This window comes from Girardinichthys multiradiatus, chromosome Y, assembly GCF_021462225.1.
Source record: "Girardinichthys multiradiatus isolate DD_20200921_A chromosome Y, DD_fGirMul_XY1, whole genome shotgun sequence".
Lineage (NCBI taxonomy): Eukaryota > Metazoa > Chordata > Actinopteri > Cyprinodontiformes > Goodeidae > Girardinichthys > Girardinichthys multiradiatus.
The window spans coordinates 39,352,378-39,496,556 of NC_061818.1; the positions used below are offsets into that span (position 1 = coordinate 39,352,378).

General features: G+C 42.3%; 4 protein-coding genes and 1 long non-coding RNA gene across 8 annotated transcripts; 3 read left to right on the forward strand and 2 right to left on the reverse strand.

Moving 5' to 3' along the window:
- Positions 1–26,318: 26,318 nt before the first annotated feature.
- On the reverse strand, positions 26,319–38,798 carry LOC124864834 (phosphatidylcholine transfer protein-like). Of its 2 annotated transcripts, XM_047359769.1 has the most exons (6): positions 38,608–38,798; positions 35,278–35,395; positions 32,775–32,854; positions 32,490–32,661; positions 31,764–31,831; positions 26,319–26,913 (listed from the first exon to the last, which is right to left on the reverse strand). In XM_047359769.1, exons 1-6 carry the CDS (start codon positions 38,734–38,736, stop codon positions 26,839–26,841), a joined length of 642 nt encoding a protein of 213 aa, XP_047215725.1. In that variant the 5' UTR covers positions 38,737–38,798; the 3' UTR covers positions 26,319–26,838. The 2 variants fall into 2 exon arrangements, with proteins under 2 accessions (XP_047215725.1, XP_047215726.1); XM_047359770.1 differs by lacking the exon at positions 31,764–31,831.
- Positions 38,799–40,056: 1,258 nt separating this feature from the next.
- LOC124863950 (transmembrane protein 100-like) lies at positions 40,057–46,030 on the forward strand. 2 transcript variants are annotated; one of them, XM_047358528.1, is made up of 2 exons: positions 40,057–40,212; positions 44,903–46,030. In XM_047358528.1, the coding sequence occupies exon 2, from the start codon at positions 44,992–44,994 to the stop codon at positions 45,394–45,396; it is 405 nt and encodes a 134-aa protein (XP_047214484.1). In that variant the 5' UTR covers positions 40,057–40,212; positions 44,903–44,991; the 3' UTR covers positions 45,397–46,030. The 2 variants fall into 2 exon arrangements, with proteins under 2 accessions (XP_047214484.1, XP_047214485.1); XM_047358529.1 differs by having other exon boundaries at positions 40,063–40,212; positions 44,908–46,030.
- Positions 46,031–93,179: 47,149 nt separating this feature from the next.
- LOC124865031 (monocyte to macrophage differentiation factor-like) lies at positions 93,180–108,727 on the forward strand. Of its 2 annotated transcripts, none has more exons than XM_047360024.1 (7): positions 93,180–93,453; positions 103,993–104,074; positions 104,164–104,324; positions 105,947–106,021; positions 106,111–106,212; positions 106,957–107,026; positions 107,362–108,727. In XM_047360024.1, the coding sequence occupies exons 1-7, from the start codon at positions 93,416–93,418 to the stop codon at positions 107,563–107,565; spliced, it is 732 nt and encodes a 243-aa protein (XP_047215980.1). In that variant the 5' UTR covers positions 93,180–93,415; the 3' UTR covers positions 107,566–108,727. The 2 variants fall into 2 exon arrangements, with proteins under 2 accessions (XP_047215980.1, XP_047215979.1); XM_047360023.1 differs by lacking the exon at positions 93,180–93,453 and adding an exon at positions 102,103–102,524.
- Positions 108,728–113,295: 4,568 nt separating this feature from the next.
- LOC124864237 (hepatic leukemia factor-like) lies at positions 113,296–130,694 on the reverse strand. The gene is made up of 4 exons (XM_047358926.1): positions 130,328–130,694; positions 127,868–128,251; positions 122,079–122,293; positions 113,296–116,185 (listed from the first exon to the last, which is right to left on the reverse strand). The coding sequence occupies exons 1-4, from the start codon at positions 130,440–130,442 to the stop codon at positions 115,970–115,972; spliced, it is 930 nt and encodes a 309-aa protein (XP_047214882.1). The 5' UTR covers positions 130,443–130,694; the 3' UTR covers positions 113,296–115,969.
- LOC124864238 lies at positions 128,135–129,024 on the forward strand. The gene is made up of 2 exons (XR_007037276.1): positions 128,135–128,272; positions 128,372–129,024. It is a non-coding gene; the product is annotated as an uncharacterized LOC124864238 (long non-coding RNA).
- Positions 130,695–144,179: the final 13,485 nt, after the last annotated feature.

Sequence of the window (144,179 nt, forward strand, 5' to 3'; positions counted from 1 at the left end):
GCTGATCTACTGAGATTTCCACACACAAGTGTTGGGTCCAGCCACGGATTACAACATTTATAGGCCAGTTTGATGTTTTCTGAAATTTTCACATTAACCTACTTCCAGCACAGCCAGGAATAGGAACAGAAGGAGATCTGATTTCCCGTGATGTCAATGTTTGAATAAAAACCCTACATTCCAACAAACAGACCTCTCCCACACAGGTCCCCAGCGGAGCTGGAAGGAGGGACAGCGCGAATGTCTCTTCAACTCTTCAACTTGGATCCAGAGTCACTACGATCACATGCAACAAAGTTAAGTAATGATTTGCTGCTCGAGTATCCAGCATTCATTCATTTAAAGGGTGTAATGAGACAAGCTCTTAAAGCTTGGCTTTTCTTCTGAGGCCTCCAGAAGCAGCCCTAATCGAAGCGAATTTCCCCCAAAGCCAGGAAAATAAGGCATGGTCCGCATCGCACGCTTTCCTGCGTGCACGTCCAGGTAGCGAGAGCTACCCCGCCGTATCGCAGCCACTCAAGGAGCCGAACGTGCCTTTGTTGTACAGTTCAGTCGGGTCAGCAGAACGAGCCGCCCCACGGAGGTTAGCTGCAAGTTAACCCTTTGTTTATCCACACATGGATGTTTTATTATATTATATTATATTATATTTGACTTATTTTTGTTAATAAATTCTTGTATTTTAAGAAATTGTGTGAATTCCTTCTGTGTGTGTGCAGAGTTTTGCTGTTCAATAATGTCAGAGCTTGGCTCATCCCTTTCAATTTTATCCTAATACCATCGCCTTATTGGGCTGGTATTCAAAGGACAACCCTTAAAAGACTGAATTTTTATTTAATAAAATATTAAAGTACTCGTACTCGTACTCGTCATCTTCTGCTTATCCGGGACCGGGTCGCGGGGGCAGCAGACTCAACAGAGACGCCCAGACGTCCCTCTCTCCAGACACCTCCTCCAGTTCCTCCAGGGGGAGCCCAAGGCGTTCCCAGGCCAGCCGGGAGACATAGTCCCTCCAGCGTGTCCTGGGCCGTCTCCTGGGCCTCCTCCCGGTGGGACGTGCCTGGAACACCTCCCGAGGAAGGCGTCCAGGAGACATCCGGTATAGATGCCCGAGCCACCTCAACTGGCTCCTCTCGATGTGGAGGAGCAGCGGCTCTACTCCGAGCCCCTCCCGGATGGCCGAGCTCCTCATCCTATCTCTAAGGGAGTGCCCGGCCACCCTACGGAGGAAGCTCATTTCAGCCGCTTGTATCCGGGATCTCGTTCTTTCGGTCATGACCCAAAGTTCATGGCCATAGGTGAGGCCCTGAGTACCTCAAGTCTCTGGATGTTGTAGGGCTGTCATGGTTGACACGTCTCTTCAACATTGCGTGGCGGTCGGGGACAGTGCCTCTGGACTGGCAGACTGGGGTGGTGGACCGGAGGGTGTGTTCCAACTACAGGGGGATCACACTCCTCAGCCTCCCTGGTAAGGCCTACGCCAGGGTATTGGAGAGGAGAGTCCGACCGATAGTCGAACCTCGGCTTCAGGAGGAGCAGTGTGGTTTTCGTCCCAGCCGTGGAACACTGGACCAGCTCTGTACCCTCTACAAGGTACTCGAGGGTTCATGGGAGTTTGCCCAACCAGTTCACATGTGTTTTGTGGACCTGGAGAAGGCATTCGACTGTGTCCCTCGTGATGCCCTGTGGGGGGTGCTCCAGGAGTATGGAATCCGGGGCCCTTTACTAGGGGCCATCCGGTCCCTGTACGAGTGGAGCAGGAGTTTGGTCCGCATTGCCGGCACTAAGTCGGACCTGTTCCCAGTGCATGTTGGACTCCGGCAGGGCTGCCCTTTGTCGCCGGTCCTGTTCATAACTTTTATGGACAGGATTTCAAGACGCAGCCAAGGGCCGGAGGGGGTCTGGTTTGGGGACCAGTGGATTTCGTCTCTTCTTTTTGCAGATGACGTGGTCCTGCTGGCCCCCTCTAGCCAAGACCTACAGCATGCGCTGTGGCGGTTCGCAGCCGAGTGTGAAGCGGCTGGGATGAGGATCAGCTCCTCCAAGTCCGAGGCAATGGTACTCGACCGGAAAAGGGTGGCTTGTCCTCTTCAGGTTGGAGGGGAGTTCCTGCCTCAAGTGGAGGAGTTTAAGTATCTCGGGGTCTTGTTCACGAGTGAGGGAAGAATGGAGCGGGAAATCGACAGACGGATCGGTTCGGCTGCCACAGTAATGGGGGCGCTGTGCCGGTCCGTTGTGGTGAAGAGAGAGCTGAGCCGAAAAGCAAAGCTCTCAATTTACTGGTCGGTCTACGTTCCTACCCTCACCTATTATTATTATTATTATTATTAAAGTATTAATATTCAATATTACATAATATATTCATAATCACTACACAAGCATCCTCGAGTTTACAGAGAATGGTCCAAAAAAGGAATAAAAATGCCCTGATGTTAGATGTCAAGAGAAGAATAGACAGCCTCGTTCAAGATGACAGAAAGACAACAGCGCTTTGAGTGTCTCGTTGCTGAAAAGCGCTATATAAATAAACTTACCTTACCTTACCTAACAGTAGCAACTGTTACAATCAAGGCATGAAGGATATCTTCTCAGAGAGCACAGCCCGAACTCAAACCTTAAAGCAGATGAGCTACAGAAGCATCAGATCACTCCAGGGACCGAAGCTGCCAGCTAAGACCAGGAAACTGAGGATAAAATTAACACAGACTCACCACAATGAGTCTCAATTTCAGGTCCAATATTCAGGTGGTCGGGTCAGAACTTTGGGTCAGTGGCATGAAAGCATGGATCCATCCTGTGTTGTATCAGTGATCCATATAGGTGGTGGTATAATGGTATAGGGAACATGTTCTTGGTTCACTTTGGACTCCTTAGTACCAAGTATTGATAATGTTGTTGCTGATCATGTCAATTCCTCGGATTATCTCTGGTTTTTTGGAACATGACGATGAGTTCACTGGACTCCATTAGCCTAGTCCGACAGAACCTTTAGCATGTGATGGATCAGGAGATTCTAACCATAGACGTGCAACGGACAAATCTGCAGCAACTATCTGATGCCATCATGTTAATATGGACCAAAAACTGTGAGGAATGTCTCTGATTCCTTGTTGGACCTGTGCCACGAAGGAAGGCCATGTAAGGAAGGCCATGGCCATGATATTTATTGCAATAAGTATCATATTTACAGTTTAATATCCAATATAGTTTTAGAATAACTGAGTTCAGCCAATGATCCGCCCATCTTTCATAACCTAGACCCTCCAGTTGCCCTTTGAGAACATTATTTGTCCTCGCTGCTTTAGACGACAGAAACAAAAAATGGAAAAAACATGACTTAAGCAGCTTTTTTGAGAACTGAACCGTATTAAAGGCACCCTGTTAATAGACCAGAAAAGAGCAGCTTCAACTTCCACCCTCTTTATTACAGATGAAGCTCTGCTCCATCTGTCCATCTTGTGCTCCATCCTGCCACATTTCTCTGACAGAACACCAAGATCCTTTCCCTCCAACAAACTCCCATCTCTCTGCCATGTGCTTGTTCATTTCTGTGCATGAAGGATTATTGTGGTACACTTGTTTTTTTTCATCCTTTGTTTCTTGTTTCTAGCTTTGGTTTTCGTTCTTGTTTAATTCTGAAGCTGCTTCTTGGCCAAATGCTGCACCTAGCTTTCCTAGAACCAAAAAGTTACATTTTATGTCACTCTGGGCTACTGGACCTTCATCATGGCACAAACTGTGACACTGGATTGTACTGTTAAAGGTGCTTCAGTGTTTATGTCAGACAAATGTATTAGTTAGACTCCAAATTCTCTATTTTATCCATACAAAACTCTGTGTAATTTCATATTTGACCACATGGAACCAATTTTTGGTCCTTTTATAAACATCCTATAATCATAGGAAATCATTCGGATGTATCCAACCAGCTAAAGTAACCAAGCTGAGGATTAACCCACAGACAATGACTCACAAATGGACGAGTGCTGCCGAGAATGTTTCTTTAGTTTGTCACAGCAATTTGCAGCATTTCAGGGGAAATCAGGATTGATAGATGGTCCACTGTGTTGTGACATGGCAATTTGGCACGGAGTGGAGCTCCGTCACCACAGTCCAGTGATCAAAGGAGCCACAGGGGTCAGGGGAACAGTTCACCATCTTCACACCCATTCCAGCTCTCCTTCACATCTGCATACTCTTCAGTCTGATCTCCTGCTGTTTGGACAACGGATGTCTGAAATATGGCTGTTCTGCTTGATTTCTAATATACACACTTTAGTCAACATGTTGTGTTTCACAGCAGAAATTAGTCATTTTGTATGAGCTATACGTTAAAAAGATGCAGTTTTAATTGTGAATACGTCTGCATAGTTGATAGCTGATTATTACAACTAATGATGGTTACCTAAACATATGGTCATCAAGTACCAATGCCAACATATGAGCCTGTTGAGGAACGAAAGACTAAAAGGCACATCAAAATTCCATTTCTCAACTCCACATTTCTGTTTTGAATCGAACAAAAGACTAAAGTGGACTTCTACGCATGAAGCTCAGAACATTTACCTGCTGGATGAGGACCTTAAAGATATCCGTCATATGCTTCAACTGGATTTAGACAAATTTGACATGTGGTTGTTTTGTAAAAACAAAAACGCCCATCAATGTGAAGTGGAAGGAAAATAACACATAATTTAACAGTTTTTATAAAAACTTAAATGTGTGGCATGCTTTCATATCCAGCCCCCTGACCTTTTACCAAGAACTGTGCAGTATTTATCTTTATCCATCTCCCAAGCATCTCTGACCAGCTTTCCTGTCCATGTTGAAGAACACCACCACAGCATTATACTGCCACCACCATGTTTTGCTGTGGGGATGTTGTGTTAAGGGGTTAGTTTCTTCTCCAAACATGGCATGTTGCACATAGACCAAAAATTTACTTTTGGCACTGTGCATGACCCTTTAATGGCACACATTTGAAATTATTTTGAGCTGGAATTGTCATCATAGTTGCACCATATGAGTATAATATACACATATGAGAAAACATACTTTAGGACTGTAAACACTGTAAATATTTTTTTATCATCATAATAAGCTCTCCACTCTGTGATGGAGTCTGGGATCAGTGGCTGGATCTGCTTAGGGGATCTATGGTGGACAGTGGGACGGGGGCTTAAATCAAACAGCCTGCTGCCAGTGTGATCTATGTTTAAACCCACCGGGTGCAGAGCTGAGACAGCCAGCTTAAGATCTTTTAACTGGTCTCAGTAACTGGATGGTTCGATGCCTGCAGACTCTGGGACTCAAGCCGGTTGATATATTAAAGAAAAACAGCAGCTCTGTGTTAAGATGCGCCGATGGAAGCAAAATAAGAGCGTCTCATCTGCTTTTAAATCAACTTACTAATATCAAGATTCTTCTTTAATAAATAGAAGTTTAAATAAAGGAATTTGTGACTTGCAACATCACCCTTTAGTATTTTGAGAAACTCTGACCTGCTGTAACTTACATGTCAACACATTCCACACAAATTCAGTCGCGGAGGGATTTTACAGCAAAATACGTGAAGTTAATACCAAAAAGATACTATTTTTAGAGACAAAGACCAGAATGTGTTCTGAAGTTCACATTTTAACCATGTTCTTGAAAAGCCTGGAATGCTGCGTTAAGCAGTACAACAGACTGCAATAATACCTCTTATGAATAAATTATGTCAGCTTGATTCCTTACTTCAGCTTCACAGAGGCTAAAATGTGAAAAATTACTGCAAGGATTTTAAATTTGACTAGTTTAATATTTAATAAAATTCATCGGTTCCTCGTTTCTGCCTTTTTATTTTTTCATTCTGTTTTTGCTAATCCTTTTGTTAAAGGAAAATATAACGTCCTTCAACTCTGGGGTTCACCTTCAACCCTTCCAAACAAGCCACACCTGGTCAGTATTTTACTAATAATCCTATCATGAATTTCTCTGAGCTTCACACTCTGACATTGGGCTGAATCTGCTGGGACGTCTACTGCTGGGAAGATTGGCAGCCGCCTGAAAGGTTTCCCACTTGTGGATAATCTTGCTATCTGTGAAACAATGAACTACCAAAAAAATCAGAAACAGCCTTCTAACCCTCCCCCGATTGATGGGCAGCAGCATTGATGATGTCTTTCCTTCTTGGCATTGGCGTTATTTACACAGTCCTTGTATTCTCCAGAGCAGCAAACTACCAAACATCCTGCTATTATACAAGCACTCACACTGATGATGATCCAGCAATGAAGCAAATTTGATGAGCAGCACATGCTGCTACTTTCCTCTCAAATTATATGGAAATAGGAGGGGTGTACCTGATTTTTCACAGTTTTTCCATATTAGCTTCAGCCCTGACCAATAAATAATGACAGTGTATAATCCTGTTATATGTTTTTACATACATATGTTTTAACTTGAAATGACTTGATAAAGACCACATCATCGTCATTATGCCCTCGTAGGTAAAACCCTAGAATTAAAAATTAGGGGATACTTTATTTGTCGTGTCTTCTGACCTTCGGCCGCACTTGGGTGAAGAAAGGGGCTGAGCTGTCCACTGATCACCACCTGGTGGTGTGTTGGATCCGCTGGAAGAGGAGAAAGCGGGACAGACTGTGCAGGCCCGAGCGTATAGTGAGGGTTTGCTGGGAATGTCTGGCGGACCCCTCGGCCAGGGATGCATTCAACTCCCACCTCTGGCAGAGCTTTGACCAGATTCCGGGGGAGGCTGGAGACATGGAGTGCGAGTGGACCATGTTCTCGGTGTCTATTGTTGATGCTTCTGCCCGTAGCTGTGGCCGTAAGGTCTGCGGTGCCTGTCGCGGCAGCAGTCCCTGAACCCAGGTGGTGGACACCAGCAGTAAGGGATGCTGTCAAGCTGAAAAGGGAGTCCTATCAGCTGTAGTTGGCTTGTGGGAATCCTGAGGCGGCTGACGAGTACCATGAGGCCAAGCGTGCAGCCCGGACTGTAGCCGAGGCAAAAACTTAGGCCTGGGAGGAGTTTGGTGAGGCCATGGAGAAGGACTACCAGTTGGCCTCGAAGCTCTTCTGGCAAATTGTCCGGTGCCTCAGGAGCAGTGCTTCACCAACACTGCTTACAGTGGGGGTGGGGAGCTGCTGATCTCCACTGTGGACATTATTGGGTGGTCGAAGGAGTACATGGAGGATCTCCTCAATGGATGCAGAGGCTGGGGACGCGGGGTTGGACTCTTTCATCACCCAGGCTGAAGTCACCGAGGTGGTGAAAAAGCTCCGCGGTGGCAGGGCTTTGGGGGTGGATGAGATCCGCCCTGAGTACCTCAAGTCTGTGGATGTTGTGGGGCTGTCATGGTTGACACGCCTCTTCAACATTGTGTGGCAGTTGGGGACAGTGCCTCTGGACTGGCAGACTTGGGTGGTGGTCCCCCTTCATAAGAAGGGGGACCGGAGGGTGTGTTCCAACTACAGGGGGATCACACTCCTCAGCCTCCCTGGTAAGGCCTACGCCAGGGAATTGGAGAGGAGAGTCTGGCCAATAGTCGAACCTCGGCTTCAGGAAGAGCAGTGTGGTTTTTTGTCCCTTCGGTGGGACACTGGAGCAGCTCCACATCCTCTGCATGGTACTCGAGGGTTCATGGGAGTTTGCCCAGCCGGTCTACATGTGTTTTGTGAACATGGAAAAGGCATTTGACTGTGTCCCTCGTGGTACCCTGTGGAGGGTGCTCCAGGAGTATGGAATCGGGGGCCCTTTATTAGGGGCCATCCGGTCTCTGTACAAGCGGAGCAGGAGTTTGGTCCGCATTGCCGGCACTAAGTCGGACCTGTTCCCGGTGCATGTTGGACTCCAGCAGGGCTGCCCTTTGTCACAGGTCCTGTTCATAACTTTTATGGACAGGATTTCTAGGCGCAGCCAAGGGCCGGAGGGGGTCTGGTTTGGGGACCAGTGGATTTCGTCTCTTCTTTTTACAGATCACGTGGTCCTGCTGGCCCCCTCTAGCCAAGACCTACAGCATGCGCTGTGGCGGTTCGCAGCCGAGTGTGAAGCGGCTGGGATGAAGATCAGCTCCTCCAAGTCCGAGTCCATGGTTCTCGTTCAGAAAAGGGTGGCTTGTCCTCTTCAGGTTGGGGGGGAGTTCCTGCCTCAAGTGGAGGAGTTCATGTATCTTGGGGTCTTGTTCACGAGTGAGGGAAGAATGGAGCAGGAGATCGACAGACGGATTGTTGCCGCTGCCGCAGTAATGGGGCGCTGTGCCGGTCCATTGTGGTGAAGAGAGAGCGGAGTCGAAAAGCGAAGCTCTCGATTTACCGGTCGGTCTACATTCCTACCCTCACCTATGGCCATGAACTTTGGGTCATGACCGAAAGAACGAGATCTTGGATCTTTCCACTGTTTTCTAACTCATTTTCAATCCCCCCAAAGACTAGATTGTCATGCTGATCTGCTCACCAAAGTCTGCTCCATGGCTCTAGTCAACACCTGACAACTTAATTGAAAACAGGTGAGTGTCATGATTGGGTAGAAAAGAAGCATCCCTGAAAGGCTCAGTTGTTCACCAGCAAGGATGTAGCAAGGTTCTTCACTTTGAGAACAACTGAGTGAGCAAATAGTCCAACAGTTTAAGAACTACATTTGTCAATGTGCAGTTCCAAGAAATATAAGGATTTCATCATCTACAGTCCATCATATCATCAAAAGATTCAGAGAATCTGGAGAAATCTCTGAAAACATGGAACGCCCATGACCTTTGACCCTTCAGAAGGCACAGCATTAATAACCAACATCATTCTGTGACAAATATCACCACGTGGACTAAGGAACACTTTAGAGCCATTGTGGGTTAACAGCTCATCGCTACATTTACAACTTAAAACTCTACCATGCAAAACCAAAGCTACATAACAACAACAACCAGAAACAGCGCAGGCTATTTCTTATTTGATGAAAAGGAATCACTTTGGTCCCTTTCCTCTGGGCTAAAGAAGAAAAGGACAATCTGGATTGTTATCAGAGCAAAGTTCTAAAGCCAGCATCAGTGATGGTATGGTGGGGTGTTATTGCCCATGGCAGAGGTAACCGGTACATCTGTGAAGGCACCATTAATGCTGAAAGATTCATCAAGGCTTTGGAGCAACATCTGCTGCCATTCAAGCAACAACTTCAGGGACTAGCCTATCTCAGCAAGCCACCTTCTGCTAATGTTACAACAGCGTGACTTCATGGTAAAGAGTTCTGGTTCTAGACCTGTCTCCCTTTGAAAATGTGTGGTGCATTATGAAGAGCTAAGAGACCCAGGAGTGTTGAGCAACTGTTCATCAAGCAGGAATGGGAAAGAATTCCTCCTACACAGCTTCAACAATTAGTCCTCAGTTCCCAAACGTTATTGAGTGTTAAAAGGAAAAGTGATGTAACACAGCGGTGAACATGACCCTGTCCCAGCTTTGTTGGAATGTGTTGCAAAAATCAAATTCTAAATGATATTTGCAGAAAAACGATAAAGTTTATCGGTTTGAACATTAAATATCTTGTCTTTGTAGTGGGTTCAGTTGCATAGATGTTGTGCAGGATTAGCAGATCACTGGATTCTGTTTTTATTTAGGTTTTACACAATGTCCCAACTTGGTTGGAACTGAGCTTATAAGACAAGAGGTTTAACAATTTAAAATTTGCTAAAGTTTGTCTTAGTTTATAGTTTGTTGGATCAAAAAGCTGAATTTTCTACTCTCTATCATCGCTGTACTAATGTCACTGAAAGCTAAATATTAAAACCCAGGTATGTAAAAAAAATAAAAAATGTACTTAGATCATCTATTTGAATGCTATAATGGAAAATCATTTAAGATTTGCTCTGCACAATCGATTGCATAAACTCTACATTAAGCTGCCATTTAGCTGAGATCAACATCTTATAAAAAGAGCTGTGGACGTTTTATCCGTATTTCTGGTTGGTGGAACCTGGATGTTCTCTGGTCAGTTAGCAGGATGTAATGGAAAAACTGGAAAGCTTTTTAAATCGACAGGAGAACTGATGCAGCTTTATAATAAATCGGACATCCTTCTCCCTCCATCAGCTGCATCTGGATTTATACTCAAGCCCACCAAGCTGATCTCGAGTCCAGCTGCTCTGACCGTTCCTCAACTGCACCATGAAAACCAATCATACCCTCTATGAACATTTATTGCTCAAAACCAGTTTCCCAGACACTGAAGTATGAAAACAGTGGCTCAGACAGAAGCCCAGCATCTGACCCTGAGAATGAGAATCTTTCATTTCCTCTGCCTTCTTTAAATTTTAGTCCAACGCCAACCGATGTCTGCAGGATGGGGGACATGCTGTAACAATTAATTAGACACTCCATCTACCACAGATAGTCAGCTAAGGTGCTCTGACAATAGAAAATTAAAGCAGACCACGAACACTAATATGTTTAAATAAAAAAGTAGGAGAATCAATGCAAAGCTAAAATCCCTCCAACAGAAAAGAGACCCTGGGGATTGGGACAATTAGTCTAAAAACGTTTTTATTTTTGCAGTTTTTGTGTCCTGAAGGAACAAAACAACTAAAAGTAAAGTTCAGCATTTAAAGCCTGATATCTGAGCTCAACATCCAGCATTCTCTCTGTGGAGTTTTTCACAATAATGACACAGCAAGCAGGAGCAGCAAGTATCTGGGAGTTAAGACAGTCGCAACTTGACTGACAGCAGTTCGACATCCTGTGCTGCTGCACAGCTGATTTATTTTACATTTAAACCCAGGACAGAGAATTCCCAGCAAAAACAACAAGCCGGAGCTGGCGAGGAAAGACAGGAGAGTGTTGACCATGAAAGCTGAGGAGTCTGTGGTCAGCTCGGTTTCATTGTCTCTCCCATCCAGCTTGGCAGGGAGCCTTCTCCTACTCAGATTGATATAGCTTCCACTGTGTTCGTTTCAGTGGGGACGTCTAAAGTTCATTATGAACTGTGACACAGATCACAGACCTTAAAAGACTAGCTCAAGGAGCTACTGCTCTAACTACAAAAAACTACTCAATGATGGCATCTAAAGAAGGCCTAGATACCATTTATGCCCAGCTATTCTCTCTTACTGATAAATCTTGAACTCTGAGGCAGTGAGGCCTGCAGAGCTTCAGATGTTGTTCTGGCTTATTCTGTGACCTCCAGGATGAGGTGTCCATGAGCTCTTCGAGTAATTTCGACATGTTAGCTAATCCTGATTGTTCTGAATGTGGTTCTCTGGAGGCCCAAAACTTTAGAAATAGCTTTGTAGCCCCTTTTAGACTGATTGATGCCAATCATTTTGTTTCTCATCGGTTCTTGAAATCCTTCAGGGCTTTCAGGGCATGATGTGTTGCCTTTTAATATATTTTAGCCTACTTCATGTTGTCAAAAAGGTTCTGTTTAAATCTGGCATTGATTTTGATAGGGAAATATGATGAACAAAATACGGTTAGCCACATTTATTTGATAATTTAACAAGGGGCCAATCACACAGGACCATGGTGGTTTAGATATTTTGTCTCTTTAACAAAATAATGATTTGAAAACATTATTTATTATTATTTTTTATTTACATTATTTACTTCGATTTTCTTTGTCGGATATTAAAATTTGTTTGGTGATCTGAAAAAGGCAAAACACAAGAAATCTGTAATGGGGCCGAACACTTTGATAGTGTGACAAATATCAAAGCAGAAATCTCTGAACTAGAAAGCTTTAATCTGAAATAAAAAAATAAATACCCAGAGGATGAGACAGTAGCCTCTCTAAATGTCAGAGGTGGCGGTGACTGATGGGCAGCCGGTCATTCAGACACAGATTGCCGTCTCCTGAGGTCAGACTAAACAAAACCCTGGTCCACTCTGGAGTCTCAGGGGCTTCAGAGGGCAAAGCTGCTCCTCTTGATCCCCTTTGAATTCTGACAAGAGCTCAAAGCCGGCAGGTAAACTACTTATATTTCAAAAGATGCTCTGTAAAAATAAACATTGTCTGTGCATTAAGATCCCCACAAGTAAAATATTATGAAGGAAACAGCTGTGAATTCTGCACAAATCTAAATGCATCTTCAATTCTGTTGAGGCAAGAAATGACACACGACGTTAGTAGGAAGCATGTGCATTTTCCATAAACTGCTTCGTTCTCTAATGTGTTCAAAGGCCAAATTCATCTGCATCAATTCAGCTGGTGTTTGAAATATGGATCAAAACAACCCAAACACAAATACATTAGGAACAATGCACATTTTATTCCAAATGAAAACATGAGGAACAATTAATCATATCTACAGAACGCGAGGGGAAATAAATGGAATATACTAATAGCAGTGTCTCTTCTTCAATCTATTTGAATGGTAGTTTTCTGATTTCTTCCACATCTTTCTGGTTTTCATTTCCATTTTAAAACATTTCAATCCTTATACCAGAGAGTTATATATTTTCCCCTCTCCAACCAAGTTTTAATCAAAGTAAGCCGATCTTCTGAAGTGAGATAACCCATTCTACTCAGGTTTTCAGGTTATTTTGAACAGTTACACAGAATCAGCAGCAGGCTTATCATGACAGTTGAGCCTGTTGGTTTTCCATTACTCTACTATACTCGTGAATTATTTGCCAAGCAGAAACGCTAACAGTAACTGATTGGGTTGGAGAACTGCTATTATTCTGAATCGTACATCTTTTCAGGAATTGGAAGGAATAAAGTTCCTATTTCTAAAAAATCATTGGCCAAGCAATTGTATGAAAAATATTCAGAAAAACTCGACCACGTCCAACTTACAGGTGCTCAACTTAAAATGATTTAACCCTCACTCCAAATTAGGTTCACTGGCAAAATTCGACACTGGTGAAATAAACCAATTACACACAAACAGATGAAAAGGATTTTAACCGAATTCAACAATAAATCCTGCGATCAATGACTGCTGTCGTCTCAAAATGATTTAACCGCTGAACAGAATTCTTCACAACTTTGCAAATCAAGTGTGATTAATCAACAGTTTCATTAGTTGCATCAGGTGTGTTTCAGACAGTGCATCTTGTATACCTGGGCTGATGACGGTCATAAATTATTGCATGTTAGAAAGAAGACAATAGTCCTGAAAGTTCAGAGATCATTGCCTTGAAAGAAAACAAGAGAAACGATAACAAAGGACTTAATGTTCATGGAGATACAGTAGAAAAGATTTTTTCACAAGTTTACAGATAAAGGAAAAGTGGCTACGCCACCTTGTGGTCTTCAATGAAAGCCACCAGATTCCTGAGTAGCGTAGTTAAAAGCACTCGACTGACTGCAAAAAAATCGAAGGCAAATACGAAACACTAAAAGACTCCATGCTTCAACCCAAAAATGCTCACCACTACTGGCCACAAACCACAAGATAGGACAGCGCCAATAAGTCAAAGAGGTGTGGGGATTCCGGTCGGTGGAGCGATGAATCGAAACTTTAAAACTTTGAGTTTATGAGTTAACAGTATGTCTGGAGGGGGAGGAACGGTGCATTCACTGTAACGAACACACTGCCTAGAGTGAAGCATGGCAGTGGCTCTGTAATGCTGTGGGTCTTCTTTTCTTTATTTGGAACTGGAAAGCTGCATTGTCTTGAGGACAAGACAAGTTTAGCTGAGTATCAGGAAATCCTGGGAGAAAACGTCCTGTTGTCTAAGAGAAAGCTAAAGCTTTGGAAGCCTTGGACCTTCAAACAGGACATTGATCCCAAGCAAAGTCCACCAAGTCTTGGTTTCTACGAAAGTACTAAAGAGGCCATCAAAGCTGCATGATGAACACTTTTAAAGATCTGTGGTGGTATTAAAAAACGGCCGCAGCTAAACAGAACCAAGAATGTTATTGAAATGAAGGTCTTGGTCCATGAAAAGTGAAGTAAAGGTCTTCAGAAACACTGCCAGAAGCTGCTAGTTTGTGTGTGTGTGTGTGTGTGTGTGTCTGTGCGTGCGAAAGAGACTGACAGTTAAGAGCTAAACAAACTACAACATGGGGGAATCATCCCACTTAAGTACCAAGGCACCAGACTTACCAGACTTCAGGCCGCAGCTTGAATTCCTTCCAGCACTTGTGAGAAGTTTTAATAACTGCAGAATTAAACTAATTACCAATTACATCGCAGGCAGAACCGATACGTGCCAAGCGCACAAAACCCCCAAGAGTCTGGATCCCAGCCTATCTTCTGCTTCCAAAAACACGCTCATAAAATAACCAAATTAAAGTGAGGTAGATTGAATAATTTATGTACACAAGTTTGCTCACACTGTTTTGTTTGTGGATGGAGGAGGTTCTGCTGCTTTGCTAAGCCAACATGAAAATCAGAGAAAAAACAAATCGACTCCAACAAATAGAAAAGATTTCGCTCTGTTCTGATAAAAAAAAAAAAAAGACTAAAACTCTCACAGGAGAAAGGAGACTGACTCTCTGTTGCTATGGCTACAGCCACGAAGCTCTTTCGATTCGTGCTGGCGTGCGTGTGGATTCAAGGCCAAAGCTGTAATGAACAGTGGCATTAATGATGTACTCCCACCAGGGCCCAGATTTCTGCAGCTAACCAGGTTTGTAATGGGGTCGTTTTTCAGGCACGTGTCTAAAAAGAACCGACAGAGAGCAGAATTCAATCACATCTAAGTCCATCAGTGGGAAGACGGAGAGGATGCTCAGTCGTTACTGTTTCTACAATAAGAGAAATCAAGTCAAATGAGGTAGAAGAAAACTGTTTTCTGTCTTCCTGGGTTCTCGCTGTTCTTTTGCGATTATGCAGTTAATGAGACGAGTTAAAGAGCATCTTTGCTACAGGAATTACATAAATTACCAGTGAATTGATAGTGTGAGCAACAGCAAAATGATATTCACAGTAATAGTCCAGTTACTGTGAATCCTCCCACGGCTCCCACTGTGACTGTAAAATGGGACTTTATGAGTGACTGGAGTCTTAGCAGGAATGAGACATTTATTGATCTACTGCAATTTGCAAACAGGTTGAAGATGCTCTGGTCACTCTATGAAACTTCCTGTATGGTCACCTGGATGCTCCCAAAGCCCAGCTCTACATGCTCAGCTCTTATTTATTGACTTTTCTTCTGTTTTTACCACTATCCAGCCAGACCTTTTATCTATAAGCCTCGTAATCAGTTTAAACTTGATTTTAATCTTGTGGATTGGATTTTAATTGACAGATCTTAGTGTGTGAGAGTCATCAGCTGCTTCTCCATTCAGCTGCACTCATCTACTGGTTCACCACTGGGTTGTCTCTCTGACCTTCTGTACATTTTATAAACCAGTGACTGTAGTACGCAGGCTATCTACACAGATGATTCAGTACTTCTAAGTCCATGGGCCTGTTGTGGATAAGTTTATATGTTGGTGTGATCAGCCATTTTTAACGATCAGCACCAAGAAGCCTAAGGTTGTAGTATTTGTTTAAGGAAGTCACCCCCTCCCGCACTGACAGTAGTAAATGGTGCTGTCATTGAACTGGTGGATAGTTGGAAGTATTTTCTTTTTTTTTTTTATTTATAATACGTTGAGTCACATTATGCTCCTACAACTAAAAACCTCCAACAGCTGCAGTTTTTAAGGAAATTGAGAGATTTTAATCTTAAATCTGAAATGATGACCCTTTCATAGGAAGGTTTCATTGAATCTGTTTCAATCATTGCTTGGTGCAGTAATCTGTCTCTGATCAAGTAACCTGGGAACCTGGTTAAATGGAGGACTCAGGTCCAGTTTTTGGACTTTCATAACAGGTTGGTTCTGAGGAAGCAAACCTCTGTCATGTTATGATCAGAACATCTTCTCTTTAGAGATTTTCGGCTATAGTAAGACCAAGAGACATAGAGTCTGTTTTATACTTGCTCCTATTAAACCTGCCAAACCACTCTCACAATAGGGTGGTGTGGTTACTACAGGGATAAGATCACCGTGAAACAGCTCCAGGAGGAAAATCCAGACATCCCTCATCCCAGTGACACTCTCCTTCTCATCCAGTGGGTTCCCAAAGTGTTCTGAGGCCAGAATGGTTTTATAGACTCTCTGGAAAGTTCGGGGTGAGGCCCAGGGCTCTCCTCCAAGAATGAAGTCAGTGTGGAAAACCTCCAAAGGGAGGAGATCAGGGGTCAACCTGTTTAGATACCCGGACCACCTCAAGTGACTTTGATCAATGCAGAGGAGAATTAGTTTCATTAAATATTTTAGTTTTTAGCCTTTGGTGCACCTTCTTTACTCATGGATGGTGTGTATGTTTTGTTTTTTACAGATGCCCACTCTGTGGTACTGCAGCTATAACTTACCCACAGATACCGATAAAGAAACCTGAACCTGGGTCAAGCTTCAGCTGTTCTACATTCAGCCTGGCATTTGAGTCTAGAATACTCTGAGTCAACCATAAAGTCCTCTGTATACCAATGACAAAACAAGCCCAAATCATCAACTCTCCACCACCATGCTTGACTGTTGGGATAAGGTGTAGTGACCATGGACCCGTCAGGATTTGACTTTTCATACATTTTACAGAAAGCTTTTAAAAAGGCCTCCATCCAACTCCAACATCAGCTAAAATCATCTTTCTGATCTTCAAAACATCTGGGAAATATTTTGTGGATACATGAGACAAAAAGCAGAGCTTTTAAAAAGGCCTGATATAAAACTAACAGCATTTCATCGTACTGACAATCAAGCATGGTGGTGGTAGTATGATGGTCTGGGGCTGCTGTAAAACCTGGATGACATGCTATAATTGGAACAATGACTTCTGCTATCAGGCAGCATCAGCAGGACAATGAAACAAAGCACACTAGCAAGCCCACCTATGAACTGAGCCCCCCCCAAAAATCCAAAACAAAAAGCAAACAAGATTTTGAAGTGGCCTAGTCAAAACCTGAAGGAAAACCCTCCAAAGGGTCTGAATAAAAACAATTCAACAGAGCAAAAAGCACCAAAATTCATCCACATTGATGTTAAAGACTCATTACAAGTCCTCACAAATGACTGGTGGCAGTTGCTGCTGCCAAGGGCAGGAGAACCAGTTATTAGGTTTAGGGGGTAATTACTTTTCACACAGGGCCAGGTCAGTTTGGATAGTTTTTTTACCTTAATAAATCATATCAATTTATAAAAACTGTATTTTGTATTTATTCAAATTATGTTTGTCTGATGATAAAATTTGTTTAATGATTTAAAAATGTAAATGAGGAAGCAAAAACGGAAGAAATCTGGGGGAGGAAAACTTTTTCGGCCCTGAAAACAACCCTGCAACAAGAAGAGCACAAAACATCAGCCACCATCCAGGCCACACCCTCCTCAGGCACAACCAATCAGCATGCAGTCAGACATCCAGCAGAGTGGACAGATTGATCTCTCTCTCTCTCACACACACACACACACACACACACACACACACACACACACAGAGTTCAGCATTTGTTAGTGGCATTTATTGTTGTTGTTTACTTGTAGCTTTGCACAAGAACTTCTGTTTGGTGAATCCAAGCGTTTGTGATCAAATCTAAAATAAAGATCTAGAGAAAAACTGGACCTGCCAACTAATCTGGTCGGTCATCCAGAGGGAAGAGTGATAAAACTGTTGAGAAACGCGACCCAAGTTAAAACTAAAGGAAAAGAACTTGGTGTTCTAACTGCAGCTGTTGGATTACTGAGGAGCACTCACATGAACAGCTCCGATCCAAAGAACCAAATCGCAGCCCCAAGAGAAGCCAACTTAAATCACACTACTTATCATTCCACAGTGAACATGTCTCCGCATTACATCCATTTCTGACTAACAGCCTTATTTTCTGGATGCTGTCACACCTTCCGATAATTAATGACACCTTTCTCACATCAGCATGAAGATGGTTAGAGGTAATGACTTAATTTGAGCAGAGATTGTGGAAGTCTGAGCGATAAATGTGTCTGCACCGCAAACAGAGAATTCAAAACTGAAAAAGTCACACTGTCCATTTTTGTTGTTTTATTTCTAGTCATTTTTTGCAGCTTTTTTCAGGCTGCTTGGCTGACTGTGGGTCTGGTCTGCTGATTGCACTGATAGACATGCAGGAATCTGGTGCTGGCTGCCAGAAACCACAGAAGAAAAAGGAGAGAACCCTCTACTGCTGGTCTACGCCGGCAGGGAGAGGTAAACACCAGCAGTTACAGTCTCTGGTATGTAGAGTGTATTCTGGCCCGGAGAAGAGCTGCAGCTAGAAGGAGGTACCAGTCTGTGGTCTCAAAAAAACAATTATTCTTAATGAACACTCAGGATACCAGTCAGCTGGTGCTGGAGCCAGCCGAGTGTCTGTGTTATGCAATCAGATCCATTCGTGCAGACAAGCTGCAAAGGTTTGCACTTTAAATTTGAAAAGAGATCAGTGTGAATAAATGAAATGGAGCCCTTTTTACCTTCAGAAAAGAAACAAATGTTATTTCTGAAACTTTCGTTTTAACAAGTTTTCAAACTCTGTCAATAAAGCATCAAAAGCTGCACTCAGAGGTTTACATACACTCAGACTGGAAATGTAAGTTATTACTCCTGGGATGGATTGGGATTTTATAAAATAAAGCAACAATAATTTGAATGAATAAAAAATCCTAAAATTACCCTGCATTTGAACTCAACTGCAGCTGTTCTGTTTCTGACCTCGGACATTCCTGAACATCTCCCAAACCTCTGTTCAACCCATCATCTGAACATGGAGAGACCTGCAGACCTACCAAGACATGGACATCCACCTAGACTGAGAGGCTGGGCAAGGAGAGCATTAATCAGAGAAGCAGCCAAGAGGACCATGGTAACTCTGGAGGAGCTGCAGAGATCCACAGGTTAGTTTGTAGAATCTGCCTAAATGACAACTGTTAGTTGTAGACGTCACAAACATGGCCTTTTATGGAAGAGTAGAAAAAGAAAGCCAGAAACATAGAAGAAGGAATCCTGGAAGAAAACCTGTTAGATGCTGCAGAAGATGAGACTAAAGTAGACAATGACCCTAAACATGCGAGCAGAGCTACAGTTGGATGGTTTCAATAGAACCTTTGTCTATTGGAGAGTCTAAGAATAATTGTTGGTCATTGGTCAACATTATGGTAACATGATATTAAAAATCTTCACTTGAACCAGGTTATGAGGCAGGTAATGTTCCAACGATGTTCCAAGTCTGTAGCTCTTCACACAATAAAATCTTTGGCAAACATCCTGAGTTTTGGTGAAATCTGAACCCTTTGGCCAAATATAAATCTCAGCATCTGCATTATAAATGCAGTGACAGGTCCATTATTCTCAGTTAGTTCCTGCTCATTTATCTGACACCAGAATATCACTGCTGTTCCAAACCCTCAGAAAACAGCCAGGAAGCAAATGTTAACCATTATTTAGAATAACTAGACTGATTTAAATGTTCAGCATCACCTACAGGTTTGTTAATTAAACAGACAGAAAACATCAAAGCTGTTCCGAGGGATTTTGGCTTCGAGGTTTACAGAAAATGTTGCAGTAGTGCCCTTTAAAATGTAAACCGCTGCAATGTGAATTATTTTTAAACAAACACAGATTAAGTCCAATCTGATGCTGGATTTGATTTCCAGTTATTTCATGTAGTTTCCCAACTGAACACATAGATCGTATCTCAACTACATCGCCTGAAGGCCTGCTTCACCAGTCATGTTTGTAAGCACATAACCGAAGTACATTTAGATAAAATATCATTTGCTGAGGTACAGTTGACCCCAAAATGTAATTTACGCAACTGAAAATTAGCCGAAGAAATGCGGGAGTAGAGGTAAGAAGAGAGTATTATGAGACTTGCAGCCTGGAGGTGAACATTATCAGCTCATATATCTGATTGGTGGGTTCTTTGCTTGTAAAAATAACTCTTTATTCAAATCAGCACTTATGCACGGGCAGTCTGTAAATATTATTTTAAACTTTAACAGCCAGTGATGGAGCTGGATAGGGCCGACACTTTCCGATGCCCAAAACTGAGCCAGAACTGTGATGAATAAAACTGTGCCTCCACCACCTCACTTTAATACTTTATAAGTGAACTCTACAGAGCAGCAAAGCAGAAAGTTGTACATTTTACAAGCTTTAGGCAGAAACACAAACCTGACGACTATAATAACATATTTCAACATGCAGCTTTACTGTTGCCGCTCCCCAGCCGCGTGCAAACACTGTATTTCATCTGAGAGCTTCTGTAATTGTTCCAAAACCAACAGTCTGGATTTGCATCAGCTCCTGACACCCTGATGTTACAGCTGTTTAACCGTTGTCAACACATTAAATGACCATAACTGTCTTTAATCTATTGGGTTAAAATTAGGTTCGAGTTGAATAGATGCACCTTTATGTCGCTCTGTATGCTTAAAACATATAAAAAGGGCACACAGACTTACTGAAGATCAAGAATCCCCTCAGTGACCAATATCTCCAACAAGAATCTGCTAAAGCACAACACAACTCTGAAAAATGAACTTCCAGATGGAGCCATTATTTTGTTAGCTCTGGCAGACAACGAGGCAACTGGGAAATCTGAGCTGACGTTAAGGCGCTGCGGCAATCCAAGATGCAATCCTCAAATTTTTTTATCTTCCACCTCAGCCCTAGACCCTTCTGCTTCTACATGTTTGCCTTCAACCATATCAGAAGATGCTGATGCTCCCTTCGCCTCCACCTTCCACCTGTGTGTCTCAAGAAGTCAGGTGAAGATGCAACTGGAGAGACAGAATAGGAATAAGGCTGCAGGTCCAGATCATGTCAGCCCTAGAGTCCTGAAGGTCTGTGCAGAGCAGCTCTGTGGGATTCTGCAGCACCTCTTCAACCTTAGCCTGGCCCAGAAGAAGGTTCCGGTGTTGTGGCAGACCTCCTGTCTTGTTCCGGTACCAAAGTAAACTCACCCATCAGTCCTCAATGACAATAGACCTGTTGCCCTGACATCTCACATCATGAAGGTCCTAGAGAGACTCCTGTTGGCCCACCTGAGTAAGCAAACAGTAAACCATCAGGACCTCCTTCAGTTTGCTTATCGCTGTGGAGTTGGAGTTGAAGATGCCATCATACACCTGCTTCAACAAACCCACTGTCATCTGGACAAAGCCACCAGCACTGTGAGGATCATGTTCTTTGATTTCTCCAGAACATTTAACACAATCCAACCTGATTTGCTTTGTCAGAAACTCCAGAAGACTCAGGTGGAGGCCTCAACAATCTCCTGGATCAAAGACTACCTGACAAACAGACCACAGTTTGTGAGACTGAAGGGTTGTGAGTCTAACCAGGTAGTCAGCAGCACAGGAGCACCACAGGGGACGGTACTCTCACCATTCCTTTTCACTCTGTACACCTCAGACTTCCAGTACAAGACAGACTCCTGTCATCTGCAGAAATACTCAGATGATTCTGCAGTCGTGGGGTGGATCAGAGATGGACAAGAAGCTGAGTACAGGAAGGTGGTGGACCACTTTGTGGCATGGTGTGGAAACAATCATCTCATTTTGAACGTGACTAAAACAAAGGAGATGATTGTAGATTTTAAGAGAAACAGGAATAAGTCAAAAACTATTTCTATTATGGGAGAAGTGGAGGTGGTGGAGGAGTATAAATACCTCGGTGTTCACCTGGACAACAGACTAGAGTGGAGATGCAACTGTGAAGCCATCTACAAGAAGGGACAGAGCAGACTGTACTTCTTGAGGAAGCTTAGATCCTTTGGTGTTTGCAGCAAGATGCTGCATATCTTCTATAAGTCTGTTGTGGAGAGTGTGATCTCTTCTACCATCATCTGCTGGGGAAGCAGCATCAGAGCCAGAGACTTAAAAAAGCTCAACAAGCTGATAAAGAAGGCTGGTTCTGTTCTGGGGACTCCTCTGGAACCTCTGGAGATCATTGTGGAAAGAAGGATTCTTCATAAAATGAAGAACATTATTGAGAACCCTGAGCATCCTCTTCATGAGACTGTCCTACAACAACAGAGTGTCTTCAGTCAGAAGCTTCTTCAGATCTGCTGTAAGACGGAGCGCTACAGGAGATCCTTCCTGCCCACAACCATCAGCATCTACAACGGCTCTTTGAAGAAACCTTCATAATATGAGCTACAACAACATTTCATTTCCCTTTGGGATTAATAAAGTATTTTTGAATTGGATTGAATGACTTTCTACAGGTAATTAGCTCTGTATATTACCAATCAAACCAGCCCTACTCTGACACACAGTGAGCAGCCAACAAACCTATTTTCTTCCATGTGTGGGACTGGCAGCAGAAGGTCCCAATACTGAATGTTTTTCACAGAAATATGTTCCAGGAGGTACAAAGTGACATTAAAGTGAGATCTGAGCATCTGATGTGTGTCTGTGCAACATATGTTCTTTACAGACAAACCCAATGCCAAGAAGGGAAGACATCAGCAAGTGTTTATGCCCACCTTATGGCCTTTTTAAAACTATCTGGAGTCAGTTTTACAGATAAAAAATATTAATTTGACACAGATGTCAATCTTTTCAGGAGTGTAAAGAAATATCCAAGTAATTCTCAGAGAAATACCCAACAGCTCCATCCGAGACTTCACAGGCCCCAGTTAGCATGATGAAGGTTAAAGTTTGGTTGGAGGGCAGATGATGTAGGCTTGTTTTGCAGCCACAGACCCTTAAACTCCTCTGTGTCCAAGGCCATCTATAAAACAACTGGACCTTGGTCCAAACAGTCATGTTATCAACCAATATTGTATAAAAAAAATGAATTGAGATGTAAAAAGTAACTTAACGTTGCCATGACAACAAGAGGAAGGTGGGTATGCCGATATTAAAACCTGGTGACCACACAGTAAAATGAGCTTCTTGATCATTGAGCACCTTTTCATTCAGTTAGTCTTTAGCCTTCGACCCAAAGCTGATAAAACATCCATCTGATAAAAAATAAAAAATGTTTTTTTCCACTTGCACACATCATATATGTTCAGCTACTTCAGACCTAAACATAAAGATTTTTATTATGTAGTTACACTATTTATGTTTTTATGCCATTTTTTTATCCTCAACAATTCAATAGAGGCAAAACATAAAAATGCCATATTTTCCAAACTAAGCCTTGACTCGGCTAATTATTGATAACAACACTGATTTTGACGCATTATTAGTTTTGTCCATAAAAAACAAACAAAATGAATATATGTTTAGATTGTTGTGGAAACATAGATGAAGCAACAACAAATTTCATCCGTTAATCCAGATCTAATCTGACAACATTAAAGACATTAAAATAAAGACTCGTTTCATTCCACCGTGTAAAATGGACCAACACCGTTTTCTGCTCCTACGACCTGTTCCCGGTCAGTGTCTCCCTTCTAACTGCAGGGGGCGCAGTAACATCACAGATAGGAATGAGCCGTCAGCCCCTTCAGGGCCTTTTTAAACCTTATACACGTTCAAATGTTTTTCTTGATGTCAAATTCTTATCTTTGTTCTACTTTTTAAACATTATTCTATTATTCTTTATTTCAAAACCAATAAAACCTTAATTTTTCTGTCTCACCTGTTTAGTTTATTTATGTATTTCAAATCTAGTTGGAATTATTATTATTATTAATTATTATTATTATCACCACTATGTGTTGGATTCTTCCTATTCTCATTTGATATCTTTGTTTGCTCATTTTCCATGTTTTTAGGCCATTTCTTAAATGACCTAAAATGAGGCTGAGGGAGAAAACGGGGCCCTCTAACTGGCCTGGAAGTGCAGGTATGACTATAAATAAAAATCATCTGTAACAGATTTTCAGGAGTTTAACCAATTTTCCTATTTTTCTGTCCTCACTTTAGGTTAGAGCTTTAACACCTGCACATGGATAAATTCAGCTAACTGCTTTGTTTTTCACTGTGAAACTATAATCAACGTTTAGAGTTTTATGTCTGATCTGTCACTTATTAGCTTAACAGAACAGGAAAACTAATTTAACTAACCCCGTTGCTAGGGGTGGTTGACCCCTTTGCTAGGTGTGGTTGACCCCCATTGCTAGGGGTGGTTGACTGTGACACTGTCTCTAAGAGCTGTGATTCGGTGTTGAAAAAAACAAAAAAATAAAACAAACTCCTAACAATCAATGGAGAAAAATTAACCAATGATAGAATTTGACTGGATTCAGAAATGTCTGACTCATGATGATAAAACTTAGCAAGATTAAATTAATTGTCCCACAGCATTAAATAATATTAAAATTCTGCATTTTACTGTGATTGCCTTCTTGTATAATGAGGTTTAGTTAGGTAAAATGACCAAAACAAAACTGATAAAGGTGAAACGCTGGGGATCACATGCACAGCCTGGAATTTAACTTATTGTGACCTTTTTTTTTTATCTCTGGACCTAGAAAACGCTGTTATGAGTCACAATGGTCGAAGTGGACGTCCACTCTAGCTGGTGGGCCATCCAGTTTATGGCGCCGTTAGAAATGGTCCATCCGGTGCGCCGGGTGACAAATGATGCGCACCCTGTGTTTTCATCTCTCTGATTCAGGTAATTAGCAGAGCACCTGTTGGACATCCAGGCGGTCTTTTTCTCGCTGCAGTCAAACGTCTCATGTTAGCAAAACTAGTTTAGAATTTAAGGAAATCCTGTACATTTAATCTGGGGGAATCTTTCTCCAGTTATTCCAGGTTCAGGGAGGGAGCAGCAGCCTGGTGGAATTAGTGGTTCAGCTCACTTTGACTTCCTGGAATAACGAACTAGTTTATCCTCAAAACTCACTCCTTCCGTCTGTATTCAAGGAGTTAGTCTGAACAAAAGAACTGGTAGTGAACATAGAGCAGAGTGTAGTTCTTACCTACAGCAGCACCACCGTCAGGTCGAGACAAGGCACCATGAATCCAATGCGCATGCGTGATTGGAAACGCCTGAAACCCCATTGTTTGTTAGATAGATAGATAGATAGATAGATAGATAGATAGATAGATAGATAGATAGATAGATAGATAGATAGATAGATAGATAGATAGATAGATAGATAGATAGGCCATGTTTTTGGGGCAGAAAAAAATTAAACATTTTTCACCATTAATGTGTATTTTTCTATATCCTGTAAAAGTCGACTGAAAAAATTATTAGATAAAAAAAACAACAATCTGCATAACTGAAGGTTCCTCTTTCACTGTCACCTGTCTGCCAGATGCAAGTTAATTATTCCAGATATCCTTTCTGAGCAAAGCTTCCATGGCACATGTAAGCAACCAGCTTCTTCATATGATATGCCGGTTATGCCAAGGAAGTACATGGAAAAACCAAAATAAAAAATATATACAGTAATAATTAATAAATCAGAATATTGTTGAAAATGCATTTATTTCAGTAACTCCATCAGTGAAACACATTGTATAGATTAATTCCACACAGACTGATGTTTTCAAGAGTTTATTTCAGTGAATTATGATGATTTTCTGCTTCCAGTCAATGAAAACATTTAATATTAGAAGATTAGAATATGTATGGTCTATATATACAATTCACAGCAAATGTGAATAAAAGTGTGCACAAGTGTTACATATAGGGTGTGTGAAGCTGTTGGCTACGATGACATTTGACTATTCATGAAAAAAGGGATCCTAATTACATAAACAAAATTGTTATTTCTATTACTTTTCAAAAACATTAGGTATATATATATATATATGCAGTTAAAGGTGTTGGTCGAACATTTTCTGAATAAAACTTTCAGTGAATCAGTCCACTATGCCTTTCTGGGAAGCAAAAAGTTGATCACCTCGCTTCCTCTGCTGCTGCACAGCCATGGATGTTCTGTGCATCATGGAGAATAACCTCATGATCCAGGTTCTGTCTCCAGGTCAGATATCAGTCTTTAGAGCTTATTTTGGTGGTTTCACATAAATCTAAGTAGAAATAGATTCGTGTATATATACAACATTTGCACCAACACGGCTCATTAATGATTTAATGAAGCATTTTTAGCTTAGATGAATTGGATCATTTGCACAGAAACCACAGTAAAAAGTCATTTGGTTTCATTAGAGAAAAGGCACAAGCAGTTGATGGTTTTGTTGGAATCAGAAGAAAAAATTTATTTTAATTTCCAGAACCAGAAAGGTCACAGAACTTAAGTTTCCCCTTTAAAGGCACATCTTTCCTGATGATGTCTTTAATTGTTCCTGCAAATGATGAGAAGAAAAACCAATGCACATAGAAGTAGGTTTCCTCCTTAACATGTAAAGCCATAGATGCTCTGTAAATAGCTAATTTACCAGTAAGCTCCAGACCTTTATGATAGAGGTCATATATTTTTCAGAAAATCCGGTGGAAAGAATAAACAAGAAGCACCAGTGAATTTACATTACATGCATTTTTATTAACACAACTACACTTCATTCATTATCACAATACCAGTGAATCGTAATAGTAAAAGATCCCAATGGGCTCAAGCTTAAAATATATTGCATCAGTCTGATTCAACACGAACTGTAAACAATTACAAACCAAGACAAAGTCATGAAATCATGTCCAAAGAGAGGCAGATTGTTTAAGCAAATACAGCCAAACAGAATGATTAACATTTTCAAATCTTCAAAACAGTCGATTAAAAGAAAATATCCCCAAATGTTCCCAAATGCCAAAGAGAGCGGAGTGCATGATTATTGACATGGGTAACTCAGCACATCAGAACATAATTGATTGACATCAGCCCTTCAATGAGGGCGGCCAGTCCAGCACATCATGCCCGAGTAAACAGGAAGAGCTGCAAAAAACAACATGCCACATTCCCCCCGAACACAACCCTAGAACCCCCCCGTCCCAAAGAGAAAACAGAGCTGCAAGAAAACTCATCAAAGCTCTTCAGCTGCACTCATTTCCTCTCGCAGTATGTTTTGTAATTGCTACAAGCCATCTGCAAATCCTTAATGAAGCCTGGGACCCCGCTCTGGAAGGGAAAACAAACAAAAAACACATACATTAGTCAGGGAGATAAGCCAATAAGACCCACCTAGGAGGGGCAGCAAAAAGGGAACCATTGACGTCAGTCTGCAACACATCAGTAAACAAAAACGAAGGAGAATCATAAAGCAAAGGGAGGGACAGAGAGCGCCCAGAGGCCCAATAACTCAGGGTCATGTATACTAGAGAAAACTAGATTAGGGATGTGAGATTGAAAAGGTTTTCTTATTAGAGAAGATTTCCCCCAAAAAACATCTAAACAACCAAAGAAGCTTGAATTTATTCTGCGTGACAGAGAGAGAAACCAGGCTAAACTAGAAAAATGCTGGAAATGTACAATTTTAATTCAAATTAACTAAGGAGAAAAACAACAACACATCTGGTTTTCTTATAAACAAGTTTAATTTCACAAAACAACAAATCTTCATTTGATACTTTTTAAAGAGTAACTAAACCCGAAGTAAAAGCATAACTCCACCCGCTGACCATAGTGGGCGGTGCCAAGAGACACTGAGGCGGGGCCAAATGTGGGGTTGAGCAGAGGAAGTTAAGTGGGGGTGTGGTCAGGAGGACAAGGGAAAGTGGCAGCTAGCTTAATTTGACATATAGAAACATGGAGAGTGACTGAGCGACACTGGTAGTTTCACTACAGATAGATCTTTGAGGTAGAGGATTTTTAACCCCCCTCATCATCTGAGGTTGAGGGAAGCTTTATAGAGCCCAGCGGGCCCGAGCCTTACCAGTTGGAGCAGCTGGCTCAGGGCACTGACTCAGCGATGCCTGAAGCCGGCGCTGGTGAGGCAGTGGAGAACAGAATGGGTCCAGTTTCTGAATGATGTCAGCAGCATCAGTGCTAACATGGGCTAACGTTCAAAGCAGTAACAAACTTTCAGAAAGCTTACATATACATGTAGATTTATATTATCTAAAGTAGTGGATATGATCGAAGGTATAAAGCATAAAACACTATGATCAATGCTCGCAGGTCCAAGTTCTGACTCGGTTCGGGGGCGTGGGTCTGAGTGAGATGGTTTAATACCTGAATGCCTGGGCTTTGATGTAGACATGGACCAAGCTGTAGTGTCTGGACCAATAGGAAAATTCAACTGCAGTAGCCACCGTTCAACCCAAAGAGGGCAGCACTAAGACGATTTTAGGACAAATACTGCAGAATTAAAGTTTGGATAAGTTTGCATAAAAATATATTCAAAACATTGCACAATAACAAAACAATAGCACCATTAAGGCCCAATTTATATATATAGTTTATCTGCAAAGAAAGTTGATATGGGGTTAGTTCCACTTTAACATAAACCTTTCTTGGCCCATTTTAACCGATTAAATAGATATTAAACTGGTGGTTTCTCGTACTCGTACTCGTCGTCTTCCGCTTATCCGGGACCGGGTCGCGGGGGCAGCAGACTCAGTAGAGACGCCCAGATGTCTCTCTCTCCAGACACCTCCTCCAGTTCCTCCGGGGGGAGCCCAAGGCGTTCCCAGGCCAGCCGAGAGACATAGTCCCTCCAGCGTGTCCTGGGCCGTCCCCTGGGCCTCCTCCCGGTGGGACGTGCCTGGAACACCTCCCGAGGAAGGCGTCCAGGAGGCATCCGATATAGATGCCCAAGCCACCTCAGCTGACCCCTCTCGATGTGGAGGAGCAGCGGCTCTACTCCGAGCTCCTCCCGGATGGCCACCCTACGGAGGAAGCTCATTTCAGCCGCTTGTATCCGGGATCTCGTTCTTTCGGTCATGACCCAAAGTTCATGGCCATAGGTGAGGGTAGGAACGTAGACCGACCGGTAAATTGAGGGCTTTGCTTTTCGGCTCAGCTCTCTCTTCACCACAACGGACCGGCACAGCGCCCCATTACTGTGGCAGCCGCACCGATCCGTCTGTGGATCTCCCGCTCCATTCTTCCCTCACTCGTGAACAAGACCCCGAGATACTTAAACTCCTCCACTTAAGGCAGGAACTCCCCTCCAACCTGAAGAGGACAAGCCACCCTTTTCCGGTCGAGTACCATGGCCTCGGACTTGGAGAAGCTGATCCTCATCCCAGCCGCTTCACACTCGGCTGCGAACCGCCACAGCGCATGCTGTAGGTCTTGGCTAGAGGGGGCCAGCAGCACCAGGTCATCTGCAAAAAGAAGAGATGAAATCCACTGGTCCCCAGACCAGACCCCCTCCGGCCCTTGTCTGCGTCTAGAAATCCTGTCCATAAAAGTTATGAACAGGACCGGCGACAAAGGGCAGCCCTGCCGGAGTCCAACATGCACCGGGAGCAGGTCCGACTTAGTGCCGGCAATGCGGACCAAACTCCTGCTCCGCTCGTACAGGGACCGGATGGACCCTAATAAAGGGCCACCGATTCCATACTCCTGGAGCACCCCCCACAGGGCATCACGAGGGACACAGTCGAATGGTGGTTTCTATGCCTTGTAAATGATTGGTCTTTATGTTCTTTTAGTTTTCCAACATTCAGTCACCTTCATATACAGGGGTTGGACAATGAAATCGAAACACCTGTCATTTTAGTGTGGGAGGTTTCATGGCTAAATTGGACCAGCCTGGTAGCCAGTCTTCATTGATTGCACATTGCACCAGTAAGAGCAGAGTGTGAAGGTTCAATTAGCAGGGTAAGAGCACCGTTTTACTCAAAATATTGAAATGCACACAACATTGTGGATGACATACCAGAGTTCAAAAGAGGACAAACTGTTGGTGCACGTCTTGCTGGCGCATCTGTGACCAAGACAACAAGTCTTTGTGATGTATCAAGAGCCACGGTATCCATGGTAATGTCAACATACCACCAAGAAGGACAAACCACATCCAACAGGATTAACTGTGGACGCAAGAGGAAGCTGTCTGAAAGGGATGTTCGGGTGCTAACCCGGATTGTATCCAAAAAACATAAAACCACAGCTGTCCAAATCACGGCAGAATTAAATGTGCACCTCAACTCTCCTGTTTCCACCAGAACTGTCCGTCGGGAGCTCCACAGGGTCAATATACACGGCTGGACTGCTATAGCCAAACCTTTGGTCACTCTTGCTAATGCCAAATGTCGGTTTCAATGGGGCAAGGAGCGCAAATCTTGGGCTGTGGACAATGTGAAACATGTATTGTTCTCTGATGAGTCCACCTTTACTATTTTCCCCACATCCGGGAGAGTTACGGTGTGGAGAAGCCCCAAAGAAGCCAATACACACAGCAAGACTGGTGAAAGATTGGTTTGATGAACATGAAAGTGAAGTTGAACATCTCCCATGGCCTGCACAGTCACCAGATCTAAATATTATTGAGCCACTTTGGGCTGTTTTGGAGGAGCGAGTCAGGAAACGTTTTCCTCCACCAGTATCACGTAGTGACCTGGCCACTATCCTGCAAGAAGAATGGCTTAAAATCCCTCTGACCACTGTGCAGGACTTGTATATGTCATTCCCAAGACGAATCGACGCTGTATTGGCTGCAAAAGGGGGCCCTACACCATACTAATAAATTATTGTGGTCTAAAACCAGCTGTTTCAGTTTCATTGTCCAACCCCTGTAGGTTTAAGCAGTAAAACATTTTAATGGTGAATGTGTTTAAACTGAGCCATCATGGGACAAACAGTACAGTCTGGTGCATACAACCAGACGAAGAACATGTTAGTCAAATGTAAATTCTGCTATCCTCCAGAAGAAGAAATGCATGTATATTTTGCCCTCTCTGTTAAGTGCCTTGGCACTATCTTAAGCACTTCACACCAAAGCAATGCAAGCCTGGCTGGCATACAGTAGCTTGAAGTCTTGTTTTAAAACAACAGTCTTAAAATGTTTAGGCACCTTTGCAGCTGCAGCAAAAAGTCAGGTGGAAATATGGCAAGCCAAAGGGGTCAAAGTTCTTGTGCTTTGCAATGCCTGGTGATGTCCAACAGCACAGTGAGAAAGGGCACTAGACGTTTAATACAACCAGACACTAAGTAGACATCCCCAGAGACTAACAAGTGCCACCTGGCAAGTAAATGGTGACTCCATGCAAGAGACACATCTTCAACATTTCAACATTTTTGACTGACAAACAACCACAAGGGCACAAAGTAAAAGCTCAGAGACCAAGTGTGCCTTGTTGAACATAACCTGTTATATTACACCCTCCTTGGTAACAAAGATGGTTGGTTTAAGGGTTATTTCCAGCTCTAAATAAGTAAAAGGAAACCAAACATTTGGCTTTATTTTCTGGCTGACTGCAGTGTCATGGTTCAGATTAATGCATTTAATTATTTAACCATCTGTGTCTGAAATAAGACAGCCTTCTTGGTATCTTCTATTTTAAAGAAACTGCACAGAGACAAGTCACACTTACTCACACAGAAGAAGACAGAAGCGAGTTTCAGACAAAAATGAGAGACCTGAGAAGAATGTCTTCTATGACTTAAATGTCTTACAGAAGAATAATAAGTTACACAAAAATAAGGTAACGGTTGTTTAAACTGACTTGAAAAAAACCTTGTTTTTTCAAGTGTGTTCAATAGTATAGTCTATAGGTGGAAATGCTTTGTGCATAAAGTGTGACTCACAAAAATAAGTGCCTTTATCAGATTATTCTTTTCCTATTTCATGTCTTCTCTGTTTTGCTCAGCATGTTGAGCTCTTCCCATTTCTCCTGCAATCCCTCATGAGGAAACATTCCCATATAAGACCATGGCCAACAAGACACCTGTACAGGCATGAGAGCATGTTTCCCTCAGGATTTCATCGTTTCTTTCTGCATGGTTATTTTACAACTCCACAGCTGGTGAACATTCCTGTCAGACGACTTTGATCACACCATATAAAACATGACCGCACCCACCTTCGCTGCCCAGTTCACCAGCCAGGTAGGAATCATTCCCCCAGGGTTGTCAAAGTAGTTCAAGAACACTGAAACAAAGCACAAGATTGGTTCTCTCACAAGGGCTTCAATTACTAACTGGCTCAACAAAAAAATCCAGAATGGGAAATTATTAAATGGATAACCTAAATATTCAACACGAGCTTAGAGAATAAAAATTAATTCAAAGTTGAAGCAAAACATAACAAATTCACCGTGGCATCACCAAGGAATACAGTAAAAGAAAGAAATCTGAAGAATTACACAAAACATCCAAAACAGATTTAGTATTAGATTTAATGTAAAATGAGTGCTGATCTCTAATTTCCTGGGGGCCAAAAACAATGACTTGTCTTCTAGCCATCCACTAATTGGTTCATACATCTGACATAAATATAAAGTAGATACAAGGCGATGTTCTCTGTGAGACTCCATCATCTAAGATGAGACACTGAATAGAATTGACCCCAAAACAGAACCTTCAGGAATCCCAGAAATAATTTTAGTTTGCTTAGATTTGATCTATTAAAACATCAAATAATGGTGTTAAGGATTTTGACAGGTGAGTGATAATTATCAGAGTATTTAGGGAAAAGTGGTGAAAAAAGACAAAAGAAATCTAAAGTTGTCATCACAAAATGTCAGTTTTTGCTCAACAGTATCAGACTGTCCATTACTTTGTTCTGTATTATTCAGCCAGTTAGTCACCTTTAGTGCCACTGGCTCCATCGCTCTCCATGGCGACGCTCTGCTTGTAGTCCTTCACCCTCAGCACACCTTTCTTCTCTGCACATGCCGTCTCCGCTGAGCTTCTGGCCAGGATCACCCAGATCTTTCGGCCATCTACGTCCAGGTCTCTCCGCTCCCTTATGTACACATACTGAGGTTTAAGTAGTTGGGGAATATGGTCCACTGAATTAGATTCCATAAAATGAACCTAATTATAAAACAACAAAGGAGGTCATGTGTTTGGTTTTGAGAACTAAAGGATACATCTCTGTTTGACAGAGGAAACGGGTACTTCACTTCCCAGTAGATCGCTGTTTGTCCACCAAAGTCCTTCTCATAGAGCTCTGAATGAACAAAAATGACAAAAGTTTAATAAAACAGCATCTAAACAGTAGAAATCTACTAAACTGCTCCAAGATTATTTAAAAGGTGTGTGAAGCTCTGATAATCTGAGGGGAGCACATCTATCCTGGCAGCCAAAGAAAGAAGAGATTTTGTTTGATCAACTTCTCAGCATTTTATCTGCATAAAATGGTGAAGCTGTTGTGATTTCATGAAGAAGACACAGTAGATTGCAACGCTAAAGCTGCAGCCATTATGTGCAGCTTGCTTCATTACTTAACTAGTCTTGGTTTTCTTGCTCCAGTTATTGCTGTTTTCACTCCTGAATGCTCACCTTCCCGTGTTGATAATTAAGTTTGTGTATCTTGAAACTCTTTGCCCCTACAGCCAGATTGAGACGCGGGGGAATTGGAGCGCCGGGTCCCTTCCCTCGCCTGCAACCCGACTCCCACAGCAGCAGCCAAGTTAAGGTGGTTCTGGCATCTAGTCAGGATGCCTCCTACGTGCCTCCTTTTGGAGGTCTTCCAGATATGTCACACTGAGAGGACACCCAGAGTCAGAACCAGAACTCGCTGGAGGGCTTTGTGATTCCCCAGAATGAGCTGGACAACATGACTGGGAAGAGGAATGTCCGGGTTTCCCTCCTGGCCCTGTTACCCTTATGACCTGGATAGGTGAAAGTTGATAGATGGAAGGACAGACTGAGTTTTTTCATTATTTTATTACTATTTATACGGTTTTCTCTGCTTCTGCGGTGATTTTAGTCTTTGTCTTCTCAGGTGCCTTCAGTTCTTTGTCCGGCCACCTCCTTTCATTTCTACATTGTTCCATTTTGGGTTTTTTCTACTTCATTTTCTAAACTATTTTGTTTTTATGTACCTAACCATGTTATGGTTAGGTACATAAAAACAGGTGACTGTGGCTCAGTAGGAAGAGTCTTGCAATCAGAAGGTTGTGGGTTCGATTCCAGCTTCCTCCTGCCATGTGTTGTTGTGCCCCTGGGCAAGGCACTTAACCTCAAGTTGCCTACCGATCTGCGTATCGGTGTATGAATGTGTGAGTGCAATTGGTTGAATGTGGCTCTAGTGCAAAGCGCTTTGAGCGGTCTGTATGACTGGAAAAGCGCTATATAAGTTCAGTCCATTTAACATGTCACTTTTTTTGGCGAGAAGGTTCATTTTGTTTCTGTTGTCACTGTTCACTGTTTTGGACGATTCTTAATAACGACCCAGTGTTCTGAATTGTCTGAGTATTTTAAAGAGCTCATGACGTGTTTTATTTTTGTTTTGTGCCAAACCCATTTAATGTACTTAATCTTATTATAATCTGACCTGAACACACTATTCCAGACAAGCTCCTGTAGGACTTCGGAAACTCTACAAGTTTACGTTTGTGATGGTAGGACAGAAAATGCTTTTTCCTGGCATGCTGATGAGGAACCCAATATGTTAACACCTATTTTGTCCTCCTCACCATCCTCCTCATTGTCTTCTTCACTGTCCTCCTCAGTCTTGTTTGTCTCACTTCCAGTAGTTTTAATCTTTTTACCCATTTCTCTGTAGATATGCGAACTTTTAGAACAGCAGCATACTTTGGCACAAGAGTCCAAAATTGTTAAACATGAAGTTATTAAAGTGAATTATTTCAATTCTGATCTGTGGAAACCAAACGTTTAACTATTCCAGTCATGGTCCTGCTTCGCTAAGCAAACCGACTCCAAAGTGAATCCGAAAGGTCTGCAGCTGAGCTGTTAGTCATGGAGGCTCAGTTAAAAACACAGTTTCTAAATATAATAGAGAATACATTTTATGAGAAATCTTTTTAAAAATACCTTTAACCTTTTGATGTCATTTAAGGCAACAAGACAGATGGCACCTCAAACAGAACTAAATGAATCATTTCCACAAATTTACTAGACTTTAAAAGTCAAATAGACGATACAATAAAACCTCTGTTGCCACTGCAGCACAGTCGGAAACTACACATTTGATGACACGTGTGTGTATGTATGTGTGTGTGTGTGTGGTGGGCCCTGACATGTCCTTTGGATCCAGCATTGGTAATGCATCTATGAGGTTCTGGTGTCTTCAGACTGTCGGACGCTCCAGTTACTGACAGATAACGCTGCTGCGGCTTCTGTTACGCCCTCTGCTGCCCACCTTAACAAATCAAACCATTTACAGCCTCATCGCTGGTCTGCAGGTCAAAACTGGACCATTCCTTCCTCTCCTGATAGAACCTGTCGCTACAGCTACAGCATGTTACCTGCTTGTTTCTGCAGATGTGCCAAGACAAGAATGTTAGAAAGAACAGACACACATGAAAATGGCTGTAACCAGTAGTAAGATGATGATTTCTGAGACAATGAAGATGCTTCTGAGAGAGAACAGGAGTGAACTTCACCTCACCGGGTTTTTTTGTTTACCTTTTACATATCCATCCCAATGTTTCCGATACATCAAGTCCATGTAGACATCTGCACAAAGCTCTGGGGTGCAGCCTCCAAGAGCACCAAAGACTTTGTACTCATAAAGTCCAGTTTCCTGCAAACAGTACATGAAAGTTCTGTCTTCCAACTGCAGGCCAAATGCCACACCCACACTGTGAACAACTAAACCCAAACCACTCAGCTGTGATCAGAACTGGGCTGCATCGCTCCTTTTTCTCTCTCCGGCAGGGGAGAAGTTCTTGGATTTACTTCATCAGGTTCAGATAAACAGATTTTATTTTTTATTATATTTTACAGCACTGAAAAAACATTAATTAGAATAATTTTATTTTATTTTATTTATAGCTTGCCTGGAAAATACAGGATCTGTACAACAGTTTTATTTTATTTTTTTATTTCCTTTTTTGCCAAAGATTTAATGTCTGAAACTGAAACTCTTTAGGTTACCTGGAGCTGACATTATTGTCCTCTTATTAATAGCATAGTGCATTTTAAAAACTAATTGATGGTAAACCTATCTGAATAGTTGGAGCTGGAGTAAAGCTGCCTAACTACCCCTCAAAGGTTCTGTAAGGTTAAGTAAAAGCAAGGGAAATAAAATCCTGCTTACAGGTAATAAAAACCCACAAATCAGCTTGTTGAAAACACTTAATATTACAACAAAAAAAATAAGAAATGTTGGGTTGTTTCCTCTTCAATCATAGCGAAGGCTGCTGACATGACAGTTGTCCAGCAGACAGTCACTGACGCTGGGATGGGAAGCCATCAAAGCTCATTGCCGAAGAAGCTGGCTGTTCACAGAGTGCTGCATCCAGCTTTAATAATGGAAAGTTGAGTGAAAGGAAAATCTGTTAGAAATCAGTGCACATGCTCTTCATGCATATTGATCTGATGTGATATTCTAATTTTCTGACAAACTGAATTTTGGGTTTTCATTAACTGTAAACAAAACGCTCGACATGGATCACTTTGTCCAATGACTATTTAGGAGTTTCACTTTCTCAACTGAATTACTAAAGCAAATGTTTACTGAAATAATTCTGCAGAAAATAAAGCGATGTGGTCTTAATTATAGGGATTTATCGCCCACCCAATTACAATGATCTGTTCATTTCGGAGTTTTCAGACTTTTTGACAAGTTTTATTGCTCATTATGAAAGGATTCTCATAGTGTGGGACTTTAATATTCACTTCTGTTGTGAGGCTAAACCCCTGGTTAAAGACTTCTTGAATATAACTGATTCCTTAAATCTCACAACTTGTGTCTGGGCCAACAAGTTTGGGCCACACCCTGGACCTTGTTTCGGGCCTCGATGAGCTGGTGACTGAAAACTGTGCTTTACCTATTTTAGATCATTCAGTAATTGTATTTGATACTTTATTTCCTCTGGTTTCTGGAAGGGAAAAATGCAACACAGGTCAGCCTAAAAAAGAACCCCACACCCTGGCTTAATGTGGAACTCCTGAACCTGAGGTGAATCTGTAGAGAAGCCAAGCGTTGCTGGAGATGTTCTAGATGAGAAGTATTTCTAACGCCTGGTGATGTCTTCAGCTAAAGCAACCTAAATTTAAACTTTTCCATAAGGGTAAACCAACCACGCAGTTTAAATTTGACAGCCAATGACTTTCTTACATTTTTCAGACATGGGGCCGTAACACCGAGAAACCAGATTTCTGTCGGTAGTTCGTCAGATTACTCAGCTGCTTCACCCGCTGCTGCTGGTCAAGGGTTCTTTGACTTCCAGGTTTTCTCCCTGTCTGGATTACCTGCAGTTTTTATGCAGCTCGATGTACAACCTGTCTCTAGGACCCTCTGCCAGCCTGGGCCATAAAGGAACTGTGGTCAGTATTAGGACCATATGTTTTTATTAAATACCTCATTGATTAGTTGAGTCTTCCCTGCTTGCTTTAAATCAGCTGTGGTAAAACCAATCCTGAAGAAGCCTGGACTAGATGTCTACTCAGTTGCAAACTATGGACCCATTTCACAACCATCGTTTCTGTCTAAGGTCTTTGAAGAAGTTGTTTCCAAGCAGTTTCCTGACTATTTGTAACCAAATAATCAGTTTGATCTTTTTCAAGTCTGCTTTTAGATCTAACCACTCCACTGAAACAGCATTAGTCAAAGTGGTTAATGATCTGTTGGTAAACGCAGACAATGATCTTATTTCTGCTTTACTACTACTAGATCTCAACCCTGCTTTTAGAGGTCTGCCACTGGGTTAGAGAGTGGCTGCTTGCAATTTAACCCAAACTGGCAAATATGAGCACCTTACTCCAGTATTGTTATCTCGTCATTGGTTACATTGTCAGGTCCCAGCAGATTTTAAAGTCTTCCTGCTTACCTACAAGGATCTAAATGGTTTGGTGCCTGTTGCATTTGTACGAGCAGCCCCGTGCTCTCTGATCTCAGGCTTCTGGCCTTTCAACTGGTCCTGCTGCTAGAAGAAAACCTGTTGGGGAGCACTTTCTCTCCTTCCGTGACCCATTTTTGTGGAACAGTCTCCTTCAAGTTAAAAGGCAGCCATGTTCTGTGGAGGTTTTTAAAGCTAAGCTGAAGACCCACTTGTTCACCTTAACTTGAGCATCTTATTCTTATGCCTACTGTTTTACTGCTTCCTTTGGTGTTTCCTTGTTTTAATTGTTGTAAACAGCACTGTTCTTATTATTATTATTCTGTTTGTGAATATTTATAGCAGTTTCACTGCTCTGTTTGCATCTAAACTAGATTCAGTTTAAAAACCTGATCTAAGAGGTCAAAAACCAAAAAAACGACCCTTACTTGACTTTGGAGCAAGTGTGTTTCGATCATTTGGGCTCTCAGTAATTTAAAGAAACAAAACGATCAATGAGTTTAATAAACTCAAGTTGTGATGCTGTAAATGAAGGATTAAAGGTGTTATTTAAAAATAAATCACATTTTAGATCAATTATTTATCTTTAAGATGAATAAATAAGTATTAAACTCAAACACTTTTCCATACCCAGTGTTTTTTCCATTTCCTATTTAACCAGTCGTGGAAAATGTAAAAAAAAAAAAAAGAAATCCTGACTTTTCTAGGCTGGGCAGGAACTCTGCTGAACTGGTTTCTGAAGGAGTGAAATCAGGACGCTGTTTCCGGAGTTTTCCACCTCTGGCCGCTAGGACCTCACATCTGACGCGTTATTTGGTAATAAAAGCATTCATGAAAACATGATGATGTTTTAGAAGGGCAGGGATGGGAGAACATCTGCTGCAGGTTCTGCTGCAGATGTTCTGCAGAGGACCCAGTCCCTCCACAAGCAGACTGCCGCAGGTTTTCCTACCTTATCGTAAAGCCGGTGGATCTGGACTTCCATCGTCTCGGTGAAGAGCTCCCAGCCTCCATCCAGCTGCGGCTCGTCCAGCTCCTTCCAGGCGCGCTGGAACTCCTCATCACTGAACTGCAGTGACATGACGGCTCAGCTCCTCGGACAGCGGCCGCCAGCTGAGCTGTCAGCCCGGAAACAACAACGCAGCTTCCGCCTAAAAACACCAAAATAAAAGCTCGACACATATATGCCTCAGTGCCAAGTTCAGGCTGTTTTCTGTTCAGGTGCCAAGCTTGCATTCACCATAATGTGCCCCATAAAGCCCCAAGGTTAAGATTTTCAGGAAATTTGAATGTCAGACCTTACCACTGTTAAAGTCATCTTACAGCCTACACATCATGGAAAAGTCTGCTGACTTGACTGTTGACCAGCAGACGGCCACTAACCTGCTCTACAAGAAGGTTAAACTCTTTGCTAAAGGATCACTGTGTGCTGTTTGCGAGCATTTAATGAAAAGTTGAGTGGAAGGAAGAAATGCTGTAAAAAGATTCACAAAAACTAAAATATTACCACATAGATCCTCCCTTACTTCCATATAGCATGAATATAACATCTATGCTGCGTATTGCTTTATTTGACACAATATATGTTGTGAATTAATGCTATATAAATCAACTGATTTGAATTGAATCACTTGATTTTGAAATTCTTTCTTTATATTTTACTTCTGAGTATTGATATTCAAGATTTTTGAGCTGGAGCTCAGAAAGATGTGTTCAAAAATTAAACCTTTGCAATCTGGCTTTCTATGTTGCTATTGGAGTAGCGGCTTCTTCCTCTCTGAGTGGCCTTTCAGTCTTTCATGGCATTCTCTGACCAGCAGCATCTTCACAAGGTCTGCAGCTTTTGTTCTTTTGTCCTTTCCTGAACAGTATGATGGTTGGACATCTCCATGCTGTTTATGCTTACGTATAACTGCTGGAACACATAAATGTGGAACCGTCAGTCATGTGAAAATGGAAACCTAAGAATGAATCAGACTTGTGGAGGTCCATAACTCTCCTCCTGATATTTTGGCTGATTGCTTTTGATTTTTCCATGATGTCACACAAGGTAGCAGAAGGTTTGAAGTCTTCTTAAATCAACAAGTTTGTCTTGATCTTACTAAAATATTCTCAACTAACCTATTAGAAGCTTACAAAGCCATGACATCATCACTTGGGTTTTCCCTATTGCCTTAAAGGCAAAATAGTTATAATGTTGGCAATGCTCTTTATTTGAGGAAACTAATAAAAATAACTGACCCAAAACAGGAAACGTTTTGCCAGATTTAATGTCGGATTTGACTTTTACTTTTAGAACAGAATTATTTGATAATTGCATTTTTTGTATTTTATTTTGAAAAACTGAGCAGGAAGCGTCCCTTTCCGTGATTGCTGGCAGACACAGACGCTTGACGTCCTCCTCAGTGAGGATGGCAGTTCGGCCAACAAGCATTATTACTCAGGACTTACAGAGAGTCGGACTGCAGACCGAACCGAACCGGGCAGAATTCTTTAGGAACCGCCTTGTTTCAGTTACAGACAGCTTTGGACCCTTGGTGTGGGTATAACTTGTGAGGTAACAAATCTTTCTAAGTTCTAATTTCAACAGAATTTATTATCCTTCAAATAAAAGCAGCAACGTAACTAATGATGAGTTAATTTCGCCTTCAGCAGCTTTTATTCCATTTTCTAGGATTTAATCGTAATATATGCAGCTGAACGTGGCTGTGTGCTTTGATTTATTTTCATATTTCTGGATATGATATCTGGTAAAGTGTCTTACATTATTTGGGACTGTATAAATAAAGCGAATTGAACTAGAAGGTGAATTAGTGCGCATGTGTGGGAGGAAGATTTAAAACCTGATTTTTCTCTAGTTCCCAGATCCATTAAATTAATTCACTCTGCAGAGACTTTTCTCTTTGATTTCACTCATCTTGCTTAAATTGTCCTTCACAAATTACACTACAATTTATTCTTAATTAACTCTTACTTTATTTAGGCTCTCCTCGTACAGTCTCTACAATTTCCTTCAAGGAAAACACAAATAGTTCAGTTTATTCTTGCTTCTTTGACTAACTGTTTGTTTCTTGCTCTTAAATGAATGTAAACCAAAGAAGTCTGTTGGTTCCTCTAACAAGAAAAACAACATCCCAGTTTGCAGTTTCAGAGGCTTTTTATTTGTTGTTGCTTTAAGTTATTGCAGTTTTAATGCTTTACATGAACAGATTGTGGAGAATAACTTGCATTCTTCACAGTAATGCTCCTGTAAGATCCAAACTGAAACAGTGTCCACTGTGCAAATCATTCCCAACAGTCCCCAAAACGTTTTTCATCTTTGGATTTTATTTATTCAATCGCTGCGTCTTGTTGCATTTTAATATTTCTAGAAATTTTTGGCGAACACAAAAGATATGTATTTGTTTTACAACATATCTGCAAATTGGACCCAACCAAAAATAAACCCCTAAGACTTTATTGCAACGCCAGGAAACAAATACAAGTCTCAAAACTGTTGTTTTTTAAATTTTTGGTCCAGAACTTAATTTTTTCATTTACAAGAAGAAGGTTGATTTAGTTTCTCCTGAACTGTTTCTGTGTTGATTTGGCCCATGTGTGTTTGGACCCGCCACCTGCTGAAAGACCCAGTTTTAAGCCATTTTCAGTTTTCTGTCAAAAGCCTCCAGATTTTTATTTAAAATCTCCTGAAGATTCAAAAAATTCATGATGCCGTGCAGTATAAAAAGAGACCTGGAAGCTCTGGTGGGGAAATAGGCCCACAGCATTTAGTCTTTGTTTAACAATAAACCGTATGTTGATGTGAAACAAGAATATTTTTAATAATGATGCCACAGAAAGCTGTTAAAATGTTCATAACAAGAGCTTGAGGAGAGCCATGTCAGGTTAGCAGGTGGTTCTTCATTGCGTGGAATGGATTTTGTTCAGACTGCTAAACTTCAAATGTTTCAGACATCCAAAGAAGCTCAGTCTGTTTAGGTGTTCAGACCTTTATTTAGCACCATCCCGATGTTCGTACCAAGTCTCAACCAGAGATGGTAACGTAATAAGCTAAGGTGACCAGATTTCTGAAGTCAAATCTGGGGGCATTTCCAGCTCGGAGATTAATAGAATTAAATGTTATCAAGATATAATGAAAACATTGGTACAGTTAAGGTGTCATTTATTTAAAAATATTTATTCATAATTAAACAAAAAAATCAAACCTAATAGCAGGAAAGTGTCTATCCACACTTGTTAGAATTTCATAAGAGTAATAAAATGAATAAAGTAATATTACTATTAATATCCGTCTTCTCTCCTTTCCTTCTTTTTTCTAACACTTTCTTTACCTCCTCTTAGCTTTACTGTTTTTTCTATCAGCCTATTTCCCTCCTCTCTATCTAACTCCTCCCATTTTCCTCTGCTCTGCAGTCGTTCACTGTTCTTAAACAGACATAATATAATCACAATCCCCATACTGAAAAAATACAATTTAACGAATAAAATAAAATTAGTTTTTTATTTCAGATATCCTTTAGAAATTGGTTATTTTGAGATGAGAAAATAGGATAATCCTAATATAATCTTATAAATATTAACGTTTCTTTAATAATTTGACCAGTTTCCTCAGCTGATGAAATGCCAAAATTGTTATAATTGTTAATTGTTATATTTAGCAATGAAACCCAACTATTTTTATCTGGAGCTAATAGCTAATACAACAGAAGAAATGCATATTTAACCATGTGGTTGTCTCTCCCTCCTCATCATTTTCAGTTCATGCAGTTCTTGCCTCATTCAGTTTCCCTGTTACTAACTGCTTTATTTTCTTTGAGGAACTTTCAAATGTCCAAACACTCCTCAGCCTGAAAGTCTGTGTTCACATATAACAAAACAACTAATAACTAGCTCTGAAAATATAAAGGTCACTAATCAACTCTAAAACATCTTACTTTGGACGAACCCTTGTTGACACTGTAACTCCATTTTCCTAATTCAGGCAGCGCTTAAAAAGTGATTTCTCCTTCTGTCCCTTACTCAGCTGCTACTCCCTGTCTCCCGTCTTGCCTTTTCTTGTTCTGTTCGTTCATCAAAGCTTGGTTTATTTGCATTTGGGTCCTCACCTTTAGTAGAACAAAACCCATCCAAGCCTTATTTTGTTTTACTTGGGCACAGGGAATGTTGACAACACTATTAACGTTTTCTACCGCGAACCAAACCTTCGTCACGGGCAGGATCAGTCCAGTCCAATAATCAGCCTAGTCCAAGGATCAGCCAAGTCCAAGGCAGTGAACTTCTTCTACTCTCTCTGTGACGTTAATAGTGGGGCGACCAGCTACCATAACAGCAGTTGTTGCAACATGTTCACCTGCACTTTCTACCCCCAGCTACCGTAATAACAGTCTACGAAACATTTTTTATTCTCATTCACAAAACGCTAAAATCGGGGACATTTTTTGGGGCACAGCTTTACCCAGGGACATGTTGTCTAAAACGGGGACGTCTGGTCACCCTAGTTTAAGACTCCATCTCCAGTGACGTTTAATTAGCAAAATAAAAGACTTCAGACTGGCCATGGACTTGTGCCCTAAAGACTTGAGGTGTGTCTTGGACTCGTGGTGGTCTAACCACGAGAGACCCGAGTCATAGTATAGAGTGAAAGGAAGTTGATATCTGAGCTCCAGACTGCAGCTGCATGTTTTACTGAGCTTATTTTACTGAGCTTGATTATCAGCCAGTGATGTTGGTGGACTATTATGGGATGTTAATGGTTCATAACAATCTGATCATGTTAGCTGTAGCTTCACAATAATGACCACATGAATGTCTCTCTGACTGAACGTTGAATTGAATTACTTTAAATCATTTTGGAAACAAAATACACATTCTCTCACTGCTAAGCTAGCTACTACATTACAGGACACTTCAGGCTGAAAATGTCAAAATAAAAGCACTTCCTGATCCGTTCATTTACAGTAAGGAAGGGCATTTTCAATCCTCAACGGGTCAGTGTCAAGCAAGGTTTAGATGTGTCTCTGCTTCTACACACCTGAATCAAATGTACGGCTCATGTGTTACCCAGTGATGGACTGTCGACCTGTCCAGGCCCAGTGAGGAGAACAAAACCAGATTTAGAGTAACATCTAATGAAGGCATGGACAATATGAAGACAGCTGTTAACTTAGTCATTCCAAAGATAGAAAAGCAGAATTTCAACATGAACAGGTTTTAATCTCTTTCTCGTATTTCCTTGGAGCATAAAGGCATGTTTAGATTTATAATAGGGTAAGTATTACATTTTATCTTCTTTCAAATTAATTTAATGCAGCATTTAGCAGATTTTAGGACGGTAAATTAAATATCAAAAGAGTAAAAGATAATTGTTACTAAATATTAAAAGACAGAAAGATAATCATTAAATGATCATGTGATAATTTAGACCTGAGGACAAACAGTCCAGGTTTGGACTCCTGCAGAGTTATTTACTCATTACTGATTTTCTGCTCACTCCAGTTTCCTGGTCAACAACTTACTGCTAAATACTTACAATACAGTATCTGCAATACTGTGAACATTTTTCACTTTCTGTGCCGATAAAATCCTAGTCCTGCATGCTGTTTTTTCTGTCTTTCCTGTCTTTAGATTAGCCCACATGCTGGAATGTTAAACTCCCACATCCAGAGGTTGTGAAATCCAATGAGAGCTTTAGATTTAACCCAAAGATTGATACTGATCCTGAGGTCCAGTACCAAGAGTCCACACAAAATCAAACCTGTTTACAAGCAATGATTCTGTTCTGGGAATAGCAAGATGAACTCCTGCAGCATCTGGCTGGGATGAAGCAAGTTTTGCCTCCTTTTCTTTGTCCCTCAGCATCTGAATCACAGCTTTGCATCAGGAAAACATGCAGGCAGAAGAAGGAGGGGACGGTTGTGAAACTGCTTGTGATTTCAAAGCTTCTTGCACTTCAATGAGCGGCCCGTATCTTGCGCTCTCCAGGGAATGTCTCGGCTCATGCTGGGCTGAGCAGAACTGCGTCATTCTCCCCTGACTGGGTTAAGAGGAAGCCTGGATTGTGCAAAGAGGTTACATTGGTTTATTGAAGCAGCATGTGGTGGTCAGAGTGGGCTGGTGAATTGTGAAATAGGATGTGGAAATCAAACCAGAAACATCTGCTTGGTCTCGTTTCTTTTGCATTGTGCAACTAAAATTGGCCTTTTAACATTTTCACTGGTTTGTTTACTGCTTGGTTTGTTTCTCCTCAGATTAGGAGATCCTGAACCTGGAAAAGAGGGCAACAACGAGGAGCCATCTGTAGTTGGTAAACACAGAGCAGCTGGATCCTGATCCTGCAATGCCAGAAGAACTTAACAAAGACGCAATGAAAACGCCAGCGACCTCAGAAAAGCCCAAAGCCGACGAGCAACCAGCAGTCTCCATGACGACTGTAAACATCCCCCTGGTTAATGAGGTCCAGCTGACCGCAGCCACCGGGGGCACAGAGCTCTCATGCTACCGCTGCACTGTCCCATTTGGTGTGGTGGTCCTCATCGCTGGTATTGTGGTCACCGCGGTGGCGTACAGCTTCAACTCGCACGGATCCACCATCTCCTACTTCGGGCTGGTGCTGCTCTCCGCCGGACTGGTGCTGTTAGCCTCCAGTGCCGTCTGCTGGAAGGTGAGACTGGAGAGGAAGAAGGAGAGGCGACGTGAGAGTCAGACCACCCTGGTCATCAACCAGAGGAGCATTTTTACATGAACCCGCTTTCCTAAATCCGTGAAGAGGACTCTCTGGAATGTAATCCGACATCATTGCGTTTCTGACCTGTAAAAGCTCCAACAGCAGGCCTAGAACTGAAGGCTTTGAAGACACCGTCAGGGGTCTATTTGTCAAAAAGACGACAAGCATCTGGAGTGCTGGAAACGCAGCCAGGAGGAATGTTTCACAATTAAAATGAATTACCACTGTGCACAGTGGTGGAGAGGAAGTCTTCGATTAATCCGCTGCCGCATGTGGCAGATTTGATTCCAACAGGAAGGGCTGTGGAAAAGAAAGGCTCAGGATGGAGGACAGAACCAGGAAAATCCACAATCATATTTATCTTACAGGCCTGCTGTGGGAATAAGGTACATGATGAGCTGGAAGGGAGGGCAGGTCGGGACTGGTCAACCTTTCATAAACGTTCTCCTGAAGCACTTTCATCTTCCACATCATTGTTGATTACAAACCTTATCTGTTAGCAAATTTAATATCATGCAAAATTTGGACTTGCTTACTTTGGAGACATTTAAATATAAACCTCATGTTTATGGTCCACAATGTAAGAGATATGAATCTAGAAGTTATTGCATGTATAACAAGATGAGTTGCAATAAAGCCATCGATATTCCAACATGTGGCAGATTTTAGAATAAACTGGTAGTTTGATGAAGGCTGATGGAAAATAAGAAGTCCATGTGATCACTGGCCTTTTGAAAGGATATGTGACTCATTGCTCTGAATTTTTTTCACATTTTATCACTTATTTATCTCCATAAAACAAATTATTCTTTCTAGATTATTACCTATGTAGCTGATAAAATGAAAAAAACAATAAGATTCAGGGGGATTTCTTGACGGAAGCACATTGCATGAGTAATAACAGGTTAATAGCGTTGTTCCAAATGACACTTACTGTGCAGAACTGTTGAACACAAAGGAAAAGCCAGAATTCAGATGTAATTTGGCTCTCATGCAGAGCAATGATGGGTGTAAATTAGGCCCCAGAAGCAGCACATGGTAGCACCATGACAAGTGGAGCCAGGCTATTATTATTATCTGGCAGTTGCAGGAGCATCCAGCAGTCAGTTGGAACAGCATAACGCTATCATGTGGCCTCATACAAAGACACAATGTAACCAGTTAGATATAGGAGTCTGTTAACCGTCACTAACTGTTTTAACTGATGCAACTGCCTGTAAACAATTCATTACGCCGCAAGGTATTCCAGTACTGTACAGCACCACTCCGAGGTCCTACTGCCCTTAACCTCTTCTGGTTCCAAACAGCACATGTCCAAAGGACAAACCCATCCAGGTTCTCTTCCAGTTCACAACTGCGCATATGAGAATAAACAATATATAATTTAAGGTTATGGGTCATAATTAGAGTTAGCACATGAGAGCAAAAAATGTATGATCTAAAAAAAACAGAGCGGTGGAGCCTGAGAATGATGCCTACAGCTGCCTACTTCTCTCTTACTCCATCTGGTGCTCTTTCCACATCCAGTCATTTGCTTACCCATCAATCACCTGCATGTGGACCAAGTACACCCAAACCAGATCCTTCTGGGTGCTGAACAGGTTCTGCACTTGCTGTGTTAACAGTTATGCGTTGTTGATGTCTGAGGTCAGAGGAGGATTTGCAGACTGGTGCCAGGTAAAAGAAAGGCAACAGAAGCTCAATTTACCACTCATTACAAGTAAGGTAGGCAGAATTATCTCTGAACACACGTCTAACCCTGAAGTAGATGGGCTGTAGCAGAAGACCACACCAGGTACCACTCCTGTCAGCTAGGAACAGGAAACTAAGGCTACAGTTCTCACAGGGTCACCAAAACTGGACAAAAACAGGTTGGCCCGATGAGTCTCAATTTCAGCAGCAGGATTGAGTTGGTCGAGTCAAAACTTGGAGTGAATATCATGAAAGCATGGATCCACCAGTTCATACTGGTGGTGGTGGTGTCATGGTGTGGGGGATCTCTTGACACACACTGGATCCCTTATTATTAATGAGCTTCATCCTCATCAAGGACGTTCAGTCAGCAGATCTGCAGAACCTGTGTTGCTGTCATGTCAGCATGGACCAGAATCTCAGACGAATTGTTCGGGCTCCTTGTTGATTTGATGCCACCAAGAGTTAAAGCATTTCTGAAGCCAGATTGTACCTCGGTATACACAGAAACATGATGTTTCCCTTTTCAGAACAATTCAAACAGGATAAATTCACAACAGAAACACCTCAAGGTACATTTACTTAAGGAAAACCATAAAATTAATAATAAATAAATAGAAACCATAAATTTAATATTAAATGGAAATGTGTTGACACAACAACAACATCCACTTTTCTATGTAAACCTATCTGCTGACTCATAATGAAGTTTCTGCTTTTACATTTTGTATTATTTTATTTTGTCTGCAATACTGAAAGGAAGCTGAACTCTTCTGTTTGACCCCATTGGTTTTAAATAGCCTGGACAGGGAAGCATATTTATAGGCAGCATTTGCATTGCTATGCATCCGAGTGACACCAGACACTACAACTAAAAGGTTTCCTTGCGTCAGAGGAGACCCTACAACACACGGTGTCACTTTTGGGAGCTCACCACCCTTCAAGCGTTCAGATCGCTAACACATTTATGAGACACACGATGCTTAGAGGGCGTCTGCTCCCCCGCTTCTCAGGTTCAGAGGAAGCCAGACTGAAGCTGGAAAAATCGAGAGACTTGATATGAAGTTGGACAGCTGCTCCCCGTCAAGCATCTTTAGCTTCATTAGGCGAGCTCCTGCGGGGTCTGTGTGCGTCACTTTTTGTGCCTCACATGGTTGTCATTCCACCCAGGGCCATGCTGCCCGGTTAGTTTATCAATAAACAGGAGGTAGTCTGGAGAGGTAAAGTCCTCACAACAGCACAAATAAAATAAATCTTTCATTATCGATGAAAAGTTCATTTATTTGACTAATTTAATTCAAAGTGTTAAACAGAGAGATTCCTTCCACACATAGTTATATATTTCATGCATTTTTCATGTTAATTATGATTATTCTGTTTTACAATTTCTGAAAATCTAAAAACCAGTTTCACAGAAACCAGTGAAAAAAAAGTCCATAGATTCTCCATATGGTTTGGGTCAAGCCAGTTTCCATGGTGTTACCATGGCAATTAAAGCAGGTATTGGTACTGCTGTCACTGTGTGCTGGTCCTGCTGGAAAATGAAATCAGCATCTCCATAAAGCTTCTCAGCATGAAGTGCTCTGAAATGACTGTGTTGCCTGCGTTGACTGTGTTGCCTGCGTTGACTGTGTTGACTGCGTTGACTGTGTTGCTTGCGTTGCTGCGTTAACTGCGTTGACTGTGTTGCTTGCGTTGCTGCGTTAACTGCGTTGACTGTGTTGCTTGCGTTGCTGCGTTAACTGCGTTGACTGTGTTGCTTGCGTTGCTGCGTTAACTGCGTTGACTGTGTTGCTTGCGTTGCTGCGTTAACTGCGTTGACTGTGGTCTTGATAAAACCTAGATGGCCAACAGCAGGAGATGACTTGACTTCTTATAATCACCAATAATCGCCGACTGTGGAAACTTCACAATGGACCCCAAACACCTTGGTTCTGTCCTTCTCCACTCGTCCTCCAGACTCTGGGACCTTGAGCTTCTTTAAGATTCTTCTGTGCGTTTGTAGTTCAGGAGCTTCTTTAAACAAGGACTGTGACAGCTGTGGTCCATGTTCTCCATGTTCTGGATATGTCCTGGTCGTCTTTGAATTCTGACTCCAGCTGCAGTCCACACCTTCTGAATCGTCCCCAAACTCTTGCCTGGGCTTTGCTAGGTGATTCTCTCCAGGCTTCCGTTATCCCTGTGCCCCTTTTCTACCATACTTTTTTTCCCACTAAACCTTCCATTAATATGCTTGGATTCAGCATTCTGAACACCCAGCTTCTTCAACAATGACCTTCTGGTGGAGGGTGTCAGTGATTGTCTGCTGCATAATGTCATGTCAGTATTCTTCCCCATGATTGTGAAGGCCCTAACAGAACATTTATGCGCTAAAAATTGTTTGATGGGTGGAATAAAAGAAGTTGGAAGGTTTCATGACATTTTAGGGTTGCACTGAATATCATTTTACACGGAACCTTTCTTCACCACAGCAACAGTAAACATCCGTCTGAATCTCTACCCTTCAACACAACCGAATGCACACTGCTGAAATTCCCCCCAAATTAGACATAATGAGCTGAGCTCTTGCAGTCTTCTCGATCCATCCACTTCTCTCCAGCTTAGCAGCTGTGCAGCCTGAAGATAAAGAGGCTTAAACAGACCTGATCCGACTGGTCTCTGACCAGCTGGCAGGGCTGGAGTGATGTTGCAGCTTTGTGTAGAACAAGGAACCCAGACAAGCCAGTGGTTTTCAGAGGTGGTCTGATTGTTAAAGGTATTTGGTACAGATTTCTGAGCTGATCTGATCTACAACGAATGCCCAAAATCTGGTTTTGTACCAATAGTTTTAGGTAAAGGAAAGCTTAGTGGATCACAGCCCAGAGCTGGCTGGCTGTCTAGAGAAACCATCTAAAAACAAAAACCTGAAATATAATTGTTTGATAAAAACAGCAAAAAAAATCAAAGCAACTTAAGAATCAGTGCATAAAAGTCTGTAGGACCTTAAAATACACAGTGCCTGTTTTGGAGAAGTTCTGCATCATGTTGTGTTTAGCGGCTCTTTTCAACCTGAGCTGGACTTCAGAGAGACTGTCAGGAATGAATGTCCAAAAGCTGAACAGCTGACATGTCTGAAGGTAGATGGTAAATAACAGAGAGCGAGGTGTGATCTGACTGAAAGAGAGTGTTTTACCTGCATTGAGCGTCTATTAGCAACACTGCTCTGATGGTGCAGAGACGTTCACCATCATGTAAGATTTTACTTCACAGGCAATCATCAAATTAGACCTTTGGAGGTCATGCAGAAGCGAATATTCTCTGTAAAGGTGGCACTCTGATTACTGAAGTTAGAACGCAGAAATGAAATATATTTCCCATCGACTGGTTAGTTTTTATTTAACTGGAGGGCCACAGACGTTGACTCAGAGCCCAACTGAGACTATAGATACCATTCTTACCAACTACAAGTTCAAATGAGATAATTATGAAAAATGACCGTCATGAAGAATTTGTTCTCTGGGCATGTTGAGGTGTCTCCAAATAGCCACCTTCTTCCACATGTTTGCTGTGTGTCCCACATGGTTTGTTGTAAAAACTCTTAACAAAACCTCTAATGGATTTCATCCAACGTTGCATTTTCTTGTCACTCTTTTATAAAGGCCAGACTAATGGAGAGCACAACTAACTAATTTTCCTACCTAAACTGTGGATCGCTGCAGCTCCTCCAGAGTTACCAGGGACCTCTTGGCTGCTTCTCTGATAATTTCTCTCTTGCCCAGCCTGTCAGTCTAAGTGGACATCCATGTGTTGATCTGCAGTTGGTCCATCCTCTCCATGGTCAGATGATGAATTGAACTCAGCGATGTTCACAGTTTCAGATATTGTTAATAACTTAACCCTGCTTTAAATCTTTCCACAACCTTCTCCCTGACGTATCTGCTGTGTTCCTTGGACTCCATGATGCAGTTTGTGCTCTAATATTCTCTAACAAACCTCTGAGGTCTTCACAGAAAGACTAGATGTATCCTCAGATTAAATTACACACTGCTGGACTCCTGTTACAAACCAGAGGACCTTTGGAAGCCATAAATTACACTGGAGTGTTTTTAGGGGTACCGGTTTCCTGGGGGCTGAATACATGCCACACTGGTCATATTTTTATTTGTAAGAATCATTAAGAACTACGCATCATTTTTCTTCTAATTCATTTTTATGCTCGATTTGACCTTGTTCTATCACATTGAAAATCAAGGCAGATGGATTAATCAGAGGAGGGAAAGTTATATAGAAAAAGAATATTCAGTATATATACAGATGCTTCTAAAATGTTAAATGATAAAGGAGGTATAGCATTTGTAATTCCAGATTTAAATATTATGAGAAATAAAAGAATAACACATAAATTGACAGTGTATACAGGTGAATTAATGGCTATTTTAATGGCTTTAGAATGGATTGAGGAAACAAAACAGAGGGAGGTTTTAATTTGTTCAGATTCAAGTAGTGCATTAATAAGTATTCCAGAGTTAAATTCAAATTCAAGGCAAGATATTATATTGGATATAATTAACTCAATTTTTAGGATTAAAAATTATGGTTCTCATGTTAAACTAGTTTGAATTCCTGCCCACATTGGTGTGGTAGGAAATGAGTTGGCTGATAGTTTTGCTAAGAGTGCAGCAAAAAAGAATATGGTTGATTTAAATATTAAAATGAGTAAAAATGTACATCAAGAAGAAATGGCAAGAACAGTGGGATAGAGGAGGCAATGCTTTTATTATAGCATCCAAAAAAAAGTTGGGGAATTTAGGAAATGTAATAGACGTAAAAAAGAAGAAGATATTATATCTAGAATAAGGTTTGGACATACAGGATTAAATAGTACTCTTAAAATAATTAATAAACACAATACAGGTTCTTGTAATTATTGTGAAAAATTAGAAACAGTGCAACATATTTTTTTAGAATGTAATAAATATGTTCAGGAAAGAGATGTATTACTTAGAGATTTAAGTAGGAATAAAAATAAATTAGACATTAGGGACTTGTTTCAGAGATCATCTGGGGATGTAGTTTTTAACAGTATTTTTAGTTTTCTATGAAGAACAGGTATTGTGGGAAGATTATAATAGTTTAACGTCTGGTCCATTCTCCAATCTGGTTTGCAAACAGCAAACCGCCATAAAAAAAAAAAAAGAAGAATCAGAGGAGATGTGGAGCAGCTGTGGCAGAAGGTAAACAGGGAGGCTTCGGCTATGTTCATACTGCAGGCCTTAATGCTCAAATCCGGTTTCAGAAATATGATTTTTTTGTGTGGTTGTTCACATTACTTTGAAAATGTTAGATGTTATGGATTAGGTGCACAACAGAAGCCATTTATTGTCAGCGGGTGTCGTGTGGGAAACATGTGAATAAAAGGAGAGTAAAACTCTCCGTTTAGGGAGATCTGAATGCCAATTTAGCACAACAAACTGTCTGGATGCAGAGACACAGCCAGCAATGGTGGGGCAGGGATGTTAACTTTACAGAGACCGAGTTTATTCAGAACTTTATCATGACGGAAAAACTTTTAATCATATATGTCAGCACCTCTCCTCTCACCTCCACAGGAAGAAGACTTGATGTGATCCAGGGTATCAGACTGCAGCAGGGGCAGATGCTCTTTAAATGGTAAATGGACTGAACTTATATAGCGCTTTTCCAGTCATACAGACCGCTCAAAGCACTTTACACTAGAGCCACATTCATACTCACTAACACATTCATACACCGATACACAGATTGGTAGGCAACTTGAGGTTAAGTGTCTTGCCCAGGGGCACATCGACATATAGCAGGAGGAAGCTGAAATCGAACCCACAACCTTCTGATTGCAAGACAACTACTCATCCTACTGAGCCACAGTCGTCTCGATAGCATTTTAAAGTCCTCTGTTTGAAGGGTTGTATATGAATTTTACAATACAAACTACGTCCCACATCCAGACGGTTCCTATGGGCCTTTCAGTTAGGCTTGAATAAAATTGTATCTCTGTTTTTTAACGTCTCGCTGTCTCTCCATTTTGCGGTTCTATTCTAGCCCCCAGTCTGTTTTTCTAACTGCTAGAATGGACAAATACGGCAACACCTTAGAGAACATAAACAACAGGGAAATGATGAAAACAGAGACACAGAAGAACCCTAAAAACCCAAACAAGGATCATAACAATAGAGGATGTTTTACTTGTTTTATTACAAATGATTCGTGATCAACTCCTTTTAATAAAAACTATTATAGTTTTTGATATGATCTAATTATTTATTAAATTTGATTGTAAATTTCCATCAAGGCGGTCTTATCACAGTACCTGAACCAGGACTTTAAACGTTATTTTTTAAAATCCTTTTTCGACCTTATTCCATTAAATACGTTTTCTAAATAAATGAATTATGTCATTATTAATGTTAAAGTGACTTTGTTAAATTGGGATGCATCAAAAGCCGACATCAGACTCTCAAGCATAAGTTGTCTTAAAGCAGCTCTGCTTCCCTCAGCTAGGCCTTGATTTGACACGACCCCACCCAGTGAGAGGAAGTCCAGAATCAGAGGAGGCCATAGAAATGAGCCAAACCACGTCTTTGAAACTCTTCTCAGTCTCACGCAGTGGGTCAGCTCCTTCCTGCAGGGAGAGGTGTGTTTGCCCTGTGATCCTTTGGTTTGTTTGGATTGAAGCAGAGATTTTATGAACTGAAGAGTCTATTGGTCCAAGACAGGGAGAGAAAACCTCTGCTGCAAACCCTGTAATGAGACGCACATTTAGAGGTGAACCAGCGGTTTTTTGGTTCATTTAGAAGGAGCAGCTTCAGTCACTGGGGGCAAGAGAGACAAAAGTCAAAAACTTGAGTGAATCTTTGTTCTGGGATGTTTAAAACTTTCCAGAAACTCAACGTGCACCTAAATGCTAAAAACACCAAACATCTGCAGATCACATAACACTGGTGTGAGAGGTTCTGCAGAACTTGCACTTTTTACGATCCTTTCATGTGTTGCCAGAGGTTTCTGGAGTGGCTGCTGTGTTGGTTGTTCAAAGTCCCAGAGGTTCTGAGGGCTGGTCCAACCCTCATTTTACTACATAATAAAGACAAAGCTCTTCCCGACTGTTTCCTCCCTTTTTCACACTGAATCCCATATCAACAGGAGTACTGTGTCACAAATCCATTTTGTTTTTTATTCTAAGAAGGCTTCAACCAAACTGGACAAGGGATCTCAAGGATCTTTAACAAATACATCATATAAAAAGCAAACTGATAAAAACAAGCCATAAAGGATCATTAATTTCGAGTGAATACGTGCAAACTCTTAATATTTGTTTAGTATGAGGCAGAAAGCTGTTTAGGTGTCTGGTGGTTCTGTAGCTCTGTTAACCTGATGGTAGCAGTTCATAAAGTTCATGCAGATGGTGTGAGGAGTCTGACTATGTTCAGAGCTCTGATCCTGCGGCTCCTTAGGGCCATTTTGTCTGACATAATGTTGATTTCAAGTGCAGGAACCTTTTCAGAACCCAGCCTAGTGGAGTTTTTCACTTCGTCCTGAATGGACCCTGAACTAAACGTGAAGCTTTGTAATGAGAAGGTGCTAAACATTTCTCATTGGTTGAATCTCTTCAGCATTTTATTTCAGTCATTTTCCACTTTTCGCTTCTGTGCAGTTCAGATTCTCTGTCATCTTAAAATTACTCCACAGTGGTTCGCAACATTTAAAGCTGGCCTGCCATGCTGTGTTTTACATAGTCTGCATTCAAGTATATTTATAACATCGTACAGATTAAGTGGAAATATTTAAATAATGGAAGTCTGGACTTCAGCTGCAGCATCTCCTCAAATATATAAAGAGAGAGGTAAGATTTGTTCTGGTAAAGTTAAAATATTTGTACACAGTTTATGTTATTACATGTCAGTTAATGCAGCGTGAGCTCTGATTGTCGCTCCTTCCCTGGTTTTAAGTTTGAAAGGAGCGCAAGCGTTGCTGCTGTTTTTGTGTGGTCGAGATTCCTATGGGACACATTTTTAAAGATTATTCCTGCTCCTGAATTAGAAGTGATTTTAGTTCATTTTCACAGCTTAATAGTGCTTAAACTGCCACAAATGATGTCTTTAGAACGCAGTTTGTAATCCTTATCAGACCTCTGCCTTTTTCTTCTGTCTCTTGGAGTTGAGATCACTGAGGTTAAGCTAAAATCCACTCTAACTTAACATTTCCAAACACCTTAGAGTGGCAGCCCGTGGCTTTTCAACCATAATCCCTATGAACACTCGGAGATAATGCTGTATTAGACCGATTTCACTGTTTTAGTTGCTTGCTGGTCTTTTTGTTGTAGTGGGCAGAGGTCTGTGGTCCCAGATGGCTCCTGCAGGAGGAGGACCGGCTCAGAGTCAGGCGACATACTGTAATATACATAGACAGCCTGGTTCACAAGCCCGGTAGATAGAAGCCTAGGAATAAAACGTTCTGGAGCCCATAGTGGAAACAACCAGTCATTGCAGGTGTGGTACCATGCTGATATGCAGCACATCTGATCCACAGCTCTGTAGAATGTTGTGAGGATGATGGTAGGGCGTGATGTTTGTTTGCCCGGTAAGTTCAGGCTTTTCTCGAACCCAGTGGTGTTTCTTGACCAGGTGAGGTCATCGGATGTCTGCACTTTGAGAAATTTAATGTTATTCACTGTTTCGGCTGCATGATTATTGAAGCTGAGGGGTGTGTGCTCAAGTTGTGACCTCAGGAAGTCCATGATCATCTCTCTTCAATTTGGATTTCCCATTTTGAGTTCAGAGGTTTCATTAGACCCCTTTTACTCAGGCACATGCATATAGATCACATTTCAGAACCCTATGGACATATTCCAATACATAACTGCATATAATCATCCAGTTTCTGCTGTTTGTTATTTCTTCAATGTTCAAGTCTTATTGCATCAGGTGGTGAATGTCTCAATAAGTGAACTCTGTCCCATTTGGCGCACTAAGGACAGTCATTCTTGGTCAGGAAATGTGCTGCTGACTCATTGTGGAGCCACCATGCATGGAGATCTCTGTGTTTGCTCTATTTATTGTGACATCAGTACAGGTTAGTTAAGGCAGCAAGTCATAATGGAGAAATCTGACACACTTGATGAAAGCTGTGAAGTTAAAATGTTAGAACGCAACTAAAACACAGCTTCTCAAAGAGTTTTCCTGGTGACCATAACTGCATTTTGTAAATCCAGAAGGAAGCAATACAATCGAACCCATGAAAGAAGCATTCACAAAAAAGTGCTTCACAAAGAGCTTAAACATTACAACACAATATATTTTTTTTATTTATTTTTAAAATATTTCTCAAATGAAAAAAAACTGTTTTGCACAAGCTGTTGAGTGACAAGCTCTAAGTAACCTAAAGATACTGATTGGTCCAAAATAACCCCTAAATTCCTTAAATTTGGCTTAACGACACAGTGAAAATGTCCAATCTGTTGCCTGATCAGAGGAACCATGGTGAACCAAGCGATATTCAGGCACTCCATCCTCTCAAAGTACACTTAAAGGAGTTAATTTTCTTTAACAATATTTTAATGAATGAGAGGCACTGGGGTTAATTAAGCGGTTTACAAACTCAAAGTTTTACAAGGTGTTGTGCAGCTAAATGTCATCTGTATAAAGGGAGATATTATGAAATTAGCTAATCATCTGTCTAAGGGGGTGAATATATAGCAAAAAGAGAAGTGGGCCCAAAACAGAACCTTGAGGTACTCCATATATTAGATCACTAGACTCTGACATGATGTGGCTTAAACCAACACTGAAGCTTCTCTTTGAAAGGTAAGATCTAAACCTCTCCTGATCAGTTCCAGAGATCCAGACCATGCAGTCTGTTAGCTTATAGTGTGGATCAACAGAGTAAAAGGCTGCTGAAGGTCTATAAAAAGGTAGGTAGGAAGGTAGAGAACACCAGGAAGTCTCTGATTCTTGGTCCAGATGTGGACCAGTTAAAGGAAAATTCCCACATTATAGACGCACAATGGGTCAGAACAGTTCTAAGGTATTTGCCTCCTCCCCAGGAAGAAACGTTTGATTTTATGTTAAGACCTAAAAGCATTGAGTGCATTCATTAATTTCAGCCTGTGGTCCAACTTTACTTTACTTTCGTTAATCCTGCCACTGCAATGTATTCTTTTGTATCATGTAAAGAACTTTGAATTGTGTTGTTGCTGAAATGTGCTCTACAAATAAACTTGCCTTGCCTTCTTCTGAAGCTACAAATTTTAATATTTATCCATTGAGGACTGGTCCTTTCCTGATAATCAGGATCTACAGATTAAACGATCAAATGAAGGAGTCAGAATCATTCCCCTAAACTAAGTTTCTGTCAGTAAAGCAGAAAAACCATCAGCTGCTTAATGATCCGTGTTTATGACTTTAGTTAATGGGATCAACATTAGATCTGACCTTGAAGAATATGAATCTGTGGTCGCTCACGTGAAATGGTTGTAAATGGTTGATTTTTAAAATGAGTGGATTGTGAGTTATAAGATGCTCTGATGGACCCAAACTCTGCAGCTGCATTGTAGGCAGTTTTTAACAAGCAAAATAAAATCACCAACAGATTCTCTCTTTTGGAAAGTCTTTAAATTCAGAAAGAACAGAGCAGGCTGAGCAGGCGGTGATACATTGGAATACAGTAAAACACATTTTGCAAACCTACTTTGAAGACCTCACCTTCAACAGCAATAAATGAGCTGCTGTCCATCAGATTACAGATGAAACTGTCTCTAAAGGTCACAGCCTCTATGACAGGACAGGAGTAGTGTTATAAAAACAGATATTTGTTCATCTAGAGATGAATTCTGAGAGATATCAGTTACATGTGTAACCCCCCAAAAACTGCTTCAATGTATGTATGTTTATCATTTTTAGCAGGAGAGATTCTTATGCTCTTCTATCTGAAGCCAAGCTTTCCCTTCTGGATCGTTCTCCCTTAAAGCAGGACTGTGCTGAGCAGTATTTCTCATTTCTGACTTGCAGATGGGTGCTCTGTTTCCTGGCAGAATACTAAACCACATCTGAATCATATTTGTGGATTTTAAGCTTGTGGTGAGCTGCAGAGCTTGATCATCTCCCCGAGGGGAAACAAAAGCCTCAGAACAAAAGGAAAGTTGACACCCTGCTTTCAGCATCTTAATGCAACAAATTTATTACATCCATATGTTTCAGAGGAAAATATTAAAACACATTCTTTGACTTTTCTTTTTTCCTCTTCATCTTTTACTGTTTTAAATGTTTTGGTTTTTTTTGGTCTCGGACTAATGATCCAGTCTCTAACTTGACATTTTTAACTCTACAAACAGTTTCTGTTTATCATGCTAATTGGAGGGATGGTGATGGTGAGAAAGATGAACCACTGTGATGAGATGCTGATGTTGAAAACAATCTAACTGCAGTCATTAAAAGGACTATTGAGGTTCATTAATGAGTTGAATGGTCCATACACAAACGCTGGTTTGGTTTGGTTGGTAGTTTTTGGTGTGAGGCATTTACTGACACCCTTCAGAAGCTAAGTAAGACCTTGAAGATGTAATTTCTAAGCACACTCATTGTTGGATTTAATTAATGAACCATAAATCAGCTGAAGGCAACTGATTTACTAAGTTTGTTCAGTAAATCTTATAGTTTTTAACCACTAAAGCTGAGGTTTTTCTAGCTGGAACCAGAAAAATCCAACTATGTATGTTGGACTATCTATCGTGTTTTATGTGGATCTAAACAAGAAGAAATGAGGTAAACTTTATTGAGCATCAAGTCCTGTTGTGTTTTTGATCCACCACAGTTTTATGTGTTGTGTAATAGATTAACAGGTCAAACAAGTCCTGCATCAAGTTCACTTATGCAATGACGTCAAAGCCAAAAATATTGCGTTAGACATTTTAATCACGCATTCCGTGGTGGAAACAGAGGCTGGGGACTCGGGGTTGGACTCTTTCATCACCCAGGCTGAAGTCACCGAGGTGGTTAAAAAGCTGGTGGCAAGGCTTCGGGGGTGGATGAGATCCGCCCTGAGTACCTCAAATCTCTGGATGTTGTGGGGATGTCATTGTTGACACGCCTCTTCAACATTGCGTGGGGACAGTGCTTCTGGACTGGCAGACTGGGGTGGTGGTCCCCCTTCATAAGAAGGGTGACCGGAGGGTGAGTTCCAGCTACAGGGGGATCACACTCCTCAGCCTCCCAGCTAAGGCCTACGCCAGGGTATTGGAGAGGAGAGTCCAGCTGATAGTCGAACCTCTGCCTCAGGAGGAACAGTGTGGTTTTCGTCCCGGCCGTGGAACACTGGACCAGCTCTATACCCTCTACAGGGTGCTCGAGGGTTCATGGAAGTTTGCCCAACCGGTTCACATGTGTTTTGTGAGGTCTGGTTTGGGGACCAGTGGATTTTGTCTCTTCTTTTTGCGGATGACGTGGTCCTGCTGGCCCCCTCTAGCCAAGACCTACAGCATGCGCTGGGGCGGTTCGCAGCCGAGTGTGAAGCGGCTGGGATGAAGATCAGCTCCTCCAAGTCCGAGGCCATGGTACTCGACCGGAAAAGGGTGGCTTGTCCTATTCAGGTTGGGGGAGAGTTCCTGCCTCAAGTGGAGGAGTTTAAGTATCTCGGGGTCTTGTTCACAAGTGAGGGAAAAATGGAGCGGGAGATCGACAGACGGATCAGTGCGGCTGCCGCAGTAATGGGGGCGCTGTGCCGGTCCGTTGTGGTGAAGAGAGAGCTGAGCCGAAAAGCGAAGCTCTCGATTTACCGGTCGGTCTACGTTCCTACCCTCACCTATGGCCATGAACTTTGGGTCATGACCGAAAGAACGAGATCCCGGATACAAGCGGCTGAAATGAGCTTCCTCCGTAGGGTGGCCGGGCACTCCCTTAGAGATAGGATGAGGAGATCGGCCATCCGGGAGGAGCTCGGAGTAGAGCCGCTGCTCCTCCACATCGAGAGCAGCCAGTTGAGGTGGCTCGGGCATCTTTACCGGATGCCTCCTGGACGCCTTCCTCGGGAGGTGTTCCAGGCACGTCCCACCGGGAGGAGGCCCAGGGTACGGCCCAGGACACGCTGGAGGGACTATGTCTCTTGGCTGGCCTGGGAACGCCTTGGGCTCCCCCCGGAGGAGCTGGAGGAGGTGTCTGGGGAGAGGGACGTCTGGGCATCTCTGATGAGTCTGCTGAGTCTGCTGCCCCCGCGACCCGGTCCCGGATAAGCGGAAGACGACGAGTACGAGTACATTTTAATAATGTGACAACGCTTAACTCCACCTACTGGTCTGGTGTGCTCATTTCAGGGTCTTTCTGTCAGGACAGAGAGGCCTTTTTTCTTTTACTTCAATGAATATAAGATCTTTCTGTTGAAGAAATTACTTCGAAACAGCAGCTGCAGAAAAATAAGACAAGAGCAAGACCCTGAGAAGCTGTCCATGGAGGGTTGGAAGACATTTCTAGAAACTTTAATCATTTGGAAGAAACATTTAAAAGACAAGACAAATTGTGCAGAAAGAAATATCGTTTAGTTTAATTCCGCACCTGTAGTACTAAAGTTCATAAGAACTACATAATGAAAATAATTGTGTAACAACTGGCTTTGAAACTTTGCAAGTGTCTTAGTGAATCCTTGCTAAAGATTAAATATAGGTTTCTGTTGTTTCAGTGATTTATAAGAAACTTTGCCTGATTAGTAAATAAAGAGCATTATTTGAATAAGCCATGAAGGAAATAAAAACGTGTGTCAGTCGGAGGTCATTTGACAGAGTGATGTCATGGGAAGGAACTTCTTCCTATCCTTTTCATCTGAGCAGCTCACATGAAGTTTTCCCCTCCACCCTTCAGCCATTATCCACCATCTCACATGAAACCTAAACATGCAAAAAACATTTCCAAAGAGCTGCAGCACATCTGAACTAATGAATCCCTAGAATCAGCTCAGGTCCAAGTGTAGATTATCAACTAGGTGGTTTTCTTGGAAAACATGGTTATACTTTTAATATTTTTGAATGTTTCCCATAGCTGAGCTGTAGCAATGGTTTGATGGTTGGCTGAAAAACATGAATCAGACAGAAAAACCCTTAGTGACTGATCTCCTATTCTTTTGCAGTTTTCAACACGGTTTAGTTATTTTTCCATAAGTTCAAAGCAGAGAAACATGGACCATTCTGGAGGAAATGTAATGCTGTCGGACTTTCTGCCGGTTCATGGTTGGCTGATCATTTTTAGCCTCCTATAAGGATTGAAAGTCTGGTCCTCAAACCAAAGAAAGACCACAGCAACTTCACATCCCCCCACAACCTGCTTTGGAGGACACTGTCCCCAGTCTTCTCCACATCCACAGAACAAAACATGTGAATTAGACGATCTGACACTCCGACCTCAGAAACTCTGCGAGGGTAAAGATCTGCTTCATTGTTTCACAACCAAGAAAGCCACACTTAAATATGAATTCCCTGGTTCTTCCATCACTAAGTGAATGAAACTACAATCCACACCACCCAAGGTCACTGTGGGCTGTGAAGTGTAATAAAACTGTGAGAAACTGGAAAACTGTGAAAAGCCCAGTGACAGGATCATAAACTTTCAATTGATGCAGCATCTTTGGTGAGAAACCAGTTAGTTTTCTTCTGCCACATGCAAGCCGGACCACCCTGAATCCTGATCAACAATAAATCAGGCCTGACTAACACCACCACCACCTTCCTCCTCCTCATCCTCCTCAGTGAGTGTAAACAGTCAGTGGGAACACCAGCAGAGGAGAAGTGTTTTTTTTTTATAAGGTCTGGGGGTTTTTTTATCAGCTGTGGACATTTCTCTGAGCGCTGCCAGGCAAAGAGCACACAGGCTGTGGGAATGATTTCAACAACACAATGGTGAGGCATCAGTTTAACAGCCCCTTACTGATTTAAGCTGGGTGTGAACTGTGGCTTCCTCCGTGACATGAATACGAGCGAGTTTGGTGATCAATCCATGAGATTCACTGGGATAATAGATTCGGGAAAGGAGGGAGAGTGGTTCTCTGTCACTATCTTATTCAACTTCTAGCTTACAGATACTGTAGCTGTATTGTAAGACAGAATATGTATGTTTTAACAGTTTTCATGGTGCTGATCTCAGACATAGTTTTGCACCAAACCAGAACCCACCCAAAGATAAAACTTCAAAATGGTCCACTTTCCCAAGTTTAGATTTTTTGTTACAGTCAGGTTCAGATTGGTGCAGATTAATAAAAAATCACATCTCATATTTTAGTGTTTTTCAAGTTTCAGCAGTTGCATGTTAACATTTCACGTAGTATAAAAAACATTATAGAACTAAAACAGTTTTTTGGTCACGTTTCCTTGCTCTTGTTTTAGCAGAACGGTCATCGTTTGGCGAACGTACTTGACCCACATGCAGAAAGTACACTATGGAGAATAGCTGAGTTTCTTTGAAAGGTTTATTTACAGGGGGAAAAAATAGTGAAGAGGGGAATGTGGTGATGATAACTGCAGGAGAGAAAAGGAACAAGTGAGTGACGAAATAAGGCTGCGGTAGAGGGATGCGGGGCCTGGGAAGTGCTGCGGAGATGTTTTGGAAGGTAAGTCCTTGACTGTGGCTGGAGATAATCCAAAGTTGTGGCTGGTCACTAGGTGGGGCATGGCTGAGGGTGGACAGGGTTCGTCCGCGAGGAGCCGCATAGAAAGCGGAGCCAGGTAGCTGCCAGCTAGAAGTGGGTCCGAGAGGGTAACTGTGGCGTAGACTCTAGGTACGTTGACTGGGTCTCGTTTGGTAGCCAGAGGTCATGAGCTCTGTGGTCTGGAAAGATCCAGAGGAATCCGTTGACCTGGGACGGAGAATACCAGAAATTAATCAAAAGGCTTAATCTTTAGAAAACTGTTACATTAACATAGTACGTGAGCTTGAGGTGTACCACATGGCTAACACCCGAGCAAAGAAGTACTGGCAGCTCCCTGCTTAAATATCCCCAGATGTTCATTAACAGATGAGATACACCTGATGCCTCTCGCCTGTGGACACCAGCGCCATCTAGGAGCCAAGCACAGTAAGAAGCAGGAAAAAAAGAACAGCACAACATAGAAACTCCCACACCCCGACAAGGACGCTGCTATTCGGGTATTTATTCCTCTTCAAAGATGTTGAATCTAAAATAGATTTTATTAACAATTACTTTATTGGTGTTCACGTTTATTTGTGATAAATCATCAAAGTAATCCAGAAAGGTCAGTGGAAGAGAAAAGGTCATTTTCCACTCCTGAGTGTGAGTCTCTATGACTGACAACTTGTCCAAGTTGTACCCTGCCTCTCGCCATCCAACAGAAATATCCGCACCAGGCCTCTGTGACACTGCGAAGATAAATAAGTGGGGTATAAAAATGGATAGATGATGGTTTGATGAGAAAGTCCAGTTATCAAAAAGAGGAACAGTGCTAGCTCTGCACTGGTGGCAACAATCCTAAGTAGAGGTTTCTACAGCTTCCTGTACCTTTCTTTTTTGCAGCTCACCTCTCAGATTGCAGTTCTTGATCTAAAAAACTGTTCTTTCAGCAGCAGTTTCCTGCATGTGAGGTAATATTAATGCAAATTAATGGTGGCTGCAGTGTTTATTAGCAGGTAACCATTTCTAACACAATAAGACAATAATTTCCACACATTTGCCCTGTTGTTGTATAGCAGTCAGTTTGCTGATTAGATTGACAGAATTATTAAAACCTGTTAGTAAAAATAAAATGTAAATAAAAGTAAATAAAGTTATTCTTAAGACTTATAAAGGTCTTTGCAATGAACCAATTTGCATCAGATCTCTGCACAGAATTTTAAAAAGCAATGTGAACTGTCATCACACAATCTGAATGCGTATAGCTTGCAAAACTCATCTATGTCTCTGCAGACTAAACTCAGTTGAAATCAAATAATCCCAGACCTGAGTGACACCACACAGCCTGGTTGGTGGTGGGTCTTTTAGCGAGAGGAAACCAGGAACGCTGGGAGGAGCAGGTTCCCACACCCAGTAGTAGAGAGGCACATTGCTCTAACACAAACAGTCCACCACTCAGGAAGGAAAGGGCTCTTTTTGGGCCTTTATCAGATCTGCAAGATCCTCAGCCTGTCCCTCAACCACTGCTATCTGAGACGCCACCCTCCTTTGGACCTGCTGTGTGACACCAGCTCAGTTGGTCACACAGGCAATGTGTGTGAGCTGTTTCTTATAGAACGGCTACACAAAAAAAAAAAAAAACAGGATTAATTTTGTCCTAATAACAACGTAATTAAAGGAAAACAGTCTTTACATGTTTCACATTTTGTACAGCCTACTTCGCTGTATGTGTACATGAAGAAAGGTACTTTGAAACAAAAATAATCCATGTGGAGAATAGAATTCATGTGGCTCCCTTCAACCTGGACTAGGACCACCCTCTGGTCTTAACAACCTCCAAAACCACTGGAATGTGGCAAGATCAGCAAATTTAAGAACCCTCATTTCAGTGGGAAGGCAAGCATAGTGCTCCTGTACCTTTAGTACAAATTAAACTTTGGAGTCCTACCAGAATGCACAGTAATGTTTTCTCACAATCAACAGAACTTCCCAATTTATATGGAGGGTTTCAGCACCTCTTCCATCAGTTGCCATCTTGCTGTTGATGAGGAAACATGTCAGTATTTTCATCCTTTTATCAGCAGCATGACAGGATGCAGATGAAGGAGTTTTCAGGACAGAGTGCTGCACACCACCTACCCTGCCATCCATTCGTCCTCTGTGTGAATACCTCTCAGACTGCAGTCAGAAGGAAACACGTCTAATACCTGTGCGTTTTCCCACATGTTTTCTATGTCTGAGACCGTGATCATTTTATGAATCCTTTAACACGCTGCTTACATTTCTTCCCCCTCCTACTTGCTTTTTTCCTGCGGCCTAAGATTTTGCGTGTAAAGTGAAGCATTAAAAGGTCACTGCAGAGCCAATGCACAACTTTGAGTTGGGTGCACTTTTTCCCAGCTAAGAGTTCTTATCGAACGAGGATCCCAGAGCATACTGATCTCAATCTGCGAGGGGCCTAGTTGTTGCACAGTATTTATTAACAGGACAAGCATTTATTATTCATTGCATTTGCTTGATGAGATTCTTCTGGTTGCAGCTAGAGCAGCTGCTGTACAGAGACAGTTTTCAGTAACTGTCAAAAACTGGAATGCTACCGGACCCTTGTGGGAGTTATGAGGTCGAAGCCTTAGCAAGAGGCCAGTATGATGACCAGTGCACTGGTGTGTGGGTGCCATGCTCCAATACCAGGTTGCTCTACCGTGCATGCACCCAGGACTGGGATATGCTGCCACCACGATGATAAACAACTACAATCTCCCTACAGAGGTTTTGTGTGTGCTTAAAACATCTAGAGCTTTTCTGACGGTTAAAAGTCCCTCTATAAGTTTTATTGCTGTAGTGTGAAGGGAACCTTAAAATTTTCCCAAAGATGATTCATGTCTAATGAAGGAAGGAATGGAAAAGGGATTCTTTGATTCCATATAGATTTTCAGTTTTTCTTTCTGTAGTGAATGTCGAAGTGCTGAAAAGAGCTGAATAACTGACAGGACGTGTTACACAATGCCAGTTTTTATGTGAGAATGGTGTTTTTGACGTTCAACGCAGCGGGAGTTTCCCTCAGCTGTCTCCTGGCTGTGTAACAGCTCCTCCTTGCTGACCTCATGGAACATCTTGGCAGTAACTCTGGCTGAGGAAACAAGGAGGAGAAGGAGGATCACATTCACCTCCCTCATCTGTGCCCTCTGCCCCACAAACCAGAGCAGGCTTAAGAAAATACTTTGCTCTCACCTGGAGAATGAGACTGATTTTATTTTCAGGAGAATTAAAAGTGCGTGCAATCAGAGATGTTTTGTTGCAAACTCAGTTCTAAAAACACTGTTACAGCTAGTGTGGGATATCCCTCTAAGACATGTTTAGGACCACTGTCATTCTTCCTAACAAGCAATTAAAACACTTGCCATCTGCCAGGCTTGCAAACTGCTTACCTGATATTTGGACAATAGTAATGGAGAGTTATTGTATAATATACCTTCAACCACCTAAATCTGTTAAGACCAACATAGCCTTTCTTTATAAGGTTAACATTTTTAAGTGTGACTGAAATTTGCATCGGCCCACATGGACAAGCCAAATGTCTTCTAGAGAAAACGTTGATGGTCTGATGAACCAAGAAACTGACTTTTTCTGCCACAATGTTAAGAAGTTTTTTTATATGAAAACTGATTCAATATCAAACAACAGTGAACTATTTTGTGATGTATGTGGTGGTAACCCAAATGAGAACAGAACAAAGTCAAATTCATGGTATGAACAAATTATAAAAAAGAAACTGACTTACAAAATTATAATAAATAAGCAGGTAGGCAATAGAAAAATTATAAGAAAGGATCTGACAAAGACTTAGGGGAGGCTGGGGATTATTTGCATACGGAGGGTGATTAATCGAAACAAGAGATGGGTAAGTGATGAAGAAACTGAAGATCTAAGGCAGCTGAGGAAGGCAGGCATGGAAATTACTGAACACTAGTAGATACAAGAGAAACACATGGATAAGGTAACTTAAAGAAAAAAACAAAAGAATGCAAAGAAACATAAAAAAAAAGAAAGAAAACAAGGTCTTATTACTTGTGACAGCTTTAGAGTTTAACTCTGGGGTGGCCTGAATAATCTTGCAGTGTGAATCTACTGCCCAATTGTAGAAGAACAAATTCTCTTTGTCAGGCATGGTGGTGGCAGAATCATACTGTGGGAATGTTTTGCTGCCACTCATACTGATGAATTATACTCTAGCTAACATATGAAACGGAAACCTCTCATCTGCGGGGGGGTTTCTGGCCTAAAGGACTGTGGTAAGGTTTCTGACGTTTTAGTGCTTTGACATTTAAAGTCTGAACAAACCAGAGGAGCAGGAAAAAGGTTCTGCTGCCAATTAACATATTTTATTTTATCAAATGAAAACAGACCACATATCCAAAAGTAGAGCAGATAAGCCAGAAAGCTGCTTTTGGTTTGACTCTGAGCCATTTATGGGCCTTTTACTCAATGTTTATGAGACACAAACTTCCACACTCTTCTGTTGTTTTGTCTGTGGAAGCTCATGCTGTTCAATGGTGGGAGAGCAAGACTGAGGTCAGGGCATGTCGGATCAAAGGGAGAATCACCACTGTGAGAAACGGCCAGACAACCTGATGGAGATACGTGCCTGAGACACACAGAGAGAAAATATAAGCACTGAAAAACTCTTGAAATCCTCTACAGACACAAACAGCTCAAGTGTCAACACAGTCCTTTCACATCTCTCCTTGCTGTGTATCTCCGTGGAGGTCCCATGAGGGTGGCTGGACTCCCTGGCACCAGACCCTGGCGCTGGGGGAGATCCTGCTCACAGATAGGGTCAGGAGAAACTCCACCCAGGAGGCCTGGTGTACACACAGACAAACCTGTTACATCCTCTAAAGTAACCCTTTCCAGTGATTAAAAACAACACAAACATCCCAGGACAAAAACAACGGTCTTCCTCTGATTCGCTGCTGTTTTTAGAGCTAAAAATCTTTATTCTTTGTCTTTAAGATCGTTGGTGTATCGATAAACTATTTATACCTCTTAAATGTTTCCCACATTTTGTTACTTTACAACAATAAACTTAAATGTATTTATTTGGGGTTTTATGTGACAGACCAGCACAAAGTAGAACAATACTAGGAAGTGGAAGGAAAGTGATCCATGGTTTAATTTTAATTTTAATTTTTAATGGCTGTTCCGTTCTGTTCTCAGAGGTCACTAAGAGAATATTTGAGTACAAACAGCATCATGCAGAGCAAGGACCACAGCAGACAGGTCATGGAGAACGTTCTGGAGAGGTTTAAAGCATGGTTAGGTTCTAAAACAACATCCCAAGCTCTGAACATTTCACAGAGCTCTGTTCAATCCATCAAGAGAACATGGAGAGAAGATGGACCAACTGCAGACTTAACAAGCCATGGACATCTACCTAAACTGACAGGCTGGACATAGAGAGCATTAATCAAGGAAGCAACCAAGAGGACCATGGTGACTCTAGATGCGCTGCAGAGGTCCTCAGCTCAGCTTACAGATTCTGTTAAAATGGCAGCTATTAGCTCACAACTCCAGAAATCTGGCCTTCATGGTAGAATAAAAAAAAGAAGAAAGCCATGCGTCATTGTGCGAATAAAGCCACAGGAAATCCTGTTGGCAGTTTGCCACAAACCATGTTGGAGATACAGCAAACATGTGAAAGAAGGAGGTCTGCTCAGATGAGACCAAAACTGAACGTTTTACATGAAAACGCCAAATGTGGAGAAAAACTACACACTGCACATCACCCTGAACACACCATCTCCAGTATGGAACATGGTGGTGGCAGCATCATGCTGTGGGGATGCTTTACTTCAGCAGGGACATAAATGCAAGTCAATCCTAGAAGAAAACTTGTTGTTGTAGAAGACTAGAGACTAGTGTTGAGGTTTACCTTTCAGCAGGACAATAACCCTAAACACACAGCCTTAGCTACAATGAAATGGTTTACATTAAAGCATATTAATGTGATAGAATGGCCTAATCAAAGGCCACACCTAAATCCAACTAAGAATCTGTGGCCAGACTTGAAGACTGATGTTCAAAGATGCTTTTATTCTATTATAACGGATTTGTGCGGTTTCGCAAAGAAGAATTGGTAAAAACCTCCATCTCTACATGTGCAAAGCTGGGGGAGACAAATCCCAAAAGATGGTTTTACAAAATATTGACTCAGGGGGGCTGAATACAAATGCACTGCACACTTTTCAGATCTTTATTCATAAAACATTTTGAGAAACATGTGTCATTTCTTTTCACAGTTATGTACTACTTTGTGTTGTTCTGACATAAAATTCCAATAGAGTCCAGTATGAATACTTTATATGAGAAAATAGCTCTAATATCCTCCATATTTTGCAGTTCTACAACCTTATATGGGAGACAACAAACCACTTCTTTTTTTATGGTTTTTCTACAGGGGTTGGACAATGAAACTGAAACACCTGGTTTTAGACCACAATAATTTATTAGTATGGTGTAGGGCCTCCTTTTGCGGCCAATACAGCATCAATTCGTCTTGGGAATGACATATACAAGTCCTGCACAGTGGTCAGAGGGATTTTAAGCCATTCTTCTAGCAGGATAGTGGCCAGGTCACTACGTGATACTGGTGGAGGAAAACGTTTCCTGACTCGCTCCTCCAAAACACCCCAAAGTGGCTCAATAATATTTAGATCTGGTGACTGTGCAGGCCATGGGAGATGTTCAACTTCACTTTCATGTTCATCAAACCAATCTTTCACCAGTCTTGCTGTGTGTATTGGTGCATTGTCATCCTGATACACGGCACCGCCTTCAGGATACAATATTTGAACCATTGGATGCACATGGTCCTCAAGAATGGTTCGGTAGTCCTTGGCAGTGACGCGCCCATCTAGCACAAGTATTGGGCCAAGGGAACGCCATGATATGGCAGCCCAAACCATCACTGATCCACCCCCATGCTTCACTCTGGGCATGCAACAGTCTGGGTGGTACGCTTCTTTGGGGCTTCTCCACACCGTAACTCTCCTGGATGTGGGGGAAACAGTAAAGGTGGACTCATCAGAGAACAATACATGTTTCACATTGTCCACAGCCCAAGATTAGCGCTTCTTGCACCATTGAAACCGACGTTTGGCATTGGCATGACTGACCAAAGGTTTGGCTATAGCAGCCCGGCCGTGTATATTGACCCTGTGGAGCTCCCGACGGACAGTTCTGGTGGAAACAGGAGAGTTGAGGTGCACATTTAATTCTGCCGTGATTTAGGCAGCCGTGGTTTTATGTTTTTTGGATACAATCCGGGTTAGCACCCGAACATCCCTTTCAGACAGCTTCCTCTTGCGTCCACAGTTAATCCTGTTGGATGTGGTTCGTCCTTCTTGGTGGTATGCTGACATTACCCTGGATACCGTGGCTCTTGATACATCACAAAGACTTGCCACCCATAATGTTGTGTGCATTTCAATATTTTGAGCAAAACTGTGCTCTTACCCTGCTAATTGAACCTTCACACTCTGCTCTTACTGGTGCAATGTGCAATCAATGAAGACTGGCTACCAGGCTGGTCCAATTTAGCCATGAAACCTCCCACACTAAAATGACAGGTGTTTCAGTTTCATTGTCCAACCCCTGTAGGTGTTTTAGGACCCATTGAACCGGCGCCTTAACCCTGTGGAGGGGTTTGAGTGCTCAGATGATCCCAGTGGCAAAATATTATGGGGCTGAGTCCCCCTGGTAGGGTCTCCAACCAGAGTCACTGGTTGCCAGGTTCTTTCTTGTTGGGCCATGCCAGATCAAGAGACACAAGGCCATCCCCCAGTGAGCCCACCACCTGCGGAGGAAACCATGAGGGATCAGGGTGCAAAGAGGATCAGGCAGCAGTTGAATATGGAGACCTTGGCAACCCGGTCCTTGGATGCTAAAACTGGCTCTACGCTGGAGTGGCCCATGGGGAGAGGCAGTGTGCAGGGTGAGTTTGCGTGTTGTGCCTCAGCTCGGTCGTCTTATGGTTGGGTTTACCCCAGTGGATGAGAGGGTCACATCTCTGCACCTTCAGGTCAGGGAGAGGTCTCCCTGTGTCCCTATGGGCCTAGTGGCGGTGCAAAGTACCTGGCCTTCTTGGCATCCCCGGTATGGGGTACTGGACAGCGCCCCTCTCGGGCACTCCATTATTCTGCTGTGGGACTTCGAAGCCCACGTGAGAAATGACAATGACACTTGGAGGAGTGTGATTGGAAGGAATGGTCTCCCCAATCTGAACCCAAGTGGTGTGTCTTCTGACCTTTAGTCACATGTCTTGGACACTCGGGTGAAGAACGGGTCTGAACTGGCTACCGATCACCAACCTGGTGGTGAGTTGAATCCACTGGACAGACTCAGTAGGCCCAAGCATGTAGTAAAGGTCTGCTGGTAACATTCCACATCTGGTGGGGTGTATTTAACACCCACCTCCCCAACAGCTTTTCCCAGATTCCAGGAGAGGCTTGAGACTCTGAATCCAAGTGGATAATGTTCTCTACCTCTACTGTTGATGTGGCCGCTCATGGCTGCGGCTGTACCAATAATGGACATCAGCACTAAGGGCTGCCATCAAGCAGAAGAAAGAGTCCTTTTGAGCCTGGCTGGCATGTGGGATTGAGGCAGTTGATGGGTACCGTGAGGCCAAATGTGCTGGGGCCTGGGCGGTTGCAGAAGCACAAACCTGGGCCTGAGAGGAGTTCAGTGAGGCCATGGAGAAGGACTATTGGTTAGAATCATACTGATTTTGACAAACCGTCCTACACCTCAGGAGGGGAAGCAGCACTGTTTACTGTGGGGTATCAAGGGGCTGCTGACCTTGACGGGGAACCATATCAGGCGGTGAAAGGAGTATTTCGAGGACCTCCTCACTAGGGTGGTTCGCAGCCGAGTGCGAAGCAGAAGGGATTACAACCATTTCGAGGCCAATGTTTATGACTAGAAAAGGGTGGCTTGCCCTCTCCAGGTCGCAGGGGAGTCCCTGCCTCAAGTGGAGAAGTTTAAGTATCTCAGGGTCTTGTTCACAAGTGAGTTGAGAATGGAGCAAGAAATTCACGTACAGATTGGTGTAGCTGCAACAGTAATTAGGACTCTGTGCTGGTCCATTGGGGTGCAGAGAGATCTGAGCCAGTCCTCACCTACTTTATGGTCCTGAACTAAATTGTTAAATTTAGACCGGAGGTAATAAAGTAAAAACTTTGGTGTTACTTTTGACCAGGACATGTCATTTAAATCCCATATTAAACAGGTTTCTAGGATTTCCTTCTTTCATCTCCGGAACATTGTCAAAATTAGAAATATCCTGTCCAGGAGTGACACTGAAAAACTAGTCCATGCATTTGTTACTTCAAGGCTGGACTATTGTAATTCTTTACTATCAGGATGTCCACAAAATGCAGTTAAAAGCCTTCAGCTGATTCAAAATGCTGCAGCAAGAGTTCTGATTAAAATTAAAAAGAGAGATCATATTTCTCCTATTTTAGCTTCCCTTCATTGGCTCCCTGTTAAATCCAGAATAGAATTTAAAATTCTCCTCCTCACATATAAAGTCCTTAATGATCTAGCTCCATCATACATCAGAGATCTGATTGGTCCATATGTTCCTAACAGAGCACTTTGTTCTCAGACTGCAGGTTTACTGGTGGTTCCTAGAGTCTCTAGAAGTAGAATGGGAGGCAGGGCCAGTATTCACAAAGATTCTCCGAGTCCTCGCTGAGACCTAACTTAGCCTAAAAAGTCCTGCCATAGACTCCTAGTTTCAAAGTGATTCAGTTCGCTGCTGAGAGCGACTCTGAACGAGGAGACAGAAACGCCAATATTAGATGGCCCTTGTTTAATGAGGTTTAGTTTGGTTAAATGACCAAAACAAAACAGAGAAAAAAAAAGATGGAGAAAAGCGAAGTGAACAGAGGAGCAGAGCCTGCTGGTGGAGGAGAAGAGAGGAGTGTTGAAAGATAGATTTGGTTCTGGGATCACAGTGGGAACCAACAGACATTCCCAGTAGATCAATGCGTCATTCCCTCTGCTTTCAGCACCAGCCTGGAATGTGAGCAGCTCTGCTACCTGCTGCATTCAGAAGCTAGAGAGGGGATAGCAGCACACCAGAGAACTTCTCCTTAGGATTCTTCATAAATACGGGACTAGATCCTTTAGTTATCAGGCTCCTCTCCATTGCAACCAAGTGGGAAGTCTGGTTGTCTCTGCTGAGACTGCTGCCCTGGAAACAGAAGACTGCAGCGGAAGACGATGAGTACGAGTAGATGTTTTAGGGTCTAATCTATACAGTTGCACTTTGTTTGCAGCACTTGAAGCCTTGAACTTGTTACAGTTCTGTAAAATACTGTATGCTTAAAAGCTGTATCTCCATCATCACAAAACTTTCTATTTGTATTTAAGCTGACATAGAGGAAAACACTCTCAAGCTATTTCATGAAACTGTCACAAAAGCTTTAACAAGCACAAGGATAATTATTTGCAGATTTATAAATGACTGTCAAACTGTCTGACTTTATCTTTTTGAGTTTTAAAATTAATTTGGTTTCAGAAAGGGTTATTACAAACTCACTCCATTAGCTCCATCAGAAAGCAGAGCGGAGAGACGATGCACATATCCTCCTGAGTCAAGTAGTCGCCTTCACGGTTCTTAACATTTTAAACACCTGGGGCTGTCTCTTTAAAGCAATAAAAACATTACCAACTGATCTTTCACATAATCAAAATGTGAAAAATGCATGCATCTTTCACATTATATTTTAATGCAAGTTTTCCAAGTGGAAATTATGTTTATTTCATAACTATCCTTATTGTGCTCTCTCGGTGTGAAACTTTAAAAGGAGGACCCTGAGAGCCTTTTCTTTATGACATACAATATACAGACCAAAAGTTTGGACACACCTTCTGATTCAAAGAGTTGTCTTTATTTTCATGACTATGAATATTGTAGCTTCACACTGAAGGCATCAAAACTGTGAATTAAATCATGTGGAATTATATACTGAACAAAAAAGTGTGAATCAACTGAAAATATGTCTTATATTCTAGGTTCTTCAAAGTAGCCACCTTTTGCTTTGATTATTGCTCCACACACTCTTGGTATTCTGTTGATGAGCTTCAAGAGGTAGTCACCTGAAATGGTTTTCCAACAGTCTTGAAGGAGTTCCCAGAGATGCTTAGCACTTGTTGGCCCTTTTGCCTTCACTCTGCGGTCCAGCTCACCCCAAACCATCTCTATTGGGTTCAGGTCCGGTGACTGTGGAGGCCAGGTCATCTGGCGCAGCACCCCATCACTCTCCTTCTTGGTCAAATAGCCCTTACACAGCCTGGTGGTGTGTTTGGGGTCATTATCCTGTTGAAATATAAATGATGGTCCAACTAAACGCAAACTGGATGGAATAGCATGCCGCTGCAAGATGCTGTGGTAGCCATGCTGGTTCAGTATGCCTTCAATTTTGAATAAATCCCCAACAGTGTCACCAGCAAAGCACCCCCACACCATCACACCTCCTCCTCCATACTTCACGGTGGGAACCAGGCATGTAGAGTCCATCCGTTCACCTCTTCTGCGCCGCACAAAGACACGGTGGTTGGAACCAAAGATCTCAAACTTGGACTCATCAGACCAAAGCACAGATTTCCACTGGTCTAATGTCCATTCCTTGTGTTCTTTAGCCCAAACAAGTCTCTTTTGCTTGTTGCCTGTCCTCAGCAGTGGTTTCCTAGCAGCTATTTTACCATGAAGGCCTGATTCACACAGTCTCCTCTTAACAGTTGTTCTAGAGATGTGTCTGCTGCTAGAACTCTGTGTGGCATTGACCTGTTCTCTAATCTGAGTTGCTGTTAACCTGCGATTTCTGAGGCTGGTGACTCGGATGAACTTATCGTCCGCAGCAGAGGTGACTCTTGGTCTTCCTTTTCTGGGGCGGTCCTCATGTGAGCCAGTTTCTTTGTAGCGCTTGATGGTTTTTGCGACTGCACTTGGGGACACTTTCAAAGTTTTCCCAATTGTTCGGACCGACCGACCTTCATTTCTTAAAGTAATGATGGCCACTCATTTTTCTTTACTTAGCTGCTTTTTTCTTGCCTTAATACAAATTCTGACAGTCTATTCAGTAGGACTATCAGCTGTGTACTGTATCCACCACCTGCACAACACAACTGATGGTTCCAACCCCATTTATAAGGCTTGAAATCCCACTTATTAAACCTGACAGGGCACACCTGTGAAGTGAAAACCATTTCAGGTGACTACCTCTTGAAGCTCATCAACAGAATGCCAAGAGTGTGAGGAGCAGTAATCAAAGCAAAAGGTGGCTACTTTGAAGAACCTAGAATATAAGACATATGTTCAGTTGTTTCACACTTTTTTGTTCAGTATATAATTCCACATGTGTTAATTCATAGTTTTGATGGCTTCATTGTGAAGCTACAATATTCATAGTCATGAAAATAAAGAAAACATTTTGAATGAGAAGGTGTGTCCAAACTTTTGGTCTGTACTGTACATATTTTGAAGTAGTCTAACATGGTTTGAATTTAATTTTAAATGACAAACATTCTGTGAGAATATGATAGAAGTCCTGTTTTTTTCTGAGAACAACATGCTTAAATTTATAAATTTTCCTTGATGTGGAAATGATGCAACTATAACAAACCTCCTAGTTCGCGGTGCACAGAGGAGGCACACTAACTCTTTCCAGATGCCAACTTCTGGAGCAGGATTTGTGACGCACAGAGGTCATTGTTGTTCACAGACAGATGATTCCTCAGTTCCCATCCTGGAAGTCACGCAAGATCGAGGTCAAGCCTTTTGACCCTGACATCAGTTTCCTGAACATATAGGCCCGGACCCTGAGAGAAGAGTGAGGTCATCCTGTGCTGCACAGATGTAGGTTTGCAGCCACACTGTTCATCCTGGGAGTCAGGATACATCACAGCTGACTCGGTTTGTTCTGCATTTGGAGCTGGAGCAGATTAGCAACCTATTGTACGCTTCTTATGTTTATGCTTTTCTGTTGAAGAAAACTGGTTTTCTGCCATGTTTCCACAGCTGTTAAAGCTTTCACTGTATGTGTCTCATGAGTAAAGCTGTAAACAATTGCTGAAATAAAAGTATATTTATCAGCAAAGAGCACAATTCAAGTTGTAAAATTTTAAGACAGTTTACTGTGAATATATAGCTTTTTATGCACATAATTCTTTTGATTTTTATAAATTTCTTTTTGTGGATCTTAACGTAATGTTTGGTGTATATCTACAGTTACTGTTTTGTTGCTGACACCAGGAGAGAGTGCTGGGAATTTGCTATTCAGGTAGTTAAGGATAATCCTTTTGGAACTGTTTTTGAAGCTGGCAGATCTGGGAGCACCTGTACCTATGGAGCTGTTGACCACACTGAGGTTCCTACAGATGGAAATGTGCCAGTCTACCTGATCCTTAAAGAGTTTGAGTGTCATGACGGTAGGGGTCCGTAGAATAATGTTTTAACAGCTACATTACTATACATACGTAAAAACACAAACTGATTATGTGGAGAAAAGTAAGACATACACAATCACTGCCTGGCTCTTGTTGGGACCCCAGCCATGAGTTACAACATTAAAGGCCAGTAAGAACTTTTCTGGAACTTTCTAAATAAATCGCATTAACCTACTTCCAGCACAACCAGGAAAAGGAACAAGAGGAGTAACAGCGGACTTCCCGTGACGTCACTGAATAAAACCCCCACATTCCAACAAACAGACGTCTTCCACAGAGGTCCCAAGCATAGCTGCAAGGAGAGACAGCGTGCTAATGCCTCCTTGCTGGCAAACAGACATAACTCTTCAAATTCAATCCAAGAGTGTCATACGATCACGCAATCATATGCACTAAGTTAAGTAGGAATGAATTGCTGTTTGTGTATCCAGTATTTATTCATGAACGGGGTAATTAAGGTGTAAGCGTTGCTTGACTTTTCTCTCTGAGATCTACAGAAGCAAACTGTGTTCCAGAGAGTTCCCAGCAGAGACCCTGTCTCTACAACGCCGAGTGGAGCAGTTTCTCCCAGTCTGAAGGAAGGACAAAAGTACCGCAACACAACACGCTGCTCTGCATGTAGTTCGGCCCGGGCCAGCAGAACCAGTCGCCCCTTTCCCTCAGCTACGGAGGTTAGCTCCAAGTTAACCCTTTGTTTACCCACACGTGGATGTTTCCTCAACTTCGTCACCCCGGAACAACTTCTCCTCAGCACGGTTCACGTAAGAGGTAGTATTTGGGCAGAGAAGATTAGTTTGAGCTAAATAATGTTCGTTTAATGACGTTTGTTTTTGTTTGTGTTGAGAAACTCAGCTACAGTAAGTGCTAGCAGACTAGCACTCAACTAAGGATGTGTCCTGTGTTGTGTTTTAAAGTTAAGACAAACTTTATTTAAAGGGTGGTTTTAAACACAGAAGATCAGCCATAACACGCCGTCCACGTTTATGCATTTCAACCCTTTTATTAGTGGTATTTTAAAGGTATGTGTCTGATTCTGGTAACAAGGTATACAAGGCTTCTTTTGTTAGCTCCAAGAACACGTGCTCGTCTACTTTATGAGTCCGCTTAAGACACATTTATCCGTAAATATTATTTTAATAAATAACGGCAGCTAATTAAACATCGTTGAGAATTGATCATCCACAAGGTTGATTTTATTCATATTCATAATCACAACACTCTCTAATATAAAGAAGGCTACTCTGAAGACACAGTTTGTTACAGAAATGGGAAGGTTGACACCTGTATACATCAAAGTAACACTGCTGGTCAGAACTGGAGCAGAAATTTTAACGTCTAAGCTTAATATCTGTTGCGCTTACATGCAACCCACAGAAAAGTGGCTGTGACTGGTTAATCAGCTGCAGTGTGCATGCAACATGAGCACAGCTCAGACAAAAGCAGCTGAAGTTACAAAACTCTTGCATCTTATTATGATTTTAAAAATAAAGGTTTAAGGTTACAAATAATATTTTTAATGTTTTCAACAAGATCATTTACCAACCCTCCTGTGTGGTTTTAGACCTGCAAGGCAATGTATTACGCTGAAGCAATTAATGAGCATTTACAGTACATTACTTTAACATGATGAAAAAATAACAAAAAAATCTAAAGGCACCAACAGGTTCTGGAACATTCGGGTTTTCATTCAACGGTTCCTGGACTGAGGAGAACTGGAGTCATCGGTCTACATAAAGAAGTGTTTAGAGGACTTTTGTGATATGATCCATTTTTCTGATGTTGGTCAGGACTCAGGACAGCAGCACTTTGGATGCGTTGTAGCTGCCTGAGACCAGTACAGACAGCATTAAAACTGAACCATGTGAAAATAAAGGTTTGCAGCAGTTTGGTTGGTTCTGGTTTTGACAGGACACACTTTATGGTTTGGTGGTTTTGGCATATTTAGCAAAAGACTTGATGTTGCTGGTATATTTCAGCTGTGAGTCCAGAACTACACCCAGGTTTCTGATATGCTCTGTGGCTTTTTGCCCATTGGACCTCATTTATCAGAATCTGGAGCAGGTTGCGGCTCTGTATTGACAGTAGATCAAGGTCCACATCTGAAGATGTGTTTATGCTGGCCAACCATAGCGTTCAATCAGCCGAATGTTGATAAATGTGTGATTTTAAGACCAAATAGTAAAAGAAGACACATCTTTCACAGCGTCACAACTGAAATAAAGACACCACCCATGATATTACACTATTAAAATTGCTGCAAATTGTAATGTCTTAACAGTGACACATCACACATGCTGGAAGAGGTTCTGCCTCTGTCTGACAGCCTTCAGACCCAGATAAATATTTCATGCTGCAGAGCATCAGTCCAGTGAAATATTGAGCAGAACTGCACGGGCCAAGATACCGCACCTGTTCTCGGTTATATACAGCAGACTTCCTCCACCTGATCCAAGTGTTGTGATTATGAATATGAATATATTATTTCATATTAATACTTTAATATCTTATTAAATAATATTTCGATCTGTTAAGGGTTGTCCTGTGAATACCAGCCCAATAAGGCGATGGTATTAGGACAAAATTGAAAGCCAAGCTCTGGGATTATTGAACAGCAAAACTTTGTACACACAGAATGAATTCACATAAGTTCTTAAAAATACAAGAATTTATTAATAAAAATAAGTCAACTAAAAGTCAAACATATTTAAACAAACTCTTTACTATGCTAAAACAATCCGACTAAACTACCAAGCAGAATTAAAGAATAAGGAAGACTAATAGGCTATGTACAATATAAACAAGTTGATTAAAGATGATTGAAAATCATGACTGAAAGAGTGATGCAACATTACCATGAAATGTTTATGTTTGAGAACCAAGGATTATCTTGAAGAATCTGGAAATTAAATTACGTTAGTCTTGGAACTAATTAGAAATATGGAATGGAAATATTATTCCTAGACTGGAAACTAAGAACCTTCCTGGGTAATTGATCTTAAGCGGACTCATAAAGTAGACGAGCACGTCTTCTTGGAGCTAACAAAAGAAGCCTTGTATACCTTGTTACCAGAATCAGACACATACCTTTAAAATACCACTAATAAAAGGGTTGAAATGCATAAGCGTGGACGGCGCGTTATGGCCCGATCTTCTGCGTTTAAAACCACCCTTTAAATAAAGCTCGTTTTAACTTTAAAACACAACACAGGACACATCCTTAGCTGAGTGCTAGTCTGCTAGCACTTACTGTAGCTGAGTTTCTCAATACAAACAAAAACAAATGTCATTAAAGGAAAATTTAGATTATTTACCTCTAAACTAATCTTCTCTGCCCAAACACTACCTCTTACATGAACCGTGCTGAGGAGACGTTGTCCTGGGTGTTGAGGAAAGCATCCACATGTGACTGCTCCCTAAAGGTTAACTTGCAGCTAACCTCCATAGCTGTGGCGTGGTGCGGCTCGTTCTGCCGTTGTCCTGGAACACTGTTGCTTCTGTAGACCTCAGAAAGAAAAGTCAAGCCACGCTTACACCTTAATTACTCTGTTCATCAATGAATACTGAATACACAAATAGCAGTTCATTCCCACTTAACTTATTGCATACGAGTGTGTGATCATATAGCACTCTTGGATCCAGTTTGAAGAGTTATGTCTGTTTGTCAGTGTCGGGACCACAGCCATGGTTACAAAGTGCCAGTACAAACTTTACTGGAACTTTCAAATTAAATTGCCTTAACCTATTTCCAGCACAGCCAGGAAACGGGGTAACTGCGGACTTCCGGCGAAGTCACTGTCCAAATAAAAGCACCGCTCTTGCTACATCCTGCCTCTTCCACACTGGTGAACATCGGGACAGCGGAGGCACAGCGCACTCATGTCTCTTTGCTGGCAAACAGACATAAACTTTTCAAACTGGATCCAACGGTGTCATAAGATCACGTGATCATATGCACAAGTTAAGTACAAATGAATCACTGTTTGTTTTTCCGGTATTCATTCATAAAAAGGGGTAAATTAAGGTATAAGCATTGATTTACTTTCTCTCTGAGTCCTGCAGAGGCAAACTGGGTTCCAGAGAAGTCCCCAGTAGAGTAGTTTTTTCCGGTCTGAAAGGATGACAACAGGAGCCAAATCACCGTGGTCACGGTAACGGGCAGCCACTCCCCACAGGTAAGGAAGTTAGCTGTAATGGTTTGTTGACTGTGGACGTTTCTTCAAACTTCGCCGCCCTGGGCAGCTTTTCCTCAGCATGGTTCAGAGGTTAGGTTTGGGCAGAGAAAGATTTAGATTGAAATGATCTAAACGTCTTTCATTTTATGAAGTTTGCTCAGCTATCTTAGAGCTAGCAGGCTATCTGCAGCACACGTGCTCAGGTTGTGTTCTGTGTTTGTGTTTTTTTAAAAGTTAAAACAAACTTTATTTAAAGGGTGATTTTAAACACAGAAGATTGATCATAACGCGCCGTCCGCGCTTATGCATTGTAACCCTTTTTATTAACGGTATTTTAAAGGTGTGTGTTTGATTCTGGTGCTAAACTATCAGTTTCTTTTATTAGCTTTAACTGCTAACAGCTAATGAAACACCATTCAGCCCCATTTCTCCAGAAAGATTTGGCTCCTTTCCAAATATTCCCTTAATAATATTTCTTTAAATATTACTTTAATAAATAAAGACATCTAATGAGACACCGTTGAGAATTAGTCATCCAGAAGATTGGTTTTATTCAGCAGATCATTCTTTAAAAAATTATTTTATTAAAATAATATTTTATCTGATCTTGCATTGTGAATGGTTGTCTAAAGGTTTGCTGATTCTTGCCTAAGTTAGTTCCAAGACTAACTTAACTTCATTTCCAGATTCTTCAAGATAATCCTTGGTTCTCAAACATAAACATTTCATGTTAATGTTGCATCACTCTTTCAGTCATGGTTCTCAATCATCTTTAATACACTTGTTTATATTGTACATAGCCCATTAGTCGTTATTCTTTAATTCTGCTTGGTAGTTTAGTTGGATTGTTTTAGCATAGTAAAGAATTTGTTGATTGAAATGACTTTGAGTTGACTTATTTGTGTTAATAAATCGGGGGGTTGTGTAATGGGGTGACCCATGCCTTCAGATAAGTACCTTACACACGTAGAGACAGACAACCAATGACTAAACAACTTTTTTAAATTTGGTTACATCTGGCCTGCTTTTAGGATTGTGCTCCTTTGTTTGAGTTGTACTCTGCAGTGGACACAATGATTCTGATGGTTCTTAAGTTATTTGATGTTGAAATAAAGGGTTACCATGTATTTCTGTTTTCGTCTTACCTGAGGTGTCTTTCCAGGGCAGGACAGCAGGCCTCCAGAGCATTATATAGACAAGCTGGGTATGGGTTGTTCCATTTGTAATGACTGTCTAGGGGTGTTTGTGTGGGCTATACCATTAAAAAAAGAATAGACGCATATCTGAATATTAATAATTATTCCGTGTGTATTGAACTATTTGTACATTTGCTATCTTGAATGAATACCAATTAATGGTGGTTTGTCTTATAGGAGGAGCTTCCAGTATAATGTCTGGAGTAGAAGCTCCCTCTTGGGGGATTTTGCAATTTGAGCCTCCTGAGGCACAGTGTACCAGTGCTCCATAGTCAGGGGCCTAGCACTCCATAGTCAGGGGCCTAGCGTTACAGAGTCAGGCGTCTAGCGCTCCATAGTCAGGGTCGCTCCATAGTCAGGGGTCTGGCGCTCCATAGTCAGGGGTCTGGCGCTCCATAGTCAGGGGTCTAGCGCTCCATAGTCAGGGGTCTAGCGCTCCATTGTCAGGGGTAGAGCGCTCCATTGTCAGGGGTCTAGCGCTCCATAGTCAGGGGTCTAGCGCTCCATTGTCAGGGGTCTAGCGCTCCATAGTCAGGGGTCTAGCGTTACAGAGTCAGGCGTCTAGCGCTCCATAGTCAGGGTCGCTCCATAGTCAGCGGTCTGGCGCTCCATAGTCAGGGGTCTAGCGCTCCATAGTCAGGGGTCTAGCGCTCCATTGTCAGGGGTAGAGCGCTCCATTGTCAGGGGTCTAGTGCTCCATAGTCAGGGGTCTAGCGCTCCAGAGACAGGGGTCTAGCGCTCCAGAGTCAGGGGTCTAGTGCTCCATAGTCAGGGGTCTAGTGCTCCATAGTCAGGGGTCTAGTGCTCCATAGTCAGGGGTCTAGCGCTCCAGAGTCAGGGGTCTAGTGCTCCATAGTCAGGGGTCTAGTGCTCCATTGTCAGGGGTCTAGCGCTCCATAGTCAGGGGTCTAGTGCTCCATAGTCAGGGGTCTAGCGCTCCATTGTCAGGGGTCTAGCGCTCCATAGTCAGGGGTCTAGCGCTCCATAGTCAGGGGTCTAGTGCTCCATAGTCAGGGGTCTAGCGCTCCATAGTCAGGGGTCTAGTGCTCCAGAGTCAGGGGTCTAGCGCTCCATAGTCAGGGGTCTAGCGCTCCATAGTCAGGGGTCTAGCGCTCCATTGTCAGGGGTCTAGCGCTCCATAGTCAGGGGTCTAGCGCTCCATAGTCAGGGGTCTAGTGCTCCAGAGTCAGGGTCTAGCGCTCCAGAGTCAGGGTCTAGCGCTCCATTGTCAGGGGTCTAGCGTTCCATAGTCAGGGGTCTAGCGCTCCATAGTCAGGGGCCTAGCGCTCCATAGTCAGGGGTCTAGCGCTCCTTAGTCAGGGGTCTAGCGCTCCTTAGTCAGGGGTCTAGCGCTCCATAGTCAGGGGTCTAGGACTCCATAGTCAGGGGTCTAGCTCTCCATAGTCAGGGGCCTAGCTCTCCATAGTCAGGGTCCTAGTGCTATCTTGGAATTTGGTTGATATGAATTTAGTTTGAGTGTTTGATGATTTTTGCATTACTTGTTGTTTTTTTGCTGTAAATTTTATTTGCCAAACAAACCATTTTCAGCACAATGCACTTCCACTGGCTTGGAAAAAGAAAAAAGGAATGAAAACCAGTACCAGCTTAAGCAGAAACTCTGCGAGTCCTCCTTCCAAGGCTTGACCAAATCCTACAGGGGGGGATGGATTTGTTTTTTATTTCAAAACATTTATTTATTTAACATTGGAGCAACGCAGAGTTCAAAGTCATTTTGATTAGATGTTGTTCTCTTTGGCAAATCCTTAGACACTGACAGATTTCATTTAGTGCCATGAAGATGGGCTGCACTTTGAAGAAAGGGTCGTCTGTGGCCTTGGAGTTTTGCCTTCAAGTTAATTGAGGACAATAAAGCTGTTTATTCTCATTGCGCCAGAGATCGGTTCATTATAAACATCAGGGTTCTATGCAGGTCCAAGACTAAAAGGTGATAATAATATGAGGTGAGAATGTTGTTATTTTGCAGAGTCAATAGTAGTCAATCTCATCATTTCACTAACGATAGGTTGTAAGGTTGATGGTCCTCCTTTTGCATGTTAACAACTAGTTTTGGGTGTGACTGGCAAACTGGTTGATTCAGTATGTGAAGGTGCTACTTATAAGAGTTTGCATATCAAATGCCCACTGGCTTGATTTGGCCTGACTCAGCTCCACTCGGCTTGCTTTGTGAGCTTTGCCATTACTATTTTTTCAGTAGCGGTACCTAGTTTTTTAGTGCTGGCTTCAGACGTGGTACTATTGAGGCTGAGTCAGGACCATATGTAACGTGAACAGACTGCTGTTCACTAATTGGCCATGGGCGTGCCCAGGCGTAAGAGTCGACCAAGGTATAAAAAAACAACCGCCATTTTCAAGCGTGCATTCAACTGAGCGAGAGTCAGAGTTCTCACAGTCAACCGGAAAAGTCACCCTTGGAGCGACAATTAGATGCAATCTTTTCCTGGCGATCATAGTATTCAGTGGCAGCTGGATGGGGCTACAAGGAATGAAAAGGTGTTTATTGGTGCACTTCCACTGCACGGTTATGCAGCACAACACAGGACATAGGAGGCGGACCAAATCAAGCCAGTGGAAAAGGGGCATTACATCTTTTATCTTGCAATGTTGTGTTTTAAATGAATTTAGTTTGTCTTCCTCTGTGATGAATTGACGACCTCTCCAGGGTGTACCCCACCTCTCACCCAGGAACAGCTGGATATTGCCTTCAATTCCCCTGCAACTCTCTATGGAATGGCGGTTGTAGACAATGAATGATTACCCATCTTTCTGAGATTACTAAAGACAAAGATGAGCAACACAAAAATTTTGCTGAGGGCATAAAAGACCTGAGGTACAACCGAAGACCCGCCTCCTCCTTCCTACAACCCCCAGCACGCTAGACACCAAGCTGTGCTTTTTAACCCATGTTTTCTTATGGGTCTTATGTGTCAGACTTTCTTACAATCTGTTATAGTGACGGACCCTTCTGTCTTCATTCATGAAATAAATAAATAAAATTACTTGCTTCTAAACCCTCACAGGGAATTGGACAGAGTTTGTGTTTTAATTATGACTAAAGCAGAGACTAAAGAACCAAATAAAACTCAGGCTTATAAATCTAGAAACACAAGGGAAAAAATCAACAAAACCTGAAAGAGGATCTGAGGAACATGAAGGATCCGTCAGCTGATCCTCTCTTTATTTATCAATGTCCTCTGGGTCCAGTTCCAGGTCTGAATTAGATGAATGAACAATCTGAAAGGGAATGAAAATGAAAGAAGTAAGGGAAGGAATGAAATGATAAATGTAACATAAACATATTTAGCATTTAAATAAAATACATAAAAATACAAAACAAGACATCAAACTAGTGCCTTGATCCTTTCTTAAATACATTATAAAGACAAAAGTTAATCAGTGATAAAACAGATTTTTAGCTCAGAAATAAAATGAACAAAATATTTTTGGTTTTCAGATCAAACCTGATTAAAACAGGAAAAACTGAGTTAGTTTGATTCCTTTATAAAAGACTCATCAGACAGAAGGAGCAAAGTTTGTTTATGATAATTTTTTAGAATATCACAAAATGTTTGAATTCTGTTTAAGTTTAGATGCAAATAATGTTGATTTACATTAGGAATAAACAGCATCGCCTCATTGAGTCATTAATTCAGAATCATTTTACTAAAACATGGATGGTTCCTGTCAACAAAAACCAGAAGATTGCAGGAGTTGGTGGACAGTAACATCTTGTCATGATGACCAGCTTCTAACAGTCAGGACACAGATGTGGCGCCATCTGGTGGAGGTTTATTGTGTTACAAGGGAATCCTGGGGATTTTATCCGTTCTTGTTTCTTTCTGTCAAAGACCTCTTTTCGTAACATTTTTAGCAGTTGGTTGGAATTGAAACATTGATGTCATCTTTCAGTATTCTGCAGAAATCTAAGAAATGCGACATCTGTCTTTCAGCCTGGGGGGAAATATGGCATCCTTTTTTGGGGCTGTTCTTGTGTCAATGTGCTGCTCATAGTGTTCTCCAGAGTCCAGTGGGACATTGACAAAACCATTGTTTGAGTCCAGGAATCTCTTGCATTGTCCATTGTTCCGACATGAATAATATGTGCAGAGATGCATCTGATCATTGAACCGTATGGAAACCCTACCACCGGCAGGAAACCAATAGCAGTCCACATGATAAAGAGGTGTTGGGACCTCTGCAAAGTCTTCATCATAGGTGACATGTTATCTTGGCATATTCATTTAAAAACTCTCCTACAGATAAATAAATTACACCCCAATAGCTTTTGTAGCATTGATCTATTCTGATGTTCTTATAGTATTCATTGCTGAAACCTTTTTTAGCAGTTTCCTTAAAATATGTGGGATAAGTCACAGTTATATTGAGATAGTGTCTCACAAGCACAATGGTGTCTCCTCCATCAATCTCAGTGGTACCAAGCACAATGATTGTCTTTGTTTGCCTTGTTGTATACCACCACCACCCAGTTGTACCAGTTGTACTTCTGGTCCAGAACTTCTTTCACCTTAAGAGCGATGGCCTGTTTGTCATCAGTGCTGAGTCCTTTGACAGTCTCCACCACATCTTTCTTCATGTAATCTTCATAGTTCTGCAAGCAGTAGTCTATGGCTGCTAACTGAGCTTCAGAAACCTTCTTGAACATCTGCACATGTTCATCTTCTTTGGTCGTGGTGTTGAAACCAATCAGTCTCCAGTAGAACTGGTTTAGCACCATCCCCTTCCACAACAAGCTGCTAAAATACAAATTATATTTACCGATCTTAGTAATGTCACATTTAAACTTCTTCTTCAGCAGATTGTTGAGGTTTGCACTCAGAGACGTGCTGTTGACTGTCAGGTAGCGGTAAAGATTGGACACACTGGACTCAGCTCCTGAGTATGGTGAATATTCCCAAGCCAGCCTGGCATTGGGACGCCATCTCTATAAAACAGACAATAGCAATGATGCTAAAATACAAAGACACATTCAACCTTCATTATCTTGAGAAACTCTGCTAAACCTTTAAAATATGTTAAAAGGACAGAGTCCCGGTACAACCAGTCCAGCAGTCCAAAGTCAGTGTTAGGAGTGAAAGTTTTCTATGGAAAACCCCTCACTCTGAAAGCTTGCTCCACAATGGAACTTGTAGTGATAACAGAACCAGACGATGGTCCTAAGAGGAACATAGAGGTCCATAATGAGCATCAGACTTTAGGACTGAAGTCCCTCTGTGGGCAGCACTACATTATAGGGTTGGATTAATGCAACCAGAGGAGGAACATGAAGAGGAACTGCAGGAGTTTGGACATTTTCTGAATGATCTGTAGAGGTTTCAATGGGTGAGCCTGAGGAAGAGTTAATTCTCATCTTCACCAATATTTCAGGGGATTTCACATTTCTGTTGTCACTACATGCATGCTCAAGATGAGGGATTGTTGCAAAGTTAATGACACAATGCAATTGATAGCCCACTGTCACTACGTGCTCATTCAGGAGGAGGGATTGCTGCAAAGTCACTCGATCCAGTCAGCTGGGTTTCCTTAGATAGAAAATATGTTACTAGTTGGAATAATGAACTGAACTTTAAACACTGTTTGATATCGAGGATCAAGTTGGAATGTAACTGACTTTGAATCTGTCTGACACATTTCTGTATATTAATTGGATGTTTGATAAAAACATTGTTTGAGTGATGATCAAACAACTTTGATGTATTTGAAAGAAGAGTATTTATATTTATATACTATATATATAAGAGTGGGATATATTTTCATTTTGAATAAAAACTGAAAGATTACAGATTTTTTTAGTCTGCATGTGACGACTGTCTGATCCAAGATGTTTTTAACCTCATACTTGAGGATGTTCATCCTTAGAGACCTACATCTTGGGTCACCTTTGTGGACGTTGTGTTCATGTCAGAAAATCTAGTTCATATTTTAGCCCACAGATGCAAACAGAAGGCATCATTCTCCCACCTGTTCATTGTGATGGCTGTGTTTGAGCTAACCTGTCTTTAGTGCTTTTTGCTTTGAGCATCTGATATCAAGACACAATGACACAAATGACCTGCAAAAACCTCCGCTAACACTGAGTCCAGGAGAATGCTAGAGGATCAGAGCCTCGACGGCTGTTATTGTAGGATCAACAGCAGCCCTTCAGAAAGTTCTTCTCAGACAAACACGCTTTAGCTTTAATTACTAACCTTTACTTTTGCTTTACAATCAGGTTAGACTGGTTTGCTGTTTATGGTCATTTTAACCCACAAATGTTTCAAATTTGAAACGAATCTCAATCATTTCAGTTCAGTGTAACCGGTCTCTAATTTCTCTTTCTCAGCCTCAGAATAACATCTGAATCAAACAAAAAGTGAAAGCTGCTGCTTCTAGTTGATTTCATTTTTATTGTCTTTATGTTGGATACAAACTACCCTCCAAACACGGATATCTGTTAAAATGTCATAATGACTAATTTTTGTCTGGGTTTATTCAGTCTAGAATTAGACATTGAAAAGGAAACATCTTAAGGCCACAGGTCTGGTCCAAATGAGAAAGTCAGGTTAGTTTAGTCCATTTAAGCAACTCTTGCAACTTTTCCACCACATTTGGACATCAGAAGACGTCTTCATGTGGATGTCCTTCACAGGCAGTGTTGTCTTGTACCTGTAAGCTCTTAAGCAGCAAACATCAGCACATTCTGGATGAAGAAACCTGCTGAGTTACCTGCTGTTCTGATGGTTTTATTCTCTGTCAGCCGTAACTTCTTCCTGTCTGAGGATGAGAATGAAATAAATCATGGAGGGAGCTGCACATAAAGACCTGATCCAAATAGTTCTGGTGGAATATTTAAATATCAGAATGAAAATAAACTCTGCAGACCTGATCAGATGTTTGTGAAGCAGATGGAGGTCCAGTGGGGTGATCAGCAGCTCGTTAGAAGGAAAGAGGAAACTTCTGCCCTCTGCAGGACTGGTGCATTTTGCTTTCTGGTGATGAAAAGCCATGTAGATTGCATCTCTGCACGCTAAAGCTAACCAGCCAATAGGCAGAAGTTGACACCTAAAGACACACCCTCTCCTTATTTCCATAATGAGGTAGAAATGCATACGGAAATGTAAAAAGCACAAGCATAAATAAATAGCATTGAACAAATAAATAGAGTTAAAAAAAAATACAAAGGAAAAATAAAACAGACTGAAAATCTTATAACATACACCTAAAAATCATTAATAAATAAAGTTGAACTTTTGATGATAATACAAAATTAAGGTAATTATTACAAACGTGAATAAATAAAGAAGCTAATAAAGAAGCTAATTAAATTAGAAATGTACATTTATGTCTCATTGAATAATTGAATTACTGCCTACATTTATTTATTTACTGTATTTTTTGTGCATTCAATTTTATGATTGTTTATTTATTCAGCATTTATGTATTTCTGTATATATTCTTAATTATGGCGGGACTTGTCTTCCATACTCCTCCTCCTCCTTGACTTGACATCCTCTTCTTCTAAAAAAAATCACACATGTACCTGCAGATCAGCCTGAGAAGATCTTCAGCCCCACCTTCTGGCCGCTAGTAGGTGGTGCACCTTCATCTTCCACTACCTTTAAATTCAGACCCATTCTGGAGCCAAGCTGAACATGCAAAAGAGGATGAAAATGAATCAAATAAGAGAAGGAACGAAATTATAAATTCAACATAAACATATGTAACAATTAAATAAATAATCTAAAAATACAAACTTAACAAGACATAAAAATAACACCTTGAATCTTCACAAAATACATTTTAAACACAATTAAAGAAGTTAAACAGTGATAAAACCGATTTTTTGTTCAACATAAATAAAATGAACAAAATATTTCTGCTTTTAGTATGTCATCTGATTAAAAGAAGGAAAAACATTGTTTGATTCCTTTATAAGACTTTCATCAGACAGAATGAGCAAAATAAAACAAAATATTTAGTTTATTTGTCTTTGTCCTTTATTCCGGCCGCCAACAGTAAAAACATACACATAAAGCATTGCTCACATTTATTTTTTAATTCACATTCATTAGAAGAAACCAGTTTACAGGCCGGGAATGTTCAGTATTATAATAAAATAAAAGTATTTTAAGTTTATTCTGCTGTTGTATGAAAATTCAACTATTTCTAGACTGGGCTAAACCTTCAATGTTTCAAGATCGTAACAACGCCTCTGTTGATGTTCTAAACATTTCAACCCTTTCCAGCTCATATGATGATATAAGCATCACTGGTCTGCAGGTGGACCAGAGTAGTGGCGGTCCAGGTTCAGACATTTCCTTCTGGCTGCTTGTCTTAGTTCTAAAACATTTCTATTAGTGAGTGTTTTCATACCACATCTGATCATTTTACTTCTAGCTAAGAACTAAAACGGAATTAAAAGCAGCCTGCTGCTATAAGTGGCACCAGGTGTGACGAAAATATTATGAAATATTCAGCTCAAAATGATAAAGAGTGGTATCAGAATATAAACGTTGATCTATTTAGCACCTTAATGCAGGTGATCCCTCAATCTTAAAAGTCTACCTATTGGTTAATAATCCAGCATCTCTAAATTCTCCTTTGCAGAGTCAAACGGCATAGTTCAAGTATTTTCATTGCTGCCTAAACACTAGAAAACCTGGTTTACTATGAATATTACACTGTCAAAATACACCACCAGCTTCATGCAGGCTATACATTCAACAGCCACTTTATCGGATACACCTTTTTGACTGCATGTAAACAGAAATCAACCAATCAGATGGCTCCAACTCAATGCATTTAGGCATCTGGATGTGATGAAGACAACCTGCTATGGTTCAAACTGAGTATCAGAATGAGGAAGAAACAGGATTTAAGTGACCTTTAATGTGGAATGGCAGTTGCAATTCCAACTGCTGATCGACTGGGATTTTCACACACATTCATGTTATGGATGCAATGGTTGGCCTAAAAGCCAAGAGGAGTAACTTTCTTCTTCATGTGTTGGAACAATGTTTCAAATGTTTCAAAATACATTCATCCAGCTGAGATGAATCATTTTTGTTTTTCTTCATAAGAAACAGAACGTTTAATTAAACAAGCTCTAACACATCTGTCAATAGTTCTCAACAATTACCATCACAAGGCACAGCGCTAACTGTTCCAGTTTATACACAGCAATATATATTCAAATCAAATCATATAGTTTCATACATCAATTCCAACTTGATGCTGTTATAAATAAAACAATGCAGCCAACTTGTAAAAATGTTTTTATCTAAGGAAACCCAGCCGATTGCATCAAGTCTCTGACTTTGCAGCAATCCCTTCTCCTGAAGGAGCATGTGGCGACAGCGGAAAGGAAAACTGCCCTTTAACAGGAAGGAACTTCCAGCTGAACCAGAACCAGGCTCAGTGTGAGTGGCGAACTGACACCACCAACTTAGGGCTTGAGAGAACAGAGCATGCGCACACAAAATCACACAAGCCCTGATCCAGGAGTACTTTCTATGTCAAAGAACAATTAGAGGTATTGGCAACAGTAGCTCCTTCAGTGGCTTCATCTAGTAGAGAAACACAGCTGAACATCTAAGCTCTGAACCAGGATGGAAAGTAGAGTGCATAAAGTTAATTGCAGCAGTATCTCCTTCAGTTGCTTTATCCTGGAGAGAGAAAGTTTTAAACAGGGCCATGTCTACCTTCAATAGAGAGAGAAAAGGAAGTTATCAGCAACAGCCCAGGCGATGGCTTCCTTCAGGAAGGTGCCGCAGCTAAACAGAAACACTGATGTAGCTTCTAAGGAGAGAAAAAACTGAGAATGAACATAAAGTTAATGGCAGCAATAAATTAAGATGATACATAACTATACATTATTAATGTTGATACTGTAGCGCATTAACAGACTTCATGGTTTCAGTTCCTGCCATGTAGCAAGTCATTGGTAGATCCAGAGCAGCCGACCACAGAATACCAACTCTGAGCCCAGAACACGTGGAACCTTGAAGCAGAGGAGCTACAGCAGCAGAACACCACACCGGTGCCATCGCTGTCAGCTAAATACAGGAAAAAATGAGGCTATAATTCACACAGACTCACCAGAACTGGTCAATAACAGGCTGGGAAACATTGCCTGGTCTGAAAACCTGGTCTTGCTTTCAGCTCCAACATTCACATGAACGGGTTCAAATTTGGTCTAAATATCATAAGAGCTTGGATTCATCCCACCTTGGATTCATGTATCAGATTGGTGGTGGATGTGTTATGATGTGGGGCATATTCTATTAGCACATTTGGTCCCCATAAGTACTAGCTGAGGTTCATTTAAACACCACAACCTTCCTGAGTGTTGTTGCAGACTATCTCCATCCTTTTATGACCTCAGTGAACCCATCTTCCAATGCTTCTGCCAGCAGAATAACGGACCATGTTACAAAGCGCAGATCATCTCAAGGTGGTTTCTTAAATATGTCAATATGTTCGCTGTACCCCAGTGGACTCCAGAGTCACCAGATTTCAGTCCAACTGAGGATCTCATGGATGTGGACCTGACAGATCTGGGGGTGTCTGCGGGTACGGTGGAGCTTTGATCTTCTTCTAACAGCTTTGAAGGTTTGACCCTCAGCCTGTTTCCATGCTAAAGCCTGATTTGACAATAGAATCAACCTGCGGTTACTGATTTTTAAGCTCTATAGCCAGCAGTGAATGGCTGCAATTTGAGGGAAACACTTTGACTTTGGACTTTGTACAAACATTAATGAGGATTCTTTTTTTTTTTTTTTTAAGTCCTGGTTCTTTAGAAACTACTAACTGCTGCCCTCTACTGCCACCATGTAACCTCCTCTTTGGTTCCTGAGACAAAGGCTGCTGTAATCTGCTGGGATTACATCTTTCACAAAATAATCAGAGGGACACTTTTCATGAGGAAACTCATTTGTCCACCCTTCTCCGGAGCTGATTCTGTTCCTATGTAGAGAAACATTTTCTGAGTAGCTATTTAGTGGAGCTCTCCAGCCTCTGTTTAGCCAGATGGCTTCCTCTGTCAATCCCCACTCACAGTCAAGATTAAGATTACAGACACACACTGGTTTGTCCTCAAATTTGCCTGTTACTAAATGTTTGCTTGTCGGCAGATGATGACGATACAATGCAGGGACTGATGAGCTACAAGTGCAGCTTAAGTTATTAAACAGGAGCTGAAATTACAGGTTAGAGGAACGAGGCGGATTAAAGTATTTTTACCACAAAGCCACAGACAGAAGGCACTGATCTGAAACAGAGAGGTGGGAGACGGAGAGAAGGCAGAGAGGACGGAGGGAGGGTGAGAAGGAGAGTAGTGGAGACGACAGATTGAAGAAGATCCAGAAGCTGAGACCTTCTGCCTTTCCTTCTTTCTAGGTTCTCCAAGGCCTCTGGGCCACCCAGCATGAAGCAGGCACCATGGGCTTTCTGGAAAATTACCAGGAGATTGACCCCGTCACTTTGAACCTTTGCATCCTTATCGCCAGCTACGTCATCTTGCTCCTGGTCTTCCTGATATCCTGTATCATGTACGACTGCCGGGGCAAAGATCCCACCAAAGAGTACGCCCCGGACCCGCAGCCCATTCAGTCTCCCATCAAGCTGGTGGTGATGCAGAGCACCTCTACTCCGATGGGCCGGTGGGACACAGCTAACATGATCACCACCTACCACGAGCCATCACACTCGGACTTCAGGGAGAAGAAGAGCACGATGGTCTGAAGGACAGCCAGATAAACTCTGTATATACCTCACGTTTTTTATTTCTGTTCAAACATTTGTTTTTTACATTTATTATTATTTTGTGCCGGTAAAATGTTGGGATTCAATCTACAAGGGACCAGGATTGGAAGGTAAGGGATACGCGTTGACGTCGTTAAGTAGTACGATGTGTGTGTGTGTGTGTGTGTGGGTGCGTAAAATCCCTCTCTATCTCAAGGATCCCGACAGCCTGCTGGCTGCTCTGGAGAGGAAATGTCACAACTAATAAAGCACAAGGAATAAAGGGGGAAGGGTTTGAGATTAAGGTCAGTGTTGGAAAAACAGACATGGAAAACGTGGAGCTGGAAAACTAACAAAATGTTTTTCACCTTGATTCTATTGGACTTTGTACTTCTCACTCAACATGACGATAAACGTTGTAAATTCAAAAAAGAGCAGAGCTCTGGTGAAACCTGACCTCTATGCAGGAGATGGTGTCCAACATGCAGTCCTGATGTGACAAACATTAGAAGCTCCATCTGAATGGGTCAGAACTAGCAGTCATAAATGTTTTAGTCTAAAATAGCTTTATGCGTCCTCTCACAGATTTCTGCAGTTTTTCAAATGTTTCAGAACATGAAACACATTTTAATATCAGACAAATATAACCCGAGCAAAAACAAAGGGCAGTTTTTAAATTATGATTTTATTTATTTAGGGAATACAGCTATAAGACCCAACCGGACTCTGTGTGAAATGTAATTTCCCCCTAAATCTGACAAGTGGTTGTGCCATCTTCGGCGGTAACAGCTGCCTTCAACGTTTCCTCTTCTCCGCAGAATTGTTTAAATTCTGCCACAATGGAGGGTTTTAGAAGCACACGGTCTGGTTACAGCATCTCAATCCGATCTAAACCTGGACTTTAACTAGGCCACTAGAAAACTTTCATTTTGTTTCTGTATTGTTAGCTATACTGAGGTGGACTTGCTTCTGTGCTTCGGATCATTGTCCAGTTGTGCTTGATGTTAAGGTCATGAACTGATGGTCGCACATTTTCCTTCAGGTAGAGAGCAAAAATGGTTCCATCATTCATGATTCTGAAGAAGCACAGCAGACCCAGACATCATACTACCACCACCATGCTTGACTGCAGGTGTGATGTTATTTTTCTGAAAAGCTGTCTTAGTTTTACACCACATGTAACAGGATCCACAGCTTCCTGAAATGTCCCATTTTCTCTCTTCAGTCCACAGAATATTTTGATCTCGGGGATCATTAAGATGTTTATGGTGTGTCTGAGAAGGGCCTTTGTGTTCTTTTGGGTCAGCAGTGGTTCTGGCCTTGGAACTCTACCATTTAGGCCATTTTGCCTGTAGAGCTTTAGATGTTGTTCTGGGTTGTTTAGTGACCTCCTGGATGTGTCATCAAAATGCTCTTAAAGTAAAATTGGTAGGCCAGTCGCTCCTGAGAAGGTTCTCCACTGTTCCATATTTTCTCCATTTGTGAATGTTGGCTCTGACTGTGGTTCCCTGGAGTCCCAGAAACTTGGAAATGGTTTTGTAGCCTTTCCAAAAGAGATTCAAAATATCAATTTTGAATCTCTTTAAAATGTGACATGAGGTGTTTCTTCTTGAGATCTTTTAGTCTGCTTCATGTTGTCCGACCGATTCTGTTTAAGAGATTTCTTGACCACAGATCTGGCTATATTCAGATCTGGATGTGACAAAGTTAAACCAAAAATTGCGTTCAATTTCAGATAATTCATGATCTGATAAGGGGCAATTACTTTTTCACAGCACTGTATTTTAATTGCACTGTTGCCTTGCAGCAAGAAGGTCCTGGGTTCGATTCCCGGCCTGGGGTCTTTCTGCATGGAGTTTGCATGTTCTCCCCGTGCATGCGTGGGTTCTCACCGGGTACTCCGGCTTCCTCCCACAGTCCAAAGACATGCCTGTTAGGTTAATTGGTCACTCTAAATTGCCCTTAGGTGTATGAATGAGTGTGTGCGTGGTTGTTTGTGTGTTGCCCTGTGATGGACTGGCGACCTGTCCAGGATGTACCCCGCCTTTCGCCCATAGACTGCTGGAGATAGGCACCAGCTCCCCCGCGACCCACTATGGAATAAGCGGTAGAAAATGACTGACTGACTGTATTTTAATTGGAATGCCCCACATGAGACAAGTCTCATGTTTGAAGAGTTTTAACTTACAACACTCATATCTTCCAAGTGGAAGTGGCTTTAAAATCCTGTTCATTCATCTGAGGCTTCATCTGTGTTTAATGTGTAACCAGAGCTCAGCTAACAAACAGCCACAGTGGTGTTATGAGAGGACATGAGTGTTTATCCATGGTGGGATTTATAAACCAGCCTTTAATGCGACAACAGTCTCCTCCACAACTTTTTACCTTTGATTACATTGGCGTTTGTATTCCTGTTTAAAACTTTTCCATGCTATTTGTTTTGCTCATAATCCATGAGGTCTTAAAGCTGTAATCTGCATAGGTTAGGTGGATCATTGACAGGATAATCAGGTCACATCTCCTCTGACATAAATGTCTTGTTTGTTTTTTTTGACTGAGCTCCAACTAGGTGGGAAACGTCAACTTTAACACCAAAGAAAGGAAAAACTCATTATCCAACACTGGTGTACAGCAGAAATAACATATTAAAATCCTTGTAACATTTCACATTTCAAGCCCACTTTAGTCTATTTGGAGTTAGAAACAAAGTGTCCAGTTGGTCTTCTACAACAAGCCATCATGTGTATATTGAGAATCTGTAGTCGCGCTGACCACGCTGGCCTCATGCCTGAGCTAAGACCTGGTGGCGTTTCATGCTAGCATGACATAATCTTGTCTTTATATTGTTGGTTTTATTTGGTTTTTTTATTTAAACAAATCTCCCTCTATAGTTTACAGAAACATCCCACATTTTTAGCTATCAGGAAGCTTTTGTTGGGATATTTAACATCTCATCTTGGGAGAAATTGTGGATTTAATTTAAATTCAATTCAATTCAATTCAATTCAAAGATACTTTATTGATCCCTGAGGGGGATTCCAGTACAACCCATCCAAACATACATCATGACACAAGACAAGGGGGGACGGGTCACCGAGGCTTTGCTGCCCACTCACAGGTGCTGCCCTTATTAGATGAGAAAAGAGGCCACATTAGGTAAGTAGAGGGAAAAAATCATATTTCACACTTTATCCTTAGCAGGATAATTAGGATAATAGTTTGAGATTGTAAAAAACCTCAGCACAAAGAAGCAACAAGTTGACAAAACAACATCATGCCGGGAACGGTGAAGGTGGTGTGAGGGGTGCATATGTTTATCTTGAGCATGTGTGTGTGTGCAAGTGAGTGTGTGCAAGTGAGTCCATGAAGCATTGTCACCGAGGCCATTGTCCTTGATGGTTCGTTGGAATGTACATCAACCGCCACAAAGTTCTGAGCAGGTCCACAGATGTCCTCAGGGAAGGGAGGGAGCAGAGGGAGCAGAGCGTCATGGTTACATAACTTCCAGGAGAAGTTGAAGATAACCAGCCATCAAGGCCGTGCAGGGGAGCCAGATTCAGAAAAACAATAATTATTTGGGTTAGGCTGACTCTTAATTTTCCGTCAGCCTTGAGAGTCTCGCTGGTGCTTCTCAAAGGCAATTCCAAACAGCCAAATTCCTGGTCTTTCTGCCAGATCCAAGCGAACAACTTTCTCCAAGATTTATCCCATTTCACCCCTGAGTCCAGGAACCGCAACCTGCCTGCGATCCTGTATAAGGATCACATCCAGTCTGCGATTCAGCTCACGTAACATCTCAGTCTGAGTGTTGATCGCTCTGAAGATCCCATCATACATGCCAGGCAGCCTTACAATGACCAGAACAGATGCTGACATTCTCCCAATTTCCCGATATGCCAGGTAACCGCTGACTCCAAAAAGTAGAAATCCTGATATCAAACATCCAATTATATACATATCTTCCACATCCTCGACTGACATTATCGACAAACACACAATCCTCCACTTCTGCCAGGAGTCCATCGTGTATCCGGAGAAAAATGTCCCGTCCGGGCAAGTGGGCTCTCCCAACCCCTGTCTTCTCGTCGAGAAAATTTGATCAATTGCATTGAGAGACCAGCTGAACAAATCCATAATTTGGAAGAATTTGGAAGATATGCAAAAAGAGTGCTTTGCATCAACCTTGTGTGTGTTGGAACCCTTGCCTACCCAGAACCCTGAATTGCTCCCCACTCAACTGACCCAAACTCTCATCTCAGATGACAGGAATTCAGTTAGGATGTTCAAGAACCACCAAGGACTCACCAAGGCTGATGCCTTCAACGTGACTAATGACAAAGATCGTTTGTTTTATTTGTTTAATGGTATCGTCTGTTGCATCCTGGTGCATTCGGGAAGAAGTCATGCCAGATGATTGACTGGGACATGCTAGGATCATGAATATATGTTGGTGGGAAATGCCATGGAAATTAGTACCAGTCTAGCCACATTAAGCCAGGTCTTCATCAAGTACATTAATTAAGGTCTTTACTAAAGTTGTTTCCCAGTAAGGTTCTTATGTATATGTGAGAATGATCCTGTGCTGCCTTAGATTTCCATTCTCATCCCAACCTAGCCATTTTCTATCTGACCTCTGTTCGAATTTGTTTCTCCTGTCCTCCAACCTTCCCCTACATCAGCAAAATGCTCAGCGAGAGGAGTGGATTTATCTCTCCTGCAGCACAATGAGTACAACTACGATACAGTACTATCATCATTCTGAAAACAGTAAACTGATACTGAACAAGAATGAAGTACGCTGCCTTCTTCTCTGATTACCATCCTCTGGAACTGTCCCATAAAGGACCAGTTTAAGTTCTGGGAAATAAAAAAGCTATGATCTTAATAGAAATCTGTATTTAATAATTAGAAAAGGAAAGTTTATCAGTTTTAGAATTAGAGGTGAAGGAGATTTTGGTGCATTCTTCATCTACATGTGTTCTGCTTCTAACTGGAAAATAAAAATCAGATAAGTTCTGAAGTGAGATTAAATCAAGACACAGACTACTTATGACCCATTCCAGTTTTACTTATCAGTCCTGCAAAATACCGACAAAGCTGTGTAAAATAGCTGCAATCCATATCCACCTGCAGACCAACAGCACCTGTTCAGTTTAACATTAACTGGACACCACAAAGTGACCATGTTTTATTTAACAGACTCATAGATCAGAGCTTCCAGCTTGTGTTGCTAAAGCTGAGCAGAAATAGATCTAAGAAAGCCGCCTAGTGCTCAGTGTAATCCTGACACGTCTAGGAACGGTGCAAAATCATGGATCTCATTCATAAAATAGAACCTCTGTATTGTCAGTACAGCCTGGAAGGTTTGGTCAAGCGCTATATTCATTCATTTGTTTTTAAAATAATCTTTTTTACATAAACGTGGTTTCTCATGTCCAACCTTTTTAATTCACCTGAATAATTAACTCACCAATACTTTTAAAATAGGAGTAGAAAAATCTAGCTGCTGTTACCAGATTACTGGAACACAGGTACTTTAAATAGACTATAAAATAGGTTGTTTTTACAGATTCTGGCATTTAATGGGCACAAAGATTACCTGGGAACAGGAAGACAGCCATGATTCTCGGCCTAAAGCATCAGCGTTTAGACAATGAACCTGCAAAAATGAATTAAACAGGATGAAGCAGACCTGCTGGCCTGCATGGTTTAAATTGACAGATGAAGCTGAAGGAAAGCTGAGGGAACGAGAAGCAGGTCTGAATTAACGGCAGCCTGATCAAAGTAGAACAGTCTGGCACGATCTGCCTGTGCTAGGTTTTGGGTTTGAGTTCCTAGTCTGTTATCTCTTACGTTCTTCAGTTGCTGTTATTTTAGTTCATAGTTTAGATTCATTAATCCACCCTTGTGTTTAGATTACTTTCTTGGATTCGAGGATTAGATGAGTTAGCTTATATTTCTTTATAGGTCTGGTTCCTCTCTGTTTATGTTCTTTGGTTGGTTTCATTGTTGAATTATTCCTGTTCACTTAGATGTTTTGTTGTTCCCCCTGGTCTCCCTGCTCCTCTGTGTTAATTAGCACCCCTCCTCCAGGTGCTTGGCTTCTCCCTCACACCAGCTGTTCCTGATTATCTCCCTGTGTTCATTGGTTCATTCTCCACCCTTCCTCAGCATGTATACTCTCTGGTTTTCTTTGGCGCGACTGGATTCTCCTGCTTGCTACCTGTTGTCATGCCTAATTGTTCCATGCCTGCTTCTGCCCTGATCCGTACGAGCCTTGTTGATCTGCCTGCGACCCAAGACCTGGAAATATTGTAAGCTCCTGCTTTCTAAATATTAAAATAACTCTTTACTCACCATGCCGCTTCCTCGCTCTGCTCTGCACCTTGGTCCCGCAAAAATCCAGCAAATCCTGACAGCCTGACCTTTACCCTGTAATACAACTAATTATGAAGTTCATATCAAAGATAAAATGACAGCAAATTCCCATGTTTCCAACTTTCAAGTTCTCACCTCACCAGGTAACTTACATTGGATGCAGGAGAATAAAGAACATATCAGGAGCAGGTTGGTCTTTGTAGTCCGGGTCACACTTATCAGTGCTTTCAGAGTAAAATAATAATAATAGTTATAAAAACAAGGTGAAGAATCTAAAACTACAGTTAGATTGTTGCATTACTATGATAAGACGTCTTATAAAAATATTAGAAATCTGAACACGAGAACAAGGAATAAACCAAGATTCACTTTATTTTCCCCTCAGGGGCAATTCGTTTTGCAGCCAGTAAAGAACAAATGCAAATAAAAAGTTGAAGGAACATGAACATGGAACATGCACTGGCAAACCTAAACCAAATATCTTCAGTCATGTAGTATTTTATCATCGATCTGCTAAAAAAAACGTGCTTTCTGCTCAGGTACAAACTCAGAGAAGAAAAATGCAGAGAAGCAACTAGAAGGAACGTTGTGATCTGATGGTACACATGCAGACCAGCAGTGTAAATGATTGGACATGTAACGAGCTGGCATGTCCACGTTGGGCACCAGAGAACAACAGAGTAACAGGCAGTTGCTGGAGCATCTGACAGTGAAGGTCCCGTTTTCTCCTCTGGTGATCCCTCCCTCTGCTGCCTGTTCCAGACCTGATGGCTCTTTGCAAATAAAGTCATTAACACACCTACTCAAATCAGTTACATTCAGTACGGGGAGTCATGGTGCCATGGTGCTGCTCTTCAGCGTATGTGTGACAATAGAGGTGTGAGCGAAACTAAGCAGGGGGTGGATAAACTGGCAACAAAACAAGAAGACATTGTCCCCAGAATGATGTCTGTTTTGAAAATTAGATTTTAAAAACTATTTTTTTTTGTCTGATTCAATACTCTGCTCTAATTAGTACAGCAACTGTTATGTGCATAATAAATACTGAAATTACTGAGAAATTCAGCTACTGCTTGGAAGTCTTCCTCAAGGCAGAAACTTACTGAGGTTTATTTCTGAAGTTGAGTACAGAGCTAAGTTTATTAATCCCTCTGTGTTCTTACGTAAACACTCCCTTGTAGCTAAAAGGCCCTAAACAAGTCACAGTGGTATTATGTAACCGGGCTTTAACAGCTTGACATGGCAGTGTGGACAGTTCACTGTCTGGCTCCATGCCACAACGCAGCTTTCCCCTCAGATCCCAAAGTGTTGTTGTATTGGAGACGTTTTTCCACGGAGCAACGAGGAAACATAGCGTGGTCTGGTCTGGTGTGTCTCTGTCTTCTGCTGAATCTGTTGCTTTATCGTTTGAAAGAAAGATACAGAAACATCTTAGTGTGACGGTCAGAAAAATACACATCTAAGAAATAATTAATAATGAATATTAATATTGAATTATTTTTTAAGTATTTTCAGGATGCAGTATTTGCCAAATCAAATTTGACATTAAGTAATTCCTGAAAATCAAACAATTTATCCAAAAATATCAAACAAACACACACATTAGATGTGTCTTCTGACTGGAAATGATTCGGAGCGGCTCAGCCTGAGTCCCAAATCTGACAGAGAATCTGTCTAGAGAGCTACTGATTAAGGTGATGGTAAGGAGGCCTTCTGAAGATTTTCGCATCGATTATTGAGAGGAGTATAAATAATTAACCCATTTTCCCAATAAAATGTCAGTGTTTTTTTAAACTGATGCTCTTTTTACATTTTTATATTATCATTTGAGAGATGCGTGCCTCGAGCACAAACCTTCTGGCCAGGGGTCTGGATAATTCTGGGCTTGATGTAGAAGGCGACTGGACTTCTCTTGTTACTTCAAGACGTTTCACCTCTCATCCAAAAAAGGATTCTTCAGGTTTGGACATGGGTTATGAATAGGCCAGCTGATTGGTTTGTAGCTGAATTGCTGTGCAGGTTAACTAATCAGATGTTGGGATATGATGACCCATAATAAAACTTAAAATACTAAAATAACTAGAAAGGATTTTAGCATTTAACCTTTAATTATTTATTTAAATTGTGTATTTGGTAAATGAGTGACACAATTAATTGAGATATTTATCCTTTTTTATGTATTTATAATAGTTTTCAATTATTGTATCACATGGAAATAATATTTTCACTAATTAATTGTTTGCTTAGTCCAGAATAATACCTGTGGTTGCTTTCATTTGGGCCAGGATCATTTGATCAACGTCTGACGATAACTATCAGGAAGCCGCCTACCTCAGATCTGATTGGTCCATATGCCGACAGCCTCTCCCTGATTGGCTCAGGCCATTGCCAGTCATCTAACTCAGCGCCGGTAAAGCGCAGAGGGGTTGGGATGTATTTACCGGCGGGGCTGCTTGCCTTCAGGGCGCTTTGGGTTTCCGCCTGTCAGCCGCTGGTGCTTACGGATATTTCCAGATGAGGCGTTGATTCGGTGTTGATTCGGAGTTGGTTCGGTGTTGATTCGGTGTTTCCAGCAGAATGACGTCGAGAAAAAGACTAAAATGGAGCTTCAGCTGGGGGCGGTGCCTTGTAGCCGCGGTTAGCTTGTAGCTAGCTGGATGTTAGGCCTTTCGTTTCCTGCTGCTCCTCATGCAGGTTTATTGTTTTATTCCTCCTTAAATAAAGCAGGTCTTTGATGGTTTTATTTGCTGGGAGAAATAATGTTTTACTTCCCTCCGTGGACTGCAAAAGGAGCCGATATGAAAGGTCTTAACAGTTTTCCAAAGTAAGTAATGGGAGTTTTGGCTCTTTTAGAATAAAAATGAGATGTTTTCATGTAAATAAAATGTCACAACACTTTCTAAAATACACAGTAATGTTGGATTAGAAGCTGACTAATCAATAATAAATCTTATTGTTTTAATTAGTTGCTGGATGCCTGTTGATCTATGAAAATAAGTTTCACCCTGATGCTCTGATATAAGGGAAGGAATCACTTCCTGCCTCTTTGTTTTACATATGAATGAATCCTTGTTTATATTAAATAAGTTTGAGTTTTTGGTACTATTATTAGGACACGTCATAAAACGTCTAGTGTCAAAAGGGTTTTGCAATCAAGTAAATAACATTTCTTGGTGTTATTATTATCATGTAAAAGAAGAAAATGTCCCATATTTTATAATAGAAACATGTGTTTAAGCACTAAATCAGGCTGAAAGCATAAGCTGTGTTAAATAGTATGCGTTATTGCATTATTATACACCTGCTCAGATGGTGACTACACTATAATAGACTCCAGGTTCTCTATCTGTGCTGGAAAGTACCCCTGGTGATGCAGGCTCAGAAGAAATGATCAACTATTTATAAGGCAAAAAAAATCACAATCATAAACTGTAAATGAAATGTTTAGATTCAAATGGGCAAAAAAGAAAAAGATGAATTGATTAGTGCCTTATTATTTTGTGAACCCTCATATGACTGAAGAAGGGAGGCTGATGGATGGGTTGTTCTTACCTCTGAGCCAGAACTGGGAATGATGGTGTTGCTAATTAGATTGCTCGTTAACCAGGCTAACAACTACTAGCAGCAGGCAATGGACTCGTATTTATCTGTTCATTATGCCTCTAAACAAGGTCGCTAACAAACGTTGTCTCCTGCTATGAATAGAAGGTGACAGCAGCAATCGTTTTTAAATATATGGCTGCCATGTTGGATTTTGAGGTCTGGGTTGGTGAGAAATGACTTGCTTCAGAGGGTCTCCCTGTTTGTGTTTCCAACTTGGAAAATCAGACATTTGAGTAAAAATGGAGCACAAAATAAACCAAGCATGCAGCTCATGTGAATAAGAACATTTCCTTTGGTTTGTTTTTTCTTCAATCATCTAGAGTAACAGGATGCTTCAGGAATATGAAGATATGGGACACGGCATTGTGGTTTCACATAGATGTGCAGATTTCTTGTTTGCATTCAGACACTAACTACGTCGTCAACAACAAAAATCACATTTTCATTTTCATCTAAACAGTTTACTTTCCTGCAAAAATCCCAAACAATTATTCTTTTATCCTAGTTCATTTTTAACAGCCAAATTTAGCATTTATTTCAAACCACAATATATAAAAACCTTTACATAGACTTCAGCCCATTTCAAAGCAACCTGGTTCACATTCTGACCCAGACAGAGGTTCTGTTCGTTTTCTGTAGTGAAAAGGGCAGAGTGTGAAAGATCTGTGATGGTTTATTTTTGGTTTTAGATTCATGAACAGACGGGCTTCTGCTAACTGCCGCTACCAGCCCACCGTCTACGAACATGCTGCAAACTGCTACACTCATGCCGTGAGTCGCTTAAAATCCCACTGAAAGCCGCCGATCTGCTCCGATGTGGAAAAGTTTGATAATTGTGGGTTTTTTTCTCGTCTCCGTAGCTCCTCATCGTCCCGGCCTTCGTGGGCATGACGTTCCTGCACTGCTTGTCCAACAACAACTGGGAGAGGGTCACGGCCTGGGTGTATGGACTGGGTCTGTGCGCCCTCTTTGTGGTCTCCACTGTGTTTCATATCATCACCTGGAAAAAGAGCCACATGAGGTGAGAAAGAGAAGCATTCATTAGCATCTCCTCCTCACAACCAAGCCTTCATTTAGATGTTTGTTCCAACTAGTGTTGATTTCTTTCACCTGTATATCCTACAGATTCATTTCAGTCAGTGACACGAAATCCTGACGATTCTGGATCCCAGTTGATGAAAACCCAAAATTCTGGTTCTTAGAAAATTACAAACAATATTATAATATTACATCAGACCAATGAAAATCTTTTTTTACAGAAATGTGGACCAACTGAACAGTGTCTCCATGTTCTGTGCAGAACCTGTACTTAGTTCTTGGTCTGGGCTCCTTTTGCATGATTTACTGCATCAGTGCAGCATGGCATGGAGGCTGATCTGCCTGTGGTTCTGCTGAGGTGTACAGGAAGCCCAGCTTGCTTTGATGGCAACCTGGGCTTTCAGCTCATCTGCTTTGTTCATTCTGGTGTCTCTCATCTTCCTCTTGACAATAGAATTTCTATGGGGTTCTGTTCAGGCCAGTTTGCTGGTGGTACCAAGGAGATTTAAGCAGGCAATGCTACCTCCGATGTGGGCCGGTACCAAGTCCTGCTGAAGAATGAAATTAGCATCACCATAAAACTTGGCTGAAGAAGGAAGCATGAAGCATCTAAACTGTCCTGGTAGATCGCTCCTCTGACTTTGGTCCTGATAAAACCCAGTGGGCTGGACCAGTAATGTGGATTCTGGACCTCTCCACTCTTCCTCCAGACTGAAACCTTGATTTCCAAATAAAATGCAAACTTTACTTTCATCTGAGAAGAGGACTTTGGACCACTAAGCAACAGTCCAGTTCTGTTTCTCCTCCGCCCAGGCCCGGTGGTTCTGATGTTGTCTCTGGTTCAGGAGTGGTTTGACAGGAGGAATGTGACATTTGCAGACTATGTCTGAGTGTGGTGGATCTTGAAGTTCTGACTCCAGCTGCAGTCCACGCCTGGTGAATCGCCGCCTAACTCTTTTATGGGCTTTGCTTCATAAAAGCACGCTTTCTCCAACCACTCTTTTTCCTTCCACTCAACTTTCCATAACATACCCATAGCATCACATTTCTGTCTAAAACTCTTTTGTGTTTTGGTCTGATGTAATATTCTAGTCTTCTGAGAAACTAAATTTTAGGGTTTTTACAAACTGTAAACCAGAATCATCAAAATGGCTAAAAACAGATTCTTCACCAATATCATTCTGTGTGTAAAGAATCTAAATTACACACGTTATTAGGTTATAAAGGCAAATCTGTATTAAGGGATTTATTAATTTTATCTTGTCTTCAAAAAATAAAAGAATTCATTTTGGTTTTTTTATTTTAAATCTGACATTTTCCTTAAGATACAAATCAGAATTAATTATTATAAAGTACATTAAAGGTGTAATGACACATTTAGAGGGAAATCTGGGTTATCAATGCTGAATAATTCAGTCCACATCGACCATAAATCATTCTAAAATAAAGGTTTTCTAGATCCCAGGCTGCGTGTTTCTGTTGCTACTGTTATATAACAGGTTTACATTCATGTCGAGCAGCAGCCCTAATCTGGAAGATAGAGGAGACAGAGGAGCATGTCAGTGAGGTCCAATTAACCAGTTTACCCGTCCTTATCTGTTGCAGGTCAGTGGAGCAATGCTTCCACATGTGTGACAGAGTGGTCATCTATTTCTTCATCGCTGCCTCTTACACACCTTGGTGAGTGTCAAGCTGAGAGCGGTGCACCCTCATGGAGTTCAAAACCAAACCTTATGTTGGGTGAATTATGTGTTCTTGTCTTCGCTCAGGCTGAACCTGCGAGAACTTGGCCCTTTAGCAGCACACATGCGCTGGTTTGTGTGGCTCATGGCTGCAGCTGGAACCATTTATGTCTTCAACTATCATGAGAAGTGAGTTTATGTCCAGATTATAGCAGTTAGTGGCTGTGGATGTGAAAGCAAACAAATTCTAGTTATTTTTATTGATGGACAAAACAACACTTTCTACAGGAGCTGAAGGCAGGCTCATGAAGACCCTCAACCAATCAAAATATGACAAAAAACACATATTATTCCAGCCTTTAATCTGTATAAAGCTTCAAAAATAATAAACTAGTCAGGCTAGCAGCTTGTTGTCCCTGATCTTCCTGCTTTGTTTTAATTATGTTAAGGTCAAAAGGTCAATGCACCCCAGAGAGCTGCATTCACTGTCGCTGCTCCTCATTTCTAAACAGTTTCACACCAGCTGGTGTTTATTAAACGGTTTGCAGCCCTGATGATGAACACCAATCAGACGTCAGAACGCAGGTCCGGCTGGTAACGAGTTCACAAACACTGTTGTAAAGTTCTGTGCTTATAAATCAGACATATGATGTTTTTACTTTAATTACTTTGACAATAAATGCACAGCTGTATTTTCTTTCATCGATGGGATTTATCAGATCGGTTTATGACAAACTCACTGCAGCTCATTGACTAGAAGATGATGCGACTTCAGGCTCGCCCTGCTGAAAACTAAACCTGTTCTCTGCTGCTTTTTTAACCAGTTAAAAACTGGCTGCAGCTCCAGTTTAGCTTTAGTCTCCTCACTTTCCTGAAGATTTCACTTTCCAGAATTTCCACCAGTCCTCATTTAGGGCATGTTTGTCTTCCCAGGTATAAACTGGTGGAGCTGGCCTTCTATCTGACTATGGGATTTTTTCCTGCTTCAGTCATGACCTCAATGGTAAGAAGATCCAACCACTTTGTTCTGATGTCCTAAGATCTCTTTCAGCTTGAGTTCATCAGAAATGGCTTTAATAACAAATTACAGATTATGATCATTTTCTCATATTTGTCTTATATTTAACACCAGAATATAATGTTGGTGGAAAAAACGTTTTGAAGCATTCTGAAGAAAGCTCTCTACCGCCATCTTGTGGTCGTTAAGAGTATATCCCCTTTGATTTTCGGTGTGCTTCAGCATCTAGAATGTCTTAGAAGATTATTCACTGATGTCATTTTAAAGTGTTGATGAACTTCTGGCAGTATTTTGTAGTAAAGTGTGTTTTGTGTTTATAGAGCAACACGGACGGTCTGCACGAGCTGGCGTGTGGAGGACTCATCTACTGCCTCGGCGTGTTCTTCTTCAAGAGTGACGGCGTCATCCCGTTCGCCCACGCCATCTGGCACGTGTTCGTGGCGCTGGCTGCGGCCGTGCACTACTACGCCATCTGGAAGTACCTGTACTACGCTGCCAGTTCGGAGTCCCTCCTCCAGTCCTGACCTACTTTCAACCTGAGCACAGGCAGCCAAGCCCCCCACTGCCCACTTAAGCTGCAACAGTAGAAGTTTACGAAAACGACGACCATAACTTGTTTACTGTTTTCTTCCAGGAGGAGAGCAGGGTCATCAGTGTCCTCTGATGAATAATAAGTGTTTGTAGGAGAAGAAACACTCAAAGCTGAGTATTTGTGACATTTGATAGCATCTTTTTTAAGCACTTGAATCGAGTCACATTCCTCTTGAAGCCTCGATGCATTTCAGCAGGAGAAAGTAAGGTGCTAAACATCTGCTTTAATCAGCAGCTCTTATTGTTCCCATTAGAAGAAACCAAAGTTCGAAATAAAGGTAGCAGCACAAAAACTTTGCCAAAGTAAGGTTTAAATATCACATCTGAATTAAAAATGTCAACAAATTGATTAACAAAGAAGTAAGGTAGTTGTTTTCTTTTCTCTGAACCAGAAATGTAGCGATGAAATGTGAAGAGGTGTAAGTCAGCTGTGTGCTGGCAGGTTAGCTAAAAGCTCCTCATGCTTTCTTTTTCAAACAGTTCAACGTGCACTATCTTTGTTCAATGCACGCTCACTCGTAACCTTTTCTAGAGAGGCCTGAGTTCTCCTGTAAGTTCTTGGCTCCCTCTGGTGGTAGGTGATGTGCAGGAGCTTTCCTCAGTATTTTAAGGTTTCAGGAGAAACTGGTAGATGTTAATGAGCCAAATGAGGAGACTCCCAATTAAAAGCAGTGTTTTTTTTATAAAGTGTGTCTTTCTGTGAGTGTGTGTGTGCTGTAACATTTCCTGTCATGTTTTTAATTTTTGCACATCTATGGTGAACAGTGTTTCATATCATGAGGATATTCTGATCAGAGTTTGTTTTTGTACCTTTGCTTCCTGTCCATGTTTTCCTCCTACTGATGTCTGAAACCGAATCACTGCACAGAGTGTAATAATCATGACTAAATCCTCTTAACTAGGCTGTTTTGTATTTTCTATCTTGTGCTTTTCTGTTGTTGATTACATGGTCCTGGCCTCTTGCAGAGATTACTTGCTTTATTGGTGTTTGTTTTACTAGCTGGTAATGGTGCTGCATAAAATATGAACGCTCCTCCACTGTACTGAAAATCACTTTGGTAATGTGACAATAAAGGCAACAATGTCTGCAGCTCAGTATGTTGACTTTATTTACTGAAACTTAGTCTGCATTGCTTTCACTAAACAAAAATATAAGGATCTGTGATGAAGTCAAAAGTCATTCATTAATTTGTAATTAAAATATCAATCTAGAAAAAATATTCTGTACTTTTAAATGAAGCTTTGTAACCTAGTGCAATTAAAATCCCTGAAAAGTTTTTGTACCTATAGAGATTTATATTTGTGATGCAGTGTTTGAAAATTTGTCTCAAATTCTGACCCTTCTTAAGTCATCACTGCCTGACATTATTTTCAGTTTCATATAAAACTTCACTATTTTAAATAGATTGTTCATTTAAATATAGCAAATACATTAAAAGGTCTGTATTTAATATGCAAATTAGCAGTTAGGCAACATTTGATACAACTCTCACCACTAGATGTCAGCAAAGTGCTTCCAACATGATCTTTGGTATGTGTGGAATATGCATCAATAGGCGTTACCTGTACTACATTAATGTAGCTATAAAATGTTACACTGAGAAAAGTGTTTATCACTCCATTCAATCTTTATACGCCCATCTGCAGTCAGTTTTCCCAAAGCATCATGTCAGGCAAAATGAAAGTTCAAACCTTCAAATTAGTGCTACATGTGTTGGTTGGAAGGGAACTCCTATCCAATCTGGCTGTGGCTGCAGTGAAATGCTCTCCTTCATTTGGCACGTCTACAGACAAAACATGTGGTAGCTGAAGCTAATTATTGAGTCTAAGTATGCAGGAGGATCATTTAGAGATACTGTAGGTTCTCAGGGCTTCCCTAAAAGGAAACTGGACTTCTCTTGTTTCTCCAAGATGTTTCACCTCCCACCAAAATGCTTCATCATGTCTGCACATGGTTGGAAGTAACAGGCTTATAAATTGTAGTTATAGTCATGGCTCAACCCTCTATTCAGTTTAGTGTTTGGGTCATCACTTAAAACCAAAACATGTGACCAAAGGATACCAACATGTGAGTTGTTTCGGTCACACGTGTGAGTGGTTGTAAAAGCAGCAGGAGATGAGTCAATGTTCCTGTTTAGATATTTAAAAGATGGAACCTCAAACCATTGTTTGTTTCACTCTGTTGAGAAGCACCTGTCCAGAACATGCATATTCTCTGTGGCTCTGGACTGCATATACCACATCGCTGAACTTTGTGTGAACTAGTCAAATAATAGGGGACAAAGTCCAGTTTGTTTAATCTAAAGATCATTTGGAGAAAATGGTTGCTTTAACGTGACAGGCTGACATCAGAGGACACAAATAAAAATCAGCCTTTGGCTCACAAACAGCTGCTGTTTCCTTGATGGTCTGGCTGCTGACTTCCTGCTAGAGGTATTTCAAGTAGCTGTGACATGAACAGTGTTTTGTCCTTCTCCGTCAGGTTTGTGTTGTTCTTTCTCTTAAATGTAAAGATATCAGTTGTTTCCTAATCCAAGCACAAAAAGTGATTCCTACAGAAACTATTTGTCGAAACCCGTCTCTTCACCTGTTTAATAACACAGAGATCATCCACATTTACTGCATAGAGGATCTTTAAAACAAAGTGCTCCCTCTGTCCTTTTTCTGAGTTGTCAGTGAGTGTCTACACATTCAATTGAGATATTCAAGTTCAAAAAGTATTTTAATTAAGAAAACAGCTCATGTCAGAATCAGAATCAGAATCAGAATCAGAAAAGCTTTATTGCCAAGTACGTTTTTGGACATACAAGGAATTTGTTTTGGCGTAGTCGGTGCAATACAATACAAATGAAACAGTATAAACATATCTGCAATATAATATAAATATAAGTGCACAGTTTTAAGTGAGTGAGAGTAAATATAGAGCAGTATAAGATGCAAGAGCAACACAACAGTGCAGGTGATCAGTGTGCAAGTAAAGCAGGAGTCCAAGCTGAGCGTTAATGTAACACATAAAGTTACAGGTTACAAGTGAAAGGGAGAGTGTCAAGGTGGTTTCCAGGCTTTGTTAACCAGGCTGGTGGCAGATGGGAAAAAACTGTTCTTGTGGCGTGAGGTTTTGGTCCGGATGGACCGCAGCCTCCTGCCAGAGGGGAGAGTCTCAAAGAGTCTGTGACCGGGGTGGGAGGGATCAGCCAGAATCTTCCCTGCCCGCTTCAGGGTCCTGGAGGTGTAAAGTTCCTGGAGCGACAGTAGACTGCAGCCAATCACCTTCTCAGCAGACCGAATGACACGCTGCAGCCTGCCCTTATCCTTGGCTGTAGCAGCGGCGTACCAGATGGTGATGGAGGAGGTGAGGATGGACTCAATGATGGCTGTGTAGAAGTGCACCATCATAGTCTTTGGCAGGTTGAATTTCTTCAGCTGCCGCAGGAAGAACATCCTCTGCTGGGCTTTCTTGATGAGGGAGCTGATGTTTGGCTCCCACTTGAGATCCTGGGAGATGATGGTTCCCAGGAAGCGGAAAGATTCCACAGTGTCAATTGTGGAGTCACAGAGGGTGATGGGGGCAGGTGGGGCTGGGTTCTGCCTGAAGTCCACAACCATCTCCACTGTCTTTAGAGCGTTGAGCTCAAGGCTGTTCTGGCTGCACCAGTCCAACAGATGGTCCACCTCCCATCTGTATGCGGACTCGTCACCATCAGAGATGAGTCCGATCAGGGTGGTGTCGTCCGCAAACTTCAGAAGCTTGACAGACTGGTGACTGGAGGTGCAGCTGTTGGTGTACAGGGAGAAGAGCAGAGGAGAGAGAACACAGCCTTGGGGGGAACCGGTGCTGATGGTCAGGGAGTCAGAGACGTGCTTCCCCAGCCTCACGCGCTGCTTCCTGTCAGACAAGAAGTCAGTGATCCACCTACAGGTGGAGTCGGGCACACTCAGCTGGGAGAGCTTCTCCTGTAGCAGAACTGGGACGATGGTGTTGAAGGCAGAGCTGAAATCCACAAACAGGATCCTGGCATAGGTTCCTGTGGAGTCCAGGTGCCGGAGCATAGTCCATCAGACACCGTGGATCCAGATGACTGATCATAATCCATATATGGTACTCTCTTCCTCTTTATACTTATTCTTTAATTTATGGCTACAACGTATTTTTTTATCAGCGGCAAGGTTATTTTAAAGTTTCTTGACGGTTTATTTATTTTTCACACCCAATATTTGCCTTTTTAGCCTCTTTAAACTCATTGGACCGTGACCGAACAAACTGGCCAATCAGAACAAAACTTGTTCTGTTGGATTCAAAGTCTAAAAGAAAAACTGGTTCCACCACCCAGTCTGCATTAACATATGGGGCCCATGTGGGTATAAAATTGTCTGAAAATGGGTCCTAGATAGAAGTTTTTGGTTTGGTTATTTTAACATTTAACAGTTAAATGTTAAAATAAATGTTTTTTTACGGTTTAATCCATAAAAGAAGCCTTTTTACTGGCTACTCTAACTGCTATCTCTTCTCTGATTGGTCAGTTTGTAATTTAAGGCAGCAGTAGAGGGCAGATGAATCTTTCACATAGATTTATGCTTTGGATTCATATATTTACAAGCTGGACCAGCGCCCATATTCAAAGACATCCCGAGAGTCTCTCAGAAAGCTCTCAACTTATATATACAGATATATATATATACATACATATATATACATATATATATATACATATATATATATACATACATATATATACATATATATATACATATATATATATACATATATATATATACATACATATATATACATATATATATATACATATATATATACATATATATACATACATATATATACATACATATATATATATACATATATATATATACATACATATATATACATATATATATATACATATATATATATACATACATATATATACATATATATATATACATATATATATACATATATATATATACATACATATATATACATATATATATATACATATATATATATACATACATATATATACATATATATATATACATATATATATATATATACATATATATACATATTTGTTTTTCTATTTTTTCCTAATGTATTTTTTAAAGCAGTATACAGTCTGTGAATATTTAAATAATTATGTACTATATTGTTTGTAATTTTGTTCACTTTTTGTTCATGGTTATTTATTATTGCTTTTATTATTTGTTGATCCTTCCTTATATTACCTTACTAGAAGTTCTGTCTATATTAATAATGGTATGATTGTTCTAGAAGTTTATGTTCTCATTAACTCGACTGTTTAGGGGGTGGATCCCTGTACCAATGCATCTGTAAGCATTTTATTCATTCACTGTTGTTCATTTTAGGACAATATCTCTCCTCTGGAGCTTCTTTTAGTCTTAGGATTCTTCGTGAATACAGGCCCAGATCTTTACTTTGGAATTGCAATGAAAACTTTATACAAAAAATCCTAAAAGGTTTGAGTGTGGCCTTCTGAAACCACTAGAACGTGTACATAACCTGAAATTAAAACTGTAGAAAACGGATCAAATATGAAAAATTACTTTTAAAAAAGCTTCAAATATTAGAAATGATTTTTTTCTAGCAATATGTTTATGCTTGATGAAGAGACTTTATGTGCACAGAAAGAAAACACAACAGAAAAGAACAAGGATTTTTATTAGACACTAGAAATTACAGACAGAGAGGCTGACAGCTGAACAGCACAAATAAATGATGTAATACTCCTTAATGCTGCACGTTAAATACACTCTGAAACAGTCTGTTGGTGTTGCCTTGAATACAATGGTTACAAATCTGCTGCAAGTCCAAAATAACGAGTATCTGTAAATATAGAGGTTTGAATGCACCAAGAAGCCCTTCGGTGCAGTTTTGAAGTCATCAGGGTGGTGCTGGGATAACAAGTCTACACTGCTGAGAGACCAGGAAACAGTCAGTCAATTAAAGGCACTGGAACAGACTCACAATTATGGTTCATATTTCCAGGTGAGGTAGTGAGATCACTCCACAAGTGAAGTAAGTTTGAGATATGGATTCATTATTGGCTTTTTCCTGTGTAGTTATAAGAAATAAAACGATGCTCTGGAGGTTTGAGGCTTTTTTTTGGTCTACTCGAGTGTATCTGTGCTGACGGAAAGCAGCCTCTAAAGCGCATCAGTGACAGCTGATAACTCTGGGTTAAAAAAATTATCATTTATTATCCCACACACCTTTGGATTGGATCAACATTCCTAAGTCTCAGACTAGAATATGAGTTTTCAGGATGTTGTTACCAACCTTTAAAAGAACAATATATTAAAGATACCGCAGACCCTAGATCAGGAGGCAAATATGGAAGTCCAGACATGCCAAATATAAAAAAAACGTCAACCAATCAACCAGATGTTAAATTAAGCAGAGCTGGTTTATTTATCAATATATAAAATCTTGTATTAAGTTGCAGATTTGTGACAGTAACTGGGCATAACCCTGACCACTAGATGGCAAGAAAATGCTTCCACTACAATCTTTGGTATGTGCAGAATATGAATCAACCGGCATTAGTGGCATACATACACCCCCTGAGCTGCACTGAGACTACAGACGTTCAAAAGGAATTTGTCTAAAACGGGTCAGGATGGATTGCAGGACAGTTAAAGCAAATTGCAGAGATTTGAAAAATTTTGATTTTCATGTATATGCAGAAACATGCAATAATTTTGGCACCTCCGGACTTCTATACTTAACCTGAAAACATCCTAATCAGCGTTGTGAAACATAAATCGCAACCTTTCTCCTGTTAGACTGAAGAATAGACAGTTCGGCTGCTTACAACTTGACTCATAAGCCCGGTTAACATGAAGGGACTCCAATGTAAGCTTATTAATAAAACAGCAACAACAACAAGTCTTCCAGTGTTCATCACTCGGGTTCAGGGACACGCTACAACTCCATGGGCATAAAAAATTTTTTAAAAATCACAGAGCAGCAGCAAGATCCACCTATAGATTTCCCTTCCGTCATAGTAACGTCATCCCATCCAATCAGAAAAGAAGCTGCACAAAAAACAATAAAAGGGTGAAATAAAACGCTGAAATAAAGCAGAGCCATTAGGTTTCGGGCTGCGTGCCTTTTTCCTTTTGAGTTTGGTGAACATTGGTGAACATGAGGCCTGAAAGTGGCATCAACATAAGAAGGAGTGTTGAGATCATAATAAAGTTGATGATGATTACAATAATGCCCACAAAATTTGGGGTTCTGCTGAGTTTCCTTCCCATTCCTGCAAATAAAATATCAAAATACCTCTATATTTATTTATTTTACTAAACACGCCTTTTTAATAATTCTCTGGACCTGTGCCTATATACAATATAATGTTTTGGTCTGCAGGAAGCAAACTGATTGGGTTAACCACAGTATTGGACAACACCATCCAACCTTTTTTCTCTTCTACATTCAAACATCCATCTTTGAAAAGAAGGCAAACACAGAGACACTACAGACAGACATCTGCATCAGTTCCTAAAATAAAAACACTTGGACTAATCATGCCAAAGAATTATCAACAACTACTCCAATTAGAAAGAAAACAATAATTCAAACAGCTTCTGTGAGATAAATCATGCTTTAAGCCGAAAACAAGGAGGCTAAATGACAGCTATAGGAGTAATAATGATACTAACAATTATATTAACAGAATATATATATTTATTTATAGATATAAAAACAACAATCTTCCATCTGAGAACTAAAAGGGAGATAAATATGAGGAATTTCCTTTAAGTGAGTGGAAATGTTGCACCAGATCCGATTGTGTGATGCTTGTTAGTGCAGAAGTTAATGAATGGGAGGGAGACATGTTTAAAATTATTGCTCATGAAAAAATAACATAAGATTAAACAAAGGAAAAAAATTCCTAGACTGCACAGGAGAAACATTTAAGTCCTATCAAAACGTCAAAATACGGCATTAAAGAGGCTTCAGGAGTCCTATAAAGGGTAGAAACGTGAAGCAGGTGAGAGGACACATCAGACTGAAGGTTTTCAGTCCTGATCTTATGTATAAAAACCGGTATGAAAGTGAACAAACAATATGGCGTCTAGGGGGATGCACGTGTAAATATATATATTCATCTGTGTATATTTAGTCAGACAGTGAGTACAGAAACCAGAGGAGCAGATGAGATGAAGCTTAGGATAAAATACCATAATCATACAGGTGTGTGTTGGAGAAGGAGGAGACGCATTGTCTTTCAAACTGGAAGGGTGGTGGAGGTTCTGGGAGCAGAGTGGTTATCTGCTTGAAGGGGTTCACGGGCCGGGGATATGTGGGGGGTGTTACAGGGGCCCGTGTCGCGCCTCATATTTAGCCACAATGTTCTTGCAGCAGCCCAACTCTTTCCTCAAGTCTGCCACCTCAACCCGGAGAGCGGCGTTCTCCTTCTCCAGAAAGCCGGCCCGGATGGCGATCTGGTTCTCCTTCAGGCGCCGGGCGTCCCGCGAGCGCTTGGCCGCCACGTTGTTCTTTCTGCGCCGGGCCCAGTACTTATCGTCCTGCAGAGACGAAAATGCGGGTTAATGAACAAAGTTTTTATTCTGCATCATATCCACATTAACCTGTAGCAGACAATGGCGTTTTACAGCACATCCGGACCTTTAACCTGGCCCGCGGTGGTCCACAGAAAGTCCAGAATTAAACAATAAAGACCATGGTTTTATTTTGAAGGCAAATATGGTTGTTTTTCTGTTTCTACAGCTTCATCAGCACCATCATGTATGGGTCAGTGTTAGCTAAAAACAGATTCATGTGGTAGAAGGGCCTAGTCAAAGTCCGAACCTAAATCCAACTGAGAAACTGTAAAATTGATGTTCTCAGAGGAACTACTTTCTGTTGTTCTGTCACACGAGATCTCTGTAAAATGCACTGAAATCTGCAGTTGGAACAAAAAGACAAGTTTTAAATTACAAGTTTATATATTTTTATTAAATCTCAGTTTGGTCTCACGCAGAATGGCTAAATTTCTTTTCTGGGGAACGGGTTCTGCAACGTGTGTTTCACTTTGTACCGTACTGACTGTGCATGCATAAATGTTTCCTTCTGGATCACAACCCAAGTCAGAAAAAAGAACCACGCTGTTGCTGGTTCTGTTTATATGAGATGGTAAAATCAGAGGGAGGCATTTAACTGTCAAACCTGGGTCATCATCATCTCCAGTAGAACCAAAATTAGAACCAGGACAAGGTGCCAAGCTCATTTCATACATGATCAGTTGTTTCCGGTGCCAGTTTTAGACATGGTGTATGTGGCTCACTGCCCAGGGCGCCATCACCCCATTCGGTTGTTTTAGGGTAACCCGACCCAACTTGCATGTCAAGTCGTTGGGGAGTGAGGGTGGCTCCCGACTCATTGAGGTAAAGGGATCTTTTACTGTGTTTTTGGGATCTGGACCAACTTTCAGATTATATCTGGACGGGATTATCCTGAACTAAATTGAGATTTTTTAAAGCCCTGCTTGTTTGGATCTGCGATGTCTTCATTTCATTAGTTGAAATCCCCAAAATTAGGAATTCCCAAACCTTGTGTGGAAATGTAGATGAGATCCAGTTTAAAAACCAAAGTCCAGTCCATCGCAGGGCAACACACAACCACGCACACACTCATTCACACACCTAAGGGCAATTTTAGATTAACCAATTAACCTAACAGGCATGTCTTTGGACTGTGGGAGGAAGCCGGAGTACCTGGTGAGAACCCACGCATGCACGGGGAGAACATGCAAACTCCATGCAGAAAGACCCCAGGCCGGGAAATGAACCCAGGACCTTCTTGCTGCAAGGCAACAGTGCTACCGACTGCACCACCGTGCAGCCCTTTTAGATAATTAAAAAAATTATTTTATGAAATTCCATCCAGTCTGGAGGGATGGAGATATGGATGGAGGGATGGAGATATGGATGGAGGGATGGAGATATGGATGGAGGGATGGAGATATGGATGGAGGGATGGAGATATGGATGGAGGGATGGAGGTATGGATGGAGGGATGGAGATATGGATGGAGGGATGGAGATATGGATGGAGGGATGGAGGTATGGATGGAGGGATGGAGATATGGATGGAGGGATGGAGATATGGATGGAGGGATGGAGATATGGATGGAGGGATGGATGGAGGGAGGGAGGGATGGATGGAGGGAGGGAGGGATGGATGGAGGTATGGATGGAGGGATGGAGATATGGATGGAGGGATGGAGATATGGATGGAGGGATGGAGATATGGATGGAGGGATGGAGATATGGATGGAGGGATGGAGGTATGGATGGAGGGATGGAGATATGGATGGAGGGATGGAGATATGGATGGAGGGATGGAGGTATGGATGGAGGGATGGAGATATGGATGGAGGGATGGAGATATGGATGGAGGGATGGAGATATGGATGGAGGGATGGATGGAGGGAGGGAGGGATGGATGGAGGGAGGGAGGGATGGATGGAGGTATGGATGGAGGGATGGAGATATGGATGGAGGGATGGATGGAGGGAGGGAGGGAGGGAGGGATGGATGGAGGGAGGGAGGGATGGATGGAGGGATGGATGGAGGGATGGAGATATGGATGGAGGGATGGAGATATGGATGGAGGGATGGAGATATGGATGGAGGGATGGAGATATGGATGGAGGGATGGAGATATGGATGGAGGGATGGAGATATGGATGGAGGGATGGAGATATGGATGGAGGGATGGAGGGATGGATGCAGGTATGGATGGAGGGATGGAGATATGGATGGAGGGATGGAGATATGGATGGATGGAGGGAGGGATGGATGGAGATATGGATGGATGGATGGAGATATGGATGGAGGGATGGAGATATGGATGGAGGGATGGAGGTATGGATGGAGGGATGGAGATATGGATGGAGGGATGGAGATATGGATGGAGGGATGGAGATATGGATGGAGGGATGGAGATATGGATGGAGGGATGGAGATATGGATGGAGGGATGGAGGGATGGATGCAGGTATGGATGGAGGGATGGAGATATGGATGGAGGGATGGAGATATGGATGGATGGAGGGAGGGATGGATGGAGATATGGATGGATGGATGGAGATATGGACGGAGGGATGGAGATATGGATGGAGGGATGGAGATATGGATGGAGGGATGGAGGTATGGATGGAGGGATGGAGATATGGATGGAGGGATGGAGATATGGATGGAGGGATGGAGGTATGGATGGAGGGATGGAGATATGGATGGAGGGATGGAGATATGGATGGAGGGATGGAGGTATGGATGGAGGGATGGAGATATGGATGGAGGGATGGAGATATGGATGGAGGGATGGAGATATGGATGGAGGGATGGAGATATGGATGGAGGGATGGAGGTATGGATGGAGGGATGGAGATATGGATGGAGGGATGGAGATATGGATGGAGGGATGGAGGTATGGATGGAGGGATGGAGATATGGATGGAGGGATGGAGATATGGATGGAGGGATGGAGATATGGATGGAGGGATGGAGATATGGATGGAGGGATGGATGGAGGGAGGGAGGGATGGATGGAGGGAGGGAGGGATGGATGGAGGTATGGATGGAGGGATGGAGATATGGATGGAGGGATGGATGGAGGGATGGAGATATGGATGGAGGGATGGAGATATGGATGGAGGGATGGAGATATGGATGGAGGGATGGAGATATGGATGGAGGGATGGAGATATGGATGGAGGGATGGAGATATGGATGGAGGGATGGAGATATGGATGGATGGAGGGAGGGATGGATGGAGATATGGATGGATGGATGGAGATATGGATGGATGGATGGAGATATGGATGGAGGGATGGAGATATGGATGGAGGGATGGAGATATGGATGGATGGAGGGAGGGATGGATGGAGATATGGATGGATGGATGGAGATATGGATGGATGGATGGAGATATGGATGGAGGGATGGAGATATGGATGGAGGGATGGAGGTATGGATGGAGGGATGGAGATATGGATGGAGGGATGGAGATATGGATGGAGGGATGGAGATATGGATGGAGGGATGGAGATATGGATGGAGGGATGGAGATATGGATGGAGGGATGGAGGGATGGAGGGATGGAGATATGGATGGATGGAGGGAGGGATGGATGGAGATATGGATGGATGGATGGAGATATGGACGGAGGGATGGAGATATGGATGGAGGGATGGAGATATGGATGGAGGGATGGAGGTATGGATGGAGGGATGGAGATATGGATGGAGGGATGGAGATATGGATGGAGGGATGGAGGTATGGATGGAGGGATGGAGATATGGATGGAGGGATGGAGATATGGATGGAGGGATGGATGGAGGGAGGGAGGGATGGATGGAGGGAGGGAGGGATGGATGGAGGTATGGATGGAGGGATGGAGATATGGATGGAGGGATGGATGGAGGGAGGGAGGGAGGGATGGATGGAGGGAGGGAGGGATGGATGGAGGGATGGATGGAGGGATGGAGATATGGATGGAGGGATGGAGATATGGATGGAGGGATGGAGATATGGATGGAGATATGGATGGAGGGATGGAGATATGGATGGAGGGATGGAGATATGGATGGAGGGATGGAGATATGGATGGAGGGATGGATGCAGGTATGGATGGAGGGATGGAGATATGGATGGAGGGATGGAGATATGGATGGATGGAGGGAGAGATGGATGGAGATATGGATGGATGGATGGAGATATGGACGGAGGGATGGAGATATGGATGGAGGGATGGAGATATGGATGGAGGGATGGAGGTATGGATGGAGGGATGGAGATATGGATGGAGGGATGGAGATATGGATGGAGGGATGGAGGTATGGATGGAGATATGGATGGAGGGATGGAGATATGGATGGAGGGATGGATGGAGGGAGGGAGGGATGGATGGAGGGAGGGAGGGATGGATGGAGGGATGGATGGAGGGATGGAGATATGGATGGAGGGATGGATGGATGGAGGGATGGGGGGAGGTATGGATGGAGGGATGGAGATATGGATGGAGGGATGGATGGATGGATGGAGATATGGATGGAGGGATGGATGGATGGAGGGATGGGGGGAGGTATGGATGGAGGGATGGAGATATGGATGGAGGGATGGATGGATGGATGGAGGGAGGGATGGATGGAGGGAGGGATGGAGATATGGATGGAGGGATGGATGGAGGTATGGATGGAGATATGGATGGAGGGATGGATGGAGGGAGGGAGGTATGGATGGAGATATGGATAGAGGGATGGATGGAGGGAGGGATGGATGGAGGTATGGATGGAGATATGGATGGAGGGATGGATGGAGGGATGGATGGATATATGGATGGAGGGATGGATGGAGGTATGGATGGAGATATGGATAGAGGGATGGATGGATGGAGGGATGGGGGGAGGTATGGATGGAGGGATGGAGATATGGATGGAGGGATGGATGGATGGATGGAGGGAGGGATGGATGGAGGGAGGGATGGAGATATGGATGGAGGGATGGATGGAGGTATGGATGGAGATATGGATGGAGGGATGGATGGAGGGAGGGAGGTATGGATGGAGATATGGATAGAGGGATGGATGGAGGGAGGGATGGATGGAGGTATGGATGGAGATATGGATGGAGGGATGGATGGAGGGATGGATGGATATATGGATGGAGGGATGGATGGATGGATGGATGGAGGGATGGATGGAGGGAGGGATGGATGGAGGTATGGATGGAGATATGGATGGAGGGATGGATGGAGGGATGGATGGATATATGGATGGAGGGATGGATGGAGGTATGGATGGAGATATGGATAGAGGGATGGATGGATGGAGATATGGATGGAGGGAGGTATGGATGGAGATATGGATGGAGGGAGGTATGGATGGATATATGGATGGAGGGATGGATGGATGGATGGATGGAGGGATGGATGGAGGGAGGGATGGATGGAGGTATGGATGGAGATATGGATGGAGGGATGGATGGAGGGATGGATGGATATATGGATGGAGGGATGGATGGAGGTATGGATGGAGATATGGATAGAGGGATGGATGGATGGAGATATGGATGGAGGGAGGTATGGATGGAGATATGGATGGAGGGATGGATGGATGGAGATATGGATGGAGGGAGGTATGGATGGAGATATGGATGGAGGGAGGTATGGATGGAGATATGGATAGAGGGATGGATGGATGGAGGGATGGATGGAGTTAAAGTTAATACTTTGCAGCTGCATCAGAATAAAAATCTACTAATCCGCCTGAATGCAAACATGAATCATTTAGTTTTCTGTTTTGTTGTGATGAATTCAGGTTTCCATATTAAGTTCATGCCTAATGAAACACGTTAATAAAACCCGCACACCGCTCGGCCCCACCCCACCCGACCCACAGACTGATAGCAGAACGTCACCTTCAGGTCCTCAGGAATGAAGACCTTCCGAGCTTTCTTGATCATTGGCTGTGGCTTCAGCTCCTCGGCAGAGAACTTGCGCTTCCTGGGGTCGAACATCTCCTGACCGGGAACGCTGGACAGGGCCAAGTCAGCAGGGTCGGGCTCGTAGGTCACCGGAACCTGAATGGATTCCGGATCGATGGGACTGGGAGTGTCTCTGGCTGAAGGCGGTGCTGAGAATGAGATTGAAGAAAGGTAGAAGAACATCAAACACTATCTGCTTTACAGGAGGTCCACGATTCGTCTGATTTACCATGTTTGACCTGTTTTGTCTCCTCCGACCAGCAGGTGGTGCTATCAGACAAGTGTTAAACAGAAACAAACACCAAGTGTCTGGTTTATCTTCAGACTATCAGCAGCTCCTATCAGCTGATCTGGGGGCAGCAGGTCTGGTCTTGTTGTCCAAACGTCTCTAATTGATCTGAAGCTGCAGGCTGAAACCACTGAAGGGTGACTGAGTTTATGAGGAGGCCCAAAACGAACAAAAACTCCCTGAATCATTCCAACCGGACCAACTCCGACAGGACCAACCCACTTTGTGCACAGCAGCTGCATTCCTCGCCTGAAACAAAAACCTGAAGAACCCGAGGCGCTACGTGCTGCTGCCAGATAAGCTGTTGATCCGCTGGCGGCTCGAACATCATGACCCACATTAAGGAGCGGCAGCCGGTCAGAGCCGCTGACCTCTGAGCCAACGAGAGCATGCAGAAAGGTCTCTAGGAGATCAGCTGGACTGAGCTGGAAGGAGAACCGTCTGTGTGCATCTGGAGGAAGCACTAAATAATTCACATTTTTTTACACTGAAACACAGCATTTCAGGACCAAACCTGATCTAAGTTAGTTTGGACCAATAAAACATCTTCAGATGACTGCTCCTAAAACAAGGTTGTGATGCATTTAATCCATCCTTCCTTTGTCCATACCTGCTTATTCCCAGTCAGGGTCGCAGGGGGTGACTGGGTGGGACACCCTGGACTGGTCGCCAGTCCATCACAGGAAGGCCGATACATTTAACTAACAGCGGCAAATAAAAGCTGATTTTTCATGTTATTGGGTCATTATTTAGAGAAAAGACGAGATATCAGCCTGTTGATAAACCGGGCAAATATTTGACATTTTTATTTAAATATCAGCTGTAAGCAAGCTCACAATAAAATAAATAAAAAACCATCAATGAAAAATAATCAGTTGGGAATATGAGGCGGTGGTCTAGAAATGTCCTACTGGCCAACGTATAAAATGACTGATGTAGATGATCTTTTATCAGGTAGGACAGAAAGGCCTCCATCATCAGCGCTGTTGTCCTTAATTGTTCATATTTTCAAGAAACTTCGGACTGAAGATCAAATAATTGTCCTCCAGCTGTTTGACGGCCAAGAGGCTGCAGAGCTGCTCACAGACGGGCCTCCTTGGTTATCAACTGAGCATGCTCAGATGAGACAACAGCTGTTAGAAGGACCAAACCTCTGCCTTCATGAGCCCGCTGGGAGAGCTCAGAGACTGAGTTAGTATAAATGGCATCGTCTCATTTAATGTGTTGTTAAATAAAAAATAATAAAACGACTGAAACGATCAAGAATCTGGACCAGAAAGACAAAAAGTAGCAGAATTATCACAACACAGGGATGGGTGCTCTTGGTTTGAAAGGCATTCACCGCAGTAGTTAGTCCTGGACGCAGTTGTCTTAGGTTCGAGTCCCAGCCCTGTGTCGTTTGCTGGAGGTCTTCACCCCGCTCCACCCCATTTCCTGTCTCCCTACTTAGAGAAAGAAACTAAATAAAGGCCACTAGTGCCGCGAAATAAAATACATATATAAAAAAAACCTGTTTTTGGGTTTGGAAACAAACGCTTCAACTATAAACCTTCACTCCAAATAAATTGATGCATTCTTCAGATTTTCTGACACGAGACCAACTCTGCTGCACCGAACACTAATCTATTTATTAGAGTTCATAAACACCCAACCAGAGAAGAGTTTTATGGTTTCCCACCGTAAAGATAATCCGTCTGCAAGCAGAGAGACAAACGGGCCGACCCGGCCCGTTCCTGAAGCAAACAAACTGAGAAAAAGACTCATTTTGATCTCACAGTGAAACGGAGCACCACCGGCCCGTTCAGGGAGATCTGACCACCTGGCGACAAACGGTTCTGATCAGACCGAAGAGCAGGAATGAACTGAGCTCAACCAACCTGTAGAAATTTATGGATTTAGAGATTTAAATCTGGATCCAGTTTGACGTCACACTGAGTCATTGCATCAGACATTTTATGAGCGTTATCTTCATGCCTGCCGGTCGTTGAACTGTTGAACTCTGAGCTGGGGGGTGGGGGTGTTGAGCAGCATTTACTGTCAATAATCAAAAAAAGCCATGAAGGTTGTTTATTTCACCAGCTGGCATGTTAACCCACAGCTAATACCGCTGTAGCTCTCAGAGCTCTATGGAGCCCATTTTAAATATCTACAGAAGATTTTATTGAAAGAAATCCAGTGGTCCACCAGTAACACTCGGCTGGTTAAACAGTGAAATATTTGACCAGCCTCTGTTCATTAAATGCATTAAAGCTGAAAACTCCCACTGTGCTCTGGCCTGTGAACACATCACCAAACTGATTGTTCTGCAGTGCAGTCCGGTTGGACTTCAGTAGAAATCCGATGAAGGCTAGTGACCCATGACTTGAAGCATGAACGGGTCATTTCCTGATGGTTCTATTGGGTTCAGATCTACAGTCTCTGAAGGAACCTGCAGAACTGTTTGGTTCTTAGAATGAAGTCCACCCAGAGGAGGGTGCACTTATTTATTGTACTGGTATTCCAACTGTAAGAAGAAAACATAATAATGCAAATGTAAATAAAAAAAATATTTGTATTAACTTTTAATGTGTTGATAATCATAGGAACTCATTAATCATTATGTACATAATGTAAAATAAAATATATTTTCAATGTCATCTAATAGTGTGTGCTTGGTTGTTTGTGTGTTGCCCTGTGATGGACTGGTGACCTGTCCAGGGTGACCCCCGCCTCTCACCCATAGACTGCTGGAGATAGACACCAGCTCCCCTGCGACCCACTATGGAAGAAGAGGTAGAAAATAACTGACTGACATTTAATGATAAAATGAGTGCAACGTAAAATATTCCTCATTTGAATCTCTGAAACTCTGCGACCCTGCCTACACCCTTCAACCCCTCCCAGGAGAACAGCAGGGTCAATGTCCTGATGGTGACCCTCGACCTGTGCAGGCTAGAGTAACACCATGCAACACACCCATGGTGTTATCTGCTCCAACAGCTGCCAGCTGCTCCTGCTTGCAGAGCAGAGAGGCTCCCAGGCGCTGCGGCTGCTGTGGACGGTGGAGGCCGTGGAGCTGGTTAGACAAGTCCAAAGTCGCTGAGCTGGAACAACACCGAGTACACGTGACTGGAGCACACCCGGGTCCATGTGACCTCTGCAGGGTACAGCGTGTGCTCTGGCTCCTAGTCTGAGCCGAGTACTGCGAGGGGAGGGGAGGAAGACTGGACGGGAAGCAGAGAGGGTGGGTGAGAAAAGATGGGAGGGGGCAGCGGCACACGTCACATGGCCTCGCACGCCACGCTTCACATGAGAGGTAGATGTGAAACTTGCAGAAAGAGAAACTCAAACAGAACCAGCACACATGCACGCAAAGTTCTGACCTCTGCACGTCAAAGAGGAGCAGCGGTTCCTGTAAGGTCCGAGCTGAAACTGTGATGCTGCAGCCTGCACGGCTTCCTGGACCCGACTGTTGGAAATCGGCTAAATCATTCCAATAAACAGAACCAGAGCAGGAATGCAGGAGAATCAACGACTGCAGCAGGTAATACGTGACTGAAGACGTTTAGTTAGTCTGGCTGCTGAAGACCCAAAACAGCTCTGATTTTTTCACCTTTAATTTCAAAAGAGACCAGGATACGGAGGACCAAAGCCGCCGCGATCACAGAAATCTGTCTACAAATTAATATCTTAGCCATGGAATATTCTAAAATCAATTAAAATGTGAGATTATATTGATTTTATAGTTAATTGTAGTCATTTTGGGAGGGGGGGGGGGGGGGTCAGACGTTTACTTTGTTGGTCTCTTTAATGAATCACATTTACAGTGTAAATGATTACGGTTATTTAATATAATTAATTAATCCATAATTATAATAATAATTTGATTTTATTGATCATTTTTCCGATATTTTTAAATTAAAGTAAAAACTTGTCCAAATGTTTTGTGTCGTTTAAAATTAATTGCAACATGGAAACAATGATGGGCTAATCATATATGTAATATAAAATATGCTTTTATTTTAAGGTTATTTAAATGATAGAATATATCGCTAATTCTAAAATGATTTCATGCAGTTATTTATCTGACGGTTTACCTTCAGTGTTTTTTACTTTTTCAAACGTTTGAAACATTAAAATCATTTGAACGATTTTTAAATTCATGAGATGATTTTATTTTCTGCTGTTCGTTTTCATCCTTGCAGCTCGAAGCTTTTTCTCTTTAAAAACTGAATTTCTGAAACACAATGTAAAATGAGCCCAGCTAGCGAGGCATTCAGCACATTAAAGACGAGGCTGTTTACAGAACCTCGGCCGGGTTTCTTCCTTCCTAACCCTGCAGCGACGAGGCAGAGGCCGCCAGAGGAAATGTTTGGGAGGACTTGGCCCACCGGCAGCAAACATCTCCAACAAAATGAGCCTCAAACATCCTCGACTCAGCAGCTGCAATCACACCGATGCTGATCTGGGGGATTTCTCCTGAAAACTCACAAACACGGCTGAACTACGATACCCGGGCCTGATCCGACATCATTTAAAGGTTTCAATTAACCTGAAAATATCCGAGTCAGAACCCCATCAGGCACTCAGTGCCCATCACTGGGACCCCGCCCCTTCAGGTGAGCACCCCTCCATCTGTTTATCTTTCATGATCTGATCTGCTGCCAGCAGCCCTTTAGAGCAGAGAGGAACAACAAACCTCCTCCTGAATCAAGCTGCAGCTTAAACCTCCTTCTGAACTTCAGTTATCTTTGTTATTAACCCTTTATTTATACAGGAAGTCTCATTGAGACACGAGTTCTCATTTACAGCAGACGTGTTAGAACGCACGTAAAACCTCACACAGAAGAAAACAGCGCCACCATGTTTAAAATACTCAATAATTCAGAACAGATAGAAATGCCTTGTTGTTGCCAGCTCTGAACATACGAAGATCTTCTCTTACGAGAAGGTTTATTTGATGACCCAAACACTAGATGGCTCCCAGGGTCTCTGTGAGGTTTTAAGACGCGTGAATCCAGCTGAGATGTTTCAAAGGTTTCCAGAATATCGCCGGAGGTTCCTTATGTGGTTCTATCAGTCCAAACCCAAGGCACAACTTTACAAAACCAGCTCAAATAAACTGAAACAAACAAAAACCAGGGTGGGGGCGGGCCTCCATCAGCCAATCACAGCCCTGCGAGACCCAACCCGCTGCATACTTGGACCCGGGCCTGTTCAGCCTGTGACGCTCCACAGTCCAGCTCTCAGCTGGAAAACTGAGCTGAAGTCTTTACAGTAACAGCAGGAATGAAGGTTTAAACAGGAAGAGATTCGCTCATTTTCACGCTGAACTAAGAACATGTCCCCTTTAAGGTTCTCTGTGTTTGAGCAGACAGACTGCAGCATGCATCTCCACCACCTCCGCACCGAGAACGTGTGAGCACCCACGTGTGTGAGAGCAGGTGTGCCTCACCGTGCACATCAGGCTGCATGTGCTTCCTACTTGCGGTGCTGGGGCTGCGCAGGCAGGTCTGTGGCGGCATGGCCGTGTGGACCGACGTGGTGGCGCGGCTGCTGAGGTCCACCACCGAGGGGGTGGGCGACGCGGGCGGTGGGGCCTGCAGCAGGGGGACCTGCGATGGTTGTGCCGCCTGCGCGGCCTGCTCGCTCTGAGCCGTGTTGGCCGGGATGCCGTTTTCTGACAGGAACTCCTCCAGGTCCATGTATTCAAGCTGGAAGTTGTCGCCGTCGTACGGCAGGGTCTTGTCCCACAGAGTCGGACCGAGGAAAGCAGACTGTGGGTGGCTGGCTGCGCTGCTCTCATCGTCCAGCTTCTTCTCCTTCTCCTTCCCAAACCCTGAAAAGAAGCACACACATGGTAACATGTCTCCGATTTCATCCTAAACTCAGTGTATCTAGAAGGACAGGAGCTAATATGATGAGGGGAAAAGACGACTCATTTCTCCTCTCCATGCAGGCTTCACTCCAGAAGCTCTGGAAACCCGACGTGGACAAAGAACGTTCTAAACGACAAACACAGCTGCACGGTTTATCAGCTCTGAATCATCATCACAATATCAAAGAACTGCTTGGTACCAGCTTATGGTACCAGCGCCATGCATGTAAATTCTGCCTGTAGTACATGCAGCCTGTTGGACGTTCACTGCCAGGAGCTAAGGTGTTCAGCAGGTGTTCAGCAGCAGCGTTACGATGACTTCCTGATGATGAGAAACCAGCCAGCAGATGTGCAGAGAAAGGTTTATTCAAGGTTCCTACATATTTTTATTTCAAAATTCCAAAGTTGAATTTTTTAAGCAGTTTTTTGATGGTGTTTGTGCAGCAGATGGGTTTTATTATCCTTATGTTTCACAGAAAAGGTTGGGTCCAATTGATCAATGTAATAAAGGGTTGTTTTGCTCGGTTTTTTGCCATCTAGACTAATTTAAATCAATAAGATATTTAACCTTTGACCTGTACGGTCAGGACTGAATTATCCTGCATTAAATATTTATTCTTTAAACTTTGACATCATTATTCTGTTTGTATAAATTTGAAAAAAGACAGTCTTAGTGCATTTTGTATTGAAATCATTATAAAGTAGTTTTGACATCAATAAAGCTGTAAATGATCCTTTTTTGTGTGGATTTATCTGTGGGTTCCAGGTAAGTTACCTAAAATCTACGATACAAAAACGTCACACTCAAGAACACGTGTCGCTCAAATATAAATTCCACTTTCTGACAAATTTTTACCAGAAAATTACAAAATAAAAACGTTTTGGAAACGATTTTTCCACACCTATCCAGACCTGCAGCTTGACTAAAGGGACATTCCAAACTTTTTAAGGCTGGGTATGAACCCAGGAAATATCAACTAGAAGCTCCTGGTTGGAATTGTGACTCTAAAGTTGGAGATTTCTCACAAATCCCAAATCCAACTTGTTTCTGTGAAGAAGAACACACTGTTATCAGCTTCTAGTGGTCTCCTGACTGGAACATGGACAACAGTGCATATGGTCAGTGGTAGTCGGTTGTAGTCCCTGTCCTAGATATGTCTGTAGTCTCCACTTGCACTACAATTCACTCAAAGCTCTGGTTAACCCTGTTGTTTGTGCACCTTTTCCTACCACATTTTTTCCATCCACTCAACTTTCTATTATCATGCTTGGACTCGGTAAACAGCCAGCTTCTTTTGTGGCTTACCCTCCAAAACACGGCTATAATTAACCATTATAACCTTTTCAATTATATTCTAATGTATTGAGATGCACAGGCAGGTGGGATGGATGCTGTTAAGGCTCATTTGTAAAACGTCTACCCATATCTCTTTCACTTGAAGCTTTAAAAATTGTTCACCAAGCCGTGAGAAATTTGCAGGCTGGCCCTTTAACGGTAAACATTATATGTCGTTCATATCAAATAACATCCATTCACATCGTCCTAAAACAGGCTTCAAAATAAAAGAAACGCCCTCTATCGATGAGTAGCGGTACTACTAATAAATCCACTTGAAGACAGCAGGGTTTAAAGGGTATAAACAGAACTTCCAAGCTAAAAACAGCACAGTCACAACACCAGCGCGGTTATATCGGGACTCTTATGTGTTCATTGAGAAAATAAGTACATGTTTTAGTCACCTGTTGGCTTCTTTCAGCTGAATATGACGCCAAAGCTGCCAGTTCTAAACATTATTCCTAAAACACGGCGCTTTCTGATTTCCTTAGCTGTGTCGCTCCCTGGCCAATCCATTTATCGTGTTTAATTTTTAACAAAGATCGTAAACTATAAAGACCGACCACTTCTACATAATTTGATTGACCCCTGTCCTTCTAGTCTGCTTAATCTGTCAAATCCACGGCCGCGTCTGAAGTGCGCCAACAAGCAGCCTGTGCACCTGAGTGCGCACTAAGTTTCGCACATTTAGAACTGCGTACCTTCATCGTGGTGAAACGGCAGCTTCAGCGGGTTTTCCAGCAGGGACTTCAGGACGCCGTGAGTCGGCGGCAGGAAAGTTGGGTTTAAGGGAAGAGGTCTGGCCATTTTCTCCATTTGACTTGAATAGAAGCAGGAGTAGAAAGATTAAAATGAGTCCTCCAACCCGGCAATAAAAAAATCAGAACTCCCTGGCCGGCCCGTGGAGCAACCCACGCAGGTGGAAGAGAAGAGGCCGCGACTCTGATGGAGGAGGAGGTGACCACGGTGGATGGCGGCTGGATGGCGGTCTGTCGCCGGGGCTCCCTGGCAGAGAGGTTGGACCGGAGGAGAGGAGGAGGGCGGGGAGAACCGCTGCTGCACTCCTCGGTGCATGTGAGGAGACAGGCGCCAGTGACGTCAAAGAACCGGAGGGGGCGGGGTCGTGCTGCGTTCAGGCGCGTCAAGTAAAACCCCACTCCGGCTTGAATCCCTGCTACGCTGATAGTCGGGAAAACGCGGCCCCTCTTTTACAGGTTTCAGGGTGTTTTTCTGGGGCCATTATTGACCCCTCTTTTTTCTGCAGCATTTACCAGGATACAAACAAACTACCGGGGTAGAAATTTTCCCCAGAAACAGGCCCGAGTAGTACTTTTTACCAGGAACTTTCTGATGGAGTTTTAACATTATAATAATTAAGTCAAATTTGCTTCAATTTATTCATAGCTCATATTTTCTGTTCACTTTAACAGTAACAGATTTCTAATCACCTGTTAACAGGCATGTGTAGTGAAAGAGGCTCTAATCCTTTAGTCAAGGCAATATTGTAAGGTTCGAAACAATTTATGTTCCGAAGCACAAATAAAAATAATAATTTTTAATTTGGCACACATTTCGTAGATTTTATTAAATATTTGTGCAAGTTCCAAACTACATCTGAAGTGATTTAATTCAGTTTTACAGTGTGAACGATCCCAAAATTCATGGCCAGAACATGGATTTTAATCTCCACCCCAGCTCTTGGAAGAACATGGAAGACCACAGCAGAAAAACCCCTTGAAACTTGTTTTAGTGGATGTTTTAGTGACTCTATAAAGTGTAGTCACTGTGAAAGAATCAGCGGTGCTGAGCAAGACCTCAGTCAACAAGTCTGTAGTTGGAGGACTTACCACTCAGCATCTGTTTAGCTAGTGGTAAAAGTTGTTTTTAGGGTGCAAAGACCTGCCGACCTTCACAGAGCTCTTCCATGTTTCCTGCATAAATGATCTTTGTAGCAATAATCCTCACTACATTGTTTTTCTGTGTCACCAAGAAGCCGGCCTCCATCCATTCCACATGTTCCTGTTAAAAAGGTCTTTTTGTCAAGACAACAGACTGTTCTGTGATTACCGGGAGAAATTTGCATACGGTCCTTTTAAAGACACTACGTCATTATCCATGCATGAAAGTTCATACCTGGTTATGAGGGTATTTTTCAAAATGGTTTGACATATATTCGAAAAACTTCACTGTGCAACAGTATATCTAATTGACAACTTTTATAAAGCAAATCCGCTGCAAACACTGTAAGGCAACCAGACCCACGATACTGTTTGCCTTTGACAGCACTGGACACCTTTCAGCATTTAGTGTCAAATATGCATACATAAAGAAATATGTTCCCCAGAGCATAGCTATGTACGTGCTTTCACATACAAACTATAAAAATTCAAGTTAAGTTTATTTCTGCCACTTTCCCAGTTTTATACGTGCTGCAGGAATACTGGATTCAACTGACGGTTAGTCGATGGGACCTTGGCTTTCCAAATTGGATTTCCGACTTCAGAACAGCTTTTTCATTTCAGAACTTGTAAATTCTTACTGCTGAGTATGTGATGCATTAGGTGGTTTGGATGCGTTTTATCTGTATGCCGAATGTCAAATTTTGAAGTTCAAATTTGGAAAATGGCTGCCTGGTAAATGAAGATGGGTTGAATTTAGTGTACAGAATCAATTTTTAGGCGTGTTATTTTCAGGTTATGAATGCAGGAAAAAATATTGTTATCTGCTCTTATTACCAACAGTAAATTCTCTTATTACTGAGCAAAACAATTATGAAAACCCAGCAGTCCATATTGCAGCTGCAACACATCTGTGACGTTATTCCCAGATCCATTTCTGAGGTGAATGGAACGGAGCGGCTGTTTACAAGTTATTTAATGCTGTTAGTGAGTTATGCAACGTAGTTACAGTGGATTACTCTTCCATCTAAAAATTACTCAGCATATCTGAATAATTCAACCAAGATAGTATGCTAAGCGAGGTTTCGGCGGGACATTTACTGATCATGACCTCCATGAAGAAAGCACTTATGCAAAAAGTGAACTATCCCTTTAAGTAAGTAAAGAATGTCGAACTAAAACATCCCAGAATATCCAGAGTGGTAAAAAGATCCCTGTTAAAATGTTTTAAATGATAATGTGTATCTATAATAAATGTTGCATTCATATTTGCTTGTTTTTCTCATTTTGTTCTAAATTTCTGTGAAAGCATTTTTATTCCAAAAATGCACCGTTTATATTTATCTTTTATGCATACAGGAAATGTTGTCATCTCCCCAGAAATCTCTCTCTTCTTCTTTTATCAGTGTGTTGCACACAGCTAGGCCATAAAACCAAAGCAAACAATAACCAGCCTGATCCAGCTTGTTTTGTGGTTTTATGATGTTTCATATAATAAACTGACTGCGTCATTCCTGTTTACTCAGCCAGACTCTGTAATCATATATTCTGTTGGGTGGAAGCTGACACTGTAACCTATTTCTAAACACTTTCATGGTTCCCTGGTTTTCATGCAACTGTCTTGCATTTAAAAAATGATGCAAGCCATTCAAAGTAATGTCAACATGGAAAGACTGAAACTCCTCAGATATGCTGCATTCACACGCCAACTCTGAGTTGTTGTTTAAGTGCCACCCAAAGCATTTCAAAAAATGTTCAATGTGACCAAGTTAGACTTTAGAAACAACTTTGTGGGGCTTTTAACATTTTGTTGGAAATACCGTTGACTTAAACATTTGGAAAGTTCACTTTGGTGAAAAATGCTAATTCTATAAAGATAAAAAATTGGTGAATTTTCTCCACATGAAATTTTGAATATTGTGCAAAATGTTATGATGTAGAGTATGAGGGACCATAAATAACAAAATGAAAAATAAATATGTAAATAAATAAATACACATATAAATGTATAAATAAATAAATACACATATAAATAAATAAATATTAGAAGAAATAAATGCACATCGTTCGTTCGTTCGTCGTCTTCCGCTTATCCAGGACCGGGTCGCGGGGGCAGCAGACTCAGCAGAGACGCCCAGACGTCCCTCTCTCCAGACACCTCCTCCAGTTCTTCCGGGGGGAGCCCAAGTCGTTCCCAGGCCAGCCGAGAGACATAGTCCCTCCAGTGTGTCCTGGGCCGTCCCCTGGGCCTCCTCCTGGTGGGATGTGCCTGGAACACCTCTCGAGGAAGGCGTCCAGGAGGCATCTGGTATAGATGCCCGAGCCACCTCAACTGGCTCCTCTCGATGTGGAGGAGCAGCGGCTCTACTCCGAGCTCCTCCCGGATGGCCGAGCTCCTCACCCTATCTCTAAGGGAGTGACCGGCCACCCTACGGAGGAAGCTCATTTCAGCCGCTTGTATCCGTGATCTCGTTCTTTCGGTCATGACCCAAAGTTCATGGCCATAGGTGAGGGTAGGAACGTAGACCGACCAGTAAATTGAGAGCTTTGCTTTTCGGCTCAGCTCTCTCTTCACCACAATGGACCGGCACAGCGCCCCCATTACTGTGGCAGCCGCACCGATCCGTCTGTCGATCTCCCGCTCCATTCTTCCCTCACTCGTGAACAAGACCCCGAGATACTTAAACTCCTCCACTTGAGGCAGGGACTCCCCTCCAACCTGAAGAGGACAAGCCACCCTTTTCCGGTCGAGTATCATGGCCTCGGACTTGGAGGAGCTGATCCTCATCCCAGCCGCTTCACACTCGGCTGCGAACCGCCACAGCGCATGCTGTAGGTCTTGGCTAGAGGGGGCCAGCAGGACCACGTCATCCGCAAAAAGAAGAGACGAAATCCACTGGTCCCCAAACCAGACCCCCTCCGGCCCTTGGCTGCGTCTAGAAATCCTGTCCATAAAAGTTATGAACAGGACTGGTGACAAAGGGCAGCCCTGCCGGAGTCCAACATGCACTGGGAACAGGTCCGACTTAGTGCCGGCATTGCGGACCAAACTCCTGCTCCGCTCGTACAGGGACCGGATGGCCCCTAATAAAGGGCCCCCGATTCCATACTCCTGGAGCACCCCCCCACAGGGCATCACGAGGGACACAGTCAAATGCCTTCTCCAGGTCCACAAAACACATGTGAACCGGTTGGGCAAACTCCCATGAACCCTCGAGCACCCTGTAGAGGGTATAGAGCTGGTCCAGTGTTCCACAGCTGGGACGAAAACCACACTGTTCCTCCCGAAGCCGAGGTTTGACTATCGGTCGGACTCTCCTCTCCAATACCCCGGCGTAGGCCTTACCAGGGAGGCTGAGGAGTGTGATCCCCCTGTAGTTGGAACACACCCTCCGGTCCCCCTTCTTATAAAGGGGGACCACCACCCCAGTCTGCCAGTCCAGAGGCACTGTCCCCGACCGCCACGCAATGTTGAAGAGGCGTGTCAACCATGACAGCCCTACAACATCCAGAGACTTGAGGTACTCAGGGCGGATCTCATCCACCCCCGAAGCCTTGCCACCACGGAGCTTTTCAACCACCTCGGTGACTTCAGCCTGGGTGATGAAAGAGTCCAACCCCGAGTCCCCAGCCTCTGTTTCCACCACGGAATGCGTGATGGCAGGATTGAGGAGATCCTTGAAGTACTCCTTCCACCGCCCGATAATGTCCTCAGTCGAGGTCAGCAGTCTCCTGCCCCCACTATAAACAGTGTTGGCAAAGCACTGCTTCCCCCTCCTGAGGCGCCGGACGGTTTGCCAGAATCGCTTCGAGGCCAACCGGTAGTCCTTCTCCATGGCCTCACCGAACTCTTCCCAGGCCCGAGTTTTTGCCTCTGCCACAGCCCGGGCCGCAGCACGCTTGGCCTCACGGTACCCGTCAGCCGCCTCAGGAGTCCCACAAGCCAACCACAGCCGATAGGACTCCTTCTTCAGCTTAACAGCATCCCTTACTGCCGGTGTCCACCACCGGGTTCTGGGATTGCCGCCACGACAGGCACCGCAGACCTTACGGCCGCAGCTATGGGCAGCAGCATCGACAATAGATGAAGAGAACATGGTCCACTCGGACTCTATGTCTCCAACATCCCCCGGGATCTGGTCGAAGCTCTCCCGGAGGTGGGAGTTGAATACATCCCTGGCCGAGGGCTCCGCCAGGCGTTCCCAGCAGACCCTCACTATGCGCTTGGGCCTGCCAAGTCTGTCTGGCTTTCTCCTCCTCCAGCGGATCCAACTCACCACCAGGTGATGATCAGTGGACAGCTCAGCCCCTCTCTTCACCCGAGTGTCCAAAACATGCGACCGAAGGTCTGATGGTACGACAACAAAGTCGATCATCGACCTCCTGCCTAGGGTGTCCTGGTGCCAAGTGCACTGATGGACACCCTTATGTTTGAACATGGTGTTCGTTATGGACAATCCGTGACTAGCACAGAAGTCCAATAACAAAACACCACTCGGATTCAGATCGGGGAGGCCATTCCTCCCAATCACGCCTCTCCAGGTGTCACTGTCGTTCCCCACGTGGGCGTTGAAGTCCCCCAGCAGAATAATGGAGTCCCCGGGAGGGGCACTATCCAGCACCCCCGACAGGGACGCCAAGAAGGCAGGGTACTCTGCACTACCACTCGGCCCGTAGGCTGAAATGATAGTCAGAGACCTCTCCCCAACCCGAAGGCGCAGGGATACAACCCTCTCATCCACTGGGGTAAACCCCAACACGAGACGGCTGAGCTGGGGGGCAACAAGCAAACCCACACCAGCCCGCCGCCTCTCCCCGTGGGCCACTCCAGAGTAGAAGAGAGTCCAACCCCTCTCAAGGAGATGGGTTCCAGAGTCTACGCTGTGCGTGGAGGCGAGCCCGACTATTTCTAGTCGATATCTCTCGACCTCCCGCACAAGCTCAGGCTCCTTCCCCCCCAGCGAGGTGACATTCCACGTCCCTGGAGCCAGCCTAAGCATCCGGGGATCGGGCCGCTGAGGTCTCCACCTTCGTCCGCCACCCAATCCTCTTTGCACCGGTCCGTCACGGTTCACCCTGCAGGTGGTGGGCCCACTGGGGGATGGTCTCGCGTCTCTCGTTCGGGCTTGGCCCGGCCGGGTCCCGCGAGGAGCAACCCGGCCACCAGGCGCTCTCCGATGAGTCCCGACCCCAGGCCTGGCTCCAGGGTGGGACCCCGGCTCCGCCGTACCGGGCGACGTCACGTGCCTCGATATTTTGTTCTTCATGAGGGGTTCTTGAACCATTCTTTGTCTGACCCATCACCTAGAGCCTGTTTGCCATGGGAGACCCTACCAGGGGCATTTAGGCCCCAGACAACATAGCCTCTAGGATCATTTGAGCACTCAAACCCCTCCACCTACGTTAAGGTGACGGTTCAATACACATATAACTATATAAGTGCATAAATGAATGGGAGACTTGCATTGGCCTCTATGCACCGTCTGCAAATTGCAACACCAGAAAAATATGATGGAGAAATATTCAATAAAGTCGCCAAGGAGAGGTGTATTGTCATTAAAATCATTGTATGTGCATGTGATGTCACGATTTTCATACTACATTTTTTGGATTGGAAATTAATACTTTAAAAAAATTGGAATTTCCCAAAGACTATATATAGTCTAAATAGCCAAGTATTCAGTAAAATATGCATAAAATGGTCAATAACATCACGATAGCAAGTTGTAGTGCCATCAAACTCATAGCACACATAGATCACCTCATCCTGAATCTTTTGAATAAACATAACATTGCCTTTATTGATGCAGACTTGCTTATACTGACAATAACTCTGTATTACAACCAAATAATATTAAACTTTTCCTTTACTGTTTGCAGTGTGTCACAACCTGAGATCAGACATTACATGAGCACACAAAAGTCTTACAGCTTGTTCATGCAATATGACATAAAATAAAATCACAATGAATAATAAAAATCCCAATATTAAAGAAGCCCTTACAGCTACATCCTGTTCACCTGAATACCATTTTCTGTCTTATTTCTTGCATTATGAGGGAGTCTGCAGTGGGAATTGCCTGCAGGCTCCACATCACTCCAACTTGCTCACTGACAAAAGAAGAATTTAACTGGAATGACATATTTTAGTTCTAGTTAGTATTTTCAATTAAACTATGATTTTATGTATAGTAGCTTCATAATACATTAATAAATAAATTAACAATGTGTTATATGAAATTTATTGGACGTGTCAAACTTTTTTAACAAATAAAAAACTGAAAACCACAGGCAATTCCCAATTATGTATTTATTTATTTATACATTTATATGTGTAAGTATTTATTTAGAGTAGAGGCCAATAAATCACAGAAATATTCAAGAAACCTCAATATTTAAACCCGTTAAAGAAGCTCAGGTATTGTGAAAAATTAATACAGAAAATTCTTTCCGGAAACAATCCAATGTATTTATAAAGCTTATTTAAAATCAAATGGTTGACCAAAGTGCTGTACATCAAGAGAACAATTCAGAATAGTAAAGTAAAAACAGACAAAAAACAGTGTTAGACAACAACGACAACTGATGCTGTGTTGAACGCCAGGAAAAAAGATCAGTCGGACACGTAGAGGCAACCCGTTCTATTACCTAGGGCCCGGTCCACGTCATTGTTGGATCAGCCAGGAGCAGCTACAAATACGGAGGTTGAACAGAAGTTTAACAGATTTATTGAAGGGTAAGATATGGTTGGTTGTCTGAATATCCAGAGAAGGTCTGGCTGGGCACTGAGGAAGAGAGGTAGGTGGTTATTATCTGGATAGCTGAAGGACAGAGTATTCAGGGAATAGTTTGTCTTTTTCAGGCAGAAGCGTTGAGTGGAAACCATTAATGCTGGAGGGTGGACAGGCAGGTGAGCAGAAGATAGGTGAATGTATGGAGGTCTCTGATTTCAGAAAGTTGGTTCCAGGAGCGGATGGGAGACATATGGCAGAGTTAGCATTTCATGGGAATCCACAGAGCAAGACAGATCACTGAACCAGGGAAACTTGGGCTCTGACACCAGAAGAATCCTGGAGAACTCATGAAAGAGCCGGGAGCACAAAAATCTGAAAAGCAGAGGTCAGATTACCATGCTGGAAGAGCCGACCATCTGTCTTCTTCCTTTGGGTTCCTGCTCCTTATAAACACCTCCTGCCTTCATTAGCCTTAATGAATTGTACCTGCAGAGCTGGACCTGCCAGCGCATCCTGTAGAGAGCTGGTGAGAGAGAAAACAGCACCGCCACTCTTTGTAGGCCTGACACCGTGAAGGAGAGTATAGGTGAAACAGGTCCGAAAGACAAGGTTGAGCAACACCAAACAAAAACCTAAAACTGTCCTTTGATAAAGTATTTATATTTCTACCCATACAGAGGTTTAGTTTCTGCCTCTTTGACACATTTACCAGGAAAGACACTCAAAAGAAAGAGGCTGCTCCCTAAACACTAATGCAATTTTCAAATGATTTTATTCACTAAGCCAAAAATCTTTCCAAACTGATCTGTGAAGAACTAATAACCCCCGATGAATAAATAACTAGTCTGCTATTCATGATTTCCAACAATAAATGTGTTTCCTGGAGGAATTTTGACCCACTCTGCTTTGCAAAAATGTTGCAGAAATTCAACCACATCGGAGGGTTTTCCAGCATTAAACTTCATGCCACAACATCTCAGCTGGACTTAAGTTAGATCCATTCTGAGGTAGACTAGCAGGTGTGCTTTCGATCAGTGATGTATGGTCGGACACTCTAATTCAGGGTTTTCTGGTGGCGAGCAGATTTCATGGTTCCATAAACGTTATCCTGGTTTCCAATCCAATATGGCTGCTGCATGTAGAAGCTGCAGTGCAAGTTACTGTCAATAAATAAATAATTTGGACTTTTTATGATTCAGATCTCATTAAATCAGTCACACACACAATACTGGGCAACATCTAGAGTGAGCATGTGTCCTTGAGCGCATAAAATCCCGACAAATACATTGTTATTGACTTTTGTTGATTCCAATAAAATAAATATGAAGTTATTATCAGTTATTATCAGGTCCAGAGTCTGACAACAAAGTTCTCAGAGTGAAATCTAAAAAACTGTTGTTTTTCGGGGCGCCACATGGCTCAGCGGTAGAGCAGGCGCACCATATGCAGAGGCTACTGACTTTAACGCAGTTGTCCCTGTCAAAAAGTGTGTTTTTGATGGACCAAAATGCGGGGAAGAACTCCTGAAGCTCGAGGTTTTCAGGTAAGAAGAGTCTTTATTATCCATGGCAGGACACAGACAGGGTAGCCAACACACGAGATCGCACATACACGTAACATAAGGAACCAGCGGGGAACAACGGAAACAAACGGGCTGAAATACAAAACTGAACAGCAGGGAAACCAATGACAAACGTGACAAGACAATCAGGGGAAAACACAGAACAGGTGTGGGCTTGGGGTGCAGGGAGACAGAAAACAAAGGACTAGACCAGGTAATATGACAAAAACACAAGCAGGCCTGACGGTCCCTGGTTCAATTCCTCATTTGCTGTATGGCCTTCCCTTCTTCCAGTCCAGCTACAGAATAAAGGTCACTAGTGCCACAAAAATATGTTTATATTTTATATATCTAATGCTGCAACCTCTGAGGATATGATGATTACACACAACTTCATAATAAGACATCAAAGGAAAATCATAATATTATGACAGATATGTTGACAGTCCTGTGGTGCCAAGGGTTGGATTAGTTCTCGTGTCAGAGTTATGTCTTATACATTCAAATAAATCCTAATAAATAACTTCCAGTTCATCATGGCTGCTTGCAAACACAACCAGTTGAACTCAGCCTCTCCTTCCTGACTCAACAACTCACTCTGAGCAAACAATCCCCATGGTGAAACATGGTGGTGGCAGCATAGTGCTGTGGGCATGCTCTTCTCCAGCAGGAACACAGAAGAGTTGATGGGAAAATGGATGGAGCTAAATCCTGGAAGAAAACCTGTTAGAGGCTGCAGTAAACGTGAGACTGGAGTGGAGGTTCACCTGTGGTAAGAGTTGATGTGAATAAATGTTCTGCAGCCGGTCTGAGTTCTGACAAGTTCTGCCGCTGTAAAGGCAGAGAAAGGTTGTTCTTTAAAATATTGGCTCAGGGGGGCTGAATACTAACACATACTACACCGTCCAGGGTTTTATTTGGAAACTGTTTTGAATATTTAAAACAAATTGTGTTATAGTTCATACAAAATCTCAATAAAATGCACTAAATGTTATGCTTGTAATGGGACCAAATGTGAGAAGGTTCAGGAGGTTTGAATACTTTGTGAAGCAGCTCCTGGGTTAACTCTACTATTTCTTTTTTAGTGACAGCGACGCAGATCTGACGCCTAGCTGGTACACGTTGTCTCCCCCTGTGTTGGCACACTTCCTTATTGTAGCATGAACTTTGTGTGTATGTAAGGTCCATTTAAAATCTGAACGACAGGGCTCCCCGTCACCATGGCGATTTGCTGCAAACACAGGAAAAAGGTACTAATCCAAAGCGTTCCCACATCCAGAGATGACGTGAATCTTTGACCTATTTTCAGCCAACGGGTGTTGTCTGGGCACAGCTCTTTCAGTGTAGGCTGTGACACATGGAGACTCATGCTTTCCAGTGTAGTAGTGGCTGAGTCATAGTTTAAACTCCTCGTTTGGCTCTGCCCATTTGTTTGTTTTTAATAATTATGCTGAAACAAGCTGAAAAACAAGCTTAAAAAAGACAGACTTTGTGAAAAGTTTCAGGAGGATCAGACTCTGGAAATGTAGCTCTGTCCTCCTGTTCTTGGGTTCTCTCAGGTCCCTGGAGAGAAGCAGGAGAACATGCAAACTTCATGCAGAAAGACTACAGGTGGGGATTTAAACCCAGGACCTCACTGCAGCAAGGCAACAGTGCTACCAACTGCAGTCCTGTAAATTATCCTGCTTCATAAAATTACTAGACAGCGTGGGGTACATTTTCTCTTTTAGGCTGATGCTCAGATATATTTATGTATAAAAGCTGATGAATCCAATCAGTTAGTTACGCTACAAGTGTTGAGAACAGCTCTTGGAGTGTTCCCAAATGCAGACAGGCAGGAGCAGATCAGAGAAACTCAAAAGATTTATTAAATAAACAAAATATTACAGGCAGGCAGGTGGAAGCAGTTGCAGGCATGGATATGGATTGGCTAAGCTTGGCAAGGTAAACCAGCATGGAGAGACATGGACGGCAGACGTGGCATGAAGGGAGCAGATCAGAATAAACCAGTAAGGAACAAACAGAACTGAAGAGTATATATAGAACCTGGCAAAGGCAAAAGCAGCGAGGCTGATCAGGTGGAGCAGGTGAAGCTGATTAAAGGCTGTGGCAGGACTGAACACAAAACATGGCTGGCACTAAAACAGGAATAAAAGGGCATAATCAAACCTAAGAAAAATAGCTGTAACAGAATATAAACTTAAATGCACTCAGAACAGAATACAAGAATCATGAGAATCAAAACCTTAGGAAAGAACTAAAGCACCACCTGTAATATGATCAGAAACAAGATCCAAAACATAATCTGAAGAACATAATCAGAAAAGGCCCCGAAACCCAAACACCTTCAAATCATGACACCAAGCAGGCTTTGGAATTATAAAAAGCCATGACTTTTATGTTCTGCTTTTAAATGAGATTGATGCTTTTATCTTTGGACTAAAACCTCTGAACACCAACGTCTTTAGTCACTGACTGAGAACGGCATTAATTTGGCCTCCATGGCTAATGTTTATAACCTTGGTGTCATCTTCAAGCAGGATATGTACTCGAAGTCCCAAATTAACCAGGTTCAGGACATACTATACACGTTCCCTCAGGATGACGGATTACTGCAAAGTACCATCAGGTACCATCCGATGGTACCATCAGGACTGGAATGGCGTCATTGGTTATAGGGTACTGAAATCCCTTTTCTCATTTGGACTGATCACAAGAACCTCTCCTACGTTCAAAATGCCAAGAAACTTAACCCCAGACAAGCCCGTTGGTCTCTGTTTTTTGCTCGCATTCATTTCTCTATCTCCTATAGACCCGGTTCCAAGAACACTAAGCCTGACGCTCTCTCTCGCCAGTTCTCTCATTCTAACCAACCCAAGACTGAAACCTCCATCCTCTCGGACTCTTGTATTGTGGGCGCCCTCACCTGGGCCATTGAGAAGGACATCAGAGAGGCACAGAGGTCCGAACCTGACCCAGGTACTGGCCCAGTGGGCAAGATGTTTGTTCCTAACTCTGTCGTCAATAAAGTTCTGGATTGGGTGCACAACAATAAGCTGACTTGTCATCCTGGGGTGACTCGCATGACCACATTTACCAAGAGGTATTTCTGGTGGCCGACTATGAATCTCAACATTAAAGACTTTGTTGCAGCGTGTCCCACATGTACTCAGAACAAAAACACCAATCAACCCCCTGCTGGTCTTCTTCAACCTCTGCCCACCCCTAGCCGCCCCTAGCCGCCCCTGGTCCCACATTTAAATTGATTTCATTACTGGTCTCCCGCCATCTGACGGTAACACAGTCATCCTCACTGTTGTTGACAGATTTTCTAAAGCAGCCCATTTTGTTCCATTATCCAAGCTCCCGTCTGCATTTGAGACTGCCCAACTCCTGGTTCTCCACGTTTTCCGCATCCATGGCATTCCTATGGATATTGTTTCTGACCGAGGCCCGCAGTTCATCTCGCAAGTCTGGAAGGAGTTCTGCAAAGCTCTAGGTGCCTCCGTAAGTCTTTCATCAGGATACCACCCACAATCTAATGGGCAGACAGAAAGATGCAACCAGGAACTTGAAGTCGCCTTAAGGTGCGTAATAAATGACAACCCCTCTTCTTGGTGCAAACATCTCACATGGATTGAATATGCTCATAACACGCATACTTCCTCTGCTACTGGTTTGTCCCCCTTTGAGGCTTCCCATGGCTATCTACCACCGCTGTTTCCCAGTATTGAATCTGACATCCTGGTCCCCTCTGTTCAGCATCATGTTTCCAGGTGTCGTAGGATTTGGCGACAGACCAGGAGGACCCTCCTACACACTCTCAAACAAAATAAGAGGTTCGCCAACCGTCGCCGTTCTGCTGCACCTATCTACCGAATCAATCAGAGGGTCTGGCTATCTACCAGGAATATTAAATTAAAGGATACTCCCAGAAAGTTGGCCCCCCGTTACATTGGTCCTTTTCTCATCGAGAGGATCATCAACCCATCTGCGGTGAGACTCAAACTACCATCTTCCATGCACATTCATCCTACTTTCCATGTTTCTCAGATCAATCCAGTCTCTGAAAGCCCCCTGAGTCCACCTACCAAGCCCCCCCCCATGCTAGCACATGCTAGCATGGGAATGCTATAACTATTCTGTGCCAGCAGCTAAGAGCTCTGATCAAACTTACCTTCAGATCTACATCCTATACTACTTGGAAAGATCTATTGCCTATGTATTTAAAAAAAAAAAATCTAAATATTACAGATGGAAAATGAGCAGAATTTAAATTTTATTTAAAAATTAAATAATTTTTAAATGAATGAGGAAAATATGTAGCTGTATGAAAATATGACTGAAGACCTGGGATGAA

Excerpts from the sequence above, each read along its gene's own strand:
- LOC124864237 (XM_047358926.1), bottom strand. The coding sequence starts at position 130,442 with ATGGAGAAAATGGCCAGACCTCTTCCCTTAAACCCAACTTTCCTGCCG. Across the intron at positions 122,294-127,867 it reads CATGCAGCCTGATGTGCACG|CACCGCCTTCAGCCAGAGAC; the intron begins GTGAGGCACACC and ends TCTCATTCTCAG. Across the intron at positions 116,186-122,078 it reads TCATTCCTGAGGACCTGAAG|GACGATAAGTACTGGGCCCG; the intron begins GTGACGTTCTGC and ends TCGTCTCTGCAG.
- LOC124865031 (XM_047360023.1), top strand. The coding sequence starts at position 102,460 with ATGTTTTACTTCCCTCCGTGGACTGCAAAAGGAGCCGATATGAAAGGT. Across the intron at positions 104,075-104,163 it reads CAAACTGCTACACTCATGCC|CTCCTCATCGTCCCGGCCTT; the intron begins GTGAGTCGCTTA and ends TCGTCTCCGTAG. Across the intron at positions 104,325-105,946 it reads TGGAAAAAGAGCCACATGAG|GTCAGTGGAGCAATGCTTCC; the intron begins GTGAGAAAGAGA and ends TATCTGTTGCAG.
- LOC124863950 (XM_047358528.1), top strand. The coding sequence starts at position 44,992 with ATGCCAGAAGAACTTAACAAAGACGCAATGAAAACGCCAGCGACCTCA.
- LOC124864834 (XM_047359769.1), bottom strand. The coding sequence starts at position 38,736 with ATGTCACTGCAGTTCAGTGATGAGGAGTTCCAGCGCGCCTGGAAGGAG. Across the intron at positions 32,855-35,277 it reads TTGGGATGGATATGTAAAAG|AGCTCTATGAGAAGGACTTT; the intron begins GTAAACAAAAAA and ends TTGTTCATTCAG. Across the intron at positions 26,914-31,763 it reads TGGTGAACTGGGCAGCGAAG|AGCGGGGTCCCAGGCTTCAT; the intron begins GTGGGTGCGGTC and ends TTTCCCTTCCAG.